Below are 115,590 nucleotides of genomic sequence, written 5' to 3'. Positions count from 1 at the left end.
GTGAGCAAAATAGTTTCTGTTGTCTACATTTTCACTTTTCACTGCAAACAAATTGCACAAAACAGTTTTACCTAATGTCAAGGGGGCTGACCTCAGTGCCAGGGGGGGCTGACGGTAGTTCCAGGGGGGGCTCAGCCCCCCCTGGCCCCTGCCTGGCTACGGGCCTGCTATTTAACCTTCGAATAGTGACGTGATTTTTGTGACGCAATAAGTGACGCCGGTCTGTGAGACCGCATATTGTTTATGATTTTTTAAATATATGTAAATACTGTTTTTATCTAGAAAAATTATGTTTCTTACTAAACAGTTGTAAAAGGTAATAAGGAAACATTCAATAAAACTGGAGAATTATATTTTTTGTAAAAAAAAGTGTTATTGTTAGCATTTATTTTTATAAAATCAATTTTATATATATATATATATGAAGGGCCAGGGGGAAAAACGATGAATGTCGATTTTTCGCCCATTTTGAGATCGCAACGCCATCTGATAGTTCAGAAGCTGTACTATAAGAATGAGAACGGCCTTGGTTGGGAAACGATGAGAAGTGCCTGAAAAACGCATTATTATTTTGGCATATATTAACGTTCTTATGGAAAGAAATACTTTGTTTTTCATTTCCTGGCAAATTGTCTCGAATGAACATTCATCGTTTTTCCCCCTGGCCCTTCATATATATATATATATATATATATATATATATATATATAAAATTTTGTATAAAACATATCTTCCTCTCTTCTACATCAGGGGTTTCCAACTGGCGGCCCGCGATGCCTTTCTTTGCGGCCCGCAAAGCCAGTTTGCAAAATACATTAATTTTATGTATTTTTATTAAAATACGTTCTATTTATGGACTTCCTTAAACAACTGGCGTTTCTAACAGATATCACAGGTCATATGAACGAACTGAACTTGAAACTGCAGGGAAGAAACCAGCTGGTGTCAGATTAAATGGGAAACATAAATGGATTTCGTAATAAACTGAAGATTTTCAACGTTACTTTGGAAAGGAATAGAGTAGAGGCGGCAAATGTGGAATACCGTTTTTGTTTTGAACTATAATTACTTTATTTGTGCACATTTTGATATGAAAATTCAACAAAAAAATACAATACACATTCCTTTTTCAAAAAAACACTCAGAATATTTGAAATAATTACTGTGCTTTTGAAGAAAAAAACATTAATGAATAAAGTGCGAAATGTCAACAAAATGAAAGTGGGGGGTAATGTGGAATACAGTATTCCACATTACCCTCATAATTAGAGATTACACAACTTTGACACTTAGCCATATTGTTCTGTTCATTTATGTTAATCGCAAAAATCGCAAATAAACACATCTCCCTCTGATGCACTACAGAGCTCATGGGCCCACAATTCACACAATAAACACCGGATCCACTTACTGCCTGGAACATCAGTCTACCAGTTCTCTCCACAGAACAAGCACTCAGTGTCTGGGTTCCTCGGACCTACACTTTCACCAATCACACTACAATGATCAGAGGTGATTCCATCACATTCAGTGGTCGATTCACTTGTTGTACGTGCAATGTCTTCCTGCTTCTTGCCACGCTGCGTTCTGGATTTTGCCATTTCATCTTTTCCTTTCCCTTCACACTGATTTGATTCCTTGAAGATACATCTCTTGCACGAGTTGCTTTTCTTTGACTTCTTCTTTTCTGATTCATGAAGAGAGTGTTGTCGAGAATGTTTATAAGGTGTTCCTGTGAGTACAGTTGACGAAGTGGTTCTGCTTCCCCTCTTGGATTGTGCATTACTTGTAGTTGGAACTGGAGATATATCCCATGGTGTTACTGCATGGTTGGATTGAGTTGATCGGCGAGTGTAGACAGCATTTGTAGACTTTTCACTTGGTGAAGTTGTTTCCTGTACAGGAGGTGTGGGATTTTCAGTTGGCGAAGATGTGGATGGTTGTGGATTAACACTATCAGGAGGTAAAGAGACGTGATTACTGGCTGTGTTGGTAGCTCCGATGAAATCACTATCCCTAAAAACGTTTGGGTTCAGGGGATGAATTCCTGTGCATTTGAATCCATTAACAGCAATCTCGCCCGACTGAGCACGTAGGTAAGCTCTGGAAAAGAGTTCTCCTACGTCAAAATGAGTTGTTCTTCTCCCATGGTTACGGAGAAACAATCTCAACTCTTCGTTGTAATATCTCTTCAGAGGGCCCAAGAATGTTCTATCAAGAGGCTGTAGCTTATGTGTCGAGTGTGGTGGCAAAGAAATTATAACAACAGATTCTTCCCGAGCTAGGTCAATAACCTCAATATTCCTGGTGTGGCTGTAGTGGCCATCAAGTATGAGGAGTACTGGGTCATCTTTGCTTGGCTTCACTTTACTGATGAAGTGACGAAACCAGTTAGTGAATATTGAGTTATAACACTATTCAGCCTTGTTTCCATGATTATGAAAAAATATAAATATGCTGACCAATGCAGTAATTTATTTTATTAAAAACATAAACTAAACGTAACGTTTCAACCTTCTAGCAAGGTCTTCTTCAGACTCTGTATCACCCCCACAACATGATAAACATTCTCTGCCATTTTGCTGTACCTTATAACTGCATGCAGGAAGTCATAAAACTATAAAAATGTGATTTTAACAAATTTATCAAGGCCTGAAAAAGAGAGGGTAATGTGGAATAGTATTCCACATTAACAACCCTCACCTATTCCACATTACCCGCTAACTACTTTTCTTTTTTAATCTTAAATTAGATAATAACGGAAAATTCCAGGACACCTAATTGACAATGCTTATTTAGCTACGACATTGGTGAACAATGTCACATAGAACACTTGCAGAAATCTTACCTTGTGTTTGCTTTGTGTGTACAAAACGACGGTGACGAAAAAAAGTCCGCTACCTCCAAAACAGCTTTATGTGCTCTGTCAGCAAACATTCACAGTGGATGGCGGGGGTTGCTTCAGTGCTGCCATCTGTACACACCGTCTGATAGTTCTAAACTACTCCGATAGATGGTAGACGTATGTAGTTGTAAATATCATGGTATTCCACTTTTGCCGACCATTCCACATTCGCCGCCTCTACTCTAATCTGGTCCATTTTCCAAGCTGTCGGCGGCTAGCAGAAAATGAAGAAACACTGGACTTTTCTGAATTCAGTGCAAATATTAAAGCAATAATGGATGAGTTTGACTCCAGATTTAAAGATTTTGAAGAACTTAAAAGCAGCATCCAGCTATTTAGCAATCCTCTTGGCGTTAACATCAAAGAACAAGAATCTCTTCTCTCCAACTTGAATTGTGTGATTTGCAAGGCGATGTGTTCCTCCAAACTAGCCGAGAAAAGAGGCCAGAGTTTTTCAAATACCTTTAAAAGGAACGCTTTCCAAATGTTTGTAGTTGCGGGCAAAGAATGACATCGATGTTCGGCAGCACATACAAGTGTGAGAGTGTTTTTCTTCAATGAAGTTCATCAAGAATCGCTCCAGAAGCATACTGGCAGATCCTTCACTGCTTCACCTTCCGAGACTTTCAAATACAGAAATTCAAGTGGACATTCCAACTTTAATAAAAGAAGCAGATCGGCCTCAATTTTCACATTGAACACCTACTATGAAGGATTCTTATTTGTATGGTGTGTTTTTCATTTCTATGAATTCATCCATATGTTTTGGGTTTTTGTGAAATAAATTCTAATTATACAATTTTGACTTGTGATTCCATTGTTTTTATTGCCTCATTTTAGAAATTTAGGTCATTCGTAAGTACTACTACGTTTTCAGTTGAGTACTTACAGTTCTTGTAGTTTTTAATCCCCCCACAAAAAAAGAATGCGTCCCGCCAATCAATTGCTGGATATAATTTTAGCCCTCGGACCTTTTTAAGTTGGAAACCACTGTTCTACATGACTGTTGATATGTATAGGACAAAAAGTAATAAAATCTGTCTGATAGTTTTTTCCAAAGGGTTTGTCAAATTTAGTATACATAAAAGAAACTTTGAATAAAAATCAATCAACACGGAGTGTGCAACTTTCCATGATATTAACTAATATTAATAAACAAACTTCAGGAAATTAAGTTAAACTAATTCTAATGAACAATGAGTACAAATCATAAAACTAAGTAACTTAAAAAATTATATATATATATATATATATATATATATATATATACACACACACACACTATGTTGCCATTCGTCACCGGACACCCCATACCAGTACGTTAATCCGGTCGCAGCACCACATCAGTATCGTGTAGGGCCACCTATGGCTGCAATGACGTCCGCAACCCTTCGAGGAAGACTTTCCACCAATTTGCGATACGTGTCGACGGGAATCTTGCCCCATTATTCCTGCAAAGCGGCAAACAGCTCAGTGGTGGTTTTTGGGGTGGCATGGCCTGGTTCTCAACCGGCGCTCCAACTCGTCCCAAAAGTGTTCAATGGGGTTGATATCTGGACTTTGGGGCGGCCAATCAAGTTTTTGCACACCCATGTCCTCGAACCACGTGTTGATAACGCCTGCCGTATGACATGGAGCATTGTCGTGCTGAAACAGGTATGGGCCAATACCGAATTGTTCCCACAATGTCGGAAGCGCAGAATTGTCCACAACTTTTTGGTATGCATCGGCATTCATGTTCCCCGAACTAAAACAAGAGGACCAAGAGCATACCACGAAAAGCAGGACCACACCATGATGCCATCTCCGCCGAATTTCACTGTGGGTACGATACAGTCCTGTAAACAGCGTTCACCGGGCATACGCCACACCCACTCACGTCCATCGGACCGCCACATCTGGTAGCACGATTCATCACTCCATAGGACGGATTTCCATTGTTCGTAAGTCCAATGGCGACGTTCCTTGCACCACTGTAACCGACGGGTCGCATTGCGGGATGTGATATGCAGCTTGTGAATTGCTGCACGACCATGAAAACCAAGTGCGACGATCTTCCAGCGGACAGTACGATCACTTGCAGCACTACTGGAAGCCGATCGAAACTCCTGTGCCACCATCTGTAATGACGCCTTCCAGTTTGACTTCACCACACGTTTCAAGCATCGACGGTCACGATATGTTAATATTTTCTGTTTACTGGGTCTGGGTTGGCATGTCATGATCCCCCCTCGCTGCCACTTCACAATAACATCACTCACTGTCGACCGGGTTATCTGAAATTTGTTGGAAATCTCACGGGTCGAATGCCCAAACCTGTGGGCTCCAATGATCATCCCTCTTTCCACCTCACTCAGTTCGCTTCGTCTGTCCATATTGACTGCTGTAGCTGGTATGAGTGTATTCTCAACCGGCAACGCCTTTTATAGGTTCTATGAAGTGTACAGACGATCCCGAGCACTTTTTGAGAGGTGTCCGGTGACGAATGGCAACATAGTGTATATATCGAGTATAAAAATTATAGAAGGAGTGAATAAAATGTTGTATATAGCCAATTAAGATAATTAAGAATATGCTCGTATATGAAATAATTAGGAAAGTCAATAAGTGAGCAAATGAATTCAGAAATGTATCTCCTTTTTGATCCTAGTGATCAAAATTTGATTTAATACCTCTGACGAGGAGAACATCGTCAGCTGTTGTGTTTGTCCGTCCCTCGGTGGCGCTGTGTCAAATTAGACGCCCCGAAGCACTTACGGTTGCGCTTCTTATTAGACGCACTGGGCCATAGGCAGCGCTTGCTGTTAGCGATCCTGGGCTATTCCCCTTTTGGTCGTTACAAAGGAGGTGGCGCTACTGTCAGTTTAGTCGCCCCTAATCTTTCTATAAGTATAGCTTGTGTCGTTTGTGTAATGCCAAAGAAGCGGGGAAAGCGAGCGCATATATGCAATAAATAAGATTACGCTTTAAAAGGAAAGACAATAAATTAGAAGAAAGAAAAGAAGAATAAGCATTTTCCCAAAATTGTGAGACGAAAAGAAGAAGAAACCTTTTTCCTAATCAAAGATAGAAAAGAAGAGGAAGCCTTTTCCCTAATCAAAGATAGAAAAGAAGAAGAAGCCTTTTATCAAAATAGAAAGAAGAAAAGAAGAAGAAGCCTTTTCCCAAATCAAAGATAGGAAGGAAGAAGAAGCCTTTTCCCAAAATAGAAGGAAGAAGAAAAAAGAAGCCTTTTACCAAAATAGAAGGAAGAAAAGAAGAAGAAGCCTTTTACCAAAATAGAAGGAAGGAAAGAAGAAGAAGCCTTTTCCCAAATCAAAGATAGGAAGAAGAAGCCTTTTCCCAAAATAGAAGGAAGAAGAGAAGAAGAAGCCTTTTTCCCAAAAATTACGAGAAGAAAGAAGAAGAAGATTCCCTTTCAGTTATTCATATATATATACAGGTATTGGACATTGAAACTGAAACACCCGGTGGAAAGTCATAATTTGTATTTAATAAGGTGTTGGGGCGCCTTTGACGGCCAGTACAGCAGCAATACGACGTGGGAAGGATCGATAGAGGGCCTGCACCGTATGTAGAGGGATTTGGAGCCATTTTTCCTGAAGCACAGTGACAAATTCAGCACGTGTACGTGGTGGAGGGAAACGTTTCCGCACTCGATCTTCTAACAAACCCCATACAGGCTCAATAATGTTGAGATCCGGCGATTGAGCGGGCCATGGCAGATGTTCAACCTCACTGTCATGCTCATCGAAACACTTTGTGGTAAGTTTAGCAGTGTGAATAGGGCAGTTATCATCCTGAAACACAGCACCACCGTCCGGGAAGAGTGTTTGAACCATAGGGTGTATATGGTCCTCCAGAATGGTTCTATAGTCCTTGGCAGTGACACAACCCTCGAGAACAATTAGTGGGCCCAAAGTCTGCCACGATATTGCACCCCACACCATCACGGATCCGCCTCCATGTTTGACTGTGGGTACCAAGCAGTCTGGGTTGTATGCATCAGAGGGACTTCTCCAGACGAACACTCTCCCTGTTGTTGGGAACACGGTGTATATGAATATGACACGTTTTAGGTCATCCAACGTCCAGTTTTTATGAGTCTGGCACCACTGAACCCGCTTTACGGCATTTTTGCTACTGATGAAAGGCTTCGGGATAGCAACCCTGCCATGAATGTTGGCCTTATGCAGGTATCGACGGACTGTTTTCGTGCACACAGGTTCTGTGAGGTGTGTATTCACGTCTGCGGTGATTGCCGATGTGGTGGTTTTCCGTTTACGTGCAACAATCCTAGTCAATGCCCTGACGTCCCTTTCCGACAACTTCCATTGTCCCCTGCAGTTGCTCCTCCTGGATGTGGTTCGTCCTTCCTGTTCATATGCACACATCACCCTGGATACTGTAGCTCGTGAGACGTCACAAAATGTTGCAGTTTTGGACACAGATGAACCTGCTAGACGCGCCCCTACGATCTGCCCTCTTTTTGAAGTCGGATATGTCCCCCATTATACCGCTCTACACACACAATTTGACGTTCTGACGAACCTCTTCTACTGGAGTGACTACCATGACTCATTGCCTATAAGTACGATTTCAACTACCAGATGGCTCTGGTGAGTCCCGCGAGCATCCCAGGCTATTTGCGCAGGCGTTTTAGTTTCACTGTCCAATACCTGTATATAAGAAGAATATAACAGACGGAAATTTGGAATCAGCATATATATATATATATATATATATATATACAAGCTTCGCTATATATTTCCTCTGTATTGTGTACAGTTTTCAGAAAATAGATCCACAGTTAACTATATCCTCTTGGCTATAAAACGCTTTCTTATTTGGAATTCTCGAATAAAGAACATATCCCCTGAGATTAAGATATTTCTGTAGCCGTGGTAAATAACATTTAAGTACGTACCCCCAGGGTCGTAGCAACACTGCGAAAGTTCCCTCGTCGTGCCAAATGAAAAAGGGCACGGCTGGTGTATTATGACCAGCATGTCTCTCCCCTTTGATCCGCTGCTGCTATAGACTTGAACAGCTTTAACGTGCGAACATGATCCTCTGCTCTCCACCTCTCCGTGATAACTAAATTTCCCAACACTGGTACATGTATGTCAGCTCGCGTGCCTGCTCACCACTAAATTGTAGTCGCCAATAGAATCGGACGATCTTTAAGGAACACTATGTATATAAAATTTGTGATGAAATATAAAAGGGATCACATCAAATTACCCATGTTTTCCCTGATATTCCATTGTAAATCTAAGCCGGGATGTATGTGTATTCTGTATATGTGGAGGCCCTGGTCTGACAACATGAAGACCGCCCCCCCCCCCAACACAGCTTCGATTATAACTAGGGAGAGGAAGTTTTTGACCTAAAAAATATAGGTATATGACCTATAGAATGTACTAAAAAATAGGAAAAAATGACTGCAAAAAATTACCATTAAATTTGTTAGTCTCTGGTTAAAAATTGAAATGAAAAGGAAATTAAACAAAATGCAATCTTGCTTTTAAAAAAAGACACCAAATGATCCCACATGCACATTCAATTAACATATGCAACGAGGATTTCCAATGGAATCAACAGAATAATTTTAAAACAATTTAATGAAAAAGTCGTATACACTGAATGCATTGGTGTAAAAATGCATTAGTTTCCTGCATCTTTGCCTGGTGATGTAGTGTGGTGTGTTTCTGTGGCACTGTAAAGAAGAAGAAATTATCACGATCAACGTAAGACAACTTTTGTTTAGAAATTTAACAAATTGTATAAAAAATAGGGAACCAAAATGAGGGACGCATCCGGAAAAGGGTTCATAGACACGTTCCCCCAGGAAAAAGTACGTCGGGAAAGTAATTTTTAACATTAGAAATTGTTTGAAATATCTGAGTTTGCCCCAGACGGGCACCTGGTGGTTTCCCCCGACAAAACAAAGACTGTCACCAGTTCAGCATTTCTTTTGCTCGTAAATTGCAATCCTGATGAAAAGACTCAAGAATATTACCAAAATGAAAGAAGTGACAAAATATGACGAAACAATACACCGAATATTGCGAAAAATGACGGGAAAATGCCGAAAATCGGGGGAAATGACCTAAAACCTGAAAATTGGCAAAAAATACAAAAAAATGCACTTTAAAATTACCTCTTTTGGGTTCTAGACGAAGTGTAATATTGTGTATATTTTATGGGCATCGTGTCCGAGATGTCAGAAAAAAGATGACATTTCATCAACCTCCGCTCCCTAATTATAACTCTTAGGCCAAGTTATCTCAGATGATTAGTTATACAGCGTGTCCACAAAAACATTCCGTGATTATAAACGACCACAAAATTTTAATTATGTATATTACGAAATTTATACCGATACCATTCGAGAGAACAGCTCAAAGAATTTTAGCGGATGTGTAATTGTTGGCGTAAACTACAACAATAGATGGCATAACAATAAAAGAATGAAAAAAGGAAGAAAATAGCCAAAAGTAGCAGAACACATTTTAGGATGTAAGATAAAATTATTGAAAATAGTCATGGACAATTTGCACGGTAATACTCATGGATCCCACTATACAATGCTGTATGAATTAGTGTTGCAAAGGAACTTCAAATAATAAGAAGAAAAGTAATGGTGGACAAGAGAGAACACACCAAAAGATCATTCGATTGTTAATGTGCTATTGTAAATGGCATTGTTGTTAGAAGTAAATTGTGTTACGTTACTGTTGATGTTTACTGGATGTTTAAGTTTGTACAGTGGGAACCATGAGTATTACCGTGCAAATTGTCCATGACTATCTTCATTAATTTTCTCTTACATCCTAAAATGTGTTCTCCTACTTTTGGCTATTTTTTCCATTTTTTCATTCTTTTATTGTTATGCCATCTATTGTTGTAGTTAACGCCAACAATTACACATCCGCTAAAATTCTTTGAGCTGTTCTTTCGAATGGAATCGGTATAAATTTCGAAATATACGTAATTAAAATTTTGTGGCCGTTTATAATCACGGAATGTTTTTGTGGACACGCTGTATTTTTACCACGTTTTAAACATGCCCTTTTTATTATATAACCTTCTCAAGGCAATTTTCCCCAATTGAGGCCCAGGGTTGCAGCCCTCTAAGCCCCCTTGTCCCCCTCAGACATCTGGAAGAACATTTTTAATCGGGACAGAAAGGGAAAGGGACATTTTGAAATCTTGACGTTCGGGACTGAAAAAATTCATTTCCCGACTCGATTCGAAAATTTTCGGGTCAGGACATTTTCAACATTTCTCGGCACGGTGAAAATCAAAAATTCTGCACACTATTTACCCCTTGAGCAAGGCTGCCCGCAGGATTTTTTCTCGTTGGGTGGGGGGGGGGGGAGCAGTGTTCAAAGTGGGGGAAACGTGGAATGATGCTTCCTCCAGTTAAGAAAATTCTCATAAAGCATTCCTACCACTAGCATAACTTGAATTAGGCACTTAATCTGCTGTCTTTCATGGCAGCCCTCATCCATGTTTTCACGCTTCAATTTCACCATTTGCTTTTTCAGAAATTTCAGGGGGGTCAAGTTCCCCCTGGCCTCCTCTGCGGCTGCCCTTGGCCTCGAGTGATTGTTTTTGCACTTCTGGAATGAAAACTGTTAATTTCAAGAAGTAATTAACCACTTTTAGACACGATCGTTTGGGATTTCTCAACGTTCGGGATCGCAAAAAGTCTGGAAATCATTTCCCGAAGTCGAGCTCTAACCTTGACAATTCACGTGCCGTTATTTTGAATTACTTTGTTTAGAGTACCTTTCGACACGTAGAAACATGGATCAGAGGTTCACATCTGTTTGATGACTGTACATCCTGAAAAAGTACAACAAAGAACTATTCATAAAGTGATAGATGTTAATGGAAAGGAATCAATGCGAATCAAATTTCTATTTAACCTTTCAGTGGCGACGCACGGTCTGTGAGACCGTGTCAGTGCTAATTGATAGTTTGCTTAAATACCGCTAGAGGTCAGAGGCGGTTCTTCCGAGAATATGACTATCCCCCCCCTCCTGTATACCCGCAGAAACAATCGGCCATTGCCCGTTAGTCGGCTTGTAGTATGTCTATGGCTTGGAGCTATGAGCAGATTCCACACACCGGCGTCACCGTTCCTGTTAGTGTTCTACAAGTCCGGCGTCACCGTTTGCGTAACTTTGCACAAGCAACTTTATAGGTAGAGTCCAGCACAGATATTTCTGCCGTGCGATGCGCGACAGAACTAAAGAAGCAGTGTTGCTAATGGAGCAGATAGAAAAATCGCTGCAGTGCGCCGATGCACAGCTGTTACGTACAACAAGGAAATTAGAGAATTCAGGTCTATCTAACGTTGAGTTTTAAACGTCATGCATTATACCAGGACTAGGGTTAATATGTACTAACAAGTGGCTTTGTATGTAGCTACATACATATGGACTAAAAATTCGCAAAATATGAACTAACACATACGTAAAATTACCAAAAATGCTGCAAAGAAGACTTCTTCATACGATTCCTTATTTGAGTGATTTCAAACAAAATAAAAAAATATTACTTTTCATTGCATTAATGCACTGGTGGCGTTCTAACTCCCAAAACCCGTATACACTGGTACGGAACTGCAACGGCAGATAACAACATGCCAACGTGTTAAACCGCGACAATTGGACCACAACACTCCTCCTCAAGCAGTATTATTATTTCCTCTCTGTGATCGGCAAAAGTCGGTTGCCTTTGTTCTACAATTACAAACGATGCAGGCTTCCACAACAATAACAAGTACATATACTGCCACTAGACGATAAGCTGCGCGGCTTTTTCTTTTGCTATGAACCAGGGCTGGCGCTAGTCATTTTGCCTCCCTGGGCGGTGGCGGTAGATGCCGTTCCATTTCGACCCCCCCCCCCCCATTACGCAGCAACGGGAAATTGAAAATCAATATATTCCTAAGTAAAACATCAAAATATAAAATAAATAATGAGACTTTTTATGCTATTTCAATACTATTAAGCGCAAAAGAATATCTCGCTCGACCACAGTTTTCAATAGGCTTATTTTTTTTCTTCTCTTCAAATTTTGCCGCCCTGGCCGGTGGCACGGTTCGCCCTCCCCTTCCGCCGGCCCTGCTATGAACTTGGTCACCCATCAAAGCATGGCAATTGTAACACAGAAAACAAAATGCATCGCATTAAGCAGCAAAAATGACAGCCTCCTCTTCCTCCACCTAAATCCCATCTTTCGCAGCAAACGTCGCAAACTCTCTTGACTTCCCGCAAAATGTATGTCCGCCTGTAATTTGACATGCAATTTTTTCAATGTCGGCACTTCATTTTCACGCAGAGAGTAGTCGTATATGCGCCTGCGGATAACGTTTTCATCGAAAGCGTCCACTGACGATTTGGTCGCTGGTCTTTGTCGTTCTTTCCCGGGAGTGTGGAATGATGTGGAGGGGCCTTCTGACATCTCAAGAGATTGTCTTTCGTTCATGATAGCCCTGATTGTTCGTTCAGGAACTCCAGTCGCAGCCGCTGCTCTCTTGCCAAAATGCTGTATTGGGATGCTAACACCTTCACTGGCTTCCTCCTTCATGAACTCGTGCACGTTGCTTAGAATTTCCCGAGCTTGGCTATGCAAGGTTTTTGATTTCAACTTTGACAGAACTGGAGGCATTATGGAATTTAACGTTCATTAACAAACACACACTTTCACATACACACACGCAATACACGCACACAACGTCAAACCGGTAAAATACTTAGTATAAAATAAAAATATGGTGCTTCCAATCCAACAAAACTCACCACCGTCACTTTACCTGCCTTTCCCCTTCCGTGACAGAAATAGTGCTTCATTATTACAGTTGGCAACACTAGTTACTAGCTAGCCAATGAACATGCACTGCATAAAAGAAGCAACCACTACGCCGTGCTATATTGCCACATTACCGTCCCTGCCGAAAGGTGTGAACCGCGAGCTGGAGAGCTATTCAATTGTTTTCAATGATGTTTGCGCGAGGGTAGAACACGTGATACTAAGAGAGAGGGAGACGAAACGAAAATTGGTATCTACGCAACGGCAAATTTATGTGTGTTGTACTCTAAGATGAGTTTTTTTCATTTAACTCTTTATTAAATTATAGCTGTCTTTTTTATTTATTTAAACGCACCTAGTGATAGGTTACAAACTAAAAAAGACACATTTACTTATATATTTTTTATATATTTTTTAATTTTCGTTTTAACTAAAATAATAAACGGGCAGATGTCAGCGCTGTTCATATAAGCAGAACAAAAAAGACCAGGTACTTTTGTAAACATTGCAAAGTATTTTTGTGTCTTCAGCACGCTCAAATAGTTTGTGACAAGTGTTAGTCCCCATCATATTTGTCATACTAGTTATCCTAGTATAAGACGAGAACAACAGTACAAGATGTATAAATGTAGTACTTCTTACTTTTGTATTTATTATAAATTTACTTATTTTTAGTATTTTTGCTCATTGTTTACTATCATTAGTTTCATATAAGCATACATTTAAAAAAAATCATATATAGTATATATATATACATATATATATAGCCTGGCATGCAGCATTTTTCCTCATCTGTCTATTTCTCTCTTCTTTCTATTTTCGTTTCTAAATATCTTATCACCACTTTCCGGAAATATTCGTGACCTCTTAAGTTATTTTTAGATACAAAATATAATTCTTCAATAGTTCATCTACTGCAAGTCTACTCGTCTAATTTCTCCAAGATAGTCTTTACCTGACGATGTCCTACCAAAATAGTAATTTTCGTTTCTTTTCTTCTTTCAGCAATCTCTCTACAGATTATCAGATTATCAGACAGACTTTGGCCTGTCTCGTCTCGTGGAAATGCTGTGAAATGCTGTCTCGTCTCGAAAATATTCGTTTGTCTCGGGACACATGATCAATTTAGTCTCGTCTCGAATTTTTAAAAGCCTGTCCCGTCTCGTCCCGTGGGCAACACTACCATCTACATGTTTTTATCAGCTACAATAATTCTTCACATCAGCCTTAATTTCATATCAGCATGTATCTAGATATATTTATTTTCTGGGATTACAACCCAATTCTCGGAATACAACCGATTATTTTTTTTAACTTCTGGGATTACAACCCATTTCTTTTGCACTTTTCTAAATACACGATGACTTTTAATCGTCTAAGCTTACCAAGAATTCATTTTATTGATACTATTCGATCTTCTTTCATATTGTCTTCTCCTTTTTCCTGAGAGTTTTCTTCGTAATTAATTTCCTTCTGTGCCTAACCGTTCTATCGTCTTTCTCTTCTGTTCGTACAAAGTTTACATCCATTTTCCATATTAATTTCTTTGGCATCTTCCCTTTTACAGGTTTGATCTTCCACTATCGGTCTCATTGTTCAATGGAGTGGTGACATAATTAGCACTCATTATTCTTTATTAAGATATCACTTGCAGAATAGATTTTCCTCCAACGATGGCTATCATATATATATATATATATATATATATATATATATATATATATATATATTTTTACAGGAACTTTTTCATATAACTTTATTAATTCTAGAAACGTAGGCTTGCCAGTCTGTAAATCATAACATCTCCTTCCCTTGCACTAGTCAGTCCTATTTGTATCTTCCGATTCTTTCAAATACTCGTTGCTTGTCATTATCTTATTTGTCTTTTCCTTCCTCTTCTTCTCTCTCTTCTATTTTCTTTTCTATTCTTCTCAAGATCCTTCTTCCTCCTCTTCCAACTTTCTTCCAGTAAAGAAATTACTTTCATTTCTCTCTTCTTCCAATCTGGTTTCTGCCAAGATTTCTTCTTATGTTCTACATCTTCATAAAATGCATGCTCTCCTTGTCTTTTCCGACTCGTCTTCTTCTTCCTTCTCTTTGGCGAAGTAGTATCAAAATCCATTTGATCTATGTCGACCCTTTTTAGCATATTATTAACTTTCTTCATGTTCTTTTCTATTTTTAATTTCTTTATCTTCTTCTTCTTCCATGTATTTACGAGAATATATCTAAATCTCATTTTACTTTTCTTCCTTCTTTGTTTACATCTTCGGTTAGGCGTATGCTTCTTTTCTTCCTCCATCAGAGACTCGTCACTAGAACTTTCTTCTTTCATCTTAATTTCGACATGGATTTCTTCATCATTGTATTGACAACTAAATTTTTCATCCCTTTCTATTCCTCTTTCATCTTCTTCTATTTTCTTATCTGTCTCTTCTTTGTTTACTTCGCTTAACTTTATAGCTTCTTCTTCTATCTTGCTGTCATGCTCGTCATTGGAACTTTCCTTTTCATCTTCCAACTTCTATCTCCTATAAGGATCTTCGCTTCTTCTATCTTGTCTTCGTTTTCTTCTGTTCTTGAAACGGCTACTTCTATCTGAGAAACGCTTTCCCCAATTTTCCTTTCCGGACTTTCATTTCTTTGTTCATTTTCTTCTCTAATCTCTGAAAACTCATCTTCGCTTCTTCTATTCATATCTAAACTTGTACTCTCGATTAACAACGTTGTTTCTTCTATCTTGCTTTCCAGCGACTTTCTATTTCCTTCACACGTTTCATTCAATCTCAAGAACATCTCATGGGTTTCGGACCTCACGGCTTCCAATTTCCTGATGTTTTCCTCGAACCTTTCTTCCATCCTTTTATTATTTTCTTCTAGCTTTCTACTATTCTCTTTTGATTCTCTACTACTTTCATCTATCTTTCTACTATAACGAAGTGTCTCCTTATTAATATCAATTTCATCACGCATTCTTATGTTCGCGATTAGCTAAAAACTGGTAGAAGAGCGACGTCCTAATTTAATCAATCAATTTAATCATATCATTAATCATCCTCATCTACATGTTGGCAATTAGCCAAAAGTGGAAGAAAAAACGAAGTAAAATAAACCAAATCAGTCAATCAAAATAAGGTTGGTGGTACAAATCGTTACAAGAACGCGATAACTTCAAACTGAAGCTGTGTTTCGAGGGATGATGCCTTGCTTGCCACCTCCACCCCCCTATTTCCATGGGAAATTCCTCCGGAGCACCACGTCTATTCACATTATCTACCGAGATGTTATCGGTGTTTTCTGAACTGCGGGTAGAGACACCGACCACCTAACCACGTTTATTTTTGCCTCTGTGTGGTTTTTATCAGTAATCACAGGCTCAACACTTGGAAAGGATGATAAGCGAATATTTTCGTAGTGTTTTCAACTCGTAAATTATTCTGTTATCCGTCATAGTAAATCAGTTTCCTTTCGACGAGCAACACAACGGAAATGTTGTCAGCATTGCTGTGTTTCTTGTTTCCTTTCATTATAGAAGGAAATGCCGCTGGTCCGAATTTTATCGTAATGATGATGGATGATGTAAGTATATTTTACAGCTATTTCTTTAGATCAATGTAAGTATAACTAATACATACACAGTAGTTCTTAATGTTCAACGAAAACCGTTGAAATCAGAGGTATGGCTGAGAAATTATGCTTTGTTTTCATAGTTCTCTACAGTTTAGATAGAACACTGCTTGCACTTCGCACATTGATTGCTTGTGAGAGATATGCTATCTTATGGGGACAAAAGGAGTGTTGAGGCGAGCTTATTTTGTGTGTTGGAGGCAGAGACAACGATATCTATTACAGCCAATGCAAATATGATGTCTCTCTGGAGGATAACATGAGCCTTATCAACATGGACGTCCGCAGGATTTCTTTCCTGGGGTGGGCACATATCCTACTACAATAGTCGTTGTCCCCTCTAGAAACAGTCAGGTTGATGTTACCATGCTCCTGCAACACCCTTCTAATAATCACTATGACTGAAATGAAATTTGTGCGAAATATTGACACATTGATTGGGATTTGTATAGGGTCAACATTTTCCATGGAGGGCCGTAGCCCCCTTCCAGAAGTCCATGCTTATCAACCATATGACGTGTTGGTGATCATGACCGTCGCCAGGAATTTTTGAAGCTGCGGTCAGCGCTTTGATTAAACTTTCATGTAGCTATACATATATCGATGAAAGTTATACATGTTAATGTAAAAAAGAATAACATTTGGAATGCATTCATCAAGCATTTTCTGTCTTTCAAAAATATACTGCTGGACAAAAAAAACCGGACACCTTAATATTTGACATCTGAATTGCAATTACTTATGAATTACGCTCTCAGTTAAGTATTGAACAATTGAACATTCATTATTGAACATTTTCCATAGTTTTTCCGTTTATTATTTATCTATTTATTTATTTATTTACTTGTATTTACTTATTTGGAACACCTAGTAGGCTTAAAATCAATTTCATGGCATTTTGTTTTAATTTATTGATTTTCAATTCCTGTTGGTATTATTTTGTTTAATGTCTAGAGAGCCATGTATTTTGGTTCATAGTAACCATAGTAACAGATATTATTGACATTGTCATTGCTGGTATTTTTCTTGCAAATGTATTGTAAGTTTACTAGCTTGAAAATGAGACGTGAAGAGGTAGTAAAAGCAGTAGCTCTTCGCGATGATGGTCGTATATTGCTAGGGTGCTAAATATAGCACGAAGTACTATCCATGAAGGTCTCAGACGGTATGATGCAACTGGTTCCTATGATAGAAGACCGGGTTCTGGTCGGAAACGATGCACAACAGCACGGGAAGATCGTTTAATGCGTATCATAGTCTTAAGAGACCGTCGTACGACTTCAAATATTGTGGCACAGCATTTGAGAAATGTTCATAGAACTGTGGTTTCTTCACGAACAGTTCGTAGAAGACTGAATGAAAGTGGTTTATCATCTCGGAGGCCGGCTGCAGGTCCCAGGTTGTTAGCACGTCACCGGAAGCGAAGACTGGAATTTTCTACAAAACACTTACGTTGGAATGTGGAGCAGTGGGAAAAGGTTTTATTCTCCGATGAGTCAAAATTCAACCTACGTTCATCAGACGAGAGTGAACATGTGTATAGAAGACCTAATGAGCATTATGCGCAATGTTGTTCCGTTGAAATAACACCCTTTGGAGGCGGTGGTGTCATGTGGTCTGGGGAGGTATCTCTTTATAAGGACGTACAGAGTTGGTTTGTAGAGAATGGGGCACTGGCAGCTTGTAGGTATATTACAGAATGTGTGGCAGATCATGTAGTACCATATGCACCATCCATAGGCCTGGACTTTGTTTTTATGCATGACAATGCGCGTCCCAACATTGGGAATATTGTCACGGAGTACTTGGACGAAGTTGCGGTTACGCGATTAGAATAGCCACCACAAAGTCCGAACCTAAATCCGATAGAGCACATCTGGGATGAACTGAAATGACATATCAGAAACCGCGCAATAGTTCCAGAAACAATTGAAGAGCTAAAACGTGCTATTCAAGAAGAATGGGAGCAATTGGACCAAGAAGTGATTGTCAACCTTATTCGAAGTATGCCACGGTGGTTACAAGCTGTAATTGATGCCAGGGGAGGTAACACCCGCTACTAGACAGCTTATATACCCCAACAGTACCAGTTAACAATATGAAAAAAAATATTGGTAAGATTTCCTTTTTTCTTTTTTCTTTGGTAGTTTTCTGCAACTTTCGTTTTTGTTCTAATTTATCTTATTAACAATACATTTTAATTTGCCTTCTGTTGAATATATTCAGGTTTTCTTATTTCCAATAATTTCTGCAACCTTTAGTTAACCTTCGAATCAGAATTTATGCATTATCACAAAAAATGCAAGTGTCCGGTTTTTTTTGTCCAGCAGTATAGTTTGTGTGCCTGTTTTCCATTATTAATGTGAATTTGATTGTGTTGAAGAAATGATTCAAATCGTTTTAGCACCAACATCTAATCCCCTTTTTGCATAATTTACGAGGGCAATAACGTCTTTGATACTACTACTACTACTACTACTACTAATAATAATAATAATAATGTTGGTCCCGGGTTCGAATTTCGGATTGGGAATGGATGTTTGTGAGTGTTCATTCATCAATTTCATCATACCATCACTACGCCCATCTTCCCAAATTAGTCAAAAGTGGCACAAGAAGCGAAGTAAAATAAAGCAAATCAATAATAATAATAATGTTATAATAACATTATTATTTGCATTATTTTTATTAAAATAACAATAATAACATTAATTAATATAATTACATATATATAATTAATAAATATTATTATTATTATTATTATTATTGGTATGTTTATTCTGGTACTTGCCCCCCCAGACAAAAATTCGTGGTTGCGCCTCTGTGCCAGACTACAAACTAAATGACCTTTATATTTTTGCGATTAACTACATAACATGCTTTCTGCTCTGTTGTAACTCGAAATGAACTATGTCAATTTCCAGCGGGGGGAGTCGACCCCAACCCCTTTCCCGACGCCCATGTCGTTGGTTTGTTGAGCGGACGTCGGGAGGAACCAAGCTGGATAATTAGAAGATGTGAAACACTCGACTTGTTCTTGAACTATTAATGTAGAAGGTCATTGATATAGTCCCTCCTAGAGTTGCCGTATTTCTACTTTGCCAATACAACTTGAATGTGATCGCAGCTTTTATACACCGTCACTAACACAGAATAACAATACATTTATTATTTAGCGTCGCTTTTCTTCCATATTGCTTAATCGCGACGATGGGGATGAGCGGGCTTCGGGAGGTCGATCCCCTGGAAATTTCCATCGTTCATTTCAATTTACAAAAAAGTAAAAAGCTTGTTAATTGTTATCGTTAATAACAAAAATAAGGTTCAGTTAGTTAGTATTCGAACACAATAACCAAAAATAAGCACTGCATTAGACCGACAAATATTAGTGTAGAGTACAGGGGCCAGAAATGTTTTGGACTAAAATCTAATGTCAAAACGTTTTGGAAAACGAATTTATGAACACTCTGTACATATTTAATAAATACCTTTACAAACAGAACCACCTGTAATTACCAGTTTTCATATTGTACAATTTAATCCAAAGAGTAAATTGTTCTAGTTTTCAAATTTTCAAAAATCACAGTCTTATGTGAGAATTTGATTTTTATTTTATTTTGCTTCGCGTTTTTTGCCTCTTGGCTAATTTGCGAGGATGGGGATGATTGATGAAAGTGATGAATGGACATTCACAAACAACCATGCCCGAGCGGCATTCGAACCCGAGACCCTTGGCGTCGCAGCGCGATGTGCTAGCCACAGGGTCCGGCTTTTATATGAGAAGTCACATCACATAAACTTAGTGACTAAAATTTCACCCTAACTTTTGTGTATAAAATATAGTAACAAAATAGAATAATTATGTATTTTAGTACACTAGCTGTACGGAATTTAAACACCGACATCTTGGTCTCCCCTTTGGCCTTACTACCACTCTTTGTGCATTGTAAGCTCTTACTGGTAGTCTTCCTGCATCCATCCTGTTCATGTGTCCGAACCATTTCATTTGTGCTTGATCTATCCTGTCCTGAAGCTTCACCACACCCACTGTCTGTCGGTTCTCTTCATTCCTTATTTTATCCCTTCTAGTCTTCCCAAATATACTCCTTAAAAATGTCATCTCCACTGCCTGCACCTTTCTTTTGCCTCTCTCTGTCATTGTCCAAGTCTCTGCTCCATACGTAATTATTGGCACATAGTGTGTGTTGTACAGAGTGTCCGAAAAGTCACGCAACCCGGTGTTTACGACCGTATAACGGAATAGCGAAACGGAATGAGTAGAAACGCTTTCTGCCAAGAGAATGCCCTGTATATTGGGAAAATTTAGAGAGACAAACATATGTAAGAACATGCGTGTTTTAATAACAAATAAGCAAGTGTTGCCAAAGGCGGAAAAAAAATATTTGCAAATCGTGTATATTGATGCACAGAACTCACTGAGGTAAATTATTGCAAGATTTCACAATACCAACGAACAATTTGGATGGCCATCTAATGAATTTGACAGAAAAAGATGTTTGACGAAGTTTCAAAAACATTGCAAAAGGGAATAAATGGGCTGTTCCAAAAATCGATGTTTTCACAATATTACGAGGGACACTGGCAACACTGTTGGTGTCACGTGTCACTAACAGATGTGTTTCACCTCAGGCTATCACACTAAGGCACTTTTAACGACAAAGGAGAAAGTTGGTTATTCTGGAACATATGCAATAAATTACATACACCTTGCAACCCTGAAATGTGGTTTCAATTGGATAGGTATGTCAACAGCCAAAATTCCAGGCCTTGGTTGACAGAAAACCCGCATCAGTTGCATGAACTACTCTTGCACTCTCCGAAAATCGGTGTATGGTGTGGAATATCGCGACGTCGTATTGTGGGACCGTTATTCTTTGAGACAACAGTGGATTCTGCTGTGTACGGGGATCTCATAATGCAATTCGTTGCTCTCCTGGAAAAAGACGAACGTGATGTTTGGCTACAACAAGATGGAGCAACTTGCCATACATCTAATGAATCTCTTCGTATGCTGAGATAATTTTTTGGTGATCGTCTAATATCCAAGGATTTATGGCCCAGTCGCTCGCCCGATTTAACATCTGGAGATTTTTTTCTGCGGGGTTACTTAAAGGGGAAAGTATACCAAACAGACCCAGAACATTGGAGGAGCTGAAATGAAACATTACACAGGAAATTAATAATATCGGTGCTGCAACCCTCAGGAAGGTATCTGAGAACATGATCAAGCGAACCAACTTATGTATCCAAGAAAATGGTGGACACTTCAAACATTTGCTTTAATTTGTAGCGATACCCACATTTCAGGGTTGCAAGGTGTATGTAATTTATTGCATATGTTCGAGAATAACCAACTTTCTCCTTTGTCGTTAAAAGTGCCTTAGTGTGATAGCCTGAGGAGAAACACATCTGTTAGTGACACGTGACACCAACAGTGTTGCCAGTGTCCCTCGTAATATTGTGAAAACATCGATTTTTGGAACAGCCCATTTATTCCCTTTTGCAATGTTTTTGAAACTTCGTCAAACATCTTTTTCTGTCAAATTCATTAGATGGCCATCCAAATTGTTCGTTGGTATTGTGAAATCTTGCAATAATTTACCTCAGTGAGTTCTGTGCATCAATATACACGATTTGCAAATATTTTTTTTTCCGCCTTTGGCAACACTTTGATTATTTGTTATTAAAACATGCATGTTCTTACATATGTTTGTCTCTCTAAATTTTCCCAATATACAGGGCATTCTCTTGGCAGAAAGCGTTTCTTCTCATTCCGTTTCGCTATTCCGTTATACGGTCGTAAACACCGGGTTGCATGACTTTTCGGACACTCTGTATATTACCTTCTTGCATTTCATATGTACATCCATGTTCCATATTAATCTTCGAGAGATTTGATATACTCCACCACCCATTTGTCCTCTTGTTTATCTCCTCATCTATTCTTCCACTTCTCTCAATTATGCTTCCTAGATATTTGAAGCTCTCCACTACCCTCAACTCTTCTGTGTCCACCTTTATTCTTGGTTCATTTCTAGCTCCGTTTCTTGTTGTTATTAGCACCTCACTCTTTTCTGCACTGAATTTCATTCCTGCTCTTCTGATTTCCTCATTCCAACTATCAAGCTGTCTCTGTACTACTTCTTTCCTGTTCCCCATATTACTAAGTCATCAGCAAACAACAGGGCCTTCATTTCTTTCTCTCCTATCTTCTTCCCACCTCTTTGTTAATTGCATTCATTGTAATTATGAAGAGCGAGCAGTGGGGCAAGAGCACTTCCCTGTTTTAGTCCATTACTTATACTGAACCACTCCGTTCTTCCCACTGGTATCTTCACACAGCTAAGAAAGATAGAGACACATAAGGCATGAAAGAAGAAAATAAGAAAGGGAAAGAGTTAAGAGAAAAATAGTAAGTAAAAGGAGTTTCATTTTTTGGTAAAACTCATATGTAATAATGTTTTACATTTATGCGTACTCACCCTAATTTATTACCTCCGTGGCGGAGTAGTCACATAGCATGCTAAGATGCTCGGGGTTGCAGGTTCGAATACAGACCTGGGCATGTTGTTCTTTGCGAGTGTCTCATCATCATCCCCGTGGAAATTCATCATGTACGAAATTTGGAACAGGTGCAAGTCGATTAAGTGCAAAGATGAAAATAGTTTGACAATGAATTAATATCTAAAATGTAAGCAGGAAACGAAAATGGGAATGCTAATATTGATTGATTTATTTATTTTACTTCGCTTTTTGTGCCGCTTTTGGCTAATTTGCAAAGATGGGGATGAGATTGATGAATGGACACTCGCAAACATCCATGCATAAGCCAGGATTCAAACCCGGAATGCTAATATTGCTGTTTCATTCAGTATGATGATCTTTTTCAGTGAATATAGCCTGGTCATGAAATTGTGGATTCCATTATTATTACACCAGCCTGCCTCTTTGGTGGAAGAACTGCTATGATATATGTTTGCATTTTTTCTCCTGCCCCAACTTTTCAAGTACAGGTCAGTTGTTGTATTTTTAGAACGAACAATTTTGAGAACCAGTGCATAAATATTCATTTCGTCTGCGTTTCCTCCATTATTGTTGCCTATCATAAATAAATGCTTCATTCTCAGCACAACTTCACCTTTGTGATAGTTTCTGGTATTCAAAATATTTAAAATGTCATGTAACTTCAATGTTTCTTCCACAACAGACATGACCACACGCTCCTGCAATTGGTCTCCATTCTTTTGAATTTAATTCAGAAGAGATCCTGTTCTGAGGATACAGGAGAGGCAGATAAGTCTTACTAACAGTACAAGGAAATTTTTGGTACTCTTGAAAAAATTTGAAAGCTCTTTAGTAAATCTTCCTGGTTCTTCTCAATGAACATGACTTGAAAATGTAATGCACAATAACTTTCTTCACCACCCAACACTAGCCAGGGGAAAAAAATGAACCCCAAAGAATATGGCCTGGGCAAAATGACCACCCTCCAGTTTTGCTTCTGGGAAGAGTAAAAAAAAATCTGATATATTTAGTATTAAAAACGAGATAAAATCACAAGTTGCTAAAAGAATGGCTGATTGCTTCAGTGACATGATCAGGACAGGACTTTTAATCCCTTTTAACCAGTGTTTTTCTTTTGGGAAGAAAGGTTCTGATACTCATCAAGCTGATATGCTATTGTGTTCATGATAAGAACAATCCAAAATATTGTTTTATGTTAATATATGATTGCACAATCATGCAGTTACACACCTATGAAAAGGTGCAGGTATGGTTGACAGGAAGAAGAAAAAAAAACAAGACTTTTAAATCCTTTAACCATATTCTAAACCCTTCCTTGACTCATTCTTCTCTTCCATCTCTGGTTCAAAAATCCAGAGGTCCAAGCAAGGTACATGTTGTGATTTATCTCACTTTTAATATGTTGATGAAGCATAGAATTAAATACCAACTTCTCAAAAATATTTGCATGATATAATTGAACATCTTTAATACGCTGATTTGAGTAACATTTCTACCAGCAGCCAAAAAACATTATAATTACGCTATCTTTGCAGAAAATGGTTAAGCCCAGATCTATGGCAACATTATACAAAAAGCAAGATGGTTACTTTAGGTATACATGACCAAGGAAAATATACCACAAAAAAATAGATAAATACCAAAAATTATTTCTTTATTACATCCAACTGATACATTTGCACAGACCATAATAATGTTTCTCCTTAAACAATGACCTAACTTAAAATAATGAAGTCATAAAATTATAAAAAGACACTCTGTCATAATGCCATCTGTGCTATGGTTTATATTAAATAGTATATCTCTGCAGAAAAATGTAATGCACTACATATGAGTCTTGTGCCATACAAAAGACTAGAACACATTGAATTATGAAACATTTGGCACAAAATTTAAAATAATATTAATAATATTTTATACACGAGTGGTCACAGCCGTGTTCAAAATGTAGAATTCAACCTTTTTTTTAATTCACTCGTTTTCTGGTATGAAAAATAATTTGATTGTAATGTCCTCATGTTCACATTTAAACTGTCCATAACAAATGCAGCTACATAAAGCACACATAGATGATATTCTTAATCATCATGTAACGTAGTACAAATACTAATGTGAGCAAGAACATGGCTCAAAATAATCACAAAATTTGCTCAACAAGACTTGCTGGAAATAAGCCTTGCAACACATGTTAATGAATATGATATACTAATGCACATTGATTACAATAAAAAAGATGCACAAAAGTATCCAACACTGTTAATTTCAATTCTGGACCAATCCTTCAGACACTGTGACAAGTTTCCATGGTGTCATCAACCAAACTCCTTTTTCGACACAAGCTGCTTCTTTTGAGATTTTGACGCACGTACCTTCTTCTTCATTATTATATTCTTCTTGGATCCAACTCTGATCTCTGCAGCTTTCAGTGCTTCCTTCCACAGAACGAATTGGTACAAGCCATGCTTTCGTGGCTGTTTTTTAAATACTTTAAGCAGAAGCAAGGCTTGACTTCGAATCTTCGGGGGTTTAAATACAGTCGCTTTTCTAACCCCTCGCAAAGAAGTACAATTCCTTCTCCATTCATCTAATTTACTGCGAGCACTAACATAGGGAGGAGTCTGTCTACATGTTTCGGGCAATTTCGCACTTGGTGGTGTGTTCTCACTGGACTCAATCTCCACCTCAAACTCTGCACTGGCACCGTTCGCTGATAAATCTACTTCTGCTGATTCGGTCTCCAGCTTAAGCTCTTGTAACACTCCTGTCCCTACACACTTCTTAACTTTAGCTTCCCTGTTGTGGGTGGTGCGACGGCAATGTTCAAACCTGGCAAACGACACTTCCGGTTGAAGCATCGAAATATCCATGGATCCTTCTTTTGGTTGTTCATTGTCGTCCGGCATATTCATCCTTGCAAGAGATCAACAAACTTACTCCTTCAGTCTATAAAAACCAAAAGTGTCACTGTGTAGCTTTTCATCAATCAAGTCAAATTGGAATTTACTGTGAATGTTGAAAATTAGAAATGAAGATCTGGAAAAAAATAAAAAATAATAATAATTGTATGCACAGTGTAAAAATATTCACAATACACATGGTATGAACTGAGTTAAACAATACATGGTACAGTAGGTCGCATAGGTATTGCTTAGTATATCTGTGACTACTTTCATTATCATTTCTCTTGCATCCTACGTGTTTGCAAGGACTGGATTTTTACATTTGATCATGCAGAGGTTGTCAGTTGGTTGTCTGGTGTTTTCTTTCAATTCTTGGAAGCTCTCGTGGTGCAAAACGAAGACAATATGCTTGGTAATATTTATGCATCCCACTCTACAGTCAACCTATAAAGAATAACATAAAAAAAGAACAAAATTTGGACCCAATATAATCTATTTGACATTATTTTGTTCCATTTTCCATCATATCTTTTACACAACCATTCCGATAGTATGGTAGTTATGCTGGTGCCTTTTAATCAAGATGTTCCAAGTTCAAAGTCCAACTTAAATTGTTAACCCATTTCAAGTTAGCATTAAGTGGATTTAATCTTTGGAAAACCATTTTATTTTTTCTTGTAAGCCTATGCACCTTCAGGTTTTTTCTTAAGTCCACTTTATGCACAGACAGGGGCGTTGCCACTGGGTGGGCTACACTCATCTGCACACCCAAACAGAATAAATACGTTATTATGTTGATAACGCAAAGTAGCAAGCAAGAATTGTAGTGTAAAGCCCACAAAGAGGCTTGAACAGTTGACTAACATGTAGCATAACTCAGTTTCACTTAAAAATCGAAGAACGTTTCTAGATGCTGCATCTCAGTTGGTTTCCTTTAATTAAAGTGTAAAATATAAATATGTAAACAAAATGTCATTTCTACACGGCTAGGAGATGCTGCATTGCGTGTCGTCAATCGGTTTCCATTCTTGACGGTTGTTGTTTTGTTATCTTGTTTCTTGGAGCAGCGGCGTCTTTGATAATTTGTTTTCCTTTGTTGGATGCCTTGGTGCATTCACAAAGCTTCATTCTTAGAGTGAATGAGCAGTTTGCGTACTATTGTTTCCACTGTAATAATTACTTGCTAATTATAAGCTACAGAAACTATTATTTAAGCAGTTATGTTTATCTTAAATTCTCATAGTTTTCGTTTTTCCGTTCGTTCGTGCACACTACTTTCAATGTTTGTCAGTAAATCCGTAGCATATCCCGTCGCTACGGGTAGAATCTTGTCTAAACGTGTCAGATCCTGCTCCTAGATTTTGTTCAGGAAAGTTGTTTTTCAACACAGGAAGCAGCGTGGCTCTTCTTGAGGCAGGTAAGCCAAGGTCGCAGCGAGAGGGACAAAACATAGGAATCTAGGAGCAGGGGGAACTTTTAATTGCGGTTCATCGAGGAGGTAACACTGCTAAGACAGAGCTACTCATAGGCAATGGGGTAAGTCACTCCTTATCCGTAATGCTGTCATTCTCAATCAGAAGTGTTGGGTTTTAAATATTAAACACGTCATTTAATTGCATATTAGTTAGTACCTCACATCTGGTCCAAGCGAACATCGTAGCGGGATGTGCTAACCACGGGGGCCGCAAGAACTTTAACTTTACCTGTATATATTGCATTCGTTTCTGTACTCCTGAGTAACTACGTTTATTTTTTACATACGCGAACCCTCTACGATGTCAATGGCTGAGGGCCCCCTAAAGGCTTACTTGTATCCGGGCCCCTCCGCACTGCGGGGTCTTGCGGCTTGTAGGTCCGGCACTGCATCCCGGCTTAGATTTACATTGGAATATCAGAAAAACATTGGTAATTTGATGTGACCCGTGCTTTATTCATCCATCACAAATTTTATATACAGAGTGTTCCTTAAAGATCGTCCGATTCTATTGGCGACTACAATTTTGTGATAAGCAGCCACGCGAGCTGACATACCTGTATCTGTGTTGGGAAATGTAGTTATCACGGAGAGGTGGAGAGGAGAGGATCATGTTGGCACGTTAAAGCTGTTCAAGTCTATAGCAGCGGCGGATCAAAGGGGAGAGACATGCTGGTCATAAGACACCAGCCGTGCCCTTTTTCGTCTGGCACGACGAGGGAACTTTCGCAGTGTTGACACAGTTGCCACCTTCAGAGATAAGTCGCTAAATATGACTGATTTGTAAGACCCGTTGGGGAAGTAATTTGTGATAAAGGGTGTATCTACTTTTCTGCCTACTTTTGGAGAAAGGAACGTAGTATTTTTCCAAAGTTAAATGAACATTTAGATAAAATAGATAGATGCGCCTAAAAGGCCATACAGACACTTTTTAAAAACATGAAAGTAAAAATCTTATGATGATGCGAGTTTCCTTTGACATTTCGACATCAAATGTCTAGCATATTTTCGACGTCCAGTTGGAAGGAATACATGTGCATGGGGGAGGAGAAGGTGAAAGTATTTTTGTCCTTCCTCTTGTAATTGTTGTTTTTAGGGAAGTGTCCTATAGTGTATAAAAGATCGGATTAGTGCGTTAAACACTGTTTTCCACGTTACCAAACAAGGATAAATTAAAAGTTAAACATCTTGGCCAGGGGCGCAACCTCAAGGAGGGAGCGAGGTGTGTGTGTGTGTGCATTGCGGAGAGCTTCTTTTGTTTCCTTGTTTAATTTCTTCATCACGTTGGCACTACTCATCATTAGGGGTCGGAAGTTGAAGACCTATAAATTGCCAAAAAAAGACCTATAAAAAGACCTAAAAATATAAAAAAAGACCTAAAAACGGAAAAAAGGACGTATAAATGTGATCCAAATTAATTAATAACTTCAGTTTTAATTACATGTTTAATGAATAAAAAAAATAAAAATTCTGGTGGTATGGAACACACAGTGCGAAAGAACTATATGAATGAAATGCATCTTCTTTCAGTCCAAAAATGTTTCTCTCTCGTTTCAGGGTAGGTTCAAATATATTTCTTTACTACAGAAAGGATATTTAAGAGGTGGTGAACTGATGATGATTCGAATTGAGAATGGGCAGTAAAAACGTAGTCGAAAGAAGGTGAAGTTGCAAAAAAAAGCCGTTAAAACCTAAAAGAAAGGCTAAAAACGGACCAATAAGCCAAAAAACGCCGAAAAAGGCAAAAAAAGGACAAATAAAACCCACCTTTTTCTGGCCTACAATGATCCAAAATGAACATATATTATGTTGGGCCTCATCTTCGGACACTAGGGGAAAAAAAAGGATTTTTCCTCAACTTCCGACCCCTACTCATCATAGTTGCCGCCGGCCGCCACTGGTGTATAGTAGCGAATCAACGAGCTTTCCGCCTAGTACGCTACCGCAGAAACGTCCCAGACATGTATCGGGTGCCTCCAGGAACGCTCTAACATTGGAGCAAAGCCCGGTTTCTAGGTTGGACCTTTGGCCGACGCTTGCTTTTTTTTTTCTCCGCTGTTGCCTAGATATTCTCAATAGTTTCGTGCAGGGTGTGAAATCATTGAAAACTGGTGGGGGGAGAAAGTTCTTCATCTTCAAACCCCTCCCCCACAAATATATTTCTAATGTTAATAAAAGTAAAAATAAATTACTCAAATAAAAATATATAATTATGATTATTAATTACATAGAGGAAATTAATTTGTTAGTTTTATACATATCAGATATTGCATCCTTTACTAACCGGTTAAAGATGTTAATAAATTATAAAATAGTTCAAGTGGTTTTATTATGTGTAATTTTTTGTTTAGTTTGTGTTTTATGTTAATATAAATCAATTAGATTTCATAGTTATTATTGTTTTGCATTCTTGTTTTACTTTTATTGTTCGTATTGATGTAGATTTGTTAATGATCTCTTGAGAGAGAAAGCATTCAATACTCACAACTACACTAATTTGTGTTTTCGATATTATTCTTAGTAAAGTATATTTGAAAATAAAAGTAATTGCTTATCTTTTCTTTGTTATATCAAAAACTCTCCCCCTCGGAATTTTTTGGTGGGGGGATTTTTGAGGCCTAGATTGTTGGTGGGGGAAATCCCCCCGTCCCCTCAGGATTTCGCACCCTGGTTTCGTGGCTACGTAAGTCTATTAAATGAAGGTTGCTTAAAATGATCAGTTGTAACTTTTCCAATGTTTCTCGTTTCAGATGGGTTGGGGTGACCTTGGGGTACACGGCGAGCCTAGTAAGGAAACTCCTAATATAGATCAAATGGCGGCTGAAGGAATGCTCTTTCCTGAATTTTATTCAGCAAATCCGTTATGCTCTCCTTGTAAGTATAGTAATCGTTCAGGTGTTTAGACTTCTTCTAAGCCAAGAAACTGTAAGGACGATATTATTGGAGCGCCAAAATAAAAAAAAAGTCGATTTTCATGAACAATTTGAACTTTGCATATAAATTACATAACTCTGGTACCAATATAAAAATATGCTTTTGTGTTAAATATTATATATTCACTCGACGTTTCGACACACATTCATGTGTTTTTACAAGAGCACAAGAAATTTAAATAACAATGTATTGTAAGTACTAGAAATTACAACCAGAATTGAATGCACAACAAAACTCTAGCAAACAATGCGAGCTCTGAAAGCAAATGTGGTATGTAAATTTCTTATGTTGAATGATTGAATTAGATTATTTTACGTCGCTCTTCTGTTACTTTTGGCTAATCGCGACTATGATGATGAATGATGATATGATGGAAGTAATGAAGGACACTCGTGAAGAACACCCATGCTACAGGGTGATTAACTTGCGACAAATTTTGCGCATTTTTAGCCACTAGCTGTTCATGGAATGGATAATATTAAACAAAAAAATAATTTACATTTTTATGTAATATATAGGTCATAATGCTGGATAAAAATGTACAAATTTGCATGCTTTTTAGTGTTATCCTACATGTATTTACCCACTGATGCAGGATAAGCATTCACCCGCCGAAGGCTAAACGTGCAAGATTTTGAGTCTACTTGAAGTTTTGTATGTCTCGCCGAACTCGTATTTTACGAGTATCGAAGTGAATTTCAATTTCGCAATCTTTATTGTTAGAATAGAATATGGGGGCCTGGAGGATAAGAAAATTAGCTATAAAGCGGGAGTTCCCGGGAGATACGGGTGAGTTGGTCACTCTAACCCATGGCCAGGCCGGGATTGGAACCAGGAATTCCTTGGTAGATATTTCTTGTAAGTGTTTGTATCTTCGCATACATGGATGCTAACAAAATTATTTTCCATGGAGGGGCAACAAGAGACTTTTCATCAGAATAAATATATTGCACCATATGTGTTTATAGCAGAAACGTAGGAAGAGGTAGAATAGTTCACATGAACTCTCCAGCCTAACCGTTGCTTATTTTTTGGGGGGGTGGGGGCAGGAAAAGGTTTTATAAGCTCTCGCCTTGACTCATCTCACCCAACAGGTCGGTAGATGCCAGGCTTGGCCGAGTTGATACCTTCCTGGAGTCTGAGGCCTGCTCGAAAAGGTTTATTAAGCAGAAACGTAGGATAAATGTACACAAATAAAAATACCATTCGTAGAGAAATATTCAGCATATGATTGGAACCCCCGGACACCAACTCTATTGGCCCATTTGCATAGAGCTTTTTACCGGCTTGTCGTGGCTTTAAACTTAATTTTTTTTTTCCTCCAGGGAGGCATTATAATGACTTGAAGTTAACATTTCACTCCTCTGTGCTTTCCTTTTGTGGGATGCTCTTCTCTTGTTGATGGCATCTGGCACAGGCGACATTGTATTATTTCTGCTAATGGAGTTACTTTTCTGTCTTCGGAAGGCTTAGTCAGGGCTGCTGTGACTTGGTACTTGAACTGGTAGAAGGTGAAATTTCGTGACCTTTCCTTGAATTTTGATATGGTTTGCTTACCACGGGAACAAACAAACTAAGAACAATAACTACAATTCTTCATGTCAAAGGACCATCCTTTCGTAAAGCGTGTGCGCAGCTACCCGCTACATACGTTTCGCCTTTATCACCTTCAGATTCGACACTAATTTCAGTATGGCTTCCAAAGTACGCTATATTATACAACTATGCCTTTGCTTGTTCAAAGCCTATATGAAATGCAGTTCCACGAAACGAGCTGTGCGATGCCAACTCTTCAACACAAATATAATATGCACACTCCTAAGAGGTTTTGGATCAACATCCTTTGGAGTTAATAGTGGATAGAAACCTGGAAGCGTTATTGAAGTGATCTCACGCATATCCAGTGGCGTCTCGTCCCTTGGGGCTTCCGGGGCTTAGCCCCTAAAGAAAAGCGAACGTATTGACGTAATTATCAATCACCATAACGCATAACTATCACACAGTCTTTTAAAAGGCGATTTTTACCCACGTAAATTCATCGTCTATTGCAATGGATACGACAGCGCTCCTAGCGGCATTGATGTCAATTATCGTTTTCCGGGGCACGTCGCAAAGGAAGGCGTGGCCTACACCCACCTACGCTACAGTGAAGGTCACGTGCTAGCAGAGAGAGAAGGGGAGAGTCCAATGGATTTGAGTGCTGATTCGGGGCTAGTTTCTTCGCGTCGCGTTCGATCTCGCTTGTTGTTCTGTATTGTTTTGGTGGCTTTCATTCGCTATGTTTGAGTGAGTTTGGCAGGGTTGATGTTCGAACACAAATTGATGAAGGACATAGGCTGTCAATTACAAGACACAATGAATTTGTCCGGAAAAATAGGCATATAGCTACTAAATAGAATTATCGATTGCTTAAAATTCTGCGGTCGACATGAACTTGCTCTACGAGGACATAATGAAAGAGAACAATCTTTAAACAGAGGCATCTTCCCAGATTTATTATCCCTTCATAGAAGAGGGAAAACTAAAGAGGGAACTTCGTGTTCTTTATTGTAGTGAAGAGTTGAAAAACATACACTCTATCAGTAGATTGCATTCATTTTTTATTTAAAATTATTTAGAGGGTACCTTTTCAAAAACAGTAAAAATGTCGAACATAGTTTTAATAACTCCAGTCGCAACAGCTGAATCTGAACGATGTTTCAGCACATTGAAGCGTATTAAAACCTGCTTAAGAAATGCAGTGGGACAAGACAGACCAAATGCCTTGGCACTTGCTTACAATAGAGAAAGAATACATTTCAAACATAGAGGGCTTCAACGAAAAAGTAATAACAAAATTTGCTGAGCAGAAGAACAGGAGTCAACGTTCGTAGAAAGGTATGTTTCACAACAATACCGGTTTCTTTTGTAATCATGTGAATTGTCATTATATTTTAAATTCTTTAAAAAAATAAGTCCAGTTTTGTAGTTTAGAAGAAGATAAATACCCGTTTTTTTTGTAATTCATGAAATTTGTCATTACATTTAAAATTCTTTCAAAAAAGTAAGTCCAGTTTTGTAGTCTAGAAGAAAAAAATACAAATTTTTTGTAATTCATGTGAATTGTCATTATATTTTAAATTCTTTAAAAAATAAGCCCCGGCCAAATTTGAGGCCACGAGACGCCACTGCGCATATCACCTTCTGTACGGGATTACCCGCCTCTCCCGTGTATGCGCAACTTCGGACACGTCTTTTCTCGGCTGGTGCTAGCTTTCTGTGACATACAAATATGATTATTTCATCTATATTGTTTCATTACAGCACGTGCAGCGTTCTTGACCGGACGCCTACCCCTGAGAAACGGGTTTTACTCTGACAACGAGCGTGGAAGAAATGGTAAGTTATACAGATAGTTTTAAAAGTTGTGCAGCCCAAAATGTGATGGTTAACATGAGAACATAAGAAATATTCAATTCACACAATATTTAAAAACATTTCTCTCATTAGCAACACAACGGAACATCATCTGGAAATTCAATAAAATGTGTTTCCACCACATTCTATTTCTTTTGAAGGAAGAGCTGAAAAAGGTAAAATTATCAAATTGTAAAGCAAGGCAGTTGAAGCAGGAAAGACGAAAGAGTGTTCCCCAACCAAACACTCCGCCCTTCCTATTGTCATCTTCCAATGGATAACGACAAACCATGATTAGAAAAATGAATGAGATGAGGAACACAATGTGATGTTGGTACCCTGCTTGGAATTCAACTCTCCTAGAACCTTTGGGACATCCACTCTTTCTCATCTAATGAAGGCAACATTGTCTAGTTTTCTTTCTTCCTGTTTCAGTTACTTTACGTCGCTTTTCTGCCTCTTGCGTTAATCGTGGCGATAAGGACTGATGCAGGGGTGACCACAAGGGGATTAATGACGCGCCTGCGTCATGGAAATTTTTTTTTGGAGGGGGGGACAAATTGTGTACAAATTCTATTATCTACACAAAAAAATGGGGGATCGTTTCTTTGATTGACTTGTTATTGATTTTTAGTTATGGTTATTATGTACAGTTGAAATGAAACACCACTTCTCATGTCTTTAGAATCGGTTTGGAAAGGGGGCGACGTGATGTTCGCATTAATACAAGGTTAGTCAAGCAGACAAACTGCTAAGAATAAGGTTCATTACACTAACAACGGCAGTGAGCCTGAGCAGTTTTGTACGTTTTATGTTAACAAACATGAAAATGAGCCGAAAGTACCTAAGGTAAACATATACATATTGCTTAAATATGTGTGTATTATATTGTTCCGCAAATTCTGTCTGACCAAAATTATTTGAGTAAATAATTCGACATAAAGGGTGGGGGAATGTTCTACCTTTTTGGGGGGAGTGCGTCATAGGCCTTGTGGGGGAATGGGCACCCCTGGACATGAAATACTGATGAAGTGGATGACGCAATACATTATCCAGGGTTCGAATCTAGGACCCCTGGGTTTATATTATGTTAAACTGTCCATTCCACCACGGAGGATGGTGGTATTACGTAGTCCTAGTTCATATAGTTATCGTTACGTTCGTAATTGAAGTTTACCTATTGGTATATGTGAGAATTAATATTTTCATTATGTTAGATATTAATTACACTGTTATGAAAATTACAAGAAATCAATGTTTATGTGCATGTCTATGTGTATCCATGCAATAAATTTTCAATGTCGCTGCAGATACAGATAATAATTTTCACTTTAAATTTCAAAGAGAAGAATAATTAAATAGAAAAGAAGAAATTAAGCGAGTACAATTGACACCGAATAAAGTATCTGAGTATAACTGAAATAATGTCGGTAGGGCGACTGACTGCCACGTGGGGGATATGGATTCGATTCAGATTGGTGATCTAAGTTGTGACTTTTCCTCCTATGTCTCTGCATAAATTGGCTCTGGGGCTCTTCTCAATGGGTTTAGGGGGCAGAGTAAAAGCAGTCGGTACGTGGTGCTGATCCCTTCAACTTCAGAATGTATGAGGTGAGGATGTACTTCCACCCTTCTATATGGCACGGTGCAATGCAATATCTTTTCTTCTGAAAAAAAAAAGAGAGTTGGGAAAGAACGAATCTAAGCATTTATTATTTTCTTTTTTCACAGCTTATACACCCCAGAATATCGTTGATGGGATTCCAGACACCGAAGTGCTATTTCCAGAAATTCTAGCTGAAGCAGGCTACACGAACAAAATTGTAGGGAAATGGTAAGGAGTTTCAAATTTTCACAATTTTATTATAATCACACGTACTATGCTTTCCAATCTAGATTTTGCGTGATATTAGCAATATCTCGAAAAATATTATATAAAGTTCTGTAGTTCCTGCTTCCATTGGAAATGGAGAAATACTAAAACTTTTTTTAAGTTGAAAAGGTGGTAATCTGACTCTTTTACAATTCAATGACCCTCCAAAGAGACAAAAGGGTTCAGATATTTAATTATATTCTGCAACACCAGTATGAGATATGTGCTGGATATCCTTCCCCTCCTCCTTCCCCCCTCAATCTCTTTCTTCCTACAATCTCAGTTGTCCCGCCCTGGCCGTGCGATCTAAAGCTAATCGCCCACTGAGAGGCAGGGAACATTTTCCATACTCGGCTACTGCGGGGCCGAGGATGACGCTTGCCGGAGCTAAACGAAGAGACTCGGAATTACACGAGAGGGCATTTGGAGACGCGGCCAACGGAAAATTTCCACCCTAGAAACCTGCAGACTTGTGACACGGAAATTTCACGCTTCTCTCCCACCATATCCATATTCGAATTGTTTTTCAATTTATCAGTCGGTCTTTTCATCTATTCCTCTGTTTTAACTCATTATAGCGAGATTCCAGTTAATTTGATTTTCTCTTTGATTTCACGTTCTCTTTTCCACATATTACCTTTCTCTCTTTTCGCTATCTAAATTTCATTTTCTCATGTATTGTGTTCCCCCATTTTATATTCTCTCCTATCTTCCTTTCTTGTTCTCTTACAGCAAAAATACATTGCATTTCTCTCTCTCTCTCGTCTCGAAATACATAGTATAAAACAACACAGAGAGTGCATAATTGTTCAAATGTTCGGTGTATACTAGAGGTCATTAAGGCAAATAAGTTTTGTTAATTCAGTTTTTCTATTTGACACCTCGTTTCGACGCTACGATTAATTGAAGAACGGAATTTTATTCTGAATACGCAGGCTCACGACTGCCACCAATGGATTGATTTTGTAATTACTAAGTATAAACAAAATATATCTGAGAGTTATCGGTAAATTATCATGTAAGTATAGAGATTCGCTTGGCATGTCTGACGAAGTAGTAGGGTGGATAAAAATAATGATTTTTATTTTTTTAAAAAACAAACATTTTTGATGATTTTTTTAATTTAAATCGATTTGTTTTAAACCACGCTTAAAATTGCTTGCATGGTTTTGGTACCATACATATAGATGTATGTTTTTTGTAGAAAGTTTTTTTCCAGTAAACGGCCCTGTAAAATATTTGAACAGTTTGATTAAAGTACGTAAATAAAAATATATATGTAATTATACATTTTTCTGTTTCTGATATTGTATATATGAACCTACTATGGAAATGTTCGTTGAGTGTTAATCAGCCTATAATAATTTCAGAAACTTTTCTTCCAGTGAAAATATAACATTTTGGATGCAACATAATATATTTTTATAGTCTTTGTAGTTGTAAAAAAATTGTAATTTTTTAATGATAGTTTGCAAGATATCAGCTGCCATGTTTATTTTAATTACAGATTACAGATTTTCGGTTTAACATGATTAGTATTTTGTATATTTTTCTACACAAAATGTTTGCTATTTTTGCACATAAAAAATATTGAATTTTAAATCAAGAGAAATGTGTGTTTACAGTTGACATAATACTTTACATTTCCTTTCGTGTAAGTTTCAATTGTTTCCTTTCTCTTTCTTTCTTAGAGCCTAATATAAACCATTAAATTATTACAAGATTAATGTACTTTCACGAAATGTGATTCTGATATCTACAAGATCCTTATGTACATTATTCTATAAATTATTTATTTAAAGTGGTTCATTTCATTTTTTTAAAAAAAAAAATCACCTGATTTTAATCAATTCACTTTGAGAAGTGGTGAAGTAAAGTAGATTTTGTTTAGACATAATTTTCATGTATCACATGTATTCACAGGCCAAATTTCCGAACGAGATCGAGTGTCTCGGACAAGTCTTTCAAGATTTTACAGGGTTCTGTCTCGTTCTCGGTCTTGTCAGAGAAGTCTCGAAGGGTCTGGTCACGGTCTGTCTCGATTTTTACATAGCCTCCTTGGTCTCTTTACGAATTTCGAGAATTCTAGTCTCTCGATAACATCATTACTCTCACCTATCCTCTCTCTCTCTCTCTCTCCTAAGTCTTGATCAAGTAGGCTTATCAATACTTATCAACTTGCATGAATTGTTGCATCTAAACAGAATGAATCAGGTGAATTTAAAACATGGCGCTTCTAATTTCCAGGCACTTGGGTCACCGTGAGCAATATCTACCTCTGAAGCATGGTTTCCACGAGTGGTTCGGATCTCCGAATGTTCACTTTGGTCCGTACGACGACATAGACACTCCAAATATAGCAGTATTTAGAGATGACAAAATGATAGGAAGGTAAGCATGTTGGGTAAAACTTTGGTAACTATCCGATATCGCCCAAACAGATTTCTTCAAATTTACAGGAGAAACTACTTACTGAAATCAGTTTCTGTAGCATTGTCGAAGTTCTTGGAGATATTTTCTCTCGCGGAAACTGAAAACTTCACCATAGAATGCTGCAGAACAAGAAATAATCACTTGTTACGTAAGGAACTTGCATCTTCTGTAACATTAGGCCGTTGTTTCCATTATGTACGTGCAGATGGTGCGAGCGTCGAAAGTCAAGCGGTCTCGCCAGTGTTTCCAAATGTGCCTTTTTTTTACGATATTTTTTTTAAACTATGCTAACCTAACCCAACCTAACCTAACCTTGCCCGAAATGGTCCCTGGGGCTATCGTGAATGGTTTTTGGGGCTATCTGTCAATGGTTTTTGGGGCTATCCGTCAATGGTTTTTGGGGCTATCCGTCAATGGTTTTTGGGGCTATCGTGAATGGTTTTTGGGGCTATCCGTCAATGGTTTGTGATGACATAATGAACACGAAAGTAGGTATTTTTCGGTTAAGAAGGTTGAAACACTGCATACCCACTACAAATCGACAAAACACAAGCACGACGCGCGTTGATCCATGACGAGTGCACACCATATTGTCTGTTACCCAAGCGTAACAAGGAAGACAAATAATGACTCGTAATATGAAAAGTTGACACTATTTTATGGATAAAGGCATAACTACACCTTAAAGAATCTTCCGCAATGCAGAATAGGTAATTATCAATGCAAAAATTAAGGAAATAAACGAGTGAGAGGTGTTCGGGCCTTATCGGATAAGTACGAAAACTTTTTACTTTCATTTTAATAGTGTATTTGATTGCAATATGTGTGCGCAGGGTTAATGACGAAAATTCCAGCACTCGCTGCACGATTGTACCGTTGAATACCTCCAGTAATAAAACCTAAACGACAAATTTCAAGATGTAAATTGTAAATATTAAAAATGTAAACAATTATTTTTCATTACCGGTAACACTCACATGTGTAGGGGGTTGTATACACATGCATAGACGCCTATGATTACATTTAGCACGCACTATTGTCTAATAGAGGTGGCATTTTCGACATAAAAATAAACGAATCCGAGTATCTAATGTATCCGAATTAGCAAACATTTATAGATATATGGGATTTTATTTCCACCCGTTACTCTAATATATTCTTTGGAACTCTGGTGCAACGCTTCAAGTGGAAATTGTTAGCTGGAGGGACGTTTGGTCGAGACTTGAAGTTAGCTGGAGGGATGCTGCTATGATTTAACATGATGACAATGAGACAGCAGGGGGGATGATTTGCGAAAATTTTCCTAGCTAGGGGATAACACTTCCCCCTCCCTCACTTCGAGCACTGCTCTAGCCCTTGGTTTTGAGAATGCATCCTGGTGGACGATTCGAACCCGTGACCACTTACGGATGAGTTTATCAAACGTATCATTTTGTGATAAAACAAAAACAAACAAACAAAGAAACTGATATCCCGGGTTCGATATCCCGTGGAGGCATATAGTAAGTTCGGATCCCACTTTGCACTGTGGGTCCAATTCCGATTAGTCTTTCTGCGCATAAAGTGAACTTTAAAAAAACGAACTCGACAACTAAAAAATCTAAATTATTGTAAGTTTTGGTATTATCCAATTATCATTTTTATACTTGGTATTCTACAATATCTATTTTTTTCTGCTTTTATCATAATAAGCTTTAGACATTTTATCTTATTGCCGCGTAAATTTGATTAGATTTTTGTTATTTAACGTCGCTTTTCTGACACTTTTGGCTAATCGCGACAATGAATATGAGTGATATGATGAATGAAGGGACATTCACAAACATCCATGTCCAGACCAGGATTCGAACTAGGGACTTCTGGCGTCGTAGCACGCTGTGGTAACCACTTCGCCACGGAGGTGCACTTACTTCTGCATAAAGATTCGGTATTATAACATATTTGTAAAATTGTGTAAATAAATAATAAAAGCTTGTTTGGCAATCTGTATTTAGCTCACAGTTTTCACCAAGGATATTAAGTCATATACAATAATCTTCCCAGTCCCAGGCATTACCACTCATACTGACTGCTTCCCCCAAACTAATCCTGTGTTGGTGGTCTTCCTATATACATATATCAATTACACTACACTGAAGACCGAGAAAGAACGGGGCTCTGAAACGTGGGTGTATATCAGGCCCGTACCCAGGGGAGGGGCCATGGGGACCATGCTCCCCCCCTCGAACCATAAATATTTAAATGTGAACCTATAAAAAGCTACGAAAATAACATCGCCAATTTTGCAAATTTGTAAAATATTCAATTTTGTTCCTGCATAAATCAATGTTTGTTATGTAGATTGCAATATTGGGTAGTTTTAGTTTTGTAATCATTGATACAAGGCTCCCAGATGTCCGATTTAGCGATTTAGTCGGGACAGTCCATTACTTTTAATTCCTGTCCCGACTTTATTCGAACTGCAGTCGTGATGCAAAAATGTTTCTTTTTTTTGTTAACTTACATTTAAACATGTTCTATATTGTAACAATATTGCTAATGCGCAACATTTAATTTGTAAATATATTACTTTCTAAACATAGAATTATCATGACTTTTCAATGGCGCTGGTATAAGAAAATTAAAGGAAATTCTAATTCAATCAACTTCACAATATTTCTGATCTTCTCTTTGTTCCATATATTCGAATCTACGCCTCCACCTTAAATAAATTCTGGTACGGAACTTAGCAATATACAAAAAATAAACATAAAACACGAATGCAAGACTGATAAAAGTACGAAAGTTTATTTATATTATTAACAGAGAGAAAGAATTAAATAATGATCTATTTGATTTAGTTTATTTTACTTCGCGTTTTGTGCCTCTTGGCTAATTTGCGAAGATGGGGATGAATGATGAAATGATGAAATTGATGAATGGACATTCACAAACAACCAAGCCCGACCGGGATTCGAACCCGGGACCCTTGGCGTCGCAGCGCGATGTGCTAACCACCTTTTTTTTTTATTATTTAAAAGGAAAGCCCCCTAAGCGGAAGCTTCCCCCATCACATTCACTCATATCATTTCATTCACATTTCTATTACAGGACTTTTTCAGGACAGACAATCACAAATACCCATGCCTTACCCGGGAATCGAACCCGGAACCCCTGGCGTTGTAGCGCGCTCTGCTAACCACTTCGCCACGGAGGTCGACTAAGAAAATTAAAGGAAATTCTAATTCAATCAACTTCACAATATTTCTGATCTTCTCTTTGTTCCATATATTCGAATCTACGCCTCCACCTTAAAGAAATTCTGGTACGGAACTTAGCAATATACAAAAAATAAACATAAAACACGAATGCAAGACTGATAAAAGTACGAAAGTTTATTTATATTATTAACAGAGAGAAAGAATTAAATAATGATCTATTTGATTTAGTTTATTTTACTTCGCGTTTTGTGCCTCTTGGCTAATTTGCGAAGATGGAGATGAATGATGAAATGATGAAATTGATGAATGGACATTCACAAACAACCAAGCCCGACCGGGATTCGAACCCGGGACTCTTGGCGTCGCAGCGCGATGTGCTAACCACTCGGCCACAGGGTCGGGCAAATAATGATCTATCATTAAACATATCAATTATTTTGTAATATCTTTCTCTCTCTCTCTTATATATATATATATATATATATATATATATATATATATATAAACACATTTTCGGATTTGGCCCCTCCCTCAAAAAAATCCTGGGTACGGGCCTGGTGTATATAATAAAAACAAATATGGGAGTTAAAAGTACACTCGCCGGCAATAAAAATGGGACACCTATGTAGATTCTGAAGTACTCTCTTCCCTGCAAGGCGTTTTGTGTGTTGCATAACTCTAGGGCCCTATGTGGATTTTAATAGCAAATTTTCAATGGCAACTTCTACTACCGCCGTGGAGTTATACAACACACATAACGCCTTGCAGGGAAGCGAGCATTTCTGGATATAGGTGCCCCATTTTTATTGCCGGTGAGTGTACAAACAATTCATCATGAAGCATTATAAGAATCAAGAATATTTTTAGCGAATTAATGAAATAATATCATTACACAGATATTTCTTTAACCCTGTGGTTGAACTAAGCATGTTTTTTTGTTTTCAGATTCTATGAAGAATTCCCAATACTATATAATGAAACCAATGGGTTATCTAACCTTACTTATCTGTATAAGGAGGAAGCTATAGTTTTTATCAATGAACAAGTTGCTCTAGATCGACCGTTCTTCTTGTACTGGACACCCGACTCAACTCACGCACCCGTCTTCTGTTCTGAAGATTACACCGAATCCAGCAGAAGAGGTGAGTGAAATCGTATACTGCGACTCCCCTCTTCTGTTAAATTTTGTATGTGCCCATATATGTCTTTAAACCTCAAATGTGTATTTCGTTGATGTACAATGTTTGATAATGTTTTTAACTATAATAAGTTGTGTAACATTTGGCAACATTGAATTGATTAGAAATTCATTTTGGGAGGAGTCCGAACGAAGCGTCTCGGAAATCATGTTAACAATAGTAATATAAATGTTTATAATTAATACTTTGACATAATTTGTAGGTATATTCAAAATTTTATTAAAATATGTAAATTAATTAATATTGTTATTATTATTATTAAAGGAATAGCAAAGAATAGATATGCAAGAGTACGTATTTACTATCTAGCTTACGTTTAATTTGCATTAAAACAACTGTCCTGGCAAGGAAATTAACGATTTTTTTAAAAAAATTGAATATTTATTGAATAATAATAAAAAAAGATGTTAGATCCAGTTCATGAAAAGCATAATACGATTCATATACACAGAGTGAACACAACATCGAGTAATTTTTTTTGGTATTTTCTGGAACTAAGTCATGGAGAACAAGAGTGGGGCATTATTTTGATGAGTTCAGTTCGCTCTTTAGGGTTGAAGATAGCCGAGCATGATTTTGAGCGATGTGGCTTAAGGTGAGAATAAGAGGACGAGGAGTTCTTGGGAAAAGTGTGGCAAGAGCTAGAAAATCGATGGGATGTGTGTCGCATAACTGATGGAAGCCACATTGAAAATTTGTCCACATTTATAGAAACTTCAAGTGTTACTGATTGATACACAACAAATATCATGGTTGTTTTTCATATAGTTTAGTAGAAATAAATTCTTAAAATTGTTTACCCAATTATGATACACCTGTGTTACTAATTTCTTTTCAGGACGATATGGGAACGCCGTTCGAGAACTAGATGATGCCGTGGGGGAAATCTTGCAGGCAGTGAAGGATGCTGGAATAGGCGACAATACCTTTGTGTTTTTCACGTCGGACAACGGCGCGGCCCTAGTCGACAAACAATATGGTAATTGGTAATGATTTCATTTCAAAACGTTTCCCTAGCTGTTTTTTACAACTTTGCAAGCCATCTTTAGTGGCTAGTGCTGCTTCCTTGTGCTTGAATCAGGGATTAGACGCGGTTGCTTGGGTGGGTCAATTGATGGAAGCGATCCTCTTGCATATGCCTTTACCTGGGATCGAATACGGGAGCTCTAGATTACAAGGTTACCACTACACAGTTACATTAAATAAATACTGACAAAATTTGAAAATGAAATAGCATTGTCTCTAATTGTGTGTGTGTGTAGAGAGTGAGAGCGAGAGAGGGAGGGAGAATGAGTGAATGTAGCATTACCAGGGCGACAGGTGAGGACACGCCCCCCCACCCCCGTTAACTGGCGTAGGTAGCGGTGAGCTGACAGGGCTAGAGCCCCACCGAAATTTTGAAAAATAAATTTTTTCCAAAGAACTCGTGGAAAAACAAGATTGTGAATTCAACCCCCCTTAAAATAACCCACGATGGCAATTTGTTCTTTGAAAAACATTTAACACAAAGGTTACAATGATAATTACGAAATATTTTATTGTCGTTATCCCCATAGAATGCATCTATCCATCTTTACAATTCCAACCCCCTCCGAAAAAATCCTGCGTAAGCTAGTGCCACATTAATATGGAAGAATGTAATGCGTAAAGCCCCTATCACACGGAACTGGATTTCTAGTTGAAATACCCTACTTGGTGCTGAACTAACTTTCTAAGTAGCAATCATGGCCGCCTAGCTGACTGCTTGACTGGTTTTGAGGAATAGGACATGTTCTAATTGCTACTTGCTTTCCTCGACTGGATTCTGTGGAACAGCCAATCAGAGCAAAGTTTCGCCATGTAAAGATAATCTGTGAGTGTGCACCAGGAGCGCTTTTGTCTGTGGTTTCCGAGTGTTACTCCAGCAATGTATAACGTATACATTACGTATACATGAAAGGCGCATTGAGTTACACCATCTATGCTGAGTGCACGGTGTTTACATTTGAAAGAACTAAAATATTCTTCCATACGTGTACAGTAAACGTTGTAAAGTATGTATTTAAGCAGCGCCATTGTTTTGTACCTAATAACGTTTTATATGAAATGTTATTCCTCTCAGTTGAATAGTTATCGACTTTTAAAAATGTGAAGTGATACATTGTTTACATCTCACGCAGCCGCCATTACAACTTCCCTCGTATGGGAACAAAAGTCTATCGACAAGTACGCTGATAAGTATCGTGTGAGTCGAAAACTAGCAAATTGGTAGCCAGTCCAGCGCCAACTAGGGCATACCCAGATGCAAAGATATAGTACAAGCAATGCAAGCACTGCTTGCATAATTCGAATATCATTTAATGTACTTAATGTTCTAACCGTATTTAGTTTCCATCGCACTCGATTTCGCGAAAAAATGCGGCCGCAAACTCCCCCAGCAGCTCTGTAGCAAGCACCAGCCTCAATGCTTGCAGCCGTTCTGCGGGAAAATAAGGCCTCCGAAGGAGTCACGTGGCGAAGCGTGAAATTGTGGTGGAACCCGTCCACAAAGCTTCTACAAAAAGCTGTGCTTTCCGAGCTTGCGTGATTCCCGAAAATAGCCGAGTTCAACCGAAAGCAGAAGGATTCATCTATGGGTACGTTGCCAGCAAAAGCTAGTAACGAATATTTGTCTTCATGAACACGTAAACAAGATCGCAAATATAATAATAATTGTTAGTCATAAAATAACTAAAAGAAGTTATTATCACTGTTCTAAATTCCATATATATATCATATTATATTACAAATTATTTTAGATTTCGCGAATGTAAAACGCGTAAAAAAAGTTGACATTGGGAGTTGGGGCAGTGGAATTTCTGCACCCCCGTGAAGAGTTTTCTCAGGGAGGGAGGGAAGATTGGACGGACCTTGGTCCTGCACCCTGCTTCCTGGTCGGTCCAGCTCAAATTACGCCAGAAGTGTTGACCGCTACCAGTGTTTGCAACTGCCAAATTATTTACGCAGTAATTCAAGTGAGCTCTTTCACAAATTTTACAATCAATAAATTGACTGCTTTTGAATAAAACTTGGGGTGAAAATAAAGCTATCTGAGAAAGAACTATCTACTGATATTTGTACATGGCATAGAAGTAAATCGTATACATTCTGCATATTATGAGCACAAGAATATGTTTTAATGATTGATTGATTGATTTGTTGTTTTAAGTCCACTTTATGCACAGTAAGGCTAATCGGGACTGGACCTACAGTTTAAAATGAGATCTGAAACACTTGTGCCTTCACCGGGTATCGAACCCGGAACCCCTTGATTACAAGGCGACGACACTACCACTGCGCCATCGGGGAGGCCCGAATATGTTTTAAGTTCTATTATTATGACGCAAGTGGTGTTCCCAGGGTCTTTTTACGGTCCCCATTTTGTCATCTTTTCCTTCCTTTGACGTTTTTTCTTAGATATACTGGGCCAAAAGGGGGTTATGTCTACCATCCACCCCCCCCTTCGCCCCGGGCACGCCATTGAATGACACTTTATTACTTAAATATTAATGTACATACTTGTTCTGCTGAAATGATTCTAATTCCTCCGCGTAATTTTTATCTCCAAACTGATATATCTTTTGTGACGGATAAAAAAAATTCAGGAAATAGGTTGGTATCACTTTCTGTTGTTTCAGAGATTTTCAAAGTGATCTTGTGTGGATGCTTGCAGTTGTGGAAAGCGCGTGGGATAGTGTGAGTGTTTGTTGCTTCGTGTTTTGTGCTGTGAATTTATCGGAATGAACGCGTATTTAGGAACGGTTGATGTGAAGTGCGGGTGTATTATTGAGCAATTGAAAATTGCTTCGTTTAGCTCGAGAGAGATACCAACACCGCATTTACCGGACTTAAAAACAAGTTAGCCCAAGGGGCTTTGTGCGACATTTCCAAAGGGTGGCATCCAATGGACCAAGAGTTTGAAATTTATTGTGGTGAGTACATCGTCTATGCATGTGTTTCTTTGCTTTGAAATGAATTTTTTATTGTTTGTGTTTAACTTTTTATTTAGTGTTTAAGTTACTCCAATGCGGTTTTTAGGGTGCCCAAAAATACTAAATTACATCATGCAGCGTAAAATAAACAAATGATTTCCATTTTTTTAAATCTAAATGGGTTTGGTCACCGTTTGACCATATTAAATAATAATGAACAAATAAAGGTACTAATAAGTAAGTAAGAAATTCCGTCTCCCTTTAGTCGTATGCGGAAAGTTCGCATATGCAAAAGTTTAATATCATATGAATAACGTTACCTGGATTTTTTAAAAAAAGTAAATGTGACGTTTGCGGATCATATGGTTTATTTTTAGTACAGTCACTTTATTACGATATTTTGACAAATCCAGCGACTGGGTAAATGAGGCTATAAACCTTGAATCTTTCCCCTCGGCATGTCGTTGTACTACATGTTTTGTTGTACTGAAACATTGCTTGCCTCCTTCGTAAGACTACGCTTCGCTACTGGGCATACCTAGTGGATATCCAGTTCCGTGTGATGCGGGCTTAAGATACCGGTGTATTATAGAGAATGCCTCGCCCGTAATTCAAAAGTAACGACGCTTATGCTTTTTCTTACTAGGTGGTAGCAACGGCCCTCTCTTGTGTGGCAAGCAAACAACATTTGAAGGAGGAATGCGTGTTCCTGGAATTGCATGGTGGCCTGGGACTATTCCGGCAGGAATTATATCTAAGCAAGTAAGATCAAAAGCTTTTTTTTTTTCAAGTTAAAAAATGACTACACTCTGTCCGGAGCAAACGAATGAAAACAAGTTCTCTGTGCAAGTAGGACTCAAGAGAGGCTCAACCAATGAACTCGTGAGAGGGGAAGTGAGTGAATCTAGGGAGAACGCTGCTGCAGCTACCAGCCATTTGCAGCAGCGTCCACTGTTTTTCTCCGTCCACTACTTTCTCCCCTTCTTTACCGTTATGCGAGACCATGCTCCATAGATTCCAGACACAGGATGTAGCCCAAATTTTTCGCTTCAGTCAAGAGTCCTTAGATTTGCTGAGATGTATGTTTAAGCTGTTAGACTTTCGGAGTGCGCAAATGATTTTTTACACAGCGGCATGATTCAGGTAGTGACTGAGTAGTAAGTATGTTTACTGCGGTAAAATAGAAGTCATGTTTTATGCTGTGTGTTTCATTACATGGCGTTGCTTTTATACACTTTTAGGCTAATTGTGACGATGATTAATGATGATATGATTAATGATGATATGATTACATTATATATATAATGGGTGGGCCATATTGATGGGACACATTTCAAATGCATATGTGGAGCATTTAGGAAGCAACATTTGTTACCAAATATACGAAAACACTGCCAAAGGACGGGAGTTTTACACTGTGTTCAGTGTTTGAAGATTGCATCCCTGAGATGGACACCACCTGGACGAGAACATTCTTTGGCTCTTAACAGTCATGTTTAGCATAGTTTTGCGCAGGGTTTCGGCTGGGATGGCCGCTCTCTCCCTTCGGATGTTGTCCTTCAGTTCATCGATGGTAGTGGGCCTTGTGGTGTACACCTTGTCCTTTAGGTGGGGGGGGGGGGCACTTGCCCTCCCTGAGATTTCTGGAAAGGCTCGCATAATTGAAATTTTGAAACTGTAGCGTGAAAACATGGATTTGAAGTGCCGTGAAAGACAGCAGATTAAGTGCCTAAGAAAACATTCTTCATACCCGAAATGAGACGGCTTGGCGTAAGGGACATGTGGCTGCAGCAGGATGGTGCCACTAGTCATACAGCAGTAGCGTCAATGACAACCCTTCGACAACACTTCCCGGGACGGCTTATCTCGAGATTTGGTGATATCCATTGGCCATCCAGATCCCCGGATCTAACTCCACCGGACTACTTCCTGTGGGGTTACCTAAAGGACAAGGTGTACACCACAAGGCCCACTACCATCGATGAACTGAAGGACAACATCCGAAGGGAGAGAGCGGCCATCCCAGCCGAAACCCTGCGCAAAACTATGCTAAACATGACTGTTAAGAGCCAAAGAATGTTCTCGTCCAGGTGGTGTCCATCTCAGGGATGCAATCTTCAAACACTGAACACAGTGTAAAACTCCCGTCCTTTGGCACTGTTTTCGTATATTTGGTAACAAATGTTGCTTCCTACATGCTCCACATATGCATTTGAAATGTGTCCCATCAATATGGCCCACCCTGTATATGATCCAGAACAATTAGAACGGCTGCAATGACCTGACGGGGACTCGAATCAAGACATTTCTGCGGCGAGATGGTGACATCAGCAATGCTCTTGAGCAGTGGCGGCGATTAGGAGGGCGAGGAGTGCAGTTGCCCCCCTACTTTTTGACACTGTTGCCCACCCGCACCATGCTAAACCTTATCTACAAGGGAAAGAAAACTGTCTTTGCCTCCCAGTTTTGGCACCTTGCCGCCCTAGTTTTGGAACCCACTGCTGTTGAGTGAATAAGCCAACCTCCGTAGCGGTGTGGATAGCACAGCACGTACGGCGCAAGAGGTTCCGGATTCGAATCCCTGCCTGGATATGAATGTTCTTTGTGAGTGTCCCTTCATCAATTTCATCATATCATCCCTCATCTTCATCGTGAATTTTAAAAAAAATCGACCCCTGCAGTATCGGTGTTTCTTTACATGTAAAATAATACATTTAAAATCAACTGAAAGTATCAAAGTGAACCAGGGGATTGTTACAACTTATTAACCCCCCCCCCCACCAGAAAACAAGGAAAACTAGATAAATAAATGACCAAATACCCATTATTTGTGTGGTATTTAGGGTACATAACACGTTCCTACCCTCCCTTTCCCTTTGCCTGCCCATGCATCTTATCTAGCGCCGTTACTGCTCGCTGAAATGAACTTTAAAATAGCGTTCTTCGTTACTTAGAAGGAAAAAAATAAGTTTGAAACTTCATTAACATAAATGCATGCATTTCTGAAAAAGTACTGTAAAGTTATGTATTTTAAAACATAAAGTACAGGGAACAAACGCTAATCAAAAATGATTACAGAGATCAATGAAGTGAATGTTCTCAATTTGACTCTTTCCTTGCAGCTTGGAACGCACATGGACTTGTTCCAAACCATTTTGGAATTGGCGGGAGCCGAGGTTCCCACTGACATCACTCTGGATGGAATCAGTTTGAGGAACACTTTGCTCGAGCAAGCAGAAACGGAAAGGTAGGTTCGGGTCGCCATTCCGCCAAATCCCCACTTAAGGTAACGTGCTTGTTAAAATATACAAAACATTAATTTTGCCTGTAGTATTATATGGATGTGAAGCTTGGTCCATTATATTAACATAAATTAAGAGAATTTGAAAATATAAAATCCTTAGAAAAATATTTGGACCCAAAAGAAATGAGGAGACAGGTGAGTGGAGAAGGTTACATAATTTAGAACTACATAATTTGTATTCATGTCCAGATATTATTAGAATAATTAAATCAAGAAGACTTTGAAGGGCACGAATGGGAGAGGAAAGAAGAGTTTACAGGATTCATGTCGGGAGACCTGATGGTAAGAGACCTGTAGGAAAGCAAAGACGAAGATGAAGGAATAATGTTGAGATGGACCTAAAGGAAATCGGTAAGGATGGAAAAGTTTGAATTGATCTTGCCCAGGATAGGGACAGATGGAAGGCCTATGTTGCTGCAGCCATAAACCTTCGAGTTTAACAAGGCTACAGAGTTAGGTTTGGTTAAGTATCTGATACTTCTCGGAAATTCTTAGTTTTTATTCCAGAAATGCAAAAAACAATCACTTAGATGGGAAATGACGTGAAGAATTCTAGATTTACACAGTGTCGGGAAAATGAAAATGGCAACTAAGAATAAAGTTGAATAAATGTTCCGTTGTATTTAACTGACGGTTAATGAAAAGAACCAATATGACCAGTGGAATTTTAGGAATTTAGGTATAACTTCCTTTGGACCAGCTTTCCTCAAGAAAGAAATAGAAAGTCGGCGGGTAGCGGAGAATATGTTACATATGGGTCTGGCTAGCACCCCACCCCCTTCCTCCCAAAGAAGTTATACTCCAGTTACTTTCTTCCGTTTCGCGCCACTGAATTTCATTGACCCATGTTTGTATATACGATAAATGCAGTGCGGGATCTAAAAACCGCAAAACCCCGCAGTGTGTGATTGTATTATTGTACGTAACAAACGTATCATTTTCCAGGTGTGAGAAGACAGTGTCATATAGGCTACATATCACATCACAGTTTAAAAAAATGAGTTGAATTTAATATGGCGGCCGTGCGCTTGGATCGCACCAATGTGGTTCCCCCTAAGCCTAACCTGTTTCTATCATGACCAATTGTACCCAGCCTAACTCCTTTGCTTTCTATAGGGGTGGGACTTTTGAATCATCCTGTAGGCCCTCCCTTCGACACGAGATCAAGAATTACACACAGACTAACATACATTATATGTGTGTGTGTGTGTGTGTAAAGGTAGGTAGGTGGAGAGGGCCTTTGGTATATTTTGCGGGGGGCCGAAGATGTTAAATAATGACATTCATGCAGCCTTATCGTTATCTGTCTCAGGTTCGAACCTGGTCTGGAGTGAATGTATACAATTGTGAATATACCATCATCCATTTCATAAGTTCATCATTCATCCTCATTGCCGCTATTAACAGCAAATGTTATAAAAACGGGTGTTATAAACACTCAAGTAAGTAGAAATACGAAGGGTATAAAAATGGAACCTTAATGGAATGTTGTTCTGATATTGAGTTTGATGTCTTCAAATCCCCCTGAGATTTTGATATATTCCATCGAATTTCCCTTAAAATTTGCTCGGAATTTCCCTTCATGTGGCAACATTGAATGTGGCTCAATTCATTATCCTGAATTGATTATTCTTTCTAAAGTTCACAAGCGTTTCTGTATTAAAAACAGAGTTTTCCTTTCTTGACGTACAGGGCCATCTACTACTACAGAGGGAACTTGCTGATGGCCGTGAGATATGGATTCTACAAGATGCACTTCTGGACCTGGAGCACGCCTGAGGAAGAACTTGCAGTTGTAAGTACTACAGATTTCAACGCTTGAAGTTTTTATGTATACAGAGCATTCCCTGACATTTGCTACGAGACTCGCCGGCAAGCGGTCCGGCATCAGCGCTTGTCTTTCCCTGTGAAAGGGTCCGCGACAGTCGCTTATATTAAACCCCGTAAAAAAGTTTGGAGTAACAGGGTCAGTTCTGAATAAAAGTGGAAAGAAAAATGGGGAAATAAAGTATACAAAGACAATCCGCACACCATCCGTGAGTTAAAAGAGAGTATTGTACGAAAAATCGGAAGAATTACAGTAGACGAACTTGCACGTGTAAATGCCAATTTCCTTGGGAGATGCCAGGAATGTGTTGCAGCAGAGGGACATCATTTTCAACACCTTCTGTAGTCAAGGTTAGTACACAATATGAAAACTGTAATTTTAATAACCGACTCTAGCGACTGTCGCTGACCCGTTCACCGGGAAAAACAAGCACTGATGCCGGGCAGCTAATGTTAAGAGTGCACAGGTATGGTTTCTAATTCAATAAGTAGGATGATGTGAATTTTGGAACACCGTCGTTTTTACAAGCATATATATATATACTATATATATACAGGGTGGACCAAAAGTCGCAATACATAGGAAAAATGGAAAAATAAATATGTTGTGATAAGAAACAATGTATTCATATAATATGCTCTACGTGGTTACCATTGGTTTGCAATAAGTTTCTCCCACTCTTGATGAACACGCATTAGAAAAGAACACGTTAAAAAATAACTAAATATGGAAACTTCAAAAATTTATTTTCCTATGCATTGCGACTTTTGGTCCACCCTGTATAGGAAGGCATTCCATGACAGTGACCCTTAATCTCTTTTTTAAAAAATTAAATGCAATGCTGTAATTCTATTCTATCTTGTGTCAACAACCCAAAATTGTCATGTGGAGAGACATTCAACTATTGTACATAATTTAGTTAATGGTAGAAGGTATTTTCACAGATTGTTTGCTTATTTTAACTTTTTGATTTACTTATGTTTTGTATTATGTCCCACCCATGACGCCAAAAAAACAATTAACTTCCCCTTTAACTATTCCATTTCCCCTTGAACTCCACCAGAATGTTCAAACATCAAATACTTTCTCTCTTTGCCTCACATAATTTATTTGCCATCTTTTGAAAATTCACAGAAATTAAAATAAAGTTCTTGTTTAGTAAAGAGGAAGTGTTTTATCTGTCCCACCCGTGATAAACAATTGTTCACCCATAGCTATAAATCTGAGAAAGTATTCTAATAAGGCTAGTTTTGTTTTATAAAGTGTTTAGTTTCATAATTCACTGCTTAGAAACTGTAAGAAATACATTGTATGTTGCTTAACTGTTAGTAGACTAGTTACTATTGTGTGCGTCCCAACCGTGACAATGGAATAGTCCATATCATATTAATATAAATATAAATATTATTATGATGTGGACATTTATAATGTTATTAAATATAAAAGTCAATTAATTACTAAATATTAAAAAACGTTATTATTAAATACACATAAAGGAAAAAAAATCGTTACTTTTATATATATCAGATATTTGTAAAGTAGCAAATTAATTCCTTTGCTAACCGGTTAAAGATGTAATTAAATTACAAAATAGTTGAAATAGTATTATTATGTATAAGCTTTTGTTTAGTTTATGCTCTCTATTAACATAAAACTATTAGAATTTATAATTATATTTGACTTGCATTCTTCTTTTACCTTTCTTGCATGCACCTATTGGTGTAAAGTAGATCTGTTAATTATCTCTTGAAAGAGAGAGGAGAGAGAGAAAGCATTTTGTACTCACAACCACACTATTTTACGTGTGTTTTCGATATTATCATTCCTTAGTAAAGTACATAAGAAGTCGAAGTAATTTCTTATATGTTGTTGTTATAACAAAAACTCTCCCCCCGATAATTTTTTGGTGGGGGGAGATTTTTGAGGTCAAGATTGTTGGTGGGGGAAATCCCCCTGTACCCCCCTCCTCCGGATTTCTCACTCTGGTTCATATCTATCTATCGATCGCTATACAGTATACACGCTTGAGATTTGCTGTAAGTTAACATTATGCACAGATAGGCTAATCGAGACCGGACCTACAATTAAAAGTGTGATCCTAACCACTATTTACAGTACTTCTACCGAGTATCGAACCCGGAACTACATAATTGCAAGGCGATGACGTTACCACTACGCCATCAGGGACACCCACACACACTTTCACAGCTTTGTTCATAGCTTGCTTTCTTTTCGTTTTTTCTTTCAGGGAATCGATTACTGTCCCGGTCAAGACGTTCTTAATGTCACAACATCCGTGCAAACGGACCACTCGGACCAGCCGGTATTGTTCCACATGGGACGAGACCCCGGAGAAAAGTATCCCATCGACCCGAAGAGTGAGGAGTACGCAGAGGTGGTCCAGTGGCTGAAGGCCATTGCAGACGCCCATGTGGACGGAATGATCAGAGGCGAGCCGCAGTTGAATTGGTGCGACAAGGCAGTCATGGTAAGCTATACTTCTACCTTTTCAAATGATTGCCGGAAATCAACGAACAAGCGATGGGTTCGGCTGACATCGTTTACTTTCGTGTGTCAAGGAGCCGAACGCTGCTCGCAAGAAAAAACAAACGCATGTTGCCAAATGTACTGCAAGTGCATAGCTTTATCTGAAGCAAGGAACAGAAATTTAAAATGTCAAAATGTAAACAACGCCCAACGTGAAAGCAAAATTACTCTTGGCAACAATGTTACTGGTTACTCGATGTTACTCGTGCAGCATACTTGATTGATGATTGGCGAATATAAATAGTTCTGAAGGCCAGCTAACAGTTAACAAACGCTCCATAAAAATGCGGATAAGTATACAAACTAAGTATTGTGCAGCATAACTACACATTTTTGTCACAAAGCAGACAAAAGAGTTTTCTTTTAATCGACGATTTAACGGACAGGACATTTAAATGCAACTGCTGATGATAGTCTTCTAATTTCAATGTGAACAGAGCTCTAGGAAGGCTAAGACGAAGCCGGAATGATAATAAACAGATGGATTTGAAGTACATTACAAGGATGATCAAGAGGAGATTAACTTTGCCTAGGATAGAGACAGATGGAAGTCATCGCTTTTGCTGCAATAAATCTTAGGATTTTAGGATGCCAGCCTACAGACAGAATAGACCATGAGAGAAGTTTTCATGGTGACGAAGATTTTTTATTAACGTTAAATAATGCCATTTTAATTATTATACTAATGATTTTTAACTTTGTAGACCACCATAAACAGAAACCCATACACATTTCTTGTTGGGAAACCTGATGGTAAGAGACCTGTAGGAAGGCCAAGACGAAGATGGAGGGACAACGTTGAGATGGACCTAAAGGAAATCGGTAGGAATGGAAAAGAGTATATAGATCTTGCTCAAGCTAGGGACAGATGGAAGGCCTGTGTTGCTGCAGCCATGAACCTTCGGGTTTAAGAAGGCTAGAGAGTTAGTTAGTTAGTTAGTTAATTTAAATTTATAAATTGCGAACAAAAATATTCTTCACTTCTACTCTAATATCGAAAATAAGTTGAAAACGTTTGTATCCATCTAAAAGAAATTTCTTATAGTTTGATCAAGATAAGAATGCTCGTGTGGCGCTGTAGTCGAATTTTTCAACCGTAAGATAGCGGAGAATTAGCTGCTTGCATTGTCCCCGTGAACCTGCGCTGATAAATTGTGCAGCACTGTCGAAAGGCACGAGAGAAGGGGAGGAGAGAGGGAGAAACCAAATAAATGTGCACTTTAGTTTGCAAATTATCTTAGTTAAGCTGGGGCTTATGGGGGGACATAAGAGGAATATAACTCCCCAATCATTTTAAATAGGAAATGTTGCAACGATACTTCACACTGAATATATATTGTACGCGAAGGATGAGCAGACTCACACAATTTTAGAATTAAATTGCAAGTCCTCAGCGCTCAATTGGTTTTCATAATGTTATTATACTTACATTGCAAGAATTAAGCAACACAACTCAACTTCCAAAATATTATTTCACTTTATAACATTTGATATAAACTTATTTTCGATTTTTAACACAAGACATTTTTAATTCAATCTTCTTACATATATATAACAAAAACGAATCGGAATCAACAACTTAAAACAAATATCGACAATGATACAGCGTTCTTAATCTCAATAGTTCCCTGTTAATTTTATAAACTTGTACGCAATCGAAATAAAGTAAATATTGGTTATTTGTGAATGTAGAAGACAGTCACATAGTCCCCCCACTCTGTATAGAAAACTACTCGAGGAATCAAACATTTTATGATCACCCTGTATGTTATCTAAAGTGTGCAGATCACAAGGAGTTTTCTCAAGACATAAAAATTATGGGTCAAATTATGAGGCATATATAATTCACACATACGTGAAACAATACTTAGTAGTAGCCTTGCGGAACCCAATCTCCATGTTGGCTAAACTACTTAATATAAACAATATACAAAATGCTGAGTCATTACAAAACTCTTCAGTACATTCATTATTGAAACATTATACATTCAATAAACAACTTGCCTCAAATTGTCATTATTTGATCCCTATATGAATGGCTTATTGCAGAAAGGGACCTGAGTCGCTTTTGCACAATTCTGAGAAAAACAATGAAAAATCGTATAATATTAATAGTGTAAGAAAGAAATGTGCCGTTGTTGGCTCAAATATGCAACATAATGAATAGTTAATTTTGCAACCCTCAATGCACCCCCCTGCAGTATGCTGCTAGACACAGTGGAGATGAAAAAAATAACTCCGATACCTCAAAAATGTGACTCAGGTCCCTTTCTGCAATAAGCCATTCATATATATTTTCATTAACCTTGATTTGGTTAAACCATGCCTGATCCCTGCATAATATTTAGACATACAACAATATGCGACAAGTTTAATAGTAAACATTCTCCTCAAAGTAGCACATTTCACAACCATAGTGACTGACTTCCACATATCATTCTACAATCACGATGAGATACATTTATGCTTAAATAGAACAATGTAATTATTAAAGTCAATTAACATCAATTAACTTCGTCACAATTGCTTCCCAATAACTGATTTTTCTTCTTCTCGGAACAGTTGAACATTTTTAAATTAGAGAAATTTACCTTTCCATAATTTTCACCATGTAAAGTGCACAAAGAAGCGAAATTTCCTTTAACTTCTTTTACCATAAATGGTCCAATATATAATTGAAATAACTTATGAATTTGTTTATCCAGTTTAGAACTCATTTGTCGATTTCTTGCCAACACTAATTGTCCTGGTTTCAGTTTTACTGCATTGGGAGCATTCCTTATTTTTGATTTATTCTTCTTCCTCTTTGAAATTATCTCTGCCAAATATAATTTTTCCTTCCATGGCAACTTCCGCATTTCCTCAGGCCAATTGAGTTCAGATGTTATGGAGTCTCGGATTTCTTCGTGCAAGAATAATTCATTCGGTGTAAAACCGGTTATGCTCGAACAGGAGTTATTTACTAATTTTATAACCTTATCGATCTTAAGTGACCATGTGGTGTGATCACGATGACAAAATAATCTTAGTAATCTTACAATTTCCTTATTATACCTCTCTATGGGATTAGCTTTGGGATTGTAAGACGTTGTTGTTAAATGAATTATTCCTTTTGATATCAGATACAACTTCCATTCTTTGGAAGTAAACTGGCTACCACAATCGGACACAAGGATTTTGCACACAGGATAATGCTTGAAATAACCATCCTCAAAACGATTAACAATCTCTCTGGTAGTGGCCTTTCTCAGAGGATAAATGATAATGTATTTTGACATAATATCCACAATAGTCAACAAATATTCGTAACATTTAGATTTGGGAAGTTTTCCAATAAGATCTACTGATAGAAATTTGTGAGGCTGAGTAGATAATATATGATATTCGTCCCGAAATATTGCCTGGCTTATTGATTTAGATTTTGCACATTCCAAGCAATCTCTTAGATAACGTCGAATACTCCTTCTCATGCGTGGTCAATAGTAAACTTTCTGACACTGTGCTAAAACTTTATCATAACCAAAGTGACCTTTTAAATCATGGACTTTATGCAGCACTAAGGGAATAAGTTCCTCAGGAACAAAAATTTTACATCTTTCCTCAGGCTTTGCTCTGTAGAACAGAATATCTTCATGTAGAAAATATTTACTTGAAATTCTATGCAAGGAGTCATCCTTAAGTGAATTTATAATACGATTACAGGTCTCATCTGACCTTTGTGCAGTGCACCACATATTTGAGACTTCCTCCTGTTTAAAATCTAGTATCACTTGATTTATATACAGGTATTCTCCAGATATTTTATTATATTCACTCACTGGGAACCTGCTCAAAGTGTCTGCTATAAAATTAGAGGAACCTGACACGTGATGAAAGGTAAAATCATAGGACTGTAATTTCAGTGCCCATCTAGTTAAACGAGGGTTCAATGACTTTGCAGTTTCCAACCAGGAAAGTGACTTATGATCAGAGTATATGTGGAAATGCCTTCCCTTAAGGTATATCGAAAATTTTTCTACTCCAAAAAGAATAGATAAACACTCTAGTTCATGAGTACTGTAAGTCGCCTCTGTACCACGAAGTGTACGACTGGCATATTGAATGACACGTGTTTCATCACTTGCTTCTTACCACAGTACACTTCCTAATCCTTTCTGACTAGCATCAACGGATATAGAAAATTCCAAACTGAAATCCGGCTGTCGTAGGGCTGGGGCAGCGACTAATGCATTCTTTAACTTAACGAAAGCTTCCTGATGTATCGGAGTCCATTCATAAATAGAATCCTTACGTAACAGGCTGTATAATGGTGTGACTATATGCGAGTAGTTAGGAATAAATCGGCTTCTCCAGTTCGCCAACCCAATGAATTTTCTCAGTGATTTCTTATTGTTTGGGACTGGAAATTGTAACAATGCTGCGTCCTTAGAATGATCCACTTTAATTTTTGTGCCAGATATTACATGTCCAAGAAACAGAATTTCTTCCTGGAAAAACTTGCACTTTGCAAACTTAATGGACATATTTGCCTTTCGAAGACCCTGCAATGTATACTCCAAATGTTTGAAATGTTCACTAGCAGTCGAACTAAAAATAAGAATATCGTCAATATATACCAACACAAAAGAACTGGTTTCCGGTCCAAAAAGGTTGTTCATGCGATCCATAAACACAGACACAGCTGATTTAATACCAAAAGGTAAATAACAGAAAACGTGCTGGCGCCCTCTATATGAAAAAGCCGTATATGGATAGGAGTCTGGAGTTAGCGGAATCTGGAAATATCCACATGATAAATCAATCGAACTAAAGAATGTAGCACCATGAAAGTGTTGCAGAAGTTCAGTTATGGGTTCGACTTAAGTGAGAGGGGAAATCACGTGCTGATTCAAACGACGAAAGTCTACCACTGAACGCCATTCTACATTTGCCTTTGGAACTATGTGCAATGGATTGAGGTAAGGGGACGACATTTCTTTTATAATACCCCAGTTCTTCCACTTATTCAATTCACTCTCCAAAGCTGTCCTTTTAGCAAAAGGAACCGGATAAATTGGAGCACGAATTGGTAAATCAGTATCCAACATTATCTTGTATGGTTCAACATCAGCGGGTCTAGGCTTATTCGAAAACTGTGTTCTATATTTTAATAGCAACTCACGTAAGAGCGCTTGCTGACGTGAGGAGAGTTTACTACAATTTTGTACTGTTGATACAATTTTCTCTTCAGTTACTATGTAGATTTCTTCGGAATCTGTGTTCATTGGCAAATTTTCTGCCGTAATGCACTGAACTCTTTTATCAACATGCTGATCGTTAGACTTCAGTCGATACAAAGACTGTGTCACCTCTTGTTTTGCAGGAGATACCAATGTAACTTCTTCCTGTCTAAAATTCAGTATAGCTTTACATTGCCTAAGGAATGGTATACCTAAAATTATATCTGCATGTAATTGTTTTAACACAAACATTTCCAACGGAAAAATCTCCGACTGTATTGAAAGGTGAAGGATTTTCCTACCAACAACTCGAAATTTTTGCTGTCCAGCAAATGGTAATAATTTTACCTGATCTATCGATTCCAATCTCGCACTTTGTACAATGGACTTTATACTGCACCATAATTCGTAACTCATTAGATTACATTGACTTCCACTGTCAATAATACATCGAATTGTTAAATTACAAATATACCCAAAAATAACAGGTTGATCAGTAATAGGAAATGGTACACCACTATCATCCATGGTCCAAGTGGGTTCCTCTTCGTACCATTCCAGTTGGAAAAACACTGCTAGCTGGTCATTGTCTTTAAAATTATCATATACAGGAAAAATATTTGTAATTTGTGACTGAACATTTTGTGAACCATATTCTGTGTTAAAACTCCATTTACCCACGGTGTGCGTTTGACTGTGACTCCATCGCTGGTTGTATTAATTCTTTAACTTGTGTTTCCCTGGGATCAAATGAAACAGCGTTTTCATTCAATCGGCTACCTGAAATAGCATTACTGTTATGAGAAGCGAATGATTGTTTACAGGGCTGACGACAATTACAACATAAATTTACTTCACTGATTAAACCTTGACTATTGTTCGGGGAATAAGGCTAACAAGCCACATTAGGATCTGAATTGGACCTCGTTTGTAGATAACCTTGCCTTGTATTAGAACGTCTATCATTCTGTGGTGTCGCACTGTCTCGTCTAAATTGGGTATTGTTATTACTTCTGTTATTTGCATTTAAGTTTCTTCTAAAGAACTGTTGATTGCCACAATTATTTTGATTCCTTCTTCTGTATGTTGTGTCGCCCCTGTCAACACATGCTTTTTCAAGAAAAAACTATTCAATCTGTATTGTATTAATCTATGTTGGAATCTTTTCTTTAAGAATGTGTTATTGTTAATAGGTAATGAATTGTTTAAATTAAATCAGAAAGAATGTTGAAACTATAGAAATATTAAACAACTATGTAGTAACCTTGGTAAATTGTGAACAACAATATGATATAAAAGCGCTAGATTTTTGTAAGTCTGCGGGACATTCTCCTGGTTGCCGAAAGGTTGATGGTTCAGGGGACGTTGGGGAATATCTTGCTTCAATCTTCGGATTGGCTGGAGTACTTGTACTCCATTTTGGCGGATATTCACAAACCCAACTCTGAATAAGGTGTTCTCCTGCATCATCAAAAGACCAGGGTTATAAACTTCGGTATAACTAATAGGTTTAGGCCTACAAGTTATACCGGGTGAATTGTCTGTTTGGAAAAGTGTTTGTATAACATCATCAGTTTAAATAAATCTTCGAGTAAAAGATCTTAAGGATCTTTCATTTCAACCTTGCATAGGTGATAATTAAAAATAAATCCTGCACCACAGACCACGCAAGGGCTTGGTCCTACTAACCCTTAGAAGCCATTGAGAAGTCCGATAAAAGGGTTGTAACCGGACGAACATAAAGCCCTAAAGGCAGAAGGTGCGTGTCAGTGATTTTTGGCGACCGTGACAGGACCATCGAAGCAACCACCTGTGGATCTTCGTGGCCCAGCAGCAGAAGAAGAAGCCTGTTCCAGAAACTGAAGCAGAAGCCTGTTCCAGAAACAGAAGAAGAAGCCTGTTCCAGAAACTGAAGCAGAAGCCTATTCCAGAAATTGAAGAAGAAGTATATTTCAGAAACAGAAGAAGCAAAGATGATAGGTTCCCAGAGACCTTTGACCAGGCAGCAAAAGGAGAGGCTCGTTTGCTGTACGAATGAAGAAAAAAGGAGGAAACCTTATTACCATGCTCTGGCTGTAGCAGATACGTTCATGAAAGTTGCGCACATAAAACCCCAGGATCTGACGTAGCAGCGGAGGTAGATGTTAAATGTAGACAGTGCGTGGAAAAACAAGTTACGCCAACCCCAACAGGTGATAGTTGGAGGGAAATGATGATCTCCATTATGACCGATTTTAAGAAAGAGAAAGAAGCAGAAAGAGAGCAAAGATTAAAAGAAAAAGAAGCAGAAAAAGAGCAAAGATTAAAAGAAAAGGAAGAAGAAAGAGAGCAAAGATTAAAAGAGAAAGAAGCAGAAAAAGAGCAAAGATTAAAAGATAAGGAAGAAGAAAGAGAGCAAAGATTAAAAGAAAAGGAAGAAGAAAAAGAGCAAAGATTAAAGGACAAGGAAGAAAAAGATCAAAAGTTCGCACGTTTGGTTGAAACGTTGGGTGAAAGAGATGCTGAACAGAAAGCAGAAAGAGAAAGAGAACGAGAAATGAGTGACCAAAAGTTCGCACGTTTGATTGAAACCTTGGGTGAAAGAGATGCTGAACAGAAAGCAGAAAGAGAAAGGGAACGAGAAATGAGTAAGAAAATGTTTGAAGATTTTAAAATAAATCTAGGAAAAGAAATATCCGAAGCGATAGCTGAAATCAGAAAAGAAAGAGACGAAAAATATGAAGAACTAGTGGAAAGAAGGAGAGAAGATCGGCAGATAGATGATGACCGTTTTAAACAGCTACAAGAAAGCTTGAACCAAGAAATGACTGAGCTGAAGGAAAGTCAAAAGGAAATGTCCGTAAATTTGGAGGGTGAAATAAGAGTGACAAAAGAGGCCCAAACACAACAAGTTGAAATTATAAAAACGTTAACCTCAAAGTTGGAAACCTTACAACTAGGCAAGGAGAATGGGAATGAAGAGATGGAAACTCTGCCAAAGAAGATATGTGTAAGAACCTCTTGCTCCTTGCATTCTTCCAGTTCCGAATCTCCCGAACATTCTGAGCCATGCCAAAGAAAGAAACGAAAAAGGAGTGGCGGAATGAGACGAACTAGAGACTACGCTACGGAAAAAATGGTAGAAGATAATTCCTACTTAAACCATTCATCCAATCGAATTCTCCGAATGTCTGACGTCAATTCCCTCACCAAGTTTAATGGAGAAATCAATTCAGTATCTGCTGAAAGGTACTTGGAGGAGATAAATACTTATATGGATTTAATGAAAATGCCCAGGATGTATCGACTAAAGGTCCTTCCTTCGCTAATGGTGGGTAAAGCTAAGGCTTGGTTTATGGCAAACGAAAAGAGATGGAAAACTTTTGAACATTTCCGCTCTGCATTTAGGAAGCAATACGCATCACCTGAAGCAAAACAGAGGGAAATGAATACCCTGAGGAATAAACATTATAGCAAAGGTGCAGGGTTATCATTGGAAGAATATTGCTGGGATGTATATGCAGCATACTGCAATCTGACGGAAACCATCAACCAATCAGAAGTGCTGAACTTAATCATTGGCCAATTATCTTCACGAGTGCGACAACTGGTACTAACTCGAGATCCCGCCAACATAGACCAACTCACGAATTTCCTGGGAAAGTTCGAAGCGTCCGAACAAATGGAAGGATGGAAAGCCGATCACCAACGAACTGATGAACGGAGAAATCCTCAACCTCGAATCAGGAATCTAGAGCTATCCCGGAGGAATGGAGGAGAAGAAGATAAGAGGCCCACACCGATCAACCAAAGGTTTAATGGAAATCTAAGGTTCCAAAGGAAGGATGCCGATAGAAGGACATTCTGGAATAAGAACCAGAATCAAAGAAACTGGAACCAGTCTCGTAAGAAAGAGTGTAGAATACAGACTGACGAAATTCCAGAAGACTGTGCTTTCAACCCTAGAGCACCTGTGTGGGAAATTCCCTCCGCTATTGAAGCTCCTTCTTGGGATATTCCCTCTACCAGTCGAGCAAATTTAAACCAGAGGTCGTTGTAGATGAAGCTCTCCTTTCTACAACGCGACACAATCTTGATGTTTGTGAGAGCGAAGAAGATAAATTTATTACCAATGAGAAATTAGATATTTTGTATCTGGATCTAAATTCTTGTCCAAATTCTGAAGAAGAGAAATTGTTTAATGTTTTTGAAGTAACTGGGAATTGCAGCAAGAAGCCAGAGATTTTAATAGAAGTTTTGGGATTAAAAATAAGATGTACTTTGGATACAGGAAGCGAGTGCACTGTCATGAATTATAATGTTTGGGTAAAGCTCCGAGAGAGATTACCAGGCTTGAAACTGCAAAGATGTCCAGGAATAAGGTTAAAGGATTTTGTTGGACATGAGAGGTCCCGTATTGTAGGATGCCGAACCATTCTTTTTGAAATTGCAGGACACACTTTTGAAGATCAAGTCTACGTAGTGAAGAATTTAGAGGCAGATTTGTTATTTGGATATCCCTTCTTCAAGAGATACAGAGTCAATTTGGATGCAGGTGCCAATAAATTATATTTAACGGTGAAGGGACAAGTCGTTGAAGAAAGTTTGATTCCAGATGACCAAGAAGATAGTTTTGAAGCAATTAATGGTAAGACTTCGTGTGTTAAACTATCGATGGCTGAAAGGGAATCACATTCAGACAATAGGTCCGCCGCCGAGGAAGATATAAGAAAGAAGGTTTTCACTACAGGATTGCTGAATCAAGAAGATGAGGAGAAACTACACTGCCCATTATTTTCTGACAAACAGAGACTTGTAAATACTTCAATCTGTAAGATAAGTGCAGAACTACCTGTATTTCCTTTACAAAATCCATCTCCCATTCCAAAAGAGGAGAATCTAGAAGAAGACCTAAATGGATGGAAGACCTGGCTAATGGACGTCAAGAAGTTTTACGAAGTAGTGTGTTGAACAAGATGTAAAACCATTTCCTGTTTTCTCCAGAAGCTACATGCAAATGAAGAATGAAGTCCAAGAAGACGATCCCAAATGAAACATCGCCTCACATCATGAAGAAAAAGAAGAGAAAGAAAAATGAAAATATACAAAAAGGGAGAAAAAGTTATAAAACAAAATTAAATAACGTTCACTTATATTTAATTTTATTTTCTTGTGGGGGAACGCTATGTGTCGCCCCTGTCAACACATGCTTTTTCAAGAAAAAACTATTCAATCTGTATTGTATTAATCTATGTTGGAATCTTTTCTTTAAGAATGTGTTATTGTTAATAGGTAATGAATTGTTTAAATTAAATCAGAAAGAATGTTGAAACTATAGAAATATTAAACAACTATGTAGTAACCTTGGTAAATTGTGAACAACAATATGATATAAAAGCGCTAGATTTTTGTAAGTCTGCGGGACATTCTCCTGGTTGCCGAAAGGTTGATGGTTCAGGGGACGTTGGGGAATATCTTGCTTCAATCTTCGGATTGGCTGGAGTACTTGTACTCCATTTTGGCGGATATTCACAAACCCAACTCTGAATAAGGTGTTCTCCTGCATCATCAAAAGACCAGGGTTATAAACTTCGGTATAACTAATAGGTTTAGGCCTACAAGTTATACCGGGTGAATTGTCTGTTTGGAAAAGTGTTTGTATAACATCATCAGTTTAAATAAATCTTCGAGTAAAAGATCTTAAGGATCTTTCATTTCAACCTTGCATAGGTGATAATTAAAAATAAATCCTGCACCACAGACCACGCAAGGGCTTGGTCCTACTAACCCTTAGAAGCCATTGAGAAGTCCGATAAAAGGGTTGTAACCGGACTAACATAAAGCCCTAAAGGCAGAAGGTGCGTGTCAATGTAAAGTCCTGACGCCGATCAGAATTTTCATTCACATTTTGCCCTCTATTATACGAGCTACCACCGGATGTAGAACCAAAATTAGAATCTCTATTGTTGCGAGAAAACTGTCTATTATTCCTTTGATTAGGATTTTGCTCGCTGTTCCTTGGTTGTGTGTTAACTGTCTGAACTTTGTACTTTTGTTTATCTCTGAAATCTGACACATTTAAATCCTTAGTAAACCTGTATGTTCTCACTTCAAAATCACTAGGCAAAACACACTTCTTACTAGATCTGGTCTTTATCAAATCCAGTCTCTTCAGTAAATTAATAACGTCGTCAACCTTAGTTAAGCCAGCACCTAATATCGTCTGTGCCGTAATCGATGGAAACTGATTAATCAAAATGTCTATGACTTCTGCATCTTTAGGACGCTCTACCAAATTATAATATGTTGAATAAGTACGAGTGGCAAACGCCTCCATGCTCATGCCGCTATTTTGATCATACTTTATGTTCCTCAATTCTGACAACTGAGCCTACGTCAATGAGTATGAAGTGTACTGGTTGAGAAACTCATGTACAAAATGTTTATATGTCATAAAGGAATCCACGTGCGTATTGTACCATCCCTCGGCTGGTCCTTGAAAACAATTCCGAATACATTCCAATCTCTGAACGTTTGGAATCTGAAGCAAATCCAAATGTGAAGTTAAGGTTTTAATAAACTTCCTTGGGCTAGATTTCTCTGGATTTCCAGAAAATTTAGGTAACATATTCAACTCATTCAACCGTAGATACTTTCGTGGCTGTTCCTTAGAAGTAGATGGTTTATTTGTATCAGAATCAATGATAGTAGCGTGTTTATGATGCTTCGTGTTGTAATTAGGTTTAAATCGTTTGCCAGAAGTTCCTTGCGAATTATATCTAGTTTTGTTAACTTCAGACATATCAGAGTCTATATTGCTAGATTCTGAAGCATTATTTGCTGGATCAACATGACTAACATGTGAAGTTTTATGAGGCTTCTTTAATCGAGAATTTCGCACATTAACTGGTGAAGTAGGAGCTGACAAATTAGATTTAGGATTTCCTGTAGATTTGCGTTTTCCTGACATATGCAATGGAAAAGATTCATCTTCTGAAGCACTGGAAGATGACAAGGATAAAGATACAGGATGCTCTGGATTACGTGATATTTCAGTAATGTTGCCATTGTTCCCTGCAGCTTTATGGATTGTTGAAGTATTAGTCATCAGCAGTTTAGCTGTTACATCACTTAATCGTGTTTCACAGATCTCAACACGTTGAATTAAACCTTCATAATTACTTTCCCTAATCTGGCTGATAACATTCCACTGCTCGTTTACCTGCAAACCCAATCCAGCAACACTATCTTCTAACTTACGAATGCTGTTGGTATTCGCTTCACCAGATATATTCAACTGTTGGAAATTTTCATCCAACACTTTAACTTGTTCCTTAATTTGATCATTTGCTGTTTTGCAAGCTTCAGCAACCTGCCCAATCTCCATCCGGAGTGAGTTGCCCAACTCCTTAACAGTGTTGTTCATATTTTCCATACACTTCACCGTTCTGTCTTCAAGTTCTGCAAACTGCTCTTTCTGAGATTTCTCATGCTCTGACAACTGCTCTTTCAACTGCTCTCTCTGAGATTTCTCCAGCTCTGACAACTGCTCTCTCTGAGATTTCTCAAGTTCTGACAACTGCTCTTTCTGAGATTTCTCAAGCTCTGACAACTGCTCTTTCTGAGATGACAACTGCTCTTTCTGAGATTTCTCAAGCTCTGACAACTGCTCTTTCTGAGATGACAACTGCTCTTTCTGAGATTTTTCAAGCTCAGACAACTTTTTGCTACGCCCCTTGTGGGTACGTACTTACATATTATTTACCACGGCTACAGATATCTTAATCTCAGGGGATAGGTTCTTTTATTTGAGAATTCCAAATAAGAAAGCATTTTAAAGCCAAGAGGATATAGTTAAATGCGGATCTATATTCTGAGAACTATAAAAAATACAGAGAAAATATATATATATATATATGTATAATCGACAAGGCTTCTTCTTCTTTTATCATCAAAAGGCTTCTTCTTCTTTTAATATGGAAAAGGCTTCTTCTTCTTTTAAAAGGCTTCTTCTTCTTTTATTATCAAAAAGCTTCTTCTTCTTTTAATATGGAAAGGCTTCTTCTTCTTTTATTATCAACAAGGCTTCTTCTTCTTTGATTATCGTAAGGCTTCTTCTTCTTTTATTATCAAAAGGCTTCTTCTTGTTTTATTATCAATTTCTTCTATGAACAAAATATATGCATGTCTTCTTCTTTCTTCTATTTACAAAAAATAGTCATTCCCTTTTTTATTCATCGCTGTTCTTATTTCCTCTATTCATATCAATTCTTATTTCTTCTTTCAGCAGCAATTCTTATTATCTTCTATATTCCGCCGAGATATTCTTATATTCTCGATAAATTCTTCTATTTATTCTTTCCGCAGCAAATTCTTATTTCTTCTATTCTTCTTTGCCACTGGAAAAGAATCTTATTTCTTTCATTTATCGCAAATATTTCTCTTTACCGTATCTCTTCTCAATAATATAGACAAATCATTATGCTGCATTCCTTGTAGAGAATTGAACCAAAGCTATAGAGGATACTTAGGGGCGTCTAATCTGACAACAGCGCCACCTCCTATTTAACGACCAAAGGGGAATAACCAGGATCGCTAATAGCAAGCGCTGCCAATGGCCCAGTGCGACTAAGAAAAAGCGCAACCGAAAAGTGCTTCGGGGCGTCTAATTTGACAACAGCGCCACCGGGGACAAACAACCAAAACACTGACGATGTTCTCCTCGTCAGGAAAATAAAAAGAGATAAATTTCTGAATTTGTTCGTTTACTTAATAACCTTCCTAAACGTTTCATATGCGGCCATATTCTTAATTCTTTTAATTTACTATATACAACATTCTATTTATTTCTTTTATAGTATTTGAACTCTTCTTTTATATATTTCTCAATTTACTATAATATATATAATTCCTCTTCTTCTCTCTAAGTTTTTTATAATTTCCTTTGCTCCTCTTTATATAGCGTGCTGCCATCTCTCGTCGATTCCGAGAAACCATTCCTCCTTGCAACATTCATTGTGTCGTCGAAACTGGCACGTGACACAATATCCCCCTCCTTGAGGATGAAAAATTTCTCTATTGGAAAAATCTTTTGGAAATAGATAAATTTTTCCACTTTCTCTACATCTCGTTTGACTCTTCTCTTTGGCTCTCATTTCTACTGCTTACATTCCTTTTCACTTTCTCTGTGCAATTATATCTCCTGGCATGCAGCATTTTTCCTCATCTCTCTATTTCTCTCTTCTTTCTATTTTCGTTCCTAGATATCTTTACACCGTTCCGGAAATATTCATGACATCTTAAGTTATTTCTAGATACAAAATATAATTCTTCAATAGTTTATCTCCTGCAAGTCTACTCGTCTAATCTCTCCAAGATAGTCTTTACCTGACGATGTCCTGCCAAAATAATAATTTTCGTTTCACCCTTTTCTTCTTTCAGCAATCTCTCTACAGATTATCAGCTAGCTCATATTTTTCGTTTCAAAGAATTCTCTCTCTTCTCTAAGTTGACCATCTAAGTGTTTCTATCAGCTACAATAATTCTTCACATCAGCCTTAATTTCATATCAGCATGTATCTAGATATATTTATTTTCTGGGATTACAACCAATTCTCGGAATACAACCGATTCTTCTTTAGCTTCTGGGATTACAACCCATTCTCGGAATACAACTGATTCTTCTTTAACTTCTGGGATTACAACCCATTCTCGGAATACAGCCGATTCTTCTTTAGCTTCTGGGATTACAACCCATTCTCGGAATACAACCGATTCTTCTTTAACTTCTGGGATTACAACCCATTTCTTTTACACTTTTCTAAATACACGATGACTTTTACTCGTCTAAGCTTGCAAAGAATTCATTTTGCTGATATTGTTCGATCTTCTATATTATCTTCTCCTTTTTCCTGAGAGTTTTCTTCATGATTAACTTCCTTCTGTGCCTAACTGTTTTATCTTCTTTCTCTTATGTTCGTACAATTGAAAAGGTTTACATCCATTTTCCATATTACTTTCTTTGGCATCTCTTCTTTTACAGGTTTGATCTTTCACTATCAGTCTCTTTGTTCAATGGAGTGTTGACATAAATTAGCATTCATTATTCCTTTTTTAGATATAACTTGCAGAATAGATTTTTCTCCAACGATGACTATCATATCTATATATCTTCTTACAGGAACTAACATTAAAGAACTAAAATTTTCTTCCTTCAAATAGATCACTAATAATTCCACGAATTTTTCTTCTGGAGAACTGGAACTTTTTCAGAGAACTTTTTTAATCCTAGAAACGTCTGCTTGCCAGTCTAAATAAGTCATAACATCTCCTTCCTTTGCACTATTCAGTCATATTTGTTTCTTCCGATTCTTTCAGATACTCGTTGCTTGTTATTATCTTGTTTCTCTTTTCCTTCCTCTTCTTTTCTTCTCTTCCTTCTATTTTCTTTTCTATTCTTCTCAAGATTCTTCTTCCTCCTCTTCCAACTTTCTTCCAGTAAAGAAATTACTTTCATATCTCTCTTCTTCCAATCTGGTTTCTGCCAAGTCTTCTTCTTATGTTCTACATCTTCATCAAATGCATGCTCTCCTTGTCTTTTCCGTCTCGTCTTTTTCTTCCTTCTCTTTGGCGAAGTAGCATCAGAATCCATTTGATCTATGTCGACTCTTTTTAGCGTATTCTTAACTTTCTTCAGGTTCCCTTCTATTTTTAGTTTCTTTCTCTTCCTCTTCTTCCATGTCTTTACGTGAATATATCTAAATCTCATTTTACTTTTCTTCTTTGTTTACATCTTCTGCTCGGCTTATGCTTATTTTCTTCCTCCGTCAGAGACTCGTCACTGGAACTTTCTTCTATCATCTTCATTTCGACATTGATCTCTTCATCATTACATTCACAACTACATTTTTCATCCCTTGCTATTCCTCTTTCATCTTCTTCTATTTTCTTATCTTCCTCTTCTTTGACCTCTTTAAGTTCCTGAGTGGTTCCTTCTCTTAACTTTATAGCTACTTCTTCTATCTTGCCGTCATGCTCGTCATTGGAACTTTCTTCTTTTATCTTCATTTTCACATGGATTTCTTCATCGTTTTCCTCACTTTCTATTCCTCTTTCATCTTCTTCTATTTTCTTATCTTCCTCTTCTTTGACCTCTTTAAGTTCCTGAGTGGTTTCTTCTCTTAACTTTATAGCTACTTCTGCTATCTTGCCGTCATGATCGTCATTGGAACTTTCCTCTTTTTCTTCTTCTATTTTCTTATCTGTCTCTTCTTTGTTTACTTTGCCTAACTTTATAGCTTCTTCTTCTATCTTGCTGTCATTCTTGTCATTGGAATTTTCCTCTTTCGTCTTCCAACTTCTATCTTCTATATAGACCTTCGCTTCTTCTATCTTGTCTTCGTTTTCTGTTATTCTGGAAACATCTACTTCTGTCTTGCTGTCATCTTCTTCTATTCTTGAAACCGATACTTCTATCTTGTTTTCGTTTTCTTCTATTCTGGAAACATCTACTTCTGTCTTGCTGTCATCTTCTTCTGTTCTTGAAACCGCTACTTTTATCTCGTCTTCGTTTTCTTCTATTCTGGAAACGTCCACTTCTTCTATCTTGCCGTCAAGCATCTCCATCATCCTTCTATATAACTTCCGGCACGTTTCCATCACGGTCATTTCTTCTATTTTCTCTTGTTTTTCCTTCACTGTATTTTCTCCGTTCTCGTCCTCGACTTTATTTTCTTTCTCCATCTTGGCTTTCTCTCCCTTTGCTTTCTTATTCACAAATCTGCTAGCCGCAACGTTGGTCGCCACTAATGCTACGCCCCTTGTGGGTACGTACTTACATATTATTTACCACGGCTACATATATCTTAATCTCAGGGGATAGGTTCTTTTATTTGAGAATTCCAAATAAGAAAGCGTTTTATAGCCAAGAGGATATAGTTAAATGCGGATCTATATTCTGAGAACTATAAAAAATACAGAGAAAATATATATATATATATATATGTATAATCGACAAGGCTTCTTCTTCTTTTATCATCAAAAGGCTTCTTCTTCTTTTAATATGGAAAAGGCTTCTTCTTCTTTTAAAAGGCTTCTTCTTCTTTTATTATCAAAAAGCTTCTTCTTCTTTTAATATGGAAAGGCTTCTTCTTCTTTTATTATCAACAAGGCTTCTTCTTCTTTGATTATCGTAAGGCTTCTTCTTCTTTTATTATCAAAAGGCTTCTTCTTGTTTTATTATCAATTTCTTCTATGAACAAAATATATGCATGTCTTCTTCTTTCTTCTATTTACAAAAAATAGTCATTCCCTTTTTTATTCATCGCTGTTCTTATTTCCTCTATTCATATCAATTCTTATTTCTTCTTTCAGCAGCAATTCTTATTATCTTCTATATTCCGCCGAGATATTCTTATATTCTCGATAAATTCTTCTATTTATTCTTTCCGCAGCAAATTCTTATTTCTTCTATTCTTCTTTGCCACTGGAAAAGAATCTTATTTCTTTCATTTATCGCAAATATTTCTCTTTACCGTATCTCTTCTCAATAATATAGACAAATCATTATGCTGCATTCCTTGTAGAGAATTGAACCAAAGCTATAGAGGATACTTAGGGGCGTCTAATCTGACAACAGCGCCACCTCCTATTTAACGACCAAAGGGGAATAACCAGGATCGCTAATAGCAAGCGCTGCCAATGGCCCAGTGCGACTAAGAAAAAGCGCAACCGAAAAGTGCTTCGGGGCGTCTAATTTGACAACAGCGCCACCGGGGACAAACAACCAAAACACTGACGATGTTCTCCTCGTCAGGAAAATAAAAAGAGATAAATTTCTGAATTCGTTCGTTTACTTAATAACCTTCCTAAACGTTTCATATGCGGCCATATTCTTAATTCTTTTAATTTACTATATACAACATTCTATTTATTTCTTTTATAGTATTTGAACTCTTCTTTTATATATTTCTCAATTTACTATAATATATATAATTCCTCTTCTTCTCTCTAAGTTTTTTATAATTTCCTTTGCTCCTCTTTATATAGCGTGCTGCCATCTCTCGTCGATTCCGAGAAACCATTCCTCCTTGCAACATTCATTGTGTCGTCGAAACTGGCACGTGACATTTTGCCTTACGCTGTCATTCGATTCCTTCAATTCCCGAAACATGACCAATAATTGAGCATTAAAATCTGAAGTATCCGTAGGTAATGGCACGATAGGAACATTCTTCGTTGTCATTGCACTAATTTGTATTCACGACAACAGAACGAAAGTATGAAGTACACAAAGGAAGTGACACTAATAAGTCTAAAATTTATAATTCTTCAGTGTAACCAAATTCCCGCACACTGGCCACCAATTTCTTGCAACGATACTTCACACTGAATATATATTGTACGCGAAGGATGAGCAGACTAACACAATTTTAGAATTAAATTGCAAGTCCTCAGCGCTCAATTGGTTTTCATAATGTTATTATACTTACATTGCAAAAATTAAGCAACACAACTCAACTTCCAAAATATTATTTCACTTTATAACATTTGATATAAACTTATTTTCGATTTTTAACACAAGACATTTTTAATTCAATCTTCTTACATATATATAACAAAAACGAATCGGAATCAACAACTTAAAACAAATATCGACAATGATACAGCGTTCTTAATCTCAATAGTTCCCTGTTAATTTTATAAACTTGTACGCAATCGAAATAAAGTAAATATTGGTTATTTGTGAATGTAGAAGACAGTCACAATGTTTTATCGGGATACCTAGATCATAGTTTAATGTGATAATCATGAAGAATTAAATCTATATTCTCTATCGTCGTGTACCAGTCAGTTTAATTCTACTAAACGAGGTTATGCGTTGGGAGCATCTCTTTCAAAAGAATAATATAAGACATGAGTTGCCAAGAACCTATCCAAGGTTTACCAATTAAATTATACATACATGCTCACGTTTGAAACAAGTTTGTTTTATTACCATGATAAAACATGATGTGATGCATTTGGTTAGAAATTATATCCCTTTTAATTCTGTACAAGAGTGTCCACAAAAAAGAATACGTCGTATATATTATTGCTAGGAATAATAATGCTACTTCTTACATGGTTTGTTATTATACTTTCAGCACTGGGCACCCCCGGGATGTGAAGAGCTGGGTAAATGCCTGCCAGTGCCAGAATCCGACATGCAGTTATGTGATTGGCCTCACTAAAGGACACGACACTGCACTCTATTAAGACCTCTGTGTTGGCAGTGATATGTTTGAAGTATTGTATTAGTAACAAATATGTGATTGTACGATTATACTATTTTGTAAAACTTGTTGATGATAATAAAATATGTTCATGATATTTTCACAAGGTTCACATTCAGAGTTCAAGTGCAGAGCATTTCAAAAGTAGCACGGAATTTTCAGCTTTACAAAGCCTTATCTATTGAAATGCTTTCCAATATTTGGCTATTGCCGCCAGTTTATTTCATACAGGAAATTCTAGAAATTGGCTCAAGTCAAAGTGAGTTTTCTTCCAGAATGATAATTTCGGAGTGAAAAATATTTTCCGGGTTACTGGGGCTCATGTTCTTGTCGCACCCGTTTATGAGGCCTTTCGTAGCTGTTACTGGAGACTGGAAGAATAGGCTAAATCAAAGATGCAGATGATTATATTTTCTCCACCACAACAATACACCAGCACATAACGCAACAACATTTATTTTTGTCCACAAAACTCTTGTCTAGGGTTATTACTGGAGATGAGACAAAGTACAATCTTCTCATTGGAAAAGTCCAAACTTATTAAGACAAAAAAATATAAGGAAGGAGAAGAAGAAGAAGAAGAGAGAGAGAGAGAGAGAGGGGTGAAGAGTAAAGTCAACACGCTCATCATTTTCTGTAACATCAAGGGGATTGTTCACAAAGAATTCGTCCAGCAGGCCAAACAGTCAATTTCATCTACTCTACTGTGGTCTTTGCGGCGCCTGTGTGAAAGTGTGCGAAGATGTAGCCCCGAACTTTATCGACAAATGAACTGAATTTTGCATCACATCAACACACCTACATCAGGGACTTTTTGACCAAATATAATATAACTGTCGTTCCCCACCCACCTTACTCGCCAGACTTGGCTCGCGGAAGTTTTTTCCTGTTCCCCAGACTGAAGATCAAGTTCAATGGTCCACAGTTTGATTGAGATGATCGAAGGAGAAACGTAGGCAGTGCTGGACATCCTCACCAAATATACTTTAAACAATGGCAGAATCGCTGCGACTGGTGTGTATTTTGAGGGTGATGGCGGTCAACAGGTTCAAGTTACCAGATGGTAGCACCAATCCCGAACATTTTGGATACCAACTCGTATACCCTGATTGTGTAATACACGAGGTTGTTAACAACTTTTACCTCAAAATACACCTTGAAGGTCATGTAGGGTCGTTTTTCGGAAACCCGATTAATCTACCAGTCCTTCACGAAAACTCTCGAGACAATAAAAGGTCCCCATGGCTATCGATAATATTTAATCGACACACTTCACGCTAGACTGCAAGGAAGTATACGTTCATTTTATTTATTTATTTATTTTTGGACAGGAAGAATTCAACTTTTACATTACATTAGCAGGGACGTCTGAAAATAACGTCAAATCGTCAATTAAGTAAAAATAACAATTGCCTACCTTGACGTCTAAATTTAAGCGATGACAATCCCAATCCTAACTAACGATATATACCGTCAAGGACGCCCGCACTTATCCCATGAGATATCTGGAAAGACTTCATATAATTTAAATTGTGAAAGTGTAGCGTAAAATATGGACCAGGGGTGACGTGAACGACAGCAGATTAAGTATTGAGGATGATTTGTGAGAATTCTCTCAACTGGGGGAAGCATTACTCCACGTTTCCCCCACTATTCGCACTGCTACCCATGGGCGCAACTTGGGACTTAACTTTGAGGGGGCAGAATCAAACAGCCTAATTTTGAGGGAACTGAATGAAACTTGGGCCTAATTTTGAGGGGGCAGAATCAGACTTGGGGCCTAATTTTGAGGGAGTAGAATCAAACCTAGGGCTTAACTTTTGGGGAAGAGACTCGAAAAGTTTTCCATCCCATAAAAACAGCAACCAGGATTATTTGCTCATAACTGTGACGTTTGCAAATCACAAATATTGCTCCTCAGGCCCCATAACTTGTAAATTTTAATAAACCTGAAAATTTTGGGGAAGCAAGTGGCCCCCCTTGCCCTCGCCAAGTTACGTCTATGCTGCTACCCCGGCCTCTTTAAGAAAAATCCTGCGGGCGGCCTGGTATACTGTATATTTCGTTCAATAAATATAGCGATGAGCGGTTGTAGATTAAAAATTAAAACAATAATATTCCCATCTACCCTAAGGAAGTCAAGCAAATTAATGTCTATATGGCAGATAAACTACGCAGTTGTGTCAATTTTACCACATCACTTTACTTTACTTTTGTTTACTATAGACTGTAGGTAGACCAATACTTCCTTTATCAACAGTGGCGGCGATTGGGTTCCAAAACCGGGGGGGGGGAATTGCAAGGTGACAAAACAAAGGGGGCAAAGACAGTCAGTATATTTGCCCTTGTACATAAGGTTTAGCATAGTGCGGGGGCAACTGTCCCCCCTTGCCCCCCTAATCGCCGCCACTGCTTATCAAGAGTAGTACTGTGTTGACCTTTGATTTTGAGAGCCAATTGCAGAGCGAAGATAAAAGTTAGTTTTATTTTTCTCGAAGCGCATGATAATAAATACACTCCACTGTTTCCTTCGATCAAGCTCACGAGTAACACATTAGCTATGCATTTAGCATTAAGGAAAGTGTTTGAAGGTTTTCTTGTACTTTTTTCATCCTTAGTTTTTTCAGTTGATAGGAATTCACATGTGGGATGTGCAAACCAGAACTTGCCAAATGTTGTGATAATCTTGACAGACGACGTAAGTACCTACAATATGTTGAAGGCTGTGGTTAAATAATGATTTTCATAAATTTATAGTATCGTTAGCGTAATGATTGGCGTTGTCTCTTTGTCTTGCCAGTAGTAACGGGCAAAGTTACGTATTAGAAGTATAGAGTAACGGGTCTGGATCTTTTTCTGGTGAAACCAGGTGAATTGGGAACCTAGTCTTTCCATTTACAGTTGTATTTTGACTTTTGTGTATACGTAGCAGTGGCGGTCCCTCCATGGAACAGAGGGAACAGGCTGTTCCCTCCTACTTATCGCCCATTGAAGCTATTTAAATTATCTATATTAACATAATAAGAACACTTCTTTTTCCCGAAATCAACACGCCGAAGAAAACTTTCACCGTGACTGGACGTTTGTTTACTTCACCTACCCTCGTCGTTCCACGCGCGAAGGTAAACGATCCTCATGGTCCCACTTCCCACCAGGGAAGCTAAACTCTCTAGCTGTTCCCTACGAGAGACAGCGAATTCGTTTTCCTTCGAGTTTTTGCTATGTGCTAAAGTTTAATTGCGTCGTAATGATAGTTTTGAGTGTAGTAAGTCTATAGTTTCCTAATCTCATTGCAAAATTGCGTCTAATATTCATAACGAACTGGAAAAATCTTCTACAATTAATCGTCTGTAAATACCTTGGCTAGACGCTGCGAAATAGCTTCCGAGGGAACAGCTCGCATCCACCTGTTCCAACAGCCCCAAGACCAGGCGCACTTAGCGGCAGTACAAGAAAGCGAATGTTGCGAGCGTAGGGTTGCGAATGTTGTATGATCGAACGGCTGGAGACGAAAGCTTTTAGTTCATTTAACTTTACAGGAAATACAGCAAACCAAGACCTACCCTAACCGAATTAAAAACAAAAACGAAATCGTACACAAGGCATTTTATAAAAAGTGTTGTCCTTGTTTGTTCCCGAGAAGGGAGTTTGGAACAGTTCGGGTTTTGTCACAATTTCTACAAATCTAGCGGACGTCATGAAAAAATTCGGCCATCTGAATGCCATTATTGCATTGAGGACGTTTGAATTACAAGAATGCTCAACTCTACAAAAAAGTCAACTTAATCTACAAATAGAGAGATGAAACAGGTTTCGACAAAACTTTTTCTCTCTCTGATCACTCATAAATTGCTTTTATTATTATTTTCTTTGTTGCGTATCAACAATTTTGTTTTTAATGTTATTTTTACATTATAGTATCATATTTGCTTTAACATTGTTACTGTCCAAATTTTAACGTGCTTCATGTATGTTACTTCTGACAATTTGTAACATATGTATCGTATGTTTATTTGGTCAGGAGGAGTGCCAACGGGGGGGATTATGGCGCACGTTGCGCTATCAAATTTGGGGGGGTTCCCTTCAAATAATATAAAATTCAACATTTATATCTTTTTCCAAAATATATGTAAAAATTTTACACCATAAATGCACCAAATTTAATCCATTAGATGAAGAAAAGAAATTGTTTAAGGGTATTATCGAAAGAGGGGGGGGGGGGGGAATATCCAACTCTTACATATTAGGCCTTAATTGACACGGGGGTTCTGGGGGGATTGTGAATTAAACTTTGGGGGGAACAGTATCCAACTCTAGGTCTTAGATTATTGCGGGTATTTTAGTTAGAGGGGAATGAGCATTAAATTGAGGGCAATTATACAATTCTTGTGTAGACAGATTACTGGTGTGGAGACTGAGAATTAATTTTTTGGAGGAGGCATAATCCACTCTTCAATATCAACAGTAAGTCTAAAATTGGCATGGAAACTTTGGCGAAATCTTAGATTGTCAAGAGATTTCTGTAGTGGAGAGAGAGTTCGAAAATTAAATTTTGGAGACTGCATTTAGCGATATGATATCCACACGTTTTCGACCCCGAACGTGCCAAAGGGGAAGCTGGAAAAGACTAAATATCTCGAGATCTTAAGAAAGTATTGACATCCATTTAAATTAATATTCTTGAAAGCCTGCAAAGGAATGGATTTAAAGATTTTCTTGCTCGCTTCGATCGCAATGATATGTTACTAGGATGCGTGTTTGGTGCTTGAATGACGTGAATGTGAAGTTTATATACTACAGCTGCATTACAAGACAAGATATATTCTCGATTATGATGAACGATTTTAGGGGTGGTCTTGAGTGATGGACACCCCTGTTTAGGAAGGAGGGGCAGATCAAGTATAGTGTTCAGTAAAGCTAAGAAAGAAGTTACTTTCAGTAGACACGCTGTTGTAATTAAATATGTTTTGGGTATTACGATATGGTTTAAGGGCACAAATTATATGATTTGGAGGGAATGCGCCATTGGCCTTGGGGGGGAGGGGCACCCTTGTATTTAGTTCATTTCAATAAGGGTTGAATTTTACTTGGTAAAATTACGGGTATGGGAGGGGAGGGGGCAAGTGCAGGTCACCTGTTCCCCTGTCTGATTTAGCACCGCACGCCACTGATACGTAGTATGAATTTTACAAGTTTTACGAAAGGCAATGTGAGCGTAATTTCTGCAATCACTGTAGTGATATTTGGTACTAAAACGTAACTTGCTTTTTTTGCGTGTTAAAGCACAGGAAATAAAATGCAACATTACTAATAAAACCAAACCTAATGTAGAAAAGGAGCGTGCATCTTTAAAATGTCGTTCTCCAACAAAGGTAAATTTGGTTAGTTTTATTAATTTTACACAGCTCTTCTATTTTTACCTAGGTTATTTGGAACAACGAGAACGGGCACTGAATGATAAATTAAGCGAGAAGATTTCTCTTTGTTGATATGAATACAAGAAAAACGCTTATAAAGTTTTGCATGTATTAAATTGATATAACGAAGGAACACAGGGAATTAAAAATGCTCCGTAATAACGCAGATTTATAACAAGTAGAAAAAGAGAAACGTAAAAATAATTAACACTGTTAATGATCCACCCATTTGCACAAAACTACAGCACAAAAGTTCATTGAATCGGGCTCGACAAAATGTTCAGATTATACACTTTTAAGAAATTAACATCACAGCATATGCAACTACTACACATTAAATAATACATATAAAGTAATAATGGAAATTAACATAACACTCACCAACTACAGAAAAACAGATTTTCATTGCAGTAGCTAATAAGCAGACAAATGGGATTATTCGCCCAGTCGATATGCAACTCTATCTCAAAGACTGTGGATTTAGTTTGTTGCAAGCGACGCTGGTGACATCTAGTAGAAAGTGTGAAGTTGTTGTCATTGGATTGTCATTGTAAAAGGTGAAAATAGGTGTTGCATTAAATTTAGTTATGGCATAAAAATCGCTTTGTACCTCGCTAGCTTAATTGCAATGATAATTATGAATGTTTAATCCCAGGAGGAGGGTCTCGAATCAAGTAAACCTGAAGCAGAGTAATAAAACTGCAATTTATATTAACCCTACTGATCGTAAAGTAGCTACAGTCATGGGCAATATAAATTGGACACCTAGAACCTGAAATATTCGCTTCCCAGCAAGGCGTTCTGTGTGTTGCCTAACTCTGCGCCGATAAGTGGATTTTTCAATGGTAACTTCTACCACTGCTGTAGAGTTAGACCACACACATAGCAGCTTGCAGGGAAGCGAGTATTTCAGGATCTAGGCAGGCCCGTAGCTAGAATTGATCTCCAGGTGGGGCTCATGGGTTATCAGCGGGGGCTTGGTAAACCAAGTCCATCTTCAAAAGTTTAACAGTGTTAAATGAAGGTAAATTATGTGTGTGGGGGAGGGGGGGGAGGGAGGTCATTAAGTTACATAAAGTTTATAAATATCACACAAATACTACATTTTTCTACATATTTTGAAATATAGCTTGTGTTAATTGGCTGCTACTGAAATCCTCCCTTACTACACACTCCACACTACGTTTGATGATACAGATATTTATATCACACAAGGGAAATTGGACAATATTCAATCAGTGCCTAGCGTAGTACATTCCACTCCCGGCCGAAACAATAAAACTCCCCTTCGTTCCCAAAACTTGGGAGATATTGACCTTTGACGCAGATGCGGAGGGAATTTGCATAATGACGTCAAAGTTACAGATTTCTGTATAAATAGGAGGTCGCAACAGGGGCAACGAAGGTACAAATAAAGATGCTCCCCTACGGAAGAACTTTCTAAAGCCAAAGGAATCTTCTAAAGACTTTTTCGTATAAATAAGATGAACGAATGTAATAGATGCTGTTCGTGCTGTGAATTTATCCTTCACCAAAGTTGAGCAAAATATTATCTGCTGTCTACATTTTCACTCTTCACGCAGTTCCAGGGGGGCTCAGCCCCCCTGGCCCCTGCCTGGATCTAGTTGTCTCATTTTAATTGTCGGAGACTATACTGTACCTTTCTATTGACGGTTCCTATTGTTTAGCTGTAATTCAAATCACTAATACTAAATTGAAAGTTGCATAACAACCTGGGGTGGGGTGGAGAGGTCAACCTCCTGCTTGGGAATTGACATAGTTTATTTTAATTGATAAAAAACATAAAATCTTATCGACAACATATTCAGAAATCCGCACACTGAATAATGATATATTATTATTATAAATTTAAGTTAGATGGCATTCCAGCCGAATAAACATATGAAGAAATTACTTAGGTCGAAAAAATTAATGTAAAACCACAGGTACCACCTCATATTTTTCATATTCTACCACTTAATACTCACTCAATCCAAGGAATGAATAGTTTGAAATCTCAAAATTTCAGAATTGATTATTTTTTTATTTTTTTGGTGCGAGGTCACTCACATTTCATGACTAAAAGTTCCCTTAACTTCCAAAGATTTTTCTTGAACAAGGCATGTACAACAGATAAATATTACCTAGAAAATGCCAGCTTTTTTCTGTTTTAGCTAGGATGGGGTGATCTTGGAGTTCATGGTGAACCTAGCAAAGAAACGCCAAACATTGATAAAATGGCAGCAGAAGGAATGTTATTTACTGAATTTTATACAGCAAGTCCTGTCTGTTCTCCAGGTAAGTAACACAAAATTCATTCAGCCAAAGCAAGGGGAAAGAAATGAAATATTGTAATCTATTTACAAAAAGTTTACTAACTTCTCAGTTAATTTGTATTTTTGTTATTTATTAGCAGTGGCGGTGATTAGGAGGGGCGTGGGGAGGCAGTTACCCCCACCTTTTGTCATTTTTGCCCCCTCACTATGCTAAACCTTATGTACAAAGGGAAAGTAAACTGTTTTGGAATCCAATGACCGCCACTGTTTATTAGCATTGCTTTTATTTCACTTTTGGTTGATCAAGATGTCGAGGATGAGTGGTGATTGATTGATTATTCACCTTAAGGATTATATTGATCCATGGTTTCGTCAATTACATATATTACATATCATATTACATTGCATATTCTTGAGTGTTACACAGTTTATGATCCAATCCGATACATAATATATTTGAAGGTTACATAGATAATGAGGGTATAAACATATATTCGTAACAATATAAGGATTAACAGAGTAGACATATATTTATCACTCTTTATATTCTATCATTGGAGTTATTTATATTTACTTGGTTCCTTTATTCTTCTAATTCATTCACTTTGTAGTACATGTTTTCTGAATAGTTTATGCAATTACATGACATTAATGAAGGAATACTCGCAATAAGAATTTCATGTGCAAACTCAAAGCCAGGAACTACGATAGCGAGATCGAAAGCAACTTCTTAACTTGTTCAGCAACTTACAGCATGTTCTGTGTCATTTTGTTTTTGCCAGTGGCGATGCTACATAAAGGGCAACCAGGGCACTGCCCCACAACAATTTTAACATAAAAAGTTCATCTGAAGAGACGATCGGTATATACGCGTAAATATTTTTTTCCCCCTCAACCCCTACGTTGCTGCAACCTGTTGGAGAGAGTACAATCTCGGCTCTGCCCCGGAGACGTGACGTCACTGACTGATCCAAACATTTACAGCATAGGCAAGGGACGGTCCCCTCACAATGGAAAAGCGCAAAATTCGTAGCCATCTCTGGGCAGTGAACGAGGTGCCCTTCCTATTCATGTTTGCCTCGTTCACCGTTCAGTGTTTCCAACGCTTGACAGGCAGTTCATTCATTCTTCCAGCCTGCAGCAATAAGATAGAAAAAAATCCCTCGAATGCTTTTCTTCGCGCTTGTTCCGGCGACCTGAAAAGTTGACAACACTTTTTATTTCACAAACTAGTCCCTCGTATTTTTAAAAAGATCCTCCTTTCTTCCCATTGTAATACGGATTTGGATTTGAGTTAGTGTGTGAGTTTGCGTTGCGTTCCGTCTGTGCGTATTGGTCGCTTATGAAATAATTAGTTTTTCGCGATTTTATAGTTACTGTACGTGTTTATTTATTTGTGTAATTGTGTCTGTGTTCCAGCAACTTGACATGCAGAATATCTTCGTAAGTATAAACGAACTTTTTGGGAGTACATGGCCAATGTAAAGTGTTGTAACTGAACTTAGCGCTGCATCATCTTCCTACTTAGTCATTGATATTAGTGGATACTTGGTGAATATGACATTGAATCATGTAGAAACTTTAATATCTACGCCTTTCAATTCATTGACAATGGAAGAGAAACTGCAGTGTAACATTTTCCTAATCATTCAAGTATCTACCCAAAGTTTAGTTACTGCAAGCGTATAGGGTTCCGACGTCAGTATTAGAGGTTTTTTTTTATTCATGTAATTTGTTCCATATGTTGCTGATTTTTCATATTCCTATGTAGTGAGTATTTAATGCTCTTTCGAGAGATATCTTGATCAGAATGTTAATTTTATTCCAAATTGTTCGAACAATTTACTTCCTCCATATCAAGGAACTCCCCTCAAAAACCTTAAAGAGGAATATAGAGGTAAACTGCCCCCCCCCCCTCCTCACCCAGAAGAAAAATGTGCCCTGCTTGACTGAAAAGGCACGTGGCGCCGCCCCTGGTTTTTGCATCAGTTGAAAGTTTCCAGCCAAATTTACCTGTTACATATGCATGTCTCAGTGTGGACGATGTCAGAAAAAAAAAGGGTGTGGGGAGGTAGGAATATTTTCTGGGGAACAGACGCATTTTTTATCTACTTTTTTCTGTTTGCTTGAGGCGAGGAGGCAGACTGATCAATCTAGTGAGCATCTGTCCCCATGCTCCCTCTGCCTACCACTTGCATGGTTTGCTACATATTACTACACTGCTTAAATGTTACCTCCTTGTCTTGCTCCTTGCATGGTAAAATTAATAACGTAAGTAATGTGTATTGTTTTCACTTTCAGCACGTGCCTCTCTTCTGACTGGGCGATTACCAATTAGGAATGGATTTTATACAACAAATGCTCCAGCAAGAAATGGTAATTAATTTTAAAAATTCAATCTCCACCATAATGTAAAAACTAAAAGCTTTATTAGCACAATTCTCTTCAAATCCAAAGAATAACAGCACATTCAGATAGAACACTTGAAAACATTTCTCTATCACTATCACCTTAAATGTCTTTATATTATTAATAAAAAATAATTATTTCTTATGACTACAAGGCAATACATAATATTCTTAGCAAAATATTGAATCTTAATTGAAGTGTCAAGGGGCAAACCAAGGCAAGTCAATTTTCTGTTGTGAGGTAGTTGTGTCATTTCCTGCCATGTTGATGCTGTGCTGTACTTTACAACATGCTCTCTTTCATTTCATACATTTGAAACTTCAATTTGCCGAATCATATATTTTTTTGTATATTTGCATTTACATGTCTGGTAACGTTTTGCAATTAAAACATCATTTTTGGAGATTGACTTACCTGTTTCCCCTCCCCCCTGACACTTCAATTAAATTTACACTTTATTAATCCATATTAAATTTTATTTTGATTGGGTAACTTATATTCATATCTCTTCCCATTAAGTTGTAGAAAGAGTTACATATTCTTAATAAAATTATTTCATTTTTCTTCCTTTAGCTTATTCATCGCAAGAAGTCATGGGAGGAATTTCTGATGGGGAACTACTTCTTTCGGAAATGTTGGCAAAATTTGGCTATGAGAATAAAATTGTTGGTAAATGGTATGTACAGCATTTGTACACATTTTTATACTTTTAAGAAAATGAAGGAGCCAAGACGATCCAGTAGGGCATCTGACTGTTGTGTGAGAGACAGGTTCAATACCCAGGGTGGATGTGTCCCACATACAGCTGCTCTGGAGTCCACCCAGTCTCTAATAAATGTATAACTGAAGACAACCTGGGGAAGGCAGGGGTAAAGATTGCCAGTGTGATCACACCATTTCCAAAAAATGAACCCCTATGTGCATGGGCGTATATATATACATAGGTCATGTAAAGGGTGGGGGGTCAACTTTTGGTTCAATCAGGGTTCCTATACTTCATAAGTGAAAATCCAGGACACTACTGACTGATAGCTTGTTAGGGCATGGAAGTCCCAATAAAGTTGTATGTACAACATAATTCTCATTTACATTCCACATTGTGTGCAAACTTTATTTGAAAACTGTGGATTTAACAGATAGGCACCCAAGCACAGACTCTTTACAGTAAGCAGATTACTATACAATGGAAGAGAATCATAACTGAAATTCAGCAGACGGCGCTCCCATCATGAAGTCAAAGATGTTTGCAATACCGTCTATATCTCTTTAACTCTTGTATTATGGAGAGGGAGTGGTTCAATGTTGAGTTAGATTGTTTTGTAAAATGAGCATTTTAAAATTATATCCACGCATTTAAATATAAAAAAAAGTTCAGGAAAGTATAGTCTCAATCATTTCTTCTTTCCCACCCGATTCCAGGACATTTGTGCATCCCGAAGAAACTATTCGGAACACCGGGACAAATGATACCATTCCGGGATTGTTCCTGAAAATCCGGGACGTATAGCGTCCCTAGGTATCATCTGGCTATCAAAATCCACACACACATTTATTAAATTATGTCTATCTACAAACTTCTAACTTTTATATATAAAATGAGCAGAAAATGTTTTTGAAAAAGCAAATCCCAGCTTCTCTTTAAAAAGGAATTACAATGTTAAAATTAGTCTTTTCCTCGTTGCTACAAAATTGAAAATAACATCATCGGTGTTATTTTATTTGGTCTAGGAATTAATTTGTGCGGTTGTTACGCACACATTGAAGCTGTAGTTCAAACACAAAATACATAAATACCTTAAGAAAAATATTGTCCATCGCGAGCCACCACTTTCGCCCATCTGTCAGGCAAGTTATGGATCAAATCATTATTCATGCAATTGAACAAGTAGTAGTCCGAAGGAGCAACATCTGGTGAATACGGCGGGTGGGGTAAAACTTCCCATCCGACATTTTCTAAATAGGTTTTGACCGGTTTTGCGACATGTGGGCAAGCGTTATCATGTTGAAAAATAAGATTATCATCTCTGTTCTCCCCTTCTGGTCGTTTCCTGGCCAGAGCTTGCTTCAAACGCATTAATTGTTGTCGATAACGTTCTCCATTAATAATTTCACCCGGTTGTAGCAGCTCATAGTACACCACACCTTTCATATCCCACCATATGCACAGTGAATATCTTGTTTCGGTTATGATGGACCTGGTTCACCTGGCTTCACCCAGGCCTTTTTTTGTTTCGGGTTCTCGTAATGGATCCACTTCTCATCGCCAGCAACAATGCGATGCAAAAACCCCTTTCTTTTCTGTCTTTCAAGCAGCAATTCGCAAATGGTTTTTCGTCTTTCAACGTCTCTGTCTTTCAATTCATGTGGAACCCAATGACTCTTTTGAATCATTCCCATGGCTTTGAGGCGTTTGGAAACTGTTGTTTGATCAACGCCTAATGCTTCTGCAAGTTCTTCCTGCTTTTGGCACGAATCCTGATCGAGCAATGCTCTCAATTCTTCGTCTTCAATTTTTTTTTGGCTGTCCAGGTCGCTCTTGGTCTTTCAGGCCGAAATCACCACTTCTAAACCATGCAAACCACTTCTGACATGTTCGCTCAGCTAGCGCATGGTCACCATACACTTCCACCAAAATACGATGACTTTCGGTAGCACTTTTCTGCATGTTAAAGTAATGAAGCAGAACACCCCGCAAAAACACTTTATCTGGCACGAACTGCGCCATTTTCAGTTGACTACAAAATGCTGTTGTTGACACGTCAATCAACTGCCCTATACTACAAATGATGCACGCTGACAGGAGTTTTCAACGCATGTGTGAATACATGGAACTGTGGGACGATACGCTCGTTACGCCATCTCTTGTCCAGGCGCACAAATTAATTCCTAGACCAAATAATATTCGAATGTATGTACACTTATTAGTGCAGGGTCCATTAGTCGAGGATCTCCAGTTGAATTGCAAGGACAGTATTTCAACCTCCTTAATGCTAAACACATCCTGTTGAGTGTTGAAGATGAAACTGGCAGTGTAGTCAAGATCACCAACAATTTGTGCATATTTGAGTACAAGAGCTTGTCACAATGTTCTACTGCCTACAATGCAGACCCTGGACATGTCTTTTCAATTACTGTTTGCCACATTTTTTATTCAGATTTGAAAATGTAAAAAATATCAACCAGGCCATCCAACATTTTGACACACTGTTCCAATGAATGAGGAATAGGCATTTCATATTGGAATAAGTTGTTGCAATTTTTCAATGTGTTGACTGTGTTCAGAGAAACTTGGGTTCATTTCTGCTACAAAATGGTCCAAAAATGGAAAACAGTAGTTTCTACTATTAATGTATACGATTTCACAAGTCACCCTACTGAGTATTGATACTTTTCTGTCCATCTTCTGTCAAACAACTTGAGAACGTTACAATACTTCCCTAGCTTATCTTGCACTGCATTTTTTACAACTAAATTACTTTGAGAAGATTGATTGATTTATATTTGCATTATTTTACTTCGCTTTTTGTGCCACTTTTGGTTAATTTCCAAAGATCAGGATGAGTGATGACATGACGAAATTGATGAATGGACACCCACAAAAACCCATGCCAGGTTTCGAACCCGGGACCAACGATGTGCTAACCACGGGGGGCTGCTAGTTTGAGAAGACTCAAGGGGAAAAAATTATAACCGATTTAACATTCTCCTTATCGCAGAAATTCCACAGAAATGGGCAATAGCCAGGGTTAAAATATGTGCTGAACAATGTACAAAAATTGCTTTTGGACACGATCTATCTCACCCCTTTAATTCTACCACCCATTACATCAGCACCATCATATATTCTTCACCAACTTTTTTTTTTCTAAATCCACACCCGCTAAACCCAGAGAGAGTAGAAGTACTAATAGCTGAAGCTAACCCAGATGCGGTTACACACTCTAATAGGGACAAGTTTCCCATTCCAATCTAGAGTTTGGAAAATGGTTTATCGACTTTCAGGATTATAAAACAGTTGGGAAATTTTAAATTATAAAAACATTAGAATCTGAGGAATACTTAAAATCTTGAATGGTAACAAACCATATCGGAAACTTCTAATGAAATTATAATATTTGCGCTATAAGTTCACAAGCAGCTGCTTCGGGCAGAAATTACATGTGGCATTACAGAATTTGTGAAATGTCAGGAGTTTTCTGAGTATTTTCCAGAGAAATTCCGAAACTATCAGGAAATTGCAGACATTTGCTATGCAGTCCCATCTGGTGTGTGGAATTAATTTCTTTCCCATCCTTATCCTGTTCTATGAGCTTGTAATTTATGAGAACAAAATAAGTCGGAAGAAATTTTTACGAACAAGTCTCTGCGCATAGCGGATGGAACCGGTAATCTGGTAATTTTACTGAACCAAGGGGGGGTGGGGGGGTTTGGACCCATTGCCCCCCCCTTAAATACGCCCATACCTATGTGCCTTCATGGCATAGTGCAATGAGCAGGGGATATTTACTTTGGTCTTCATATTCATAATTAAGAGTTTTCTGCTAGTAGTCTGATTATACTGCTGTTTATGAAGTTTGTTTCAAAATATTTATGTTCTACAATGTTTTTTTTTTATTTCTCTCTTAATTATGTAACACCTGCCTTTTTAGATTAATTACAATAATAAATATGGATGGTGATTAAGAGAAATATATGAAGCCCCCCACCAACACACAGGAACATCTATGACCAGGTCAGGAGATTTAGTGCAGATATTTTGAGACGACCACCAACAAACTTGGCCACTGAGCCATTTTTACCCAGGATCAATTCTAGTATCTTAGAATAATAGAGAGAACTCTATTATTATAAATACTGGTATGTTTCAGGCATTTGGGGCATCGACCACAATATCTTCCTCTTCAGCACGGGTTTCATCATTGGTTTGGTTCTCCACAAACACATCCAGGACCATTCGATGATGCAACACAACCAAATATTCCTGTATTCAAAGATGACAAAATGATTGGAAGGTAACAGAGATATCTATTTTTAAACATTTACTTATAAATCTAGGGTTTTAATAGATATTATACACTTTGTATACAAATGTGTTTGCAAAGGAACATTTATTTTTAAATAAGTAAATTTAAAGCAATTTTCAGAAACTACTATTATACAAGAAATGAAATAAACTTCTGCCACGTTTGGCTAATCGTGAGGATGAGGATGTACATGGACGTCTGCAGGATTTTTCCCAGGGAGGGGCAAGGAAGGTATTTTTTCCAGGGGGGAGCAAACAAGGCACATTTCCTCTAAAAGTAGTGCCGTTCCCTAAAAAACATTGATTAAATTTGAATTTATGGTGATCATGCAATAAGTAACACATATTATTGTGGCTAAAATTAAATTATATGTGTGAAATACATAATTTTTGGTTGACTTTCATTTTTCAGGGGGGGGGTCATGGCCCCCCTTCCGGATGCCCATGAGGATGTAGTAAAATTGATGAAGGGCAACACAAAGAACAAGCCATTATTTGAACCTGGGGCCCCCTGGCATTGTAGCACACTGTGCTAACCACTCTGCCATGGATGTGTCGGTGATCACAAGTTGTGTAATCAGTAATTTGCCAGAAAGTTAATAAGAGGAAGTGTGGCTCTTTTTTTTTACCTACTCAGTCCTATGTTTCCATACATCTGACCTCCTCATACCTTTAAAAACCTTACTTTGTGGCTGATAAATAGAGACCGATTTCAAAGGGAAGTCCTTTTTTATTTTTCAACACAGATCATGGAATAAATAACAAGTGTTGATAATTATCTTCCAGCAACAAGATTACATGATTTTAACTTCCCTTTTTTCCCCTCTTTTTCAGCCCACATTCCCTTTTTTAAAACATTTTCCTTTCCAGTCCCTTTATTGACTAGTTTTTCAGCCTACATTCCCTTCCCCCCTTTTTTTATTGACAAGATATCAAATATTTTGTAAGACTGTATTTTCCCTAAAAAAAAAAAACAATCAACAATTATCTTATGTGGTGCAGCTTAGAAGCAGAAAAGAATAAGCACCTTCTACCTTACCTTCACTCCATGAGTGTAGGGAGTACATTGCCGCAATTGTTGAAACAATGCGATGTGGTCTTACGCAGCAACAAACATTGTAAGTGTTGAAAGTGTACTTATCTGCTAGATAAGTACAGTTTGCCCCCCCCCCCCTATGAAAATATAGAACACATTCTTATCCGGAATTCTCACTATTCTTATATCCTATATTGCTCTAGCAACACAACAAATACACTCATTGATATGGTGATTTATTAAGGAAGGTGTGTTGGATTCTGTACTGTCATAACATTGATTGATTGATTGATTTAGTTTATTTTACTTCGTGTTTTGTGCCTCTTGGCTAATTTGCGAAGATGGGGATGAGTGATGAAATGATGAAATTGATGAATGGACATTCACAAACAACCAAGCCCAACTGGGATTCGAACCCGGAACCCTGTCGTCGCTGTGCATTGTGTAACCACCCACCACGGAGGTCTGCTAGGGAAAGATGTAGGACAGATTACTGGGTCAGTTATCAAACATGATGAAAATGTGATAGTGTTTCACATTTATTATTTCTGTTAGAAAGCAATAAAAAATGTGGTGAGATATGGGTTACACCAGGTAGCTTTTGGAGTGTAAATAGAAAAGGTTCTAGGAAGGTTTTGCAATACACCTTTCATTTTCAAAATCTTTGAAAATACTTTCCACCACTTCTTCATCCTTCAAATCCATTAGTCGAACCAACTCTTCCATATTTCCTCAGGGAAGTGGGTACACTCGTCATCCCACGCCCTTAGAAGATTCTCTTAATTGAAAAACCTATTTCTTTAAGCCTGTTATTGGCGTGAGGAAACAGTGCAGAGTCGCATTGAGCGAGGTCTGCACCATAGGGAGGATGCTCCAGCACATTCAGCCCCGTACGTGCCAAATACTCGATGCAAACTTTGGAGCGGTGCTCAGGAGCGTTGTCATGGTGGTAAAACTAAGCATCTGCTCCACAACTCCCCTTACATCCTCTTCTTTACTGATCGAGATTCTTGCACAGACACGGGCCTGTTTTCATCGTCGAAAACCCAGCTTTTTTCTGAGGTAAAGCCAGGTTTCATCGCCTGTTAAGATGCTGTTGACGTAGCGAGATGTTGCATTTTCCTGAACATGCTTCAACTTGTCACAACGTGCGACCTTCGGTTGCACCATATTGTTGACTTGTAGGTAAGAATTAGAAGGTGTACTTGAAAACGAAACATTACGGAGACAGGATGTTCTCGTCGGTTTGGAATGCAGACCTTACATATTCCATTACTTGTCTCATCCGTGGAAAGGTACCAGCCTGACAGACGGATATGAATCGACAGGTATTGGAATTTGTATAGCGAAGCAACCAAACCGATCTGAGAAGATCGGAAGGAAATTTCGAGGTCAGTTTTGGTTTTGGTTTGTGCGAGTGAACATCGAAGAAGATAGAGCACAGGTATGTACCTGGAGGACGGAGGCGTCACTCCGAACATATAATGGTCTGAGCCTTGTTACAAAACCTCTCGCTAGTACCTTTTCTTACTTACATCCCGGTAATAAAATAAATAAAATAAGGGAAGGAGGAAACATGGTTGGAGACGCAGGTCTTTTTTGTAACTTTTAGTTGTAGGTGCGATTTCCTTATAGAAAATATGTGCTTCAGAACGTGGGTTAGGAATGCTAAGGAAAAATGAACACGAATTAGACTTATCTTTAACGAGGATTCAACAGCTGGTGGAACAAACGGTTCCGATTTCACCGTCTCGTCCAGTCACCAGGGCAAGGCCGCGATACATACAGCAGTTTTCCACCAACACTGCACATTCCACGGACTGCATTGCCATTATTCCTTCCACCGTTGTCAACAATACTGAAGTCATGGCATTGAACATACCAAATTTTAATCAACCTGAAAAGTTTTCAGGGACAAAACCCTTAGAAGTTGATCAATTTTTCACAACTTTTGAAAATATGGCGGATGCATTAACTTGGACCCCTGCAAAAAGGAAAGATTTCTTGCCTTTATTCCTCACTGGAATCGCTTTAGATTTAATAACGGGAATAAAATCTCAACCAGATTATGCAAATAAGGAGTATCAAACGCTAAAAACAGAAATTACCAACACTTTTAGGGACATTGGTCAAACCTCTCCTGGTTGAGAATTTCTTAAAGGAACAAGTCCAACAAATTCAGGAAACCTCGCAAGCTTACATCTTGCGTAAGCATGCCTTGATCCAGAAATATCTCCCCCAAGCATAAATAGAGCATGTAATTTATTACATTGTGAGGGGACTACGTACGCAGTACCTTCAAGTAGCTTCCGACAAGAATTTTAATTCGGTGGATGAACAACTTGCAAAGAAAACAAACCCTTTTGGAAGAGCAAGTGTACAGAGAAGCTAGGGAATTAGCGGCGCTTAAATATACTCAAGGTCTAGTTGCATCAACAAATCAGATAGGATTGCAAAACATAGTAACCCAACCTCCCATAAAAGACCCTCAAACTAGCTCAAATAATCAACAGGAAATAAACAGTCAACTGCAAACAGAAAAAAACTTTGTAACACAAGATCAATTAAAAGATTTGGAAATTAAAATGAATGAACTCCAAATTAATCATTTTCAGAATAGTGCACAAATGTTCAGAAATAGATCACAGCCTTCTAGAACTAATAATAGATTTCCTGCACGCCAAAGATATAATGGTAGGAATAGTTCACATTCCCAAAGAAGTAACAATTTTTTTAGATCAAATAATTCAAACAATGGTTACCAACGTGGGAACAGGGTCGTTCCAATTACCATAGAGGAGGTTATAGGCCATTCCAGAGACAACACCCTCAACAAGATCAGAGATGGCAACCCTGTCAAAACTGTTGCCCTCAACGTGAACAAAATACAGCCCAGCAATATAATCAACAAGTATATTACAATCAGACAGGTTCATCGGACCAACAATCACCTAATGTCTCTTTAAACTATTGAAACCCTATGAACGTGGGAACGGTCGTCAGGGGAAAAGTTCGCATACAGTTCCCATAATTAAACAGAATAATCTTAGTTTTCTAGAAGCAACAGTAAATAGGAAACCTTGTAAAGTACTTGTAGACATAGGTGCAAATTGTAGTATAATAAATGACAACTTGGTTACAACAAATGCAAAAAGAATAAACATAAATTCAACCATAGCAGGAATAAGTGGAAATTCCATAACTGTCAGACAAATTGCCTTCATACAATTCCGAATCGGTGGGAAATTTTACTGTCACCCGTTCAGAATAGCTAATACAAAATTCCAGTATGCAATTTTGGGCACAGATTTTTTAAATCTACATAAGGCAAATATATCGTTATGAGATAATACGATCTCATTGCAGAGATTAGGGTATTCACCAAAATGGCAATTTTCCAGTGACGAAAACAAAGTACACACCATTCCTGATCAAATATTTCAAATGTTAGATTTAAATCAAAGTTCAACATTTGTAGCACAACATAAGATAACATTAAAACCGAAATCCTCAACTTATGTAAAACTATGGCTAGAAAACATCCAGATTGGGACTAAATATAACACATTTGAACCGAATAAAGAATTGTTGGACTCATTAGATGTTTTAGCACCTTATCCATTAGTTAATGAAGAAGAACCTCACATTTTGCTAACAAACACAAAAAAACATCCGTTAGTAATACAGAAAAACACTCCAATTGGTTCAGCAGGAAGTAACCAAATAATTTCTGAAATTTATGACACTAACGTCAATGCATTCGAGCAAGGTGATGAAAATTTAGACCAGGAAACCTTAAAACGACTCACTAAACATAGGAAATTTTATGACGTTAAACAAATTGATATAAATCCAGAACTAACAGACGATCAAAAGCTCAAAATTCAAAATTTAATTTACAATTATGCAGATATCATGTATTGGAATCCTGAGTGCTTTTCTAAAACAAACGCAGTGGAAGCACACACAGATCTTGCTGAATGTGTTCCTCCATTTGCTAGGCAAATTCCCATACCCATAAATTTAAGGGAAAAAATGAAAAATGAAATAACAAGACTTCAAGAACAACAGATCATTGAACCTTGTGAAAACTCACCATTTCGTCATCGCATATTCTTAGTTAAGAAACCAGATGAAACCTACAGACTAGTTTCAGACTTTTCAGAAATTAATAAAGTAATATACAATGTTTCATATCCCACTCCAGATTGCAATGACATTTTAGCACGTCTTGCGGGTAAATTTTTTTACACTACACTGGACATGCCTCAAACTTATTTTCAAATTCCAATATCAGAAGAATCGCATCCAGTTACCAGCTTCGCAATTCCAGGTTGTGGTTCATTCCGTTATCAATGTTTACCTATGGGCATGAAGACACCCAGTAGTTTTATGAATAGACTAATGGACATTGTATTTAGTGGTCTTCCCGACAATCAAGTAGCCACCTATTTAGATGATTTGTGCATAGCAACTTCCACTTTTGAAGAGAATTTCTCCCTAATTCAACAAATATTTGATAGGATTAGGAAAGCAAACATGGCAGTTGGAATAAAGAAATGTATGTTCGCATTTTCAGAAACCATCGTTTTGGGACATCTTCTTTCTGCGAAAGGGATGAAAATTTCCGACAAAATCATTAATTCAATCAAGAATTTTCCAACACCTAGCACTAAGAAACACATGAAGAGCTTCTTAGCACGTTGTTCTTACATTAGGAAATATGTGTCCGGATTCTCATTTTTAGCGGATAACATATATAAACTTTTGAAAAAGAACATTCCGTTCACGTGGACAGAGCAGCACCAGAAAGAGTTTGATGAACTAAAGGAAAAAATTCTCAGTTCTCCCGTACTCAAACCATATTCTCAAAACAAGAAGACCTACCTCATCACCGATGCATCTACAGTTGGCCTCACTGCCAGCATTTGGCAAGATTCGGAAGACGGAAGCTGACGCCACCCTGTTGCCTTCGCGAGCCGCAGATTAACCGACACAGAGAAGAAGAAATCAATATTTGAACTAGAATTTCTCACAGTGGTCTATGGAGTAAAAGCGTTTAAATATTATTTGCTAAACAGTCATTTTACTTTTAATAACTGATAATCACTCCATATCATATTTACGACAAGCATCAAATTTGACAGGTTCGTTGGCATGTAGAGCTCTGGAACTACAGCAGTTTTCCTTCGATGTGAAACATGTCAAGTCATCAGAAAATGCCCTTGTAGACACTTTAAGCCGCTATCCAGCAGAGGAAGCTCCTGCCGACAGTGAAGATAACCCTGAACTAATTTTCCACCTAGAGAACGAAAACTTCAGCATTCGACAGCATCAAGAAGACGATCCATTATTCGGCCCTATCATTAAAGTCATCAACAACGATCCGATGCAAGATCCAGGAGTAGTACAAGCAGCACAGTATTACGTCATCAAAGACAACAAACTGTACAGACGTCATCGATACAACAAGACAGAGGAACTTCTCTTGTGCATTCCACACAAATTAAAAGATGAAAATTTCGAGAAGATTCATTGCATTGAATACAATGCAGCTCACGCTTCACCATCTTCCACGTATGAAAATTTCAGGAAAAGATTTTACTTCCCAGGATTGAAACGATGGGTGTACATGAAATCAAAAAGTTGCCTCGAATGCCAGATGTCGAAGAGAGATTTTGGACCAAAGAAGCTCACCCTTCAGACGTTCGAACCGATCGCCACCCCAGCCAGGAAGTGGGTCATCGACACGTGCGGTCCATTGCGGGCCACAGCCAACCACGGACATCGCTACGTTCTCATCTGCGTTGATCAAGCGACCAGGTACATGGTAACGACATCTATACCTTCAGTTGACGCCGAAACTATTGCCAATGCATTATTGGAACAGATCATTTTGCGATTTGGTGTGCCAGACAACATCACGCTTGATCGTGCACCAGCGCACACTTCAAAAATCATGGAACAATTGAGTCAAATATTGAATGTCAGACTCAGATTCGCAAACACAGACTTCCACGAAACAGTTGGACTCGCCGAACGACACATTCAGAAATTAAAGCAAAGGCTGAGACCGTATGTAATGAAAAAATGTGGACAGTGGTATCTGTATCTCTCAGCCATAACGTTTGCGATAAATTCAGAAGTACATACAGTAACAAGATATTCTCCACATTACCTCATGTACGGTTATGAACCAAAGAATGTGATGGATTCATTGCTAGGAATAGATCCAAATTCGTTGCAGCACTCTAACAAGGAACGCCTAGACATATTGCAAGCGATGCGTGAACAAGCACAAGAAAATCTCCAGAAGAAATTCAAAACACAGAAAAAGTACTCAGACCAACACACACGGCATGTTGAATTTCAATCTGGACAAAAAGTGCTAATTTTAGACACAGTACTGGGATCAGTACCCAGCATCTCCACCATGTTTCCTCCTTCCCTTATTTCATTATTTTATTACCGGGATGTAAGTAAGAAAAGGTACTAGCGAGAGGTTTTGTAACAAGGCTCAGACCATTATATGTTCGGAGTGACGCCTCCGTCCTCCAGGTACATACCTGCGCTCTATCTTCTTCGATGTTCACTCGCACAAACCAAAACCAAAACTGACCTCAAAATTTCCTTCCGATCTTCTCAGATCGGTTTGGTTGCTTCGCTATACAAATTCCAATACCTGTCGATTCATATCCGTCTGTCAGGCTGGTACCTTTCCACGGATGAGACAAGTAATGGAATTTGTAAGGTCTGCATTCCAAACCGACGAGAACATCCTGTCTCCGTAATGTTTCGTTTTCAAGTACACCTTCTAATTCTTACCTACAAGTCAACAATATTGCAAAACTTTACTAGTACACTTTGTATCAATTTCAAATCTTGTAAATTATTTCTGTTATGCAAACGCATCAAATATGACAAGCAACATGGGTGTGTTATGATAAATTAATTTTATAAAGGAAAGGGTAAGTGTTGACTTACTGTTGGGATGCTATCATTTCCATAGTATTCTATTGGTTTTAGAATTTTAAGCGGCAGTAAAAATAAATGCCATTTGAAACCGTGAAGCTAATTGAGATTGCATACATTGAGAATAGCAGATGATGCCATTTTTCGATGGCTTGTATTGCAGCATCGAAAGAACTGGATGGGCAAATATAAGAAAAGTTGTTCGCCTTGATGTCCTCTACACACTGTGAAAATTACCCTGCGTATATAGGTTCAAGAAAATGATGCTGCGTTGCCAGAGATCCCGGGTTCGAATCCCGGTTTGGACAAGGAAGTTTGGGTTTGTCCAAAAATGGGAAAAAACAGAAAATGTAGTAAAAAAAATGACAACCAGAGAAAAGTGAATAACAGGGCATACTACTGCTTAGGGGTATTCCTTTAAAAAATAAAAAAGTCAGTACGGCGTTTGAATGCCACTTGGGAGACCCGGGTTCAATTCCTTGGGTGGGTGATCTAAGATCGGGGCTCATCCAGCCTCAAAGTAATGGGTACTTGGGGGCAACCCCGGAGAGTAAAGGCTGCCGGAGCATGGTGCTGATCACATCACCTTCAATTTGGCTGAGGTCGAGAATGTGTGGGGATCTATCCCCACATCCCCATAATGTGTCTTCATGGCACGGTGTACAGGAAACTTTGCCTTTTATATAACCTAATTTTTTGCCAAAACATTCTGTCAACTATTCTACTGTGGAGTGGATTTTCCTAATTTTACTCATCTTAAGTCATTCTGTGCAGTGATTCATCCACACCCCCTTAACACCCCCCCAACACCCTCCCAAGCAGAAAAGTGAAACACCCCCCTACAGGGGGGGGGGGGTGTAAATATGGATGTTTATATCAACAATAAAATGACAATACTTCAACATTAACAGAAAGGAATCATTTGTAGCTGAAGAAGCGTAGTCCAATGGACCTTTCGATCAACTGAAACTAAAGTGTCAAGGAAGGAGGGTGGAATGTGCAGCATGGCCATTTCTTGGAAACAGCAGCTCCCTTGACAAGGCTTTGGTCAGCTCTAGGGAAGGCTACACTGCCATCTGGAAAATGTCAAACTGACCTCTCGCCCTCCTTCCAGGGAGCACATTCCGCGCACAGTGTTGACAGTTCAGCGTTTGAATACCTTATATATTTCTTAAATATGTTTCAGATTCATAAATTCAATTATTCAACCCCTGTGTCAATGAAATTTACGTTTTGTTGAATTTCCCTTTCGATTCTTTCATGTGAAAAATGTACGATAAAAGTAAGGGAAGAAATTCAAAGATACAGGTTTGACTCCTTGTAGTGAATTCTGTTACTATGGTTAGCAACACTATTTTCTGTAACTTGGCGAGATGAATGATTTTAGAGTGGTAGAGAAAAGAACAGTCAAATGACTTAGGTCAGTCTCAGTCATGATCTCAGTGTAGCATTTCCGTTCGTGTTGTTGTTGTTCTGTTTAGTGTATAACAATGTCTGAAACTTTACTGCAAAACTGTCTGAAGAAGATAGAGAAAATGAAAAAAAACAGACAGAAAGAAACCGAAAGTGGTGAATAGAAAATCAGTGACACTATATGTAGGTATAATTTCTTCCAACCGATATTCATAAAGTACCAATATAAAATTTACTGACCGAGTATTCGATATGAAATGGCAAGTATTTCATGAAGAACCTAAGTGATTCATTCACGTCTATAGTTGATGACCATTTTTGTGGCTCCAAGAGTTCTTACCTTTGTAAAAGAAATGATATACTATTAGAAAGAGAGTTGTAAAAGGGGGAGGGTCCACGTGGGGTGCTTGCCTGGGTGATAAGTACAAATGGGGTGCCGAACAAGCAAAACAGATAAAAATAGAAAAGCGTTAACGTTGTGGTGCCCTGTGAAATTACTGGCACCCTATTAAATTAAAGTCATTGTCAGTTTGCAAAGATATACCTTTAGTAAAAATTCTTTGTATCTAGTCGGTTCCCTGACATAATAATGACATGTTTAATTTTATTCAACTTTTCAGAGGAAGCAAAGGAAGTGCAAGCAGGCCCGTAGCTAGAGGGGGGCAGGGAGCAACTGCCCCCGTGAGAAATACAGAACACCTAGAATTCTCACTAATCTTTACAATTACTCTAGCAACATAACAAAGACACTTATTGATTTTGTGATTTATGAAGGTGTGTGGGATTCAGTATAATGTCGTATCAGGATTGGGGGGGGGGGATTCCCTTTTTGGTAATAGTGATTCATGTGGTAGAGAGAGGGAGTGGATATTTGATTTTTGTTACTTAGCGTTGCTTTTCTGCCACTTATAGCTAATCGCAACAATGAATGATGACGTTATATTGATGAGAAGACACTCATAAACAGTTCCTCAACCACAGGGTGGCAGGGGGCATTGTCCCCCCACCCTCCCGACCTTGGACGGATGTCCATTTTAGGGGAAGCAAACATTGAAGTAAAAAAAAAACAAGACTAGGAGAATCTAAGAATAGCAGGACAATTGGATACTCATGATGGAATTAGTTTTTACGAGTTTCTTGCATTTTTCTTCGAGATGGCCAAGCAGCACTTGCAAGGGGCAATTGGCTCCCCTCTCGATTTCAAATTTTATACAAATAAAAATACATTTCGTAAAATTTCTTGCTCGCTTCGCTCGCAATGTCTTCTATTCTTATAGTCCAAGTTCAGAGCCGTAGCAATGGGGCGGTGAGAGTCGGCCCTGGGAGCCAAACGATCTATATGAGAAAAAATGTTAGAGAATACCATGGCACCCCGTAAAATTATTTATGCCCTATTAAAACATTTTTTTTCTATGAAAGTTAATATGAAATATTAATGATGACACTGTAATTCAAGAAGTCATTGATCAATCAAGGGATTCCTATTTGTTTGTCAGGTGTCAAAACATGTTTTTCAACTTATAATATAATACAATTCACACAATATTTTGCACAATGGTTAACGTAACCAGTAGGCAAACATTGTCTGTAGTGATGCAAGAGTCGCCCCTTTGAAGGAAATAGAGTCCGTGGTGGACTAAGGGACCCATATTTTAGCAAGTACAAAAAAAAATGTATTACAAATTTTTACATAATTCATCAAAGTGTAGATAATATGGAACCATTATTATTTAATTAATGCGATTTTTCTTGCATAACACAACACAATGGTGTTGTTGGATTCTCGTTAGATTCCTTTGTGTGGAAAAATCTTGCATACTGGAAACTAGAGGGAATCATTATGAAGCATGATTTATAAAGGTCTCCCTTAATCAGTTCTGCAGAGGCGCTCATTAATCGTGTATTAACATTATCAACCTGTAAATATCAAGTAGATACAGTCCCTATTAACCTATTTATGTTAAACTTTATATTCTTTGCCAATCTGGAAAGGTCATTATCGAGAAAATGCCATTTGATGTTGCTCGGTTTTTTTTTTGTTTTTTTTTGTCAGTTGCAGTTTCAAGATATCATCCCTTGTCTGTTACTTATCTCTTTTGGGGGGAGGTGTCAAGTGCCTCTGTGTACCCTGCTATATCTGCCAATGCGACACAATATATTGAAAATTTGCCCCCTCTAGGATTGACTTTGCCCCCTACCCCCCCCCCTACAAAGAATTCCTGGCTACGGGCCTGAGTGTAAAGAATTAAACATAAAAGAAATTTAATTTACATTAAGTCCCAAATTTATATCTGACCATAGGCGCACCAGTGAGGGCACAACGGCGCTTGCCACTGCCTGCTGGAAAACGTGGAGAGAAAATTTGTTTGGTTCATTGTGCTCTTTGTGTTGGATAGTGAAATTAATGCTATTCGATTTTTAAATGATTGAAAATAAAGCATTGCCTCAATTTAGAAGTGAAAATTCCTTGCCTTCCTTTTGCAGTTAACATGCCATGCATTTATTTGCACATGTTATTTTGTTTTCTTTTAAGGCAAAGAGGCACGTGACTCCTAATTCCCTGGAGTCTCTCATTTAGTATTTGAAAGATAAACTCTCAAAAGCGCCAAGCGTATTTTACAAAGTATTGTAAGGATGCATATGCACATGCATATTATTAATTAAACATAGTGACAGTATCCCATGATGTTTACTCTTTACAATCTTGCTTTGCTCGTTCGGCGTCCTCTTTCCCTCACCACATGTCTCCTGTTCTGACAGTTAGAAAATATGCATGTATAATTTTAATAGTAATATGTAGCGAGTGAGTTCCAAATTCTGCTGGTGTTTTTAAATCTCTGTTTAAACGATGATTAACAAACTGAAATAAAGTAATGAAACTCTATATATTTAGAGCATATCCATGAAGACGTAAAAATATAATGGGAAGTTGGGATGCATGTTTGATAGATACCTGATATTGCTTTTGAACGAAATCGGTCAAGGAATTTCATATTGAAGTCTTCAACGAACGAGCAAAGCAAGATTGTAAAGAATAAACATCATGGGATACTGTCGCTATGTTTAACTAATAATATGCATAATCAGTTTGCAAAGAAATAGTTCTAAAAATTTTCTTGCTCGCTTCGCTGGCAGTGTCATAATTTATTTAAGTCATATTATATCTGTATTTATTACTACTACTTCAGACAGGCAAGTGTGTGCACATCCATGCAATGCATTCTCACTGATATTTAAATTGGGCTCCCCAAGTTGAACTCCGAGTTACACCTACGGCAAGAACGATACAAATACAGTTAAAATATTGTGCAAGTGTTCCTAATTTCTATATAACTAGCTTACGAATTGCATGAAATGATTCCTGGTAATAATATGTTAAAATTTGATGTTTTTTTTAATGTCATCCCTTGTGTTTTGTCTAACGATTGATTAAATCAATGCAATCGGAAGGAAAGCAATACTCGAAACGTTAAACTGAAATGTTAACATTAATCTATTTTCCATCTTTTCCTGTATTTGACTTCTCTTTTCTTCTGAAATGTTACGTGAAGGGAAGGGAAAGGGGGGGGGGTTAATCTCTAGAAACATCAATGAACAAATTCGATTAGGGCGAACATTTTTAAAACGGTCCAAAATATGCACTTAACTTCCCCAAACTTACACCCCACTACAATTTTCCAACACCCACCCCCCCCAAGAGAAAAATCTTGGATAAACCCCTGATTCTGTGACTCACAGAAATCAGTATTAAAAAAACCCTGATATTTGGGGTTTGTACGCTTTGGTGGTGACAGGCACCCGTGAGACCTCACGCAGCAAGGATGGAGTAAGGTGAAGGAGGCCCCTTATACACTGTATAGTTGATTTCATATTATAGTCATTAAGGAACATATATTTCATAATGTTAAGAGCATACAAGATTCCCCTGTATGCAACTTACAACTTAATGTGAAATGACACCGTAATCCAAGAAATTGATCAATCAAAGGGGTTCCCATTTGTTTGTCGGGTGTCAAAGAAATGTATTTTCAACAATAGAATAATACAATTCACACAATATTGCGCAAATTGGTTAACGTAACTAGTAAGCCAACATTTTCTGTAGTGATGTAAGAGTCTCCCCTTTGAAGCAAATAGGATCCGTGGTAGTCCTAAGAGACCCATGTTTTAATGTACAAAAAAAAATAACAGATGTTGTACTTTACAAATTTTTACAGTATTCATCAAAGTGTAGATAATATGTAAACATTATTATTAACTTTATTCGATTTTTATTGCTTAACACAATACATTGGTGTTATTGAATTCTTCTTAGATTCGTTTATACGTAAAAATCTTGCATACTGGAAACTAGAGAAAAACATTATGAAGCACGATTTATAAAGTTGATACGTGTTAATCATCTATTAACATTATCGACCTGCAATCTAGTTGCCTCAGATTCGATTTTCGGTTGTAGCACATTTAAATTTCAAGTAGATACAGTCCGGATTATCCTATTTATCTTAAATTTTATTGATATTTGATGTTGTTCGATTTTTTTTTCGTTGGAGTTTCACGATATCATCCCTTTCCGGTTAGTAATTGCTTTGTGTGTGGGGGGGAGGGGCAGATATAGTGTACCCCACTATATCTGCTAATGCGACACAATATATTAAATTAAATTAAATTTTCCCCCTCAAGAATTGACTTTGCCCCCCTACTAAGAATTCCTGGTTACGGGCCTGCAGTGATGACAGTATTGTGTATTAGTGAAATGGCGAAGCAGGTACATGTGGCAGCAAGATATGGAATCAGGTAAGCTGTTGCAAGGAAGATTTCATTCAAACGGATGGTAAGATTATTCGCTGTACTTTACCTTCAAAGAAAGGAAATGATAAAGGACTATAGTTTATTTCTGCACTCAACTAAAAATATTATTTTAAATGAAAGCACAATATATACGTAACGAAATTTAATGTATCCCTTTTTATATATGAATGGTATATATTGCACATTCATTTAAAATAGTATTTTTAGTGGAGTGCAAAAAAACTATAGTCCTCTTCCTCCCTTTTTTTTGGCAATAATTTTCCCTTTTTTGCAATCCACTTTTAAGAGGAAAATTCTTCCCTTTAAAATACAGTCTTTACTGATAACCCTTACCAATCGTCAGTGAACACTACTCCAGAAGATCAGAAACTTGTCTGAATCAGGGTATAAACGATCACCAGTTAAAGTGAGTTTATGCCCATATGAATTGTTTCATGCATTAAAAAGTGATAATATAAAACTATACATAGTTCCACGAGCATTCATACATAAAAACTTTCATTTCAGATATTATGAAGAGTTCCAAATTATACACAATGCAACATATGGTTACTCAGAAATGACGAAACTTCAGCTTGAGGAAGTTAAGAAATACATTACGACCAAATCACAAGAGTGCAAACAATTTTTTGTATATTGGGCACCAGATTCAACCCACACCCCAGTCTATGCTTCTAATGAATATATTAACACAAGTAGACGAGGTAATTATTATTATAGCAGACATTCAGATAAGAAAGAAAAATGGCAACAAAATTTAATTTATACTGTAATTAAATATTTATAAATTACATTAAATACGAAATAAAAAAGCATGAATGTTATGTTTCTGATCTTGATGTGAACATGCGTATACCAGATAGGGATGAATAGTTAATCTGGCAGTTCTTGTATATGACAAAGAAGTGATCTTCTCTGGATAAATTTGGGCCAGTCACATACAGGTAAAAATATTGCTTATAGGAATAGGCTTAGCTGTATTTAATATTTATCTTCTGGAAAACTACCTTACACATTAAAGAAGTTTGTTAGATAGAAAATATAGATAACTTTGAAAATAGTAGACAGCAATGGGGCATGCTTTTATGCTGTGAATAAACATTTACTAATTTTTAAACAAAATCAATTCATATACTTATAATTTGTAGGGTATATTGTATTCTTATCATTATCATTTACATGTAATTAACATTTATGTGAGCATGATAGAGAGAATTCAGGAGAGCTTCTGTTTGCAATTCCAAATACTGAAACTTGTAAATTTTTAGGCTCCATTCTCAGTAGTGGCCATGTGTTGGTTTGGATTCCATATCAACTTAGGTCACATACTAACTAGTCTAACTTTCCATACAATGGATTTTTTGCAAGTAGTAAAAAAGAACAAATTTAGAACAAAAATGAAAATGACATTTTTCTCCATCTATCACTTTCTGAATACAAGTTGAAACACCAGAACAAAATTTTACCCATAAGATTTAAATTAGTAGATCATGTAGTATATATAAAAAAACTTAATTGTAATAAATCTTTAGGCAGCTCTAGAAACTTCATGGATGATATTATTATTATTATGACTTGTGCTGTGAATTAAAGATACTGTTTTTTTCCCCCCAGAGTATATAGGTTCATAAGTTGTTGGAATATAAGTATGGGAATAAGTTTGGTTTGATTTTTGATTTGGTGTTTTAAGTCCACTTTATGCGCAGTAAGGCTAATCGGGACTGGACCTACAGTTTAAAGTGGGATCCGAACCACTTGTGCCTCCACCGGGTATCGAACCCGGGACCCCTTGAATACAAGGCAATGACGCTGCCACTGCACCATGGGGGAGGCCCAAGTATGGGAATAAATCAGCTTTCAGACTAGTATGACAAGTGATAGAATACAGGCACCCATGACATTTGTCACTTCAGTTTGAAACCTGTATGTCACTTGTTGTTGTCATATGTAAGTCGAGCTGCACACCGGATCTGACACGACGAGTTATTCTTGTCGCAAACCATCTCCATGAATATTTTACCATAGTCCCTTATGGAAGGCTGCTCACCGGATGAAACATTTGACTCAAGTCACCTTGCAACAGGTTGCAACAACAATGAAGGCCCGTGGAATTTGGTCTTGCGTCGAGCAGCTTCGACAAAATGATCTGTGAATGTACTGGAAACGGGGGCAACTTGAAGCCAGCAATTAAATGAAGTCATTGGATCTTACATTAAATGGTTAATATCATACTTTCTAACCAATTATTTGTTAGAAATATATTCAATTCACATCAATTTTACATACACCTTGATTCTGCTTTAAACTCTATACTTAGAATGCATTGCAGGTCATGTGGTACGAATGGGAGAGGAAAGAAGAGTTTACAGGATTAATGTTGTGAAACCTGATGGTAAGAGACCTGTGCCCAAGATGAAGATTGAGGGATAATGTTGAGATGGATGTAAAGGAAATCTGTAAGGATGGAAAAAATTGGATTGATCTTGCCCAGGATAGGGACAGTTGGAAGGCTTACGTTGCTACAGCCATAAACCTTTGGGTTTAAGAAGGTAGAGTGTTTGTTAGACATTGTTACCTGCTTCTGAAATTATAAAACACAGACCTAAACCTACTGTGTACATAGAAAAAATCTGCTATGAGATTTCAGCCAACAAACTGACTCATCTTGCTGCATTGTGTCTTGTCACATTGTAACGCATTGTGTTACCTTTTGTTGAATTGTGCTGGATCTGGTGTGTGACTGGCCTCAGTTTGAAAGCTGCCTAAAGGGTTCCTACATAAAATGAAGACACAAGTTACTGAAGAAGACAAAAAATAAAGCAAAATTTAGTAGTTTCAAAGAGCACCAACACAAAGAAATTACAGAAATGAATAAAATGAATTAAACTTACTCAATTATATTTCAGGAATCTATGGTGATGCTGTGAGAGAAATAGATTCTTCAGTTGGAGAAATTCTAGCAACACTTAATTCTCGCAACATTCAGAACAATACATTTGTCTTCTTCACCTCAGACAATGGAGCAGCTCTGTATGCAAAGTTTCAAGGTAAACTAATTGTATTGTTTATGCATGTTACAATCAAGATAGAAGCCCCATAAAGCACAAAGTAAAATGATACACTTCAATGATGCTGGTGCCTTAGGGAAGCCTTTTTTTCTCACCTCTTCCTTCATTCTCTCTTGTATTCTGGCGATCGGGATGCTGTAGCTTCCAAATATCAATAGTCCTTTATGGCACTTTCCTTACAAACGTATATGCATGTGCGTGTGTGCGAGAGAGAGGGAGATATTTTAATTAAATCTAATTATTAGAAGTTAATGCTATAGCCAGGTATGTACATTTGTTCTGTGTTGTATCTCCATATATATATATATATATATATAATATATATATATATATATATATATATATATATATATATATATATATATATATATATATATATATATATATATATAACAGTTGGGCTGAAAAGTTCGTAGGCTGACTCATAGATGGCGTTACTAGAATTAAATCAATGTGATTTTTACTTAGTACTAACCTTCAAAAGATACGTGTATAAATTTCACAGCTGCCTGATAATTAGTTCGTGAGATATAGCATTGTGAGTGAAGCAGCTTTTGTTATTGTGAAAAAATGGATAAAAAAATAATTTTGTGTGTTAATAAAGCATTGCTTTTTGGCGAAAAAAAATACTGTTGAAGCCAAGGCTTGGCTTGATAAACATTATTCGGACTCTGCACCAGGAAAATCAACCGTTGAGAAGTGGTTTGCTAAATTTAAACGAGGCGAAATGAGCATCGAAGACAATGCACGCAGTGGACGCCCCAAAGAGGCTGTTACCGACGAAAACATCAAAAAAGTCCACAAAATAATTTTAAATGATCGTAATATTTGAACATGCGAAAGCTGTGTGCAAAATGGGTGCCGCGCGTGCTCACAATCGACAATGCACCGTGTCACAAATCAATGAAAACGATGGCTAAATTTTATGAATTAGACTACGAATTGCTTCCCCATCCACCATATTCTCCAGATCTGGCCCCCAGTGACTTTTTCCTGTTTGCAGACCTTAAAAGAATGCTCGCTGGAAAGAAATTTAGCACTGATGAAGAGGTAATCGCCGAAACTGAGGCCTATTTTGAGGCTAAAGAGAAATCGTACTATAAAAATGGCATCGAAAAATTGTATGACCTCCATATTATCGTTGAATTGCCCTCGAAGGCAACTATATTGAATAATAAAATCGAATTTTGTAAAAAAAATATTTTTTACTATGTTAGCCTACGAACTTTTCAGCCCAACTGTTATATATATAAAAAGTGAAAGAGGAGAGAGGAAACACTCACCAGACAAAGAAAAAATTCAAATTTTCGTGATGGTATGTCACATCTTTAGGAGTAGAGAGACGTTTTAGAACTAAGTGACAAGATGGAAGAGTAAGCATGACCTGCAGTGTTGCCAGGTCCCGAAAAGAAAAAAAAAGTGTTGACAGTACCACAAAAAAAAATATATATATATATAGATGGTTCTTTCGCCTGGCTTTTCGAAAACTGTGAGTGGTGGGGGGGGGGGGGTTGGTTGGGAAAAGGTGGTGGTGGAGATGAGAGGCATTACTGGGTGGCCTTGTTCAGGCCTGGAGGTGTGGTTGCATTCATGGTCGATATGTAGGCCCTCTCCCATCTTCTACGTATTGAGGTGTTGGTGGATTGGGGCAAGGAGTGGACGATCGCTACCTGGAAGCAGTCATTAAAAGGAATATTGTGGTGATTGGTGTGAATGGCAACAGCAAAGTCCAGGTTTTGGGTAGAGGAGCGGTGGTTGTTGATGCGGAGGTTCAGGGCTGTGGAGGTTTCCCCCCCGGTAGAAGCTCCCACAGATGTTGCACGTGAGGATATAAATTAGGTTAGAGCTGTAGCAGGTTACTTTGGGGTAGAGGGTGAATTTGCCAGTGGTAGTGTGGATCTGGAGGGTGCGGGAAGTGACAAATATGGGGCAGGTTTTGCACCTTGGGCGGTTGCATTTGTGGGCAGGTGCGAGTTGATTGTGAGTAGGTGGATTGTGGTGGACCAGGATGTTTTGGAGATTGGGAGGGCGTTTGAAAACAACTCTGGGCTTGTCGGGGAAGATATTTCTGGTGTCAGGATCACTGTGCACACACTCTACGTTCCCTCCTTCCCATCCTGCACAGTGATCCTGACACCAGAAATATCTTCCCCGACAAGCCCAGAGTTGTTTTCAAACGCCCTCCCAATATCCAAAACATCCTGGTCCACCACAATCCACCTACTCACAATCAACTCGCACCTGCCCACAAATGCAACTGCCCAAAGTGCAAAACCTGCCCCATATTTGTCACTTCCCGCACCCTCCAGATCCACACTGCCACCGGCAAATTCACCCTCTACCCCAAAGGAACCTGCTACAGCTCTAACCTAATTTATATCCTCACGTACAACATCTGTGGGAGCTTCTACCTGGGGGAAACCTCCACATCAGCACCACCGCTCCTCTACCCAAAACCTGGACTTTGCTGTTGCCATTCACACCAATCACCACAATATTCCTTTTAATGACTGCTTCCAGGTAGCGATCGTCCACTCCTTGCCCCAATCCACCAACACCTCAATACGTAGAAGATGGGAGAGGACCTACATATCGACCATGAATGCAACCACACCTCCAGGCCTGAACAAGGCCACCCAGTAACGCCCCTCATCCCCTATCCTCACACTCACCACCACCTTTTCCCAACCAACCCCCCCCCCCACCATTCACAGTTTTCGAAAAGCCAGGCGAAAGAACCATCTATATATATATTTTTTTTTTGTGGTAGTCAACACTTTTTTTCTTTTCGGGACCTGGCAACACTGCAGGTCATGCTTACTCTTCCATCTTGTCACTCAGTTCTACAACATCTCTCTACTCCTGAAGATGTGACATACCATCACGAAAATTTGAATTTTTTCTTTGTCTGGTGAGTGTTTCCTCTCTCCTCTTTCACTTTTTATTTAGCCCTTTGGCCCTCCTTCCTTTTATTCTATATATATATATATCTTGAATAATTTTACACAGTGGCATACGTTTTAGGGGATAAACTGCAAACACTAGCCAATTGGTACTACTAAAGAAGAACTTTCAGAAAGATAATTGTAAATATGTCGCTGCTTTGATTCATATAATGTTGTGCATTCCTTTTGACCTTATGTGCCAACTACTGTTTGTGGTACTAACATGAAATTCTGCATGATTACTTCATTTGTACTGAAATTACAGATGATAATTTTTTTGAATCTTCCAGGAGACAAATGATTTAATTCTTCCACTTGTCCAAGTTGAGCAATTTCCTCTCTAACATTCCTAGTAACTGAGCCCAGTAGCTTGATCTGATAACCAAATCTGTGTCAATTCTCGTATAGCAGAACAAAGTAAGCTCAACAAAAATAAATCTTCACTGTATCAACAAATATTACAGTAATCACTCCGTATGTTGTTGTAGATATGACATTGTAATGATTTTTTTATTTATTTTGATGGTCCTGATGATTCCTTCTAGTGTAGTAGAATTCCTTACCAAGGAGTGATAACTTATCAAAACTAATGTCAAGGACCTTAATTCAATATGTATACATACATTCAGGAAGAAATATTTAATTTGTTATTCAACTGAATTACTTTTCATTTCAGCTGGCACCAATGGTCCGTTGTTATGTGGTAAACAGACAACATTTGAAGGTGGGACAAGGGTTCCTGGAATAGCATATTGGCCAGGAAAAATTCCTGCCGGAACAGTTTCACATCAGGTACATGCACTTGCGTTGAATTGGTATGAGGTTTAATTAGAGATGTGCAGTGACCATGTTATTTAATGTAAAAAATATACATATTTTGAATTTTCTTGCACATAAATTTACATAAGATAAATATTTGAACTCTTACTGTAGTCACAAGAAACAACATAGAGCCTTGTGGAAAGTTTAATGCTGAAACTGAATTTTCAGTCTTGAAGATATTGATAAATAATTCAGTTTCGGTTATTTACAGGTTGGATCACACATGGATTTGCTCCCAACAATAGTTGAAATGATAGGTCAAAAGATTCCTCAGGATTTAACAATAGATGGCATTAATCTATCAGATGCACTATTTCAGCAAAAAGCAGTGAGGAGGTAATTTTTTTTTTGTTTTTTTTTTACAACATTTTGCAATTTCAAGTGAAATTTGAAGCAGATAGATTACAAATATAAAGCTGGCTGCTAACAATTCAAAATAGTGTAGAACCTGAATGTTGTTATATTTACTAACTCCTTAGAATCCGAAGTGCTTTCTTTATGACTTTGTGCAGGAAATTTGCATTTATATTTATAAGAGAAATTAAAAATAAATAAACAAAGAAACAGACTAAATAATATTTGTAGCCTGTGTATCAGTAAAGTTATTGTTTTATCAATAAACCAGCCATAATTGACCAATGATTAAGCAATTAATCAGTGTCATACTTAATACAATTATGTAAAGAATGTACACAGTCTCGGCAAACTTTAAAGAACTTCCTGCTGGTTGTATTTGAATTTGCATTTTTCTTATTTTGAGTCATGTTTTAGCCTCTTATGGTAATTGCAATGATGGATACTTGCAAAGGAACCCAGACAAGATTGAAAGTCGATCTCACAACACATTCAGTAGCAAAGCTACTTTGGTTCTAAATCAACTTTTACTATAGGCAATAACAGGATTTTTCTACTGAGAATTATGTAACAGTTTCAACAGTTTATGTATCTACTTTTTTTTTCTGCACAGGCCTTTATTCCACTACAGAGGTGATCTGTTAATGGCAGTTCGTTACGGAATCTATAAGATCCATTTGTGGACTTGGACTACACCCAAGGAGGAGTTAGAAAAGGTAACATAATTGCATTTCACACTAATAAATCATGGAAAAAATTTAGTAATTGGCAGTGGCGATGATGGAGTTCCAAAAAACAGGGGGGGCAAGGTGCAAAAACTAGGGGAGGGGGACAAGAACAGTTTACGTTCCCTTGATACATATGCTTTAGCAGTGTGGGAGAAAAAGTGGAAAAAATGAAGGGGGCCCTTTGCCCCCCCCCCAATCGCCGCCACTGGTAACTCGCTTTATCTAATAAATCGTGGCGTAACAGCCCGTGAGGGCAAGTGTCTACCTACCAATTGCCGATTATCCAACCTGTTACGAGGTGATGTGTTGTCAGCACGTCGAACAAGGCCACCCCCTCCCATTCTTGTAGGTTCTCTGTGACCAGGTTAAGCTACTCATTTGTAGCTCTCCAATTTTCTCATGGTGGTGGGTGGCCACTGGTCCCATACACAGGTCAAAATCTCACGAGAAATGTTGTTATGCTTCCCCAAGAAGACTCTAACCTGTACACATCCTGCAGCCGGAGACCAAAGCTTGCACGGCAATGGTACGGAACAACTGGATTTATCCATTCACTTCTAATACTGTGTTTATCATGCAAATTGTGAATCATTTCCTGAACATGGGATTCTCTTTTCCCTGTTTTTGGTTGGTACTGGCCTTTCAGGATTGGTTAATTTGATACAGAATATGCCATTAAAATTACATAAATCAATTTTTTATGTACCTTATATCTACTCACTGTTCCTTTCTAGGGAATGAACCACTGTCCTGACATGTCCATTCCTAATGTTACAACTACCATGTTGACAGACCATACGGAGCAACCAGTTATGTTTCATCTTGGAAGAGATCCTGGAGAAAGATACCCCTTGCACCCTACCAGTGCAGAATATCAGGAACAGTTGCCTGTTTTCCGAGCAATTATAGATAAACACGATGCTTCCTTGGTGCCAGCTAAACCTCAACTGGATTTCTGTGATAAAGCGGTCATGGTGAGTATTAGGGATTATTTAATAATAACAATAATAATAATAATAATAAAATCATTTTAGTGAGATTTTTGTAATACTCTAAACATAAATTCACAACTCGCACCATTTTGTGATGGTTATATCTGCATAAAATCTACAAAATTAAGTAAAATTTATGTGTAATGCTTAAAAAATCATGTACAAGATTGCTTAAGAATAGTGCTACAGTAAAATTCATGTGCATTTAGTACAAACTTTGTCTTGCTGCTACATGTTACTCAATGTTGGGTATTTGAATGTGATAACATAACAAATGCAAAACAACATATGTTACTGCTTAAACTCTTAAGTGGCTGGGACAATTATGTACTTTTGCCAATGACAAATTACTATATGTGTAGCTCATTTAAAGCCCCAGACTTTCATATTTGCATAAATTCATGACTAGGGCTGAACCGATACCGATACCCACAGATACTGATACTTGTATAATTCCAATGTAAAATATATGTGTGTGTGTGCTCTGTTGCAGTGATGCATCTCAAGTTTACAGTCTTTTTTAGATCAGTGACAATCGATCAGACGTTTCAAATATGAGAGAAATATTATAAGAAGCTAAGAGCGAGATGATCGTGTCGTTGTCCCCCACCCCCATGTTGGAAAATGAGATCATGCCTCTTCAACCTCCTCTAAAACGTAAAGGATCAATCTTCCCAAACTAACATTAAATCATAAGTGAACACAAGAATAATTGGCGATTTACCAGCCCCGGCCGGACACGTCGTCTACAACTAACAGTAAAGCTGTAATGTAAAACCAATCTCGTCTCTTTGTTGTCCTTTAACAAAGAGATCCATTGGCGTGGAGGAAAATCCAAACCCATCACTACACGTTCCAGAAAGTACCTGCCATCATCTGTCGTTCAAAGGACATTATTCCTCTGCCGCTTCCCTGTGTTGAAACATGCCTGCTGAAACCCAGTTATCCAGGCCGGGAAAAACAAAAGTCTAAATTGGAAAGGAAAAGAGGATTAGCCCAGGTATTTGAATTGCCAGGAATATGCTATGTACTATGTCTGAGACATGTCCACAATACACCAGGTACCTTGTTGGCACCGGGACCTTATTGGGATTATTGTTACACGAGACCGCATCTGTGGGAACAAAGCCTGGTAGACTTCGAAGGAACTCCTATGAGGATAATTTCACGTTACCCTTGATTTGCAAGATACTTGACCGCGAGTCTTATCTGCGTATGGATTCTTTGTCACGTACTTGCCGTTCACGGAACTTGAGTCCATGTTCAACTAACAAATGCACAAAAATGTATTTTTCAGTTTTTTTCAAAGCCAAAGGTAAATTGGAAAAGATGAATGAATCTTTGAAAAGGAACAAATTTTGGTTTTGGCCACGCTTCTAGCGACTCAAAGACAATGGTATCGGCTAGTATCGGTGTAAAAATATCAACCGATACTTTCAGATACTGATACCCTTGGTATTGGTATCGGCTCAGCCCTATTCATGACCTTTAAGGTGTGTCATGACTAATGTTTTCACTGGCTAAGCCACATAGTGTAATAGGAGCCAGGCCCATTTAAACTTGAGACAATATTGAGAATGAGACAAGCATCTGTAAAATGAAGACCAAGACTGTTTTCATGAAATTTCATGTACCCAAGTTTCAGTTTTGGTTCAGACGTTGAATAAGATTTAGAAATTTTATCTAAACCAAATCAAAGATTGGGACACCAAAAAGAATCAAAGAGGAAAGATAAGGATTGTCTTTAACTGCAGCCGTACCAGATTTCACCTTCTGTGTTGGAGGGTATGTCCCGTTGACCAGAGGTAGAGCAAATTTACAGTGACATGACAAGATTTCCAAATGAATATCTACGTTTATTCAGGTTACTAATATAAAGGTACCCCACTTATGACAACTAAAGAAAAGAGATGGGCAACGGTGAGCAGGTGAGCTCACTAATGGAAGCAGGCAACTTAGCTTGGCTACTGTACTCTTCCTGTTTCCCGGGTTGAGAGCCTGGTGCTGGCTGGCCCAAGGCATTGTTCCTCTGGACAGGTCCTGGCGTGTCCACACAGTTTCTGACAGCTCTGCACTGGAATCATTCCTCTCCATGCTGGCAGCACTTGCACTACAGCAAACTCATAGTGACCTACTTGTTGTCTCCTCACTGTTCAGTCTCCCTGCATTCTCCTCCTGAAGTACGTTGTTTACCAGTTTTATACGTGGTCTTGAGAGTTGGACACTGACTAGGATTTGTTCTGGGTAAAGCCTGTAAGTACATGCAATCAATAACTCCCCCCCCCCCCCCGACACACAAAAACAACATTTCCTGACCTTTCCAGGTTTTCCAGATCAAGGACCAAAAAGTTAAAGACTAAAAGCCATTAGGGAATTAATGTATTTAAACATGTGTGCAAAAAGATCACAGAGGTATCGGTTAGAATTGATCTACCTATACTTTTCCAGCATATTGGTCTTTCACGAGGTCTGGAAAAATGGCGCACAACATTTTCGTGGAGTGTAATTATCCTGGAAATTATGCAAAATAAAAACTCTCTTTTCATTTTGCACCAAATTTGCATGAAAAACTATATTTTGTAATTATATATCATCTACTTTAATATTCTGATGCAATTCTTGAACATCTAAAACAAATTTCTTGGTAAATTGATACACATAATTGGAAGTGGTTAATTACACACCAATATTGATCAATATTTTGAACAAATTTCAATTATTTCAATTTTCAACTATCTGTATCGGTGTAAATCGGTAAACAACAAAATTAGAATTCATCTTATACGTTTTTAGAATATTCACCTCGTATGTAAAAGCGATAACAAGAAGGGAAACTGAATATTGGAAAAGGGTATTGTATTAGTAATACTTGGCATGTATTGACTTATGATTAACAAAGAACCTTTTGTTAAAAAAATAGCAATTACAGTAAAATTCAGTAATAGTATCTGTATTAATCCTCATATGTACCACACGACCAAAAAATTGCAAAAGAAAGTGGGAAATACCAATATCCTTACTGTGGTAAATTTTCAATGTGAAAATACTTCAAAACCTGACCTTAACCTAGAGTACTTGAAATACAATTTCTAATGCAATACCTGTAATACTCAGTATATCAAATTGAAGTGTAGTTTGCCGACAACAAATTTTAAACTTTATGCTAGTCCTTACTTTTCTTTGTTTGTTCAGAAAAAATAAATTCCCTGATTTTTCCAGACTGGTACACTCTGTTAATGCAATCCCATCACCACAAGGTCTCTCATGATTGCCAAGTCCAATTCTGAACACTTTGAAGTTCCCTACATATGAACCTAAAATTACTAAAATGTCAAAAATTATTTTGTATTGTAACAGAACTGGGCTCCACCTGGCTGTGAAGATATAAACAAATGCCTACCTTCACCTCCATCTCACCCTTACCGGTGTATATGGCCACACTGATCTCGATGGGGTGCTGTCAAGATACATCTTCAAGTGGTGCAACAGTATTTACAAAGGAATTCATATTTGATCGGCAGCAGGACTTTGGTCTTCAATATGAATATATATATATATATATATATATATATATATATATGAGAGAGAGAGAGAGAGAGAGAGAGAGAGAGAGAGAGAGAGAGAGAGAGAGAGAGAGAGAGAGAGAGAGAGAGAGAGAGAGAGAGAGAGAGAGAGAGAGAGAGAGAGAGAGAGAGAGAGAGAGAGAGAGAGAGAGAGAGAGAGAGAGATAGAGAGATAGAGATAGAGATAGAGATAGAGAGAGAGATTAAATAAAAACCCTACTTCAGCTGACCTTACACCGATAATGTAGCAATATTTTTACTGGTTTTTGCCAATGCATATGCTTAAATATTGTAGAAAATAAATCTCTATGGAACAATTTCTTATTGTAATATTTACTGTAAAAA

The 115,590-nt window shown here is 37.9% G+C and overlaps 3 protein-coding genes across 5 annotated transcripts; 2 read left to right on the top strand and 1 right to left on the bottom strand.

The window, feature by feature from the left end:
- Positions 1–16,065: 16,065 nt before the first annotated feature.
- Positions 16,066–73,512, top strand: LOC145979974 (N-acetylgalactosamine-6-sulfatase-like). The gene is made up of 12 exons (XM_083112913.1): positions 16,066–16,312; positions 30,031–30,154; positions 33,518–33,592; positions 35,342–35,444; positions 37,731–37,874; positions 42,062–42,258; positions 43,154–43,294; positions 46,912–47,027; positions 49,388–49,512; positions 51,262–51,364; positions 53,646–53,885; positions 73,287–73,512. The coding sequence occupies exons 1-12, from the start codon at positions 16,223–16,225 to the stop codon at positions 73,371–73,373; spliced, it is 1,545 nt and encodes a 514-aa protein (XP_082969039.1). The 5' UTR covers positions 16,066–16,222; the 3' UTR covers positions 73,374–73,512.
- Positions 24,544–79,293, bottom strand: LOC145979975 (uncharacterized). The gene is made up of 2 exons (XM_083112914.1): positions 79,214–79,293; positions 24,544–25,939 (listed from the first exon to the last, which is right to left on the bottom strand). Exon 2 carries the CDS (start codon positions 25,813–25,815, stop codon positions 25,219–25,221), a length of 597 nt encoding a protein of 198 aa, XP_082969040.1. The 5' UTR covers positions 25,816–25,939; positions 79,214–79,293; the 3' UTR covers positions 24,544–25,218.
- LOC145979973 (N-acetylgalactosamine-6-sulfatase-like) lies at positions 75,950–115,220 on the top strand. Of its 3 annotated transcripts, none has more exons than XM_083112911.1 (12): positions 75,950–76,113; positions 81,011–81,130; positions 83,410–83,484; positions 84,091–84,193; positions 88,386–88,529; positions 103,281–103,477; positions 105,680–105,820; positions 109,463–109,578; positions 109,820–109,944; positions 110,576–110,678; positions 111,425–111,664; positions 115,040–115,220. In XM_083112911.1, exons 1-12 carry the CDS (start codon positions 76,065–76,067, stop codon positions 115,124–115,126), a joined length of 1,500 nt encoding a protein of 499 aa, XP_082969037.1. In that variant the 5' UTR covers positions 75,950–76,064; the 3' UTR covers positions 115,127–115,220. The 3 variants fall into 3 exon arrangements, with proteins under 3 accessions (XP_082969037.1, XP_082969036.1, XP_082969038.1); XM_083112910.1 differs by having other exon boundaries at positions 81,007–81,130; XM_083112912.1 differs by lacking the exon at positions 81,011–81,130.
- The last annotated feature ends 370 nt before the right edge of the window (positions 115,221–115,590 follow it).

Source organism: Lepisma saccharinum, chromosome 27, assembly GCF_977018435.1.
Source record: "Lepisma saccharinum chromosome 27, izLepSacc3.1, whole genome shotgun sequence".
NCBI lineage: Eukaryota > Metazoa > Arthropoda > Insecta > Zygentoma > Lepismatidae > Lepisma > Lepisma saccharinum.
This window is presented reverse-complemented; position numbering and strand designations above follow the sequence as displayed.

What these genes read in the sequence shown, in the direction of transcription:
- LOC145979974 (XM_083112913.1), top strand. Translation starts at nt 16,223, where the DNA reads ATGTTGTCAGCATTGCTGTGTTTCTTGTTTCCTTTCATTATAGAAGGA. An exon ending in GATGACAAAATGATAGGAAG is followed by an intron (nt 37,875 to 42,061) that starts GTAAGCATGTTG and finishes TTTTGTTTTCAG; the next exon opens with ATTCTATGAAGAATTCCCAA. An exon ending in GAGCAAGCAGAAACGGAAAG is followed by an intron (nt 49,513 to 51,261) that starts GTAGGTTCGGGT and finishes CTTGACGTACAG; the next exon opens with GGCCATCTACTACTACAGAG.
- LOC145979975 (XM_083112914.1), bottom strand. Translation starts at nt 25,815, where the DNA reads ATGAATATGCCGGACGACAATGAACAACCAAAAGAAGGATCCATGGAT.
- LOC145979973 (XM_083112910.1), top strand. Translation starts at nt 75,976, where the DNA reads ATGCATTTAGCATTAAGGAAAGTGTTTGAAGGTTTTCTTGTACTTTTT. An exon ending in TGATAATCTTGACAGACGAC is followed by an intron (nt 76,114 to 81,006) that starts GTAAGTACCTAC and finishes TTTCTGTTTTAG; the next exon opens with CTAGGATGGGGTGATCTTGG. An exon ending in AAGTCCTGTCTGTTCTCCAG is followed by an intron (nt 81,131 to 83,409) that starts GTAAGTAACACA and finishes TTTCACTTTCAG; the next exon opens with CACGTGCCTCTCTTCTGACT.